The following is a 144,179-nucleotide window of genomic DNA, read 5'->3' on the forward strand; positions in this document are numbered from 1 at the left end:
AAGAAGATTACTCTTCATCACAAAGAATACTCGGGATATGCCGTCTGCGACAAACAGCTGACCGTGGGTCGATGTAATTAAAGGAGAAGAGTGATCACGCTTATCTGCTATAATCAAAGAAGTGAATGAAGGAGGATGAAGGCCACCACTATTGTGTTAATACAGAGGTGCTGCGGAAACTTGACATTTATTGTAGATTTTTTCCCCCTGATGTGAACATTTAAAAATATTGATCAGTGTTGTTTTTGGCAGCCTTTTTATTTTCGTCTTAGTCTTCGTCTTTTGGACGATAATACTTGATAGTAGGGTTGTTCCGATCATGTTTTTTTGCTCCCGATCTGATCTTGATCGTTTTAGTTTGAGTATCTGGCGATCCCGATATTTCCCGATCCGATTGCTTTTTTTTTGCTCCTGATTCAATTCCAATAATTCCCGATAATTTTTCCCGATTATATACATTTTGGCAATAATTTTTCCCGATCATATACATTTTGGCAATGCATTAAGAAAAAAATGAATAAAACTCGGACGAATATATACATTCAACATACAGTACGTAAGTACTGTATTTGTTTATTATGACAATAAATCGTCAAGATGGCATTTACATTATTAACATTCTTTCTGTGAGCGGGATCCACGGATAGAAAGACTTGTGACTTTGTAAATTGTGACTAAATATTGCCGTCTAGTGTATTTGTTGAGCTTTCAGTAAATGATACTGTAGATACTGCCCAAATGCATGAAGGGAAGTGGAACCATGACTGTGCGATGTGCTACCAATTGATATATCTTCTCTGCGTTGGGAAATAACTTAGAGTGTTAAGAAAAAGATCAATTACTACCTTGCTTCCCACAAAATTTCTAATCATAAGGAGAGGGATTGTAATGCTTGAGCCAATTAAAAAAAGGCTCCAAAGGCTTCCAAAATTCACTCAACTCATTTTACGCTACCTTTTAGCTCTCTATATAGGTAAAACGGCGCCATTACAGATTGAGCGCGACAATGCGTGAGTGGGTCGTGCAGCGCATGTATTAATTGCGTTAAATATTTTAAGATGATACTTTTTTTAAAAAAATTAATTACCGCCATTATCTGGATAAATTTGATAACCCTACCTTAAGCCAAAACTAAAAACTCTGGATGAGTGTAACACATTATGTCTGTAACGTTAAATACAATTAGAAAACGATTTAATTAAAAAAATATATATATTAGGGCTGTCAAACGATTAAAATTTTTAATCGAGTTAATTACAGCTTAAAAATTAATTAATCGTAATTAATCGCAATTAATCGCAATTCCAACCATCTATAAAATATGCCATATTTTTTATATATTCTGTAAAATAAATTGTTGGAATGGAAAGATAAGACACAAGATGGATATATACATTCAACATACGATACAAAAGGACTGTAGTGGGCATTTCACTCTTCTGTCATTTAAATCTGTCTATGCTGTCCTCACTCCGAAGCGTCTACTTTTTCCAAAGCTAGACAGCTAGTGAACGACGCCTTAATAATTAGACTTCTTCCTTTTTCATCTTATTTATTAATAAAATGGCCTCAAACCATTGTCCTCTTTAGACCGTCGTAAAACTACAAAAAAAAAGTACACAAGCATTGCATTAGCAACAATGTTAGCTTAGCACGCTATACAGGTTCACTAAACATAAACAAAAAGCGTCTCATACAAAAAATATAACATTTCGCTTACTAAGATAATATGTACATTCTTTACAACAACCATACTTATGGACAAATCTTGTCCAAGGATCATATAAGCACAACATTATCAGCCAGAGACGTCGTGCAGCCATAATGAACTGGAAAGAAAACAATAAACCATGTCGCAAAGCGACCACAAGAGTTCGCTGTTGGACAGCACAAAAAGTCTTGCTGTAAAACTTACCAAAGGCAGAATACTTTCTGAGCGGGACATGTGCGTTAATTGCGTAAAATATTTTAACGTGATTAATTTAAAAAATTAATTACCGCGCGTTAACGCGATAATTTTGACAGCCCTAATATATATATATATATATATTTTAAAAAGGCATGTCCGATATTTTTTTTGCCGATTCCGATACTTTGAAAATGACGTGATCGGACCCGATCGATCGGGACATCTCTACTTGTTAGTCTTCGTCAAATTTTAGTCATCTAGTCTTAAAACTCAAAGACTAAATTTGTGTAGTTTTGTCGACGTTTACTAAAAATGTTATCGTCTGTAAAAAAAAATAAAAATACTCCAAAAGTAAATGAATAAATAAATAAATAAATAAATAGAAGTTGCCAACGATTTTGAATGAACGTTGAGAGACGAGCACATATTGTAGCATCTCCAAGGACAACACCAACGCCACCTTGATGATTAAATACGCTCAGCAGGGAAACAGTATCATTTAATATTATTAACAGTTCATTATACCCCCCTAGATGCCACGAACTGTATGTAAAAAAAAAAAAAAAAAAATGGTCCAATAGTTTAAGAGGACGCTCATAGCTAACATCAGCCTAATGCTAACGCAAACGCGAATGCTATGCTAATGCTACGAGTTACATTTAGTGTAAGATGATCACTCAGCACCAAGAAAACAAATCTTATCGTGTTTGCAAGCCTGCATGGAGACTAGAGATGACACAATGGTGAGTCAGGAAGTGTGTGTGGGGGAGGGGGGAGCGCAAAATGTCATGAGTGACAAAAGAAGACACTGCTATGATGCAGGCTAACTACACATAAAAATGTCACACATTGTGAGCATGTGACGAAATCTATTGCGCAATTTTTGTCTCGTTCTCGTCTCGTCGGATGAAAACTTGCATTCGTTTCGTTATGTTTTTGTCTCCCAGAACACATTTTTAGTTCATTACAGTCTTGTCATAGTCATAAAAAAAGTATTCGTTGACTAAATTTTTTTGTTTTTGTCATCTTTGACGAAAACAACACTGATATTGATTAATATTTATTTGGATACTTATTTTAATTTTACTACTGTTTTGCTTAAAGGGAACCTCGGATTGAAAGACTCGTAGGCTCCAATAAGCCACAATTGTTCTCTTTTACCAAAATATATTATTAGAAACACATACAACGTATTGGCCCGAATATAAGACGGCCCTGATTATAAGACGACCCCCTCTTTTTTAAGACTCAAGTTTGAAAAAAGACTTTTTGAACACCAAATTATTTTTTATACAGATATAATTACAGTACATCTGAAACAAATGATTATAACAATATATTTGAGAGAAAAAGCATATTATTTTGCCTCATTCAAATCCTAATATCTGAACATTTAAATATGTAAACTAAAGTGCAATCACATTCGTAAATCAATGACTTCTGGTTTTTGAAATGTAAATAAACCAGTCTATTGTGATAAAACAACAAAATTCCACTAACTGCATTAACCATCAAAGTGAGGTCTAACTGTAACTGTAGTCTTGAAACAAATCTGAATAAGGAAAAAACTGCAATAAAATAATGCAAACTGGTTAAACTTAAGAGTAGCTGAGATCTGTCATGACAGAACATTACTCCTCAAGTTCAGCATTCGCTTCAATCATATTTGGCGCCATCTAGCGTCGTGAATGGGTATAATGTCTAGACTCCAAATATAAGATGACTCCCACTTTTTCAGTCTTATTTCAATGCAAAAAACACCGTCTTATATTCGGGCCAATACAGTATTATTGCCATTGATTTAAAAATCTAGAATATTTACTGTATGTTTTGACCTACGGAGGGCGCCATATTTTACGCGCACAATCCACGCTGGGGGTGATGACACAGTTGGCTTGGACTGGGAGAATAGCTGTGCTAGCTAGAGAGTCAAGCTATTATGACGACTGACATGATTTTGTCACATTCCGCTGCTGGACAGACCTGTGGGATGAGTTCCCAGCGTTGTACCTGCATCCACCTCCACCTCATCAGCAGTGTCTTTAAATCGATCCTAGGCGGCTTGCTGGGATATTAACTTGCTGCTATTTGACAGTTTGTGTATCCTTTCGTTGCTAGTTGCATCATCAGCTTTTTTTTTGTTTGTTTGTCACCTCTTTTTTATTGATCCCGACCTTCTGTCACAGACCCTTTTTGTGTCTCCTTTTTTCGCAATCGCGTGCTTTTTTGTGTGTTCAATAAACCCTTTTACACAATCCTTATGTTATTGTTGTCCGCTTGCTGTCTGAAGTGAGCCACGTTTTCTAATTCCGTGGTCAAGCCAGCAGCCCTTTCTTTTCAGTTGCATTTCAGGTTTTACCGCAAAGACAACGCATGTGGGTTGCGATTGCTTTAGTGCTGCAACGATTAAATGATTAACTCGAGTAACCCGATTAGAAAAAAAAGAGGATTCGTTTAAAGTGGCATTGTAATGGTTTGTTTTGAAAGTGTTTGTATTTAGTTTTATTGATTTGGGTGGCTACACTGCCCTCTAGTGGCAACAGTGAATATGACATAACCCATTTCACATGACTGAATCCAGCTGCTCCCTGTTAAGACAAACATAAGCTCAGTTTTTGTTTGAGCTAATGTTTTTTTTAAAGCATTTGTAATATTGTTTATTGGTATATTTAGCCGTCTTTTGTAACAATATGTGTTTGAACCATTTGTTCAGAGCATTGTGAAAAAAAAAAAAAAAAAACTGGCATTTTATAGCATTTAAGCTAGCGGACTTTTGATATGTTAGCTAGCCAATTGTTCTTTTGTCGTACATAGATCCTCATTTATTTATTTTTTTTATACCCTTTGAGGCTCAGCTCAGGTATTTAATTTTTTTTATGTTCCTTATCCGAATTCTCGATTATTTGAACTTACTGCTTCATCGATTAATCAACTACTAAAATAATCGATAGCTGCAGCCAAAGATTCCTTTATCAGGAAAATCATGACTCCAACGTCACGCGGAAGTATAGTTCTACTACCTGTGGTTTACGCGCTTGTCTGTTGCACAGGAAACGCGGGTTCGAAACCTGCTCTCGACCTACATATAATTGCTTTTGTTGCTCTTTCTGTGAAATATCTACAGTGCTGTTCTGCTCATTACTTTTCCGTTTGGGTTCAAATTGGAACGTCAGAATCGACGACATGTTTATGTAGCTAACGAGTGGCAATATGGAATTACAGCAGCGCTGCCCAGTGATGTCACCAACAAGAGTGTATTGCATCATCAACAACAATGGCGACCTACCAGTTGAAAACGAAAACATTAAGTGGGGTTTGAATATCAAATTATTATAACTCATACTCACATTTATCTTTTAAGAACTACAAGTCTTTCTGTCCTTGGTTCCCTTTAAAAGTATATGATTGCTAGGTAGTTGCTATGTTAACTGATCAACCGTAAACGTAGCTTTAATTAAAATAGGTCATTTTTTTCTCATATTAGCTAAGAACTACAAGTCTTTCTGTCCTTGGTTCCCTTTAAAAGTAAAGTGGGGCAAATAAATATTTAGTCAACCACTAATTGTGCAAGTTCTTCCACTTGAAAATATTAGAGAGGCCTGTAATTGTCAACTTGGGTAAACCTCAACCATGAGAGACAGAATGTGGGAAAAAAAAACAGAAAATCACATTGTTTGATTTTTAAAGAATTTATTTGCCAATAATGGTGGAAAATAAGTATTTGGTCAATACCAAAAGCTCATCTCAATACTTTGTTATGTACCTTTTGTTGGCAATAATGGACGCCAAACGTTTTCTGTAACTCTTCACAAGCTTTTCACACACTGCTGCTGGTATTTTGGCCTATTCCCCCATACAGATCTCCTCTAGAGCAGGGGTTTTCAACCCAGTCCTCAAGGCACACTGTGGGTCCTGGTTTTTGTTCCAGCCGATCCAGCAGAGACAGTTGAACCAATGAGGCTTCTGCTAAAACAAGCCACACCTGACTGCAATCAACTGATTGCACTTGTAAAACACCAGATTGGGGAAAAAGTGTTGTCATCTTGTTTGGTAAGAATGAAATCCTGCACCCACAGTGTGCCTTAGTGGAATAGGTTGGGAACCCCTGCTCTAGAGCAGTGATGTTTTGGGCTGTCGTTGGGCAATACGGTCTTTCAACTCCATCCACAGATTTTCTATGGGGTTGAGATCTGGAGACTGGCCAGGCCACTCCAGGACCTTGAAATGCTTCTTACGATGCCACTCCTTTGTTGCCCTGGCTGTGTGTTTGGGATCATTGTCATGCTGAAAGACCCAGCCATGTCTCATATTCAATGCCCTTGCTGATGGAAGGAGATTTTCACTCAAAATCTCTCGATACATGGCCCCATTCATTCTTTCCTTTACACAGATCAGTCGTCCTGGTCCCTTTGCAGAAAAACAGCCCCAAAGCATGATGTTTCCACCCCCATGCCTCACAGTGGGTATGGTGTTCTTCAGATGCAATTCAGTATTCTTTCTCCTCCAAACACGAGAACCTGTGTTTCTACCAAAAAGTTATATTTTGGTTTCATCTGACCATAGCACATTCTCCCAGTCCTCTTCTGGATCATTCAAACGCTCTGTAGCGAACCGCAGACGGGCCTGGACGTGTACTTTCTTCAGCAGGGTGACACGTGTGGCGGTGCAGGATTTGAGTCCCTGGCGGCGCATTGTGTTACTGATAGTAGCCTTTGCTACTGTGGTCCCAGCTCTCTGTAGGTCATTCACTTGGACCGCCGTGTGGTTCTGGGATTTTTGCTCACCGTTTTTGTTATCATTTTGACGCCACGGGGTGAGATCTTGCATGGTGCCTCAGATTGAGGGATATTATCAGTGGTCTTGTATGTCTTCCATTTTCTAATAATTGCTCCGACAGTTGATTTCTTTACACCAAGCATTTTACCTATTGTAGATTCAGTCTTCCCAGACTGCTGCAGGTCTACAATTTTGTCTCTGGTGTCCTTCAACAGCTCTTTGGTCTTGGCCACAGTGGAGTTTGGAGTGTGACTGACTGAGATTGTGGACAGGTGTCTTTTATACCGATAATGAGTTAAAACAGGTGCCATTAATACAGGTAACGATTGGAGCCTCGTTAGACCTCGTTAGAAGAAGTTAGACCTCTTTGACAGCCAGAAATCTTGCTTGTTTGTAGGTGACCAAATACTTATTTTCCTATCTAATTTGGAAATAAATTCTTAAAAAATCAAACAATGTGATTATCTGTTTTTTTCCCCACATTCTGTCTCTCATGGTTGAGGTTTACCCATGTTGACAATTACAGGCCTCTCTAATCTTTTCAAGTAGGAGAACTTGCACAATTGGTGTTTGAATAAATACTTATTTGCCCCACTGTATATGATTGCTAGCTAGTTGCTATGTTAACTGATCAACTGTAAACGTAGCTTTAATTAAAATACTTCATTTTTTTCTCATATTAGCTTTGTGTGAGTTTGAATGACTTATTTCATGCTCTCACTGGCTGCCGTAAATGGTTAAAAAATATAAAAAATTAGAAACGCGCTGGTGATGTTATTTCTGTTGAGTCATGAAGATAACTTTTCCTCCATTTGCGTTTTAGTAATAGATAGTGAAATATACAGTACGATAAATATACACTACCATGAATTGACTGCAATTAAAACAAGTTGTTTACAGTATGATACACAACATGGTGGATGTGCTGCAAATGATAGCTTTCATCAATGAGCAGCATTAGCGTTCATTGGAAACAAATAATAGGCCTGTTGCAGCGGAAGTTTTCCCTGCCAGACGTCCCAAGAGGCATCACTTACTGAGGAGTGTCTTTCACAATGTTGATGTATAAACACATTGAAGCTCACTTGCTGGCTAATAGTCTTTCTGAAATGTACTGTATGTTAGACGTCCCAAATGCCACCCCTCCCCCTTGAAATCTAAGAAAACCCATGATTTAGTAGCATATGGGCTCCATATGATGAGATGCCTTCAGTCCTTTCAATTGTAGGTTTATATATTTTTTTTAATCTTAAACAGTTGGAGTGTTTGCTCACTCACTTATTCACAAAGTGGTTACTCTCAAGCCATCATTGCTTGTAAACAACCTAACCTTTTGGGCATGCTACTTCCATATATTAATAAATCATATAAACTGTAATATTGTGTGTCATGAGAAGACACAGAATCAACTGTTTTCAATTCATGTTCCAAATGGTCAAATGGGTGTCTGTGTGTGGGGGTTTTGCAAAAAAAAAAAAAAAAGTCCTTAATCTGATTGAACCTTAAATAGCTTGTCTTTGTGATACATTATTGTATTCAGTTCTATTTACATTTTACTAGCAGTATGGTCTAGCGTTGCTTGGGTTTGTGTAAGGTGAACACAATACAACCAAATAGCAGATAAAACCTACTTTCCTTAGAGATGCAGCTGGTATGTAGTAATCGTAAAATGACACCATAAATGGGTTAATGCGTAATCACTTTTCCAACACGGTGTACAGTATTGTGGCGAGCAACATAGGGAAGAATGAGAGAGACAGTTTTCATGTTTCAAACCTGCCGTTCTTGACAGCGCCTTGATTGAACAGCAAACACCAGAACAAAACAACGGCAACCACAACTCTCAGTCATGGTTGCCCCACAACTACCCATGAACCACTGCGGGCGTAACATATAATAATAATAATAAGTAACAGTCGCTACAGTATGCATATCCGGCCAAAATGAATCCCTTAGTAATATTCTGGAAAATTGTACATTGTTTGTCAATCCAGCGTCTTGTTGTGCCACATCATCATAGCACTTTTAAATTTGTACATGAAACTGTAAAGTTTGAAAGCCAACTGGGACATTTCAATCGCAAGAGACGCGTCTTTTGCCCAAAATGTCCTTCACAATCAGGGATTTTCTGTGCTAATTTTTGGAATTTTGAATTGATTTTTCACATAGAATGGATGCCTACAGAAATCAATCTCATCCAAGAACACTCCCTGAAACAAAGTTCGGGTCGCGGGGGGCAGCAGCTTTAATTGGGAAGCCCAGACTTCCCTCTCCCGAGCCACTTCAACCACTTCCTCCGGCGGGATCCTAAGGCATTCCAAAGCCAGTCGAGAGAGAAAATTTCTCCAGTGGGTCCTGTGTCGTCCCGTCAGCGGGTTATGCCTGGAACACCTCTCCAAGGAGGTGTCCAGGAGGCATCCAAACCAGATGCCCGAGCCACCTCAGCTGGTTCCTCTCAATGCGGAGGAGTAACGACTCGACCCTGTGACCCGAATGACCGAGCTTCTCATCCTATCTCTAAGGGAGAGCCCGGACATCATGCGGAGGAACTAATTTTGGCCGCTCATAAAGTACAACTGTGTAAAATATGCAAATTCGTTTCGGAGTCCGTCGGGAAAAAACACCCACATATAGACAGAAGTTCAATTTATATATACAGTAAGTATAGATATAGCTGGATACCACTTCCATGCATTTTGGGAAATGGTGTTTGTAAAAGTACTCATTCAACTTCCAAAGTAATTGTTTGCGCGATGTCCGCCTGAGTCGTGCTATTTTCAGCTCGGGCCGGCCAGACGAGTGGTGGTCATGATTCTTGCTCCTTTAAGCTTTTCAGAAATTCGCTATTGGTGTAGCTACGTGTCACTCAAACATGTGAGACCAATAGCGAAGTGCAACATTTGTGTCAAAAGGATTCAATCAAAAAAAGAGAGTTCAAAACTTTTTTCACTTTAAAAAATTGAGTTCAAAACGTTTTTCTCTTCAATAGAAAATTAAAAAGTGAGTTCAAAATTTTTTTCACTTAAGAAAAAAGACTTCAAAATATTTTTCACTTCAATCAAAATAAAAAAAATGCCAAACTTTTTTCACTTCAATCAAAAAAATAATAATTTTAAATAAAATAATATTTTCAAAAAAGTAATAATGTTATTTTTAGAGGAGGGCAATTTTATTTTTGTATATGATTTTTTCTTTGATTTAATTTTTATTTTATTTTTTGGGGGATTGAATGATTTAGACACAAATGTCCAACCCATAACATGGCCCAAACACAAAAAAGGATTGCTTCACTCAAAGAAAACATTTTCAATGAAAAAGTAAGTGTTCAAATGAAAATTTTTTTGAGTCTCAAATATATTTTTGCATTCAAAAACTTTTTTCTCTATTATGGATTTTTTTTCCCTTTGAAAATATTTTGTTTTGGTTGAAACAACTTATTTTTGATTGAATTATAAAGACACATATGTTCTACCCAAAATGTGGCCCAAGCTAAAAAATACATTACTTCAATCAAAAAAGTTGTTTTAATTAAAAAAAAAAAAAAAAACTCCAATTAAAAAAAATGCAGGAAAATGTTTTCTCATGTTTTTTTTTTTATCCTCAAATGTGTTTTTCCATCCAAACACTTTTTTGATTGAAGCGACTTTTTTTCTGACTGAATAATAAAGACACAAATCTACCTCCAAAAAATACAGTACACAACATTTTTTTGAACACCATAAGCTGTTGGCTTTTAAGCTAACACTAGACCTTCATGAGTCCTTGCAGATGACATTTTTAACAAGCATCTCATAAATGAATGTAGAATATCTTGCTTTACATTTCTCGCATATTTAACATGAGTACTCTTCGTCTCATATTCCCCTATGTACAGTGCTGGCCAAAAGTACTGGCACCCCCGCAATCTGTCAGATAATGCTCAATTTCTCCCAGAAAATGCTTGCAATTACAAATACTTTGGTTGCAATATCTTCATTTATTTTGCTTGCAATGAAAAAAAACACAAAAGACAATGGGGAAAAAATCATTACCACTTAATCAGACCCAAATATGTCATTCACTCAATTAAGTATGGAGGTAGATTTGTGTCTGTATTATTCAATCAAAAAAAAAAAAGTTGCGTCAATCAAATAAAAATGTGCCTTCAAAAGTTTTTCCACTTAAAAAAAAAAGTGCATTCAAAACTTTTTTCACTTAAAAAAAAAAAGAAAACAGTTTATAACTTATTGCTTTTCAAAAAAAAGTGACACTTCAATAAAAAATATATGTATTTCAAATAAAAAATATATTTTCAAAAAAAATATTTTTGCAAATGATTTTTTTTCTTTGATTAAAAATATTTTTTTGATTAAGGCAACTTTTATTGCGATTGAATGATTTAGACACAAATGTCCTACCCCTAATATGGCTCAAACACAAAAAGGATTGCTTCAATCAAAGAAAACAGTTTGAATGAAAAATAAAGTGTTCAAATGCAAATTTCTGAGTCTCAAATATTTTTTCACATTCAAACCTTTTTTTTCTACGATTGATTTTTTTAAAAAATTTGATTGAAGTGATTTTTCTTTTGAAAATATATATATTTTTGTTTGAAGCAACTTATTTTTTGATTGAATAATAAAGACACAAATGTCCTGGCCAAAATGTGGTTCAAACGCAAAATTACATGACTTCAATCAAAAATGTTGTTTCAATCAAAAAATAAAAAAAGACTTAAAAAATAAATAAATAAATAAATCAAAGAAAAATAGTTTTCAAATATATATTTTTTGAGTTTCAAATTAATTTTTGCATTCAAACACATTTTTTTTTTTGATTGAAGTGACTTTTTCTTCGATTGAAAATATATATTTTGAATGAAGCAACTTTTTTTTGGATTGAATAATAGACACAAATCTACCGCCATAATTAAGTATCGCTATACATTTAAGCCAATTTTTTCTAAAACAATGAGAAGAAAGTAGTGTCTGCTTTTAAAATGAAAAATAAATAAATGAATATACGGTAAATTCCCACGACGTGTGCATGTGTAAAGATTAGAGGAAAGGGTGTCGTTCTTATATGACGTCACTAACCCCGCCCACTACCCTGAAATTTACATATTCTGTGGTTCCCGTCTGAGTGTGCATATGGAGCAGTTGAGCAGTTTCCAAAAGACGAAGGCACACCTCGAAGTCGAGCCGCGACCGTGAGATGCGCTCCTTTTGACCGTTTCTCCACTTGTTTCCACGCAACTCAAAGAAAAAGTGGTGTCGCCGGTTGACTTTGAGGTGAGTGTGCGTCTCTATTTACGAGCATGTGTCTGGGTCTCGTGCTGGGGTGCGTTCACAAGCGTCCTGTAACAAAAGCGTATAGGTTGTGATTGAGCTTCAATGGTGTGTTTTAAAGCCGCTTTTTTTGTATGGAGACGCGAAGGGTTTTTTAGCTTCACCTAAATACACAAGAGGAAAATAAGTAGCGAAAAATGACGGAGAATTTAAAAATACAAACTCTTTTGTTCTCCTTTTGTTGATCGTCAGCGAACGGGACGGGAGTAGAAACATGTTTAGTAGTTGAAACGGTGTGTTTTGCTAACAAAGCCAACTATTTAGCTCAATTAAATGTATAATTATTTAATATTTAGGTGGAAAACGTGAATAGAATACTCTTTAATGTTTGCGTGCGTTGTATTGTCACGTATATTAAAGAAAAGACATGCGCAGGAGATGTCTTGGTTCAAAGAGGTGACTTTAAAGATGAATGGGGGGGGAAAAATGTCTGGTATTGAATTGTCCATTCATCCATCCGTTTTTTGGACCCTCATCAGGGTCGCGGGGGTGCTGGAGCCTATCAGTGGGCATCGCACTGGGCAAGCAAGTACATGTACAAGTACACTGGGCGTGTGTGCTCTCATCATGGCCACCTTGTTGTGCAATTTGATGTAGCAACAGGTCTGTTAAAATGTACATGCATTCTTAGTTTTAAGTCAAACTTTAACCAAAATTACTTATACAAACTTTCAGGGTTACATTTGACTGTGTTCAAAAGATTACTGTTACAGGAGGTGGTGAAATGTGGAACTTTGACCCTTGAACTTTCTCTTGGAATCAGCTGTGACAGTTGCAAATGACAGCCGGTGGGGTTCCCGTCCCGTCGAGGATCTGTCCTGACGTGCTGCGAGTCGAAGGCGCTTTCGCATGTGTTAGTCATTTGCAGTGGCGTTTGCTAAAGGATTTACATCTGTTTTCTGATCTTTGAACCCCCTCCCCTCTCTTTTCTTTCCATCTCTTGTTTCCCGTAAGGGTGGGATGCTGTCACTGACTTTTTTGTTGTCGTTGCCAGCGTTAACAATTGTAATGCCTTTTTGGTGATTGCGCTCAAAGGAATTTCAACGTGAATGAAATACCCCGAGTTTCCATTCTGGAAGACGCTACATGTCCATTAGTGGTTCTGGGTCAACTCTCGGGACGTATCATTACCGAGTTGGCGGTGTGTGTTCTGACCTAGAAAAAGCACGGTATTTGGGTAAGGATCTGGGTGTGCGTCCACGAGGGGTGACCGCGCCAGTGTTGACGGTATAATCTGAAAACAGTCCGTCTGTGGGCGCAAAGTCAGCAGAATGCTGTGATCCCCAAGACTTTCGCTCCTTGAGACTGTTGAGTTTAGAGTTCAGGCTTTGTTGTTGGTGCAAATCAAAAAATGCCTTGAAGTGTTTGAGTTGCTTTCATAGCAAAAACTTGCTTTGAAGCATTGTGTGAAAAGCATGTGTGTGAGCAATATGTATGTCTGAGGCTGAAAATGTGTCTCGTGGTTCACGAGATGCAATCCCGATGAAATTGTAGACTTGTGATGTCCTCGGGAATGGCGAAAATATACACGTGAAATCAGATATTTTGATCAGTAGATAAGTAATAGATCTGCTCCCTCAATGCCAGTTGAACTCATTGAAACATCGATCGGTGTTTGCTCAAACAGGACAAACGCGGTGAAAAACACCCGCTGTAAAGCTAAAAGCTAAAGCCAATATTTCACTGGACTTTGACCCACTGAAGTCTTTTGAACCAGCATTGTTTTTTGGCAGCCCTTTTGTTTTTCGTCCTAATCTTTTAGACAAATATTTCATATTTTAGTCATTTCAAAATGTGCTGGTTTTCGTTGACGAAATCTCAGACAAATTTGGTCTAGTTTTAATCGACAATTCCACAAAATGTTTTTGTCTCAAAAATAAATGGATATTTTCAAGAATTTCAAATGAACATTGACACACGAGCACATATTGTAGTGTCTACAAGGACAATTCCATCTTCGTGATGATAATATGACGGTGGCCGTAAAGTGCCAAACACAAGGGCAAATTGGAGAAGAAAAAAAAAGAGGGACAAATCGAAAAACACAACGGCAAATCGAAAAAATCAAGGGCAAATCGAAAAACACAAGGGTAAATTACGTAACGAACAAACAAAACAACAACAAAAAAAACGGCAAAGAGCATGACCAAAAACAAACAACCCCAAACCAAATGGCAAATAAAACCCCCAACAAATTAAAAAACAGAATGCCAAATCAAATAACAAAAAAAAACCAACAAAACACAGCGCCAAGTAACATAAAAAACAAATAAAAAAACAAAACGGCAAATCACCTAACCAAAAAACAAAAACCACAGCGACAGATAACAAAATATGATTTTTAAAAAACATTTCAAACATTTTATTCGGGACATACATATGAAGTCATCTTGGACATGCTTCGTACGAACCACAACGTCCACGTTCGTGTCTTTGGTAATGCTTATTTTGAAATTCCACTCCAGAAGCGGAGTAACTTCCTAGTTCCTCAGTCCAATCAGTGGTGAGTTAACTTTTTTTCTTTTTTATAGTAGTACCTACGTCTTCCGCTTCCTTCATATAGTTTTATTTTTTGATTTGTCATTGTTTTTTAGTTGTCGTTTTTTTTTTTTTTATGTCATTCACCGTTTTGTTTTTTGTTATTTGCCGTTGTTTTTTTATCCGTAGTTGTTTTTTTTTTTCATTTGATTTGCCATTTTGTTTTTTAATGTTTTTTAAAAAAAATTTTATGTGATACGCCGTTATGTTTTTGAATTTGCCGTTATGTTTTTTGAATTGCGTTCGATTTGTGTTTGGCACTTAAAGACCATCATATAATACACACTTAGCAGGAAAACAGTACATTGTTTTCAATTAACTATACTCACCTGTATGCTATGAACTGTATGTAAAAAAAAATAAAAATAAAAACTTGTCAAAGAATTTAAGACAACACTTTGAATGCTAAAGTTGATGCTAAAGCTAACGCAAATGCTGTACTAACGCTAGAAGTTATATTTAGTTTGTGATGATCATGCAGCAAAGACCTTTCAAAGGCTAAAGCAATATTGCGTATTCTCTACTGGCAAGATAAGAAAACAAATCTTAGCATGTGTTTCAAAACAAGCAAGCCTGGAGAGGACACCAGTTGGTGGGGGCACAGCTTGTTACTTGAGTGACACAACCAAACACTGCTACGATGCAGGCTGACTAACTACATATACAATTACAAAATGACACACATTGTGAACATAAGACAGAAACTATGGCACATTTTTGTCTCTGGTATTCGTCTCGTTATATTTTAAGTCTCCCAAGACATGTTTTTAGCTCATTATTGTCTCATCATTGAAATGAAAAAATTGGTCGTCGACGAAATCATTTCCTTATAGTCATTGTTGACAAAAACAACAATGCTTTCAACAGAAAGTTTGATCCTTTATTTATTTATTTATTTATTTTAATTTTATTTTTTTTACAAAAATGTGGGATACCAAGACTAGAATTACAATGTTGAAAATACTGCAGCAACGTATCATGCAGATAATTTTCTTTACTTTTTTTTACTTTTTAATGACCGTGCCTTCCGGACTATAAGTCGCACCTGAGTATAAGTTGCACCAGTCAAAAAATGTGCAATTAAGAGGGGGAAAAAAACATAAGTCGCACCGGAGTATAAGTCGCATTTTGGGGGGAACTTTATTTGATCAAACCCAACACCAAGAACAGACATGTCATGTTGAAAGTCAATTTAAGATAAAAATACCATAGAGAACAACAGGCTGAAAAAGTATGCAAACATTACATGACGCATAAACAACGAACCAAGAATGTACGTATGTTAACGTAACATAGATATTAAGAGTTATTAATATAACTATAGCATTAATAACATGATTATTAAATTATGATATAATAATGTGTTATCAGTTTCACACATAAGTCGCTCCAGAGTACAGTTAGTCCCAAGGTTACGGACAAGTTCCGTCCTCTGCTGGCGACGTAACCCGAATTTCCGCGTATATTGGAATTAACCCTATAAGTACACCTAAATCTCAAAATAACTATCCAAAAGGATTGTATTTTTATTTAATGAAAGAGGATAGATTGCCCTCTTGTTGCAGCATTGTGTCTGGCTGGACTGTCGCCATGTATGACTGAGGAGCAGATTCAGATTTCTGACATTTTGGCTCACATAAGGCTGTAAGTTGTTTCAGCTAATATATGTTTCTGTATGCATTTGTAATTAAGTTTAGAGCTACAGTTTGTGCAGCTACGTGTGAGGGATTTGCTCTGAGAATTGTAAATACGTTAGCATTCACAGCATATAAGCTTTTGTTCGTCAAATTAGGCTAATTTAATCTACTTAATTTACATATTGAGCAGACTAGATGGACATTTGAATTGTTTTTTCTTAAGTGTTTTATTGTTAAAATGCGTGTCGTTTTGAACATAAATGTACATATGTGTGTTACAGCTTTACAAATTCTCAAAAGTGCAGGAAGTAAAAAGCTTGGAAAAGCACAATTGGCTTGTTTGCTGTCTGTAAAGCTGAACAACATCACATTTAGTGAGGACAGAACACGTCATATTATGAAAGTAAAGTTAAAAATTAAGATAGTGCGAGGTACAATTGTTAATGTGATAAAAAAAAAATGTCAGATGAGATTTTGGAGTCGTAAAGTCAAAATTGCGTATGTTGAGTAGTTCGTAACGTGGGCAATACCTGTATAAATTGCACCCCCGACCAAACTATGAAAACAAAAAAACTGTCTTATAATCCAAAAAATACTGTACATGTTGAAAAGCAAGGCTGTCGAGTTTTGACCTACAGTACACAATACTGGATTAGCATGCCTCTACAGCCGTTCTTTGAAATCTGTTGTTTTTATGTTTTGGCCTTCTGCTGTTTTTAATTTTTTTTTTACCCCGTATGAATGAACTATTATCACACTGAGTAAACAAGTATGATGCAATCATGCAACAGGACAAAAGCTCAGTTTACATATGCCCTGCGGCTCGAGATTATAAAGCCACAATTCAGGTATTGACTTTTCGCTGCGTGCGCGGCATGTAAAAGTCAGACACGCAGAGTCTTTTTGTTTGCTTGGCACTGTATGTTGATTCACTCATAAATGAGATAAGATAAGAATTGAATATCGAGACTAAAACACACCTATCGAGAAGCCGCGTTCACAAAGAACCCAATTGATTGGGCTCGGTGTTTGTCAGGCTTCACTCTCGATATGGATTCATTAGCGTGCGAGGCCACTTTGCAGCGATCCTGGAGAATGGATGACATCGTCCAAGCTCCTTTCAGTTCTGAGAGGTTGAAGTATAGAGCGATTGAGTGTCTAGGACTGGCGTGTCAAAGTCATTTTGGTTCCCTGGCCACATTTTCGGAGATTAGATCTCATGTTGGCAGGACAAGTTTATTTTTTGACTAAATAAGTTAACTGGCTAGCTGCCATTGACGGTGCTTGATGTCCAATATTCCGTCAATGACACTGGAAGATGAGCATTCACAGCCAGCCCTTCCAGTATACAGTGGGGCAAATAAGTATTTAGTCAACCACTAATTGTGCAAGTTCTCCCACTTGAAAATATTAGAGAGGCCTGTAATTGTCAACATGGATAAACCTCAACCATGAGAGACAGAATGTGGGGAAAAAAAACAGAAAATCACATTGTTTGATTTTTTTTTTTTTTTTAAGAATTTATTTGCAAATCATGGTGGAAAATAAGTATTTGGTCAGTACCAAAAGTTAATCTCAACTTTGTTATGTACCCTTTGTTGGCAATAACGGAGGCCAAATGTTTTCTGTAACTCTTCACAATCTTTTCACACACTGTTGCTGGTATTTTGGCCCATTCCTCCACGCAGATATCCTCAAGAGCAGTGATGTTTTGGGGCTGTCATTGGGCAACACAGACTTTCAACTCCCTCCACTGATTTTCTATGGAGTTGAGATCTGGAGACTGGCCAGGCCACTCCAGGACAGGGGTTGCGTTAACCGAATATTTTCCGTCGTTGACCGTTTTTTTAAAACGGTGACGGAAAAAACTGAAGTCTGTCCGTCATTTTGACAGGTTGCAATTCACACCCCAGACCACAGGGTGGCGAGTGAGCATATTAATTAGCTATTGTCTCTCTTGATGCATGAAGTCGTTGGCTATTCTGTCAGAATATTGTAGCATCACGGCGGCGGCACAGTGATTGACACATCAACGCGACGTTCTTATTGGTGCACCCGGTGTGCCAGCGCGTCATCCAATTGGTGGACTAGATTCACATGATCGATCACATGACGTCAAAACTCCGGCCCCCTGAATGGAGCCGCCATATTTTCCGTCTGCTCGTCGTGTTTACACATTACCGCTACGTACATGCCTCCTATTACGGCGTGTTTTTCTGCTCGTTAACATTAATAATCAAAATGGCGAAGAAGTGTGTGGCGGTTGGTTGCAGTAACAGAGAAGATAGACGGAGAGACTTGAAATTCTACCGTATTCTGAGAGACCCGAAGAGGAGAGCGAGATGGACTGCTGTAATTCGACAAGAAATCTGGGCACCAAACGATCCACAGACTATGTAGTAGTCATTTTATATCTGGTAAGATGCATTTAATATATATTTAGAAGATTTTGGGCTGACAACCACAATTAAGATCATTGTGTGACGTTGATGATTGGGGTCTATATAGTTGCCTCTTTTTCTTTGGGAGTGGAGTTGTTTTGTTGGTGTTGGCGGTAAGCAGAGTAAGAAAGGGGGAGAAAAATACAACTTCCGTGTCTAATTTTTCGCCGCCAAGCAAGCGTTACAATATTAATTAAAAATGAATGAAAACTAAATACTATTGAATATGTCATCATTATCATTTTAAAAATTTAAGTGACTGGTAAAAATAGATTATGACTGGATTTTTATGACCCTGTCAGTCAAAATGACAGACAACGAAAATGTCTAGCGCAACCTCTGCTCCAGTGTGTTTAGTGTGTCTAGCGGTGGTAAAGCATGTGGTGTTTTTTTCCTCTCTGGCAACTGTCTGTGTTGAGAAAGAGTGTGTGTGTATAATGTAAACATTATACGAGTCATACACACGTGCTTTTTATGGAAAATAATTTAGTTATTTACATTCTGATGGTTCTAATGTTGAGCTGTGGCTGTGAGCTATTTTCAAAAACTTGAAATTAAAATATTTTGAAAACCAAAGCTGCTACCGACCTAAAGCCAAAACGGGCACACCTACCTTAGCCATATATGAGTCTCCATGAGCAGCGGCATAAAAAATTTCAAGGTTGTTCCCTGATAAAATCCTGATTAATTATTTTTTATATCGGTATAACACAATTTAAAATGGCTATTGAAGTCTCAGATTTTACACTAGATGCACAAAGATCACCAAATGCAGAGATAATCACATATATTTTCAGGATCAATAGCAATATTTAACGTAGAAGTTTTTGACCAAAATAGCAACTTATTTTTTTAGTTTTTATTAGTTTTCAATAGCTGATAAATCACTCAATTTAACATCAGAAACTTAATACTTGAGGAAAACATGCAGAATCAATTATAAATAATATGTAAAGAGATTATTGATAACTTTATTATATTTATACACTATATAGTGTTAGCGAATGAGGCTAGCGGCCGTCTGGCATAGCAGGAGCTTTTCCGGCGAAAATTCTTGTGAATAAATGCTTAAATCCCTGAATTCTTTATAGATATGGATGTAAACCAGTCTCGATTCTTGCTTAAAAGCAAAAAAACCGTGCAGTTAGCGTTTATTTTACGTATATTGTCGAAGTACAATGCTACTCTGCTAGCGAATGAGGCTAGCGTCCGCCTGGCGTAAACAAGAGCTTTTCTGGTGAAAATTCTTGTGAATAAATGCTTAAATCCCTGAATTCTTCAAAGATATTGATGTAAAACAGTCTTGCCTCATGGTTAAAAGCAAAAATACGTGCAGGTAGCATTTATTTTGCGTAAATATTGCCAACTATGAGGCTAGTCCAGTACGAAAATTAGCCGCCTCCATGTGGAAACAAAGAAGAAAATTCCTGCGAATAAATGCTTCAATCAGGCGTGCATGGTACGAAAGATATAATATTTACCTTGAATCCTCGAACAAACGAACAAATCACTCCTGAGACAATCCTTCCTGCTTGTATGCGGTGCAGCTTTCGTAGTTCTTCAAAAATCCAAGCTTAAATCTGACATAAGCGTGTGCCGTCTTCGGCTATTATTAAATGAAGCTCGGCCCCCTCTGATAAGGCGTTACGCAAAGAATGACGAAGTGTCACGTCAATTGGTAATGAAGTTTATGGCTCAGCTATAGGACTGCATTTATTTTAAATTTATTTAGAATATTTCTGTTATTATTTTTTTAATACCAACTTTAACTTAACAATATACCTATGTTGAAATTTGCTAATATCATCTGAAAAATAAAAATCCTGTTCAATGCAAAAACAGTTTTTTAATTTTTTTTTTTTAAAATTAGATCTCTCAAAGTAACACATTTTAAAGCTATAATTGTGGTATCGTGATATTTTGGCTTAAGGTTATCATACCGTCAGAATCTCATACCGGCACATGCCTTTTTCCAGGTTACTTCCTGTTCATTTGGTGCCACCTCCTGTTGGTTTTGGGGGAATTTTGGGTCACGCTTTGTTAACTCATTGACATCATTGACGGCGCTAGACGTTCAATCTAGAGCTGCAGCTATCGAATATTTTAGTAATCGAGTAATCGACTGAAAACTCTATCGATTAATCGAGTAATCGGATAAAACATATTTTTAGTTGAACAGCAATTATAAAAATACATGAGAAAACAAGACATTTCATCTAATATTGAACCATTTTCAGTCAATCAATGTCTTTATTTTCGATGTACATTGTTGAAAACAGCCAACAATTGCATCTCAGATGTAACTAGAATAAAAAAAAAAATTCACTGCTTTCACTCAAAAAACTTAGATCTTATAAAAAAATATATATAAATTCATCTTACCAAAAAATGTCATTACGCTTGATAGCACACATCACTTAAAAGTTAGGTGTTTTTCCCACGTGTTTCAATTAAATTTCGATTTGTGTCAAGCTATTTTTAAGTCAAGTTTTTAGTTAGTCTAAACTGTACGTCCCGATAGGATTTTGAGTTTTTGCAGTGTTCAAAATAAATGTATGATACTGCTATATTGGAGCCAATTAGGGACCAGTGCTACTTGGTGTTTTATCCAGCAATGACTACTGAGCTAAAATTGATATTATTAATATTTTGATGTAATAATGTGTAATATTTTACACCCTCATCACTCTACAGTGCTGTTTTCACAGATTAAATAAAGCCTGTATGTACACGTTAGCCACGCATCGACAGTGGTCATAATTAATAGAAACCTAGCCCTTTGCAGGGCTAGCATTATGTGAGCGAGTGACAGTAACTTTAATCTTATTTATTAGCGCTTAGAAGTCTACTGCTTTAAGATGGCGGCTGTTTACTAACGCCGCTGATTCTGCCATTTCACATCTAGTTCAACATACATGTGATCTCTATGAGACGCATCGGACGCTACCTGCTACCACCGTAGCATCATGCGGGCTAGTTTTTAGCAACGTCGGCATCGTTTATAGCGGTTGTCGGCTGCAATAAGTTTTTTTTTTTTTTTTTTAATTGCTTCTTCCTCTACGTACGTGACATCAGCGCGTTGTCCCGCATTAAAAGTAGTCCGGGCAAAACGTGATGCTTAGAGCTGTCAAAATGAAACGATTACTCGAGGTGAATAAAATTACTCGGATCAGTTTTTAAACTCGAGTTGCTCAAGTATTCGTTTCAGCTCTAGTTCAATCCATTTTGACTGTAAGGGGGCAAATGAACGAACGTAACCGCGGACACGAAAGTGAGCCAAGTTCAGTAGTGCACGCACCTGATCACACAAATCACAAATCTTCAGTTTATAAAAAATACATTTCAAAATAAAGGCATTTTGAATGTACTGTAGGATTGAGCTACAACGTGGCTGTCTGGTAAAACAACACTGCGGATTGCACCCCGTGACGGGTTATTTCCGACCCGCGGGCCGTACCTTTAACATTTTAGGCTGTCGTGGACTGGATTAAGCTCCTTGTTAGCCAGAATAAATAAGATCTTTTCCTAAACACAACTTCAGTGTGTTGTTTCTGTGTTGCCTTTCGAATTAAATATATGCACAAGGCTCTAAGGAATCAGAAATTGTTGATCGACACATCACTTTTGTGTTGGAATGCGCGCGCTCGCTCTCGTCTGGATAACTGGGGATCGTCTGGTTGCCCAAGGTAACAGTTGTTATTGGGTTTTCCCAGCCAGCACGTAAACAAAGGAGAACCTCCCGTATCCTCCCCGGTGTGCACCGATGGAGCCAATGAGATAGGAGATCCCCGCAGGGCTCAGCCAGTGGAAGGCGAGGAGGGAGGCGTAACGCCCCCCTGCCATGAAGGGGGGAAACACTGTAGTAGCGCACAAAGCTTTGAATGTGGAAGTTGAAGAGGCGTAACAAAGACTGGATTTGGTTTTGGTATTCTGTCTTTGACAGCGAACTGCCGGATGCAGCTTGTTCATGATTTTGGGGTACAGTGGAACCCCCGATGTCCAACACAATCTGTTGAGATTTTTCCCGTGAAGAAGACATGGGAATTGAAATAATCCCTTTTGTAAAACGGTTACGGGCTGTACAGTAAGTGTTAAAAAAATCGGTTGTGCTAGTTATTACAAGATGAGTGGATATACAAATTAAAAAACCAACACAACTACAAAAATTGCAACACGTTGCATCAGTAATGGCAGCACATATCACTTTTTCACAGTAGTGTGATGTTTATTGAATGTGACAGTTTGGAGTAGTTATGGCTCTGGGAAAGAAACCGTTTTTGAGTCTGTTTGTGTCTGCCAGAGGGCAAAAGGTGAAACAAAGTGAAAACAGGATGAGAGCAGTTTTTGGTATTTGTCTACTGAACTTGTGGGGGGGTTAGACGTTCATCTAGCAGGTCAGAGGGCAACCCTGATGCTGTTTTCTGCTGTGAATTGAAATGAGTTAGTGAACGTCTAATCCATTTGAAATGGGAGGGTGGCAGCAAATGAACAGCGAATAAACAGATCTTCATTTGCTGCCATCCCTCCCACTTCAAACAGCCAATGAGGTAATTTTGGGGCATTTCAGGTCATTTCCTGTTTGTTTTTGATACTTTCTGTTGAATTTTAGGCATTTCTTGTTCACTTTAAGTTTATTTTGGTTGACTGAAGCGGAAGTGACGCAGGAATGTCCACAGATGATGGGAAGTGTCTCAAAATCAACAGTAACACCTTTTTAAAATGATATCAATTCTTGACAGGCTCATGTCGATAACCTTTTCAGGCAGGGGAGGAAGTCAGGGGGTTCGGCGGGTGCTACCGCCCGGTTTGCGGGCCTAAAGTGGGCATGGTTGGGTGAGGGAAGGCTCAAACAGAAAGGTAAGCTGATGCGTGTAGCTGTAATGTGGTGTTTGGGTCAGTGTTGTTTTTGGAAACCCTTTTAATTTTGGTCTTGGTCTTTTAGACGATAATACTTATTAATCTTAATCATTGCAAAATGTGTTCGTCTTCATCTAGTTTTTGTTGACGAAAACCTAAGACTAATTTCATCTAGTTTTAGTCGATTTTTACTTTAAATTTTAAAAAAAATTACTTCCAAAGATCAATTAGATAATAAGCACTGAGTCACTGTTAAAAGTGCACAACGACATTGCTCTTTCTGTGGACAATGGAAACTCAGCTATCCTTGTTTTATTAGACCTCACAGCAGCATTCGATACAGTCGACCATACAATCCTTGTATCTTGCTTAGAGCACTTCGTAAGTATCCGTGGTAACGCTCTACAATGGTTTAAATCGTACCTGGAATATAGGACCTTCTCGGTAATGATTGGGGAATTTTCCTCCTCACACACTTCTCTGTCTTGCGGGGTGCCACAAGGCTCTATTTTAGGACCTGTTCTATTTGCACTTTATCTCTTACCTTTAGGATCAATCATAAAAAAAAACATAATATCTCTTTTCATTTTTATGCTGACGACCTTCAGCTGTATCTGCCCCTGAGACCCAACGTACAACTCTCACTAAATTGACGGAGTGCATGTCCGATGTGAAGCAGTGGCTAGTAGAGGCGTGCAAAATTTCCGATTCTTAGATTATTCGCGATTCGGCCGTGAAAGATTCGAGAAAGATTCACAAACATCCAAATTCCAATTATTGAATTATACCAGGTAAAGCAGAACTAAAACACAGTCAGCGTGGTCTTCGGGACGCAATGAGGAACGGACCGGGAGTAAATATAATGTACAACTCATGCCGCTAGATAAAAAAACAATAATACCTGACTGCGGCCGACAGCTGCTTCAAACAACGCCCAGTTGCTACTTGCTAAAAACATACGGACACATACGGCTATAATAGATATCACATATATGTAGAACTAGATGCAAAATGACAGACGACGGCAGTGTTAAAACATATAAAGAGAACTAGATGCGAAATGACAGACTTGCCGTACAGTAGTTGCCGCGTCGTAAACAGCCGCCATCTTAACCCTTTAACACCTAAGCCTATTTTGGCCGAATTTGCATGCATTTGATGTTGCCTTTATATTTCAAAGAAAAAATTGTTCACAATGGCCAGGTTGGGCCCCTTTTGTAAGGACACCTTGAACTTCATGTCCAAACTGTTGTTTTCTTCACTGACCAATTACAATCCACATTTTGGACCCAAAAAGACAAAAAAATCCCAAAATAATTTTTCAAAATTTGTAATGTTGATGTCCCATTGACAACCAAACATGCTCGACCAAACGTTTTGAAGCTTGATAATATTTATTCTACTTGTTAGGACAAACATTCAATAGAAAAAAATAAGATTGAATAGTTTTAGTTTGACAATTCAACACAAACAGCAAGTATGGTCATAGGCGTTTTTGGCCTTTACACATACTATGGTCAAAACGGGTTATATACAGTGCAAAATAGTGAGGAAAAAAATATTTATATATCATCTAACACAAAAAGGGTTTGGAGGATATCTCTTTTGAAGTTAGGTATTATACCCACCACCTTATCTAAAGTATATAGTACATGCAACCAAGCTTCTCGAACACTCATCTTTATAATATTTGAAAAGATTATAGTGAAGAAAAAATATATGTAACATTGAAAAAAAGTTATTTCAAAAATATTGACAAGTAGTTGAGTTCAATTCAAAATTTTCTGGCATACGACCCAATAAAGTTTTTTTTTTTTTTTTTTGCGAACTCAATAAAGCTTATGTATGAACAGGACACGGAGCTGCGTCACACACAACGTCACACAGCCTACTCTTTTGCCGTTTGCGCGCTGCTGTCAGCCTGTCACTTCTACTTGCCGAGACGCCGACTCATCCCAGGAAAACAACGACAAATACGGCTCATCTTCTTCCTTGAGTTAATGAAATAATGCATTAGCTTACGCTAAATTTAGTTTTAGATTTATTCTGCACGTTTCAAAGTCGCTCGCTCAAACTGGTCGTTGCTTGCTTCAGCATGCCTCCTTTTCCTTAGTTGGCGCCTCGCTCGGAAATTTATTAAAAATGTCCACATTCGGTTCGCCCTTCCTGACATCACAACGGCTCTTGGGATATATGTATTCTTTTGTGCGGCTTTCGGTTTTGAAAAAGGACAAGAAATGATGGAAATATGGAGATAGATATATGGTCCATGCAGCGTTTTAATGCATATTTACGAGTGCAATAAAGCTATAAAACTCAAATGACATTATCTCCCGGTTTTCTGGGTCGATTGACTTCAAATAAAAATTGGTGTGGACATCAAATTCCGTACTTTCAAACGAGACCAACCAGCAGCACGTGGGTGACATAATTACAGCGTGACGAAGCTTCAAAGACGACATGCGTGAACGCGTCGCTGCCGACACGTTCGGTGTTAAAGGGTTAAAGCAGCAGACTTCTCTAGAAGGCTCTGTTGCAGCGAACATATATAACGTTTTATCTAAAATACTCCTAAATCGACAAAATCTTGACTTGAATCTGTCTTTAAATGAAGAAACAGTTTTAAACATTGACATGTCGAAAGTAGACAGAAGGGAAATTATGGAATAACGATAGCAATTTTAACAACTTTAACGGTTGATTCACATCATTAAATTAATTGAGCCTCTGAATCGTAATCGAATCGTTAGGTGCTCAAAGATTCCCACCTCTAGTGGCTAGCACAAAAGTTACATCTTAACGAGAGCAAAACTGAATATTATACTTTTGGCACACCTTCCATGATAAATGCCCTTGAGCCCAACACTGGCGCCCTGGCTCCCTTTTTTAAGACACGTTAAAAATCTCTGAGTGATATTTGAGAACTGGCTCAACTTTGAAAAACAGATTAGTTCTTGGCCAAAGTGAAGCCTTTTCATAGTCGCCACGACCTTGAAAAAGCAATTCACGCTTTTATAAGCCCAAGGCTGGACTACTGCAATGCACTGTATGGTGGTCTTCCCAACTCCTCGATTTCTGGTCTTCAACTTGTTCAAAATGCTGCTGCTCGGTTTTTTTAACAATTTTACGTTAATGTTAACAATATTACCCCCCGTGCTATCACCCCTCCACGGGCTTCCAGGCCATTTTAGAATTAATTTCAAACTTTTACTGTTTGTTTTTAATTCTATTAATGGCCAGGCTCCTCCCTATTTATCAGAAATGGTAACCCTCCGTAACTCTGGCAGGGCTCTTCGTTCTAACAGCCAGATTCTTTTGTAAATTCCGAGGTCAAGATTTAAACTGTAGGGGGACCGATCTTTTGCAGTTGCTGCCCCCAGTTTGTGGAATAGCCTACCCCCCGAAATCCGCACCATTACCAAGCTAGGCCTTTTTAAATCTCGGTTAAAGGCGGACTTTTTTAGACTCGCTTTTCCCCCTGACTAGGGTAGCCTGGTTTTATTTCTTTAGGGATTTAATGTTTTTGATTTTATCTGTTTTATTTTTTTTATTTGCTGTTTTGACTTTTATCGTGATGAATTGTTTTGTTTTTCTTAATGTCATAGTATAGTACCTTTCTTCCTTTTATCTTTTATGAACCATGTTTGTCTTTGTTGTAAAGCACTTTGAGGGCCTTTCAGGTTTTTGTAAAAGGCTATAGAAATACATTTGATTGATTGATTGAATTAATAAAGGTTTCCAACTACTGCATTTCGAATTTTCGAACATTGACAGACGAGCACATAATGTAGTGTCGATCTACAAGGACATCGCCAACTTGATTATACACACTCAGCTGTAGGGTTGGGCATTGAGCATCGATGGGATCCAGGACTCACACTCCGGTTCTCCCGGAACTGTTCAAATTTTTTTATTTCAATTCCAAGTTTCGATGCCCTGACCGCCGACCGGGAAAAATAGCTGCCGAACAATACAAAGAAGAAGCCACATGAAGACTAGCTCTGTTATGAGCGAATCAAATGAAGTGGCTAATTTAGCTTGGCACAAAAACTTGCTTCACATAAATGACAACAAAGTAACAGAATGAACACACCGAAATGATATCAGACCCTTTGTGAAAACGTGCAAACTTACAGATTTTGTTTTATCAAGGGTTCCCAACAATATGTAGTGCAGAGGAGGTGTGTAGCGCCTGTACACTTCAAGGATTCTTTTCCAGCGGAAGTAATATTCTTTTGCCTGCTGCTTTCCAGTAAGTCACCACTAGGGGAAGCCAAGCGCACATAGTAAAACCAAAGAAAAACTGTAGAGTCCGGAGTTACAATAGGGACATCTTGTGGACGGTTGAACAGTAAATCAGTTTAGTAAGAAATAAAACTTAAAAGTTTTCAATTTAAGATCAAGCTACAGAACACTCCCCGCTTCAGCCCTTAACTAACTTGTAGAAATACCACCTAAAACAAACGATACAATACAATAAATGCCTGCAGAATAAGACACTCTAAAACATAGGCAAAAGAATATGTGTAAATGTTTTCTCCGTGAGCTTTTGAAAAATAACATCTTTGTGAAAATGCACCCTTGTGGAAAGAAACGTCATCATATACAAGTTCAAAGACTGATATTTATATACAAGTTAAAAATAGCCCTGTGAGAAATTCATATCAAAGTTAATTGAAAATTCCTATAATTTAAAAAATAATCGAGAAGAAATTATGATAAACTATGCAATTTTTTTTACCCTGCCTATTAAAAGAATCGGAATCGAGAATCGTTTGGAACCGTAATCGAAACTTCTAATAGGAACCGGAACCGTTCAAATTCAAACAATGCCCAACCCTACTCAGCAGGAAAACAGTACATTGTTTTAGGGCTGCAGCTATGGAATATTTTAGTAATCGGGTAATCGACTGAAAATTCTATCGATTAATCGAGTAATCGGATAAAACATATTTTTTTTAGGTAAAGAGCAATTATAAATATAAATGAGAAAGCAAGGCATTTCATCTAATATTGAACCATTTTCAGTCAATCGATGTCTTTATCTTCGATGTACATTGTTGAAAACAGCCAATTGCATCTCGAATGTGACCAAAAAAATAAATAAAATAAACAATAATTCACTGCTTTCACTCAAAAACTTTTCGATCTTATAAAAAATTTCTTACCTAAAAAGGTCATTACGCTTGATAACACACATCACTTAAAAGTTAGGTGTTTTTCCCACGTGTTTCAATTGAATTTCCACTTGTGTCAAGCTATAAGTTCTAGTTAAGTTTTAAGATAGTCTAAACTGTAAGTCCTGATAGGATTTTGAGTTTTTGCAGCGTTCAAAATAAATGCTATGCTGTGCTGTATTGGAGCACATTAGGCACCCGTGCTACTTGGTGTTTTTTCCAGCAATGACTACTGAGCTAAAATTGACAGTTAGCATGATCAAGTTTTTATTTTACACCCTAATCACTCTACATCGTTGTTTTCACAGATTAAATAAAGCCTGTATGTAAGAGTTAGCCACGCATCGACAGTGGTCATAATGAATAGAAACCTAGCCCCCCGCAGGGTTAACGTTACGTGAGCAAATGACAGTAACGTTAATGTTATTTATGAGCGCTGAGAAGTGTACTGCTTTAAGATGGCGGCTGTTTTATTAATACCGCCGAGTTGGTCATTTCGCATCTAGTTCTACGTACATGTGATATCTATGACACGCATCAGAAGCTACATGCTACCATCGTAGCAACGTGTGGGCGTAGTTTTTAGCAACGTTGGTGCAGTTTGTAACTGCTGTCGGCTGCAGTAAGGTTTTTTTTTTTTTTTAATTGCTTCTTCCTCTACGCACGAGACGTCAGCGCGTTGTCCCGCATGAAAAGTAGTCCCGGCAAAACGTGATGCTTAGAGCTGGCAAAATTAAACGATTCTTCCGATTGTTTATTCATTATTTATCATATTAATGATACCCGAGAGTTTAAGAGGTTACTCGCCATTAGCATTAGCCTATTGTTAACATAAACATGAATGCTATGCTAATGCTACGAGTTACATTTATTGTGTGGTGATCACTCAACACAGACCTAAAGCAACATTGCATATTGTCTCTCGCTAAGAATACAAATCTTACCGTGTGTGCAAGCCTTCATGGAGACTGGAGACGACATACTGGTGAGTCGGGAAGGGGGCGGGTGTGCAACACATCACGAGTGCATTTTTGTCTCATTCTCGTCTCGTCAGATGAAAACTGGCATGCGTTACGTTATGTTGTCTCGAGGATCCCGCAAAAAAAATTCCACTTGCACCCCCCCCCACACTCCCATACTAGACTATCATCTTGAGCGTCCTACGAAACTTTGGTAGGGCCAGCGAAATAATTGTCACTTGCACCAAAAATTCCAAAACCCCATTTGGGAGGGGTCCCGTTTATGCTCAACACACCTGGGCCCTTATCACATTTGGTCCGCCACTGTCTTGAGATTCAAAGAATCGCGATATATCACTATTTCAATATATTGTCACACGCAGATTTTCATACCATACTGTGATACAGATAGACTCAGTGCACATGTGCAGACCACCTGTTTCTATCGGACCTTCCTATGTACATATAGGAACATGTGTCACACTCAGCTGTGAGGGGTGTAGTATAGAGCCATTTGTATCAACAGGTGTGACCCCCTCATTGTACTCAACATGCGCTTCCCATCAGAGCACTTGTTGAAAATTTGCTTTGAGTAAGCGTTTGGGTTTTAACCTTTTGAAAGAAAAGTGCCTGTCCCTTGCATACACGTGCTCCCGTCGCTCAAAGGCAGCTAAAGATGTGATTGGATATCCCGTTATATTTGGGTGACAATTACTTTGCAGGTTCATCACATTCCTCGAGCGTGACGCAACGTGGCGCCGCTGCCTTTTCAATTGCGTTCATTCATGCTGTAATCTGCCTCGAGCCCTTACAGTGCTGCACATGTGGCGATAGCAAACCACGATGTCGGAACAAATATGTTGGAGCTGAATTATGACTGATAGAGGTTGTTTGTTCATTTCAATTGGATATTACAAAGTTTATTGGTGATTCTTGCAGCTAAAAAAGGCCTGATTTTGGGGCAGCATTTTGTAGGGTTGTTCCGATCATGTTTTTTTGCTCCCGATCTGATCCCGATCGTTTTAGTTTGAGTATCTGCCGATCCCGATATTTCCTGATCCGATTGCTTTTTTTTTTTTTGCTCCCTATTCAATTCCAATCATTCCTGATAATTTTTCCCGATCATATTAGAGCTGAAACGAATACTCGAGCAACTCGAGTTTAAAAACTGATCCGAGTAATTTTATTCACCTCGAGTAATCGTTTATTTTGACAGGTCTAAGCATCACGTTTTGCTCGGACTACTTTTAATGCGGGACAACGCGCGGTCACGTGCGGAGAGGAAGAAGTAAAAAAAAAAAACTTACTGCAGCGGACAGCCGCCACAAACGACGCCGACGTTGCTACATACTAGCCCGCACGATGCTACGTTGGTAACAGATAGCGTCTGATGCGTCTCTTAGAGATCACATGTATGTTGAACTAGATGCGAAATGACAGACTCGGCCGCGTCAGGGCAGTGTTAGTAAACAGCCGCCATCTTAAAGCCGTAGCGCGCTAAGCGCTAATAAAGAGCGCTAAGCGCTAATAAAGAGCGCTAAGCGCTACTAAATAAGATTAACGTTACTGTCGCTACTAGCTCACGTAACGTTAGCCCTTTAACATAACATAGCATTGTGGAGTGATGAGGGTGTAAAATAAAAACTTAATCATGCTAACTATCAATTTTAGCTCAGTAGTCATTGCTGGATAAAACACCAAGTAGCACTGGTCCCTAATGTGCTCCAATACAGCTTGTATCATACATTTATTTTGAACACTGCAAAACCTCAAAATCCTATCAGGACTTACAGTTCAGACTAATTTAAAATTTAACTAGAACTTAAAAATGGCTTGACACAAAGAGAAATTCAATTGAAACACGTGGGAAAAAATCCTAACTTTTAAGTGATGTGTGTTATCAAGCGTAACGGCATTTTTAGGTAAGATCTATATATATATATATTTTTTTAATAAGATCTAAAAGTTTTTTGAGTGAAAGCAGTGAATTAGTCTTTTTTTTTTTTAATTCTAGTTACATCTGAGATGCAATTGTTGGCTGTTTTCAACAATATACATCGAAAATAAAGACATTGATTGACTGAAAATGGTTCAAGATTAGATGAAATGTCTTGTTTTCTCATGTATATTTATAATTGCTCTTCACCTAAAAATATATTTGTTTTATCCGATTACTCGATTAATCGATAGAATTTTCATTCGATTACTCGATTACTAAAATATTCGATAGCTGCAGCCCTAGATCATATACATTTTGGCAATGCATTAAGAAAAAAATGAATAAAACTCGGACGAATATATACATTCAACATACAGTAAATAAGTACTGTATTTGTTTATTATGACAATAAATCCTCAAGATGCCATTTACATTATTAACATTCTTTCTGTGAGAGGGATTTACGGATAGAAAGACTTGTAATTCTTAAAGGATAAAAGTGACTTTGTATATTGTGACTAAATATTGCCATCTAGTGCATTTGTTGAGCTTTCAGTAAATGATACTGTAGCCATTTAACTGTTCTGCCCAAATGCATGATGGGAAGTGCAACCATGACCATGCTTAGTGGCACCAATTGATATATCTTCTCTGCGTTGGGAAGTAACATAGGGTGTTAAGGAAAATATCAACCACTACCATTCTTCCCCACATTGCTTCCCACGGTATTTCTAATTGTTGAGAGAGGGATTTTAAGGTTTTAGCCAATCAAAAATGATGCTCCAAAGACTGCCAAAATTCTCTCTACTCATTTTACGCTGCCTGTTAGCTCTATATATAGGTAAAACGGCGCCATTATAGATTGAACGCGACAATGCATGAGTGGATCGTGCAGCGCATGCGCTAATTGCATTAAATATTTTAACGTGATTAATTTTTAAAAAATTAATTACCGCCGTTTACGCGCTAAATTTGATAGCCCTACTTTAAGCCAAAACGCAAGACTCTGGATGAATATAAGACATTTTGTCTGTAACGTTAAATACAATTAGAAAACGATTTAATTAAAAAATATATATACAGTGGTACCTCTACATACGATCGCTTCGACACACGAACTTTTCGACATTCGACGTAAAATTTGACTCGCCATTTGTTTCTACATCCGACGACATGCTCGAAATACGACGACAATGGCAGCACCGCAGACGAATGCACGGCGGATTTTCTTGTGTGACAAATCAACACTGGTTTCAGAAAAGGTTGGTACAGTTGGTAAAACAAGGAAAAAGTTGACGCTTACCTTCTAAATGAAGATGCAAATGACAGAAAAATATGAGCGTAGGGTGGGCATCCGTGAAATGGCTCAACAATACATCTCCACGGTCCTCCTCCGACCATCGTTCGCCAGTCTTTATAAGTTAAGTTGACAATTCTTACTGTGGTAACATCTCCAGAGAAATCGCTAACTTCGCCACATTTTTATCATTTATTTCACAACTTATTCAAAACAAAAACACCTTCTGTCTGCCGTAATTGACGGTGTTCTCAAGAAAACATTCAAAGTGAAAGTGAAACTCAAGCTCACCGGTCTGTCTCTGGCACGTCAGCCCCGCGGTGCGTTCAGGGTCAGCAAAAAACGTCCGCCACATTAGAACCCGATTTGTTACATTAATGCAGGAATTATTATTATTATTCCGATTTTGATTTATAATTTACTTGTTTTGCTATGTGTAATTGCCATTTGTAATAGTACCAGCAGTATTTTTTAAGGATTTAGTGAAGGTTTTTGGGCTGTGGAACGAATTAATGGAATTATAATGTATTCCTATGGGAAAATCCTGCTCGACAAACCATTTCGACTTACAAACAAGGTCCTGGAACGGATTAACTTCGTATGTAGAGGTACCACTGTATATATATTTAAAAAAGGCATGTCCGATATTTTTTTGCCGATTCCGATACTTTGAAAATGACGTGATCGGACCCGATCTTTAAAAAACAAACAAATAAATGCTTGTAAAAGGACATTCAACAACAGAATGTGTACCGTATTTTTCGGGCTATAAGTCTCACTGAAGTGTAGTCACGGTTTTGGGGCTCAATTTTTCAACTGATCAAAAACCAAGCACAAACATTCTGCTTTCAAGTAATAATAGTAGAATGGGTGGCACGGTGTCAGAGTGGTTAGCACGTCCGCCTCACAGTTCTATGCGCAAATGGTTGTCAGTCTCCTTGTGCCCTGCAATTGGCTGGCAACTGATTCAGGGTGTCCCCCGCCTACCTACTGCCCATAGTTAGCTGGGATTGGCTCTAGCACCCCTGTGACTCTCATGAGGATAAACGGCTTGGAAAGGGAATGAATGAATAATAGAATGGAGAACAACAGGTTAATAGGCCTCTGTTAGTGTTGTATAAAAAGTTTTTCGGATAATTATAATTTTCATCTTGTCGTCTTTTCAGACGAAAACTGGCTTTTCTATCGTTGTGTTCTAGTCTCCCAAGCCACGTTTTTAGCTCGTCAACGTGACTTCATCGTTAAAAGTTGTATGTCGACGAAATATTTTTCTTATCGTCATTGTTGAAGAAAACAACACTGATTCTGAGTTTTGGAAACAACAGAACTAACTCAAGATAAATTTTGTATTTTAATAGAGCGTAATATACTGTACTAGCAGCATGCTAAAAGACATTTGGCATAATGCTATATATACAATGGAAAACACCATTCATTATATTCTTATTATTATTTGTTTAAATATTTTACTTCATTTTTATTATTGACTTTTCATGTATTTTAAGTCTTCTGTTTTAAATGTTGGGTCTGAAAAGTGGGTGCAAGAGGCAGGGTCATTTAATCTTAATGTTTACTTAAAATGTGGTTTGTTTTCACTGCTATTTTTTTAAACTATCAAATTAAAAAAAGAGAAGGAGAAAGGGCTCTGCCAAACGACTAATTTTCTCCCGATTAGTCAGCCGACTATCTTTACAGTGAGTCGACTAATCAAATTTTTTTTTTTTTTTTTTTACTAATTTATCAATGAAATTTTTGTTGACACTTATCAATTCACAAATACATTTTCGAACGCTTAGATTCTTTATTAAAGTACAAATAAACACGTAAATAACCTTAATAAATCACAAACAATGAGGTCAAATGCTGATAGCATTAACTAGTGCAAAAGAATAGAATGTAAACAGATTCAGAACACTGACTTCGCCTTTCCAACATGATTCAAAACAATTCTTAAAAAAAATATCTAGCATTAATATTATAGTATACTACTTTATATAATAGTATAATAATTATTATGCATTGCCAATCAGATTTTTTAAAGGGTGTCATTTGAAAGTTTTAGAATCTGAATTCGTAAATATGTGGGATTAACTCCAGAAATCGTTATTTATATGACAAACATGGTGTGCTTTTATTTTGAAATGTTCACCGGAAGTACATTTTTTAAACCGTTAACCGTAAGCTTCACACTCCGCAAAAAAAGCACTTTTCATCATTGCATGTGGTGTCAATAATATTTTTTTTTATTTGCAAATGCTGTTAACCAGCGATTTTTCATATTTAAAGTGTCATGATTAAACAGCAAGTTTGCGTTTTGCAGAAGACTGCCAATGTTTTATAGCAGGCTAAAGTAAAAGTAGGTTCCCTTTTTTCCCCATTAGCCTCAATGTAGCAATGCTAACGTTTGAAGTGTTTAATATAGATGTGTTTCCTTATTTTGTATGTCTGAAATTTAATTCTACGGCATGTTGATGACCAGTAAACATCTGTGAAAGGAACTGGAGTCTCATATGCCATCAACACGCACACACGCAGCGATAAAACGCAGCCGTGAAAATTAACGCCCTCATTTTTATTTACTGTGCGATAAATGGACTCATTGCATATCACGACAGGCTTAGCAACTTTAATAAAACATGTCGTTAGTGAGTTAGGCGGACTTACGATCTGCCAGCTTGTCGTCTCCTGTCATCTTTCAAAATTACAACTGGGTGACGGCGCTTTAGGTGTTCATTCACAGCCCACGTGCAGCCTGGTATGCAAGCATGGCATTGAAGAGACAGGACACAACAGTGTACCTTCCTCTGTTTCGTTGAAATAAATCAATGTTTGGCCTTTTTTTGGCTTTGTGCCGCTTTCCCCACTTGCATACCGCGCGTCCGTCATTCTCAACTTCCCACGCGTATGTTTTTTCAACTCTTCACTAACCGTCGACGGGATGTTGTGCTCGTCGACGCATTTACATCATCGACGATGTCGACTAGTCGGGACAGCTCTATTAGCATCAAAAATCTTTTTTAATGCTCAGACGTTGAAAAGTAATTAGTGAGGCCATCACAACGACTTAAATACTAATAATTGGTTAAAATAAGAAAGTTAAAGCAAACTATCTCCCTCGAGTTTTCACAGAGGTCATTTTTTTCCCCCGCAGACTTATGTTACATCAGTCGCCACTGCGTGTAGAAATCAGATCCAGGAGGAACAAGTCTGTAAAAGACAAGCCTGCCCAAAGTTTGGGATCATTTCCCACCTAACCAGGAAGAAAAAGTGGAATGTGTTCCACAACAGCACCTCTACGATCACCATCACAAGGTAAAGTATTGATGTTAGCTAAATTGCTATAACCAATTTGAAGTTAGAGGGTTAGCGGCGAATATTTTAGCGCCACTGACGACGTTAGACGTCTAATCTATTTGAACTGAGAAGCTGTTAGCTGGATTGGACACCTATCGCTGTCAATGGCAGTCAAGTAAGCTAACAAATAATCAATTTGTGAATTTTGTGGTTCTTTGTACCGCTATGTGTCACAGCAAACTGGAGGGAAGTCCTATATTTACGCTGATATTGCTATTTTCCACATGCAACTCAGCAGACCACTGTGATGATTCATTCTCGTCATGGTGCCAACTCAAAATAAAATCAACTCCTAATGCCTTCTGGTTAGCAGATAAAAAGGCCAGTGGAGTGCCCGGTGTCGTGTGGCGGAAAATGGCTACGACGGCATTCAGAAAGCTAAAATACCTCGTGATCTACGCCTCTATCTTGGCCTTGTGTGCGCTTATGGCTGCACATCTTCTGTTTTATGACCCTAAAACCGTGCTTGTAAATTCCCATAACCCATCATCTCCCTGGTGACATCGCACAGTGTGGGAGAGTCGCGGGCCGTCCTGTTGAGGTCGCAGACACAGGAAATGCGTCAAAATAGAAACAAACGGCTCTATTGTCGCTTGTTATTCGTCACCCGCGCCATTCAGTGAACCAAGGGAGATACCACATACCAATTTTAAACATCTTTCAGACATTTGAAATGCATTTTTATGTTATGTGTAACCTCCACAGATGACGAAAACGCATAAAGATGAGACAGGATAAGGTCAATACAGGATCATGATTGAAGTCCTAGGGGCTTAAAAGGCATAGAAAATAAAGGACAGCAGAGACGTGATGGAATGTGAAACGGGGGAGAATTAACAACATTTGCAAATGATTTGGAAAAGCTGGAGCAGTGTTTTTCAACCTTTTTTGAGCCACGGCACACTTATCTCATTAAAAAAAATCCCAAAGCACACCACCAGCAAAATAATTTATGTAGACTGTATTAACATTACAAAGTCGTGTATTGAATTAGAATCAAACGAACACAAAGAAAAACATTTTATAGTTAGCTAGAGCAGGGCGGTAAACCGAAAATTTACCGTTACCGAAATTCTTCACGATGACCGACGTAATTTTGACCATGTCGGTAAATTCGGTAATTTAATAAAAGAAGAAAATATAGTCTTTTCATCCCGCTTTGACTGTGTTGTTCGGCTATGTTCATTTCCCTTTAAGAAAGCAGACAGTGTGCTTACGTTAGGAGTCACATGGTTTTCAGGAAGCCAATCAAACAGAAGCCCGGTAGGCTAACGCTAGCTGCTAACGCTAGCGGCTAACGCTACAAGTAAACGGGATGAAGTCGGGCTTAAGTTAGCTTCGCCAAACTTTCACCCGACATTAAGTAAACTCTTGACGGGTTCCAGATAGGGATGGAAAAACCGAGGCTTTCTGAAACAATGAACCACTTTTAAGACAATTGCCCTAAATTGAATCACTGTTTGACACACTGCAAGAGCCCCATCTACTGGATAAAAAGTGCACGTTTCTTTTTAAAAGTAAAGTGGACAAATTGCCTCAGCATTACATATCTTCAATAGAATTAAGTGGATGTCGTCTATTTCAACCAGGAGATCGTGTCGTCATTAAGTGTGATTTACACAATTAAAGTTGACCTCTTTAAGCCTGTGTCATTGCTTTTGTCTGTGAAGATATGTTCAAAGCAGTATTTGTAATACACGACAGTGCTAGTCTTGTAAGTGGCTCGTCCTAGATGGCAGGGAGTAACTATGTATTGTTTATTTTTTGTAAAAATTACAGTACAGTAAGCACAGTGTTTGGGAACAGGAATATTATTTATTGCATACTGTAAGGATTTCCAAAATCATAAGATGTAAATAATTGAGCCGAATAAAAGAAAGGAAAGGTTTGTGAAACATTTTATTTTTTAATTAAGTATAATTTCTGGGGGGCGGGTGGATGTGTCGTATTTGTATCTATTCTAAATATCTAAACGTATGCCACTATCTAGTGTATAATAATGCGGAATGAATTTAATGAAATTCAAGTGATGATATTTTTCAAGTCATACAAGCTGTTATAAATGTTCACACAAGAATTCTTATTGTTTACAAGATTTTTTTAATACTTAATGTTTAGACTGCATGTGCAATGGTTAAATTGAAAGCTGGTAAATAAATTTAACGAGAAACTGTTAATTTGTATTCCATGCATTGATTCAAATTTTCAAATTATATAACAGTTTGCTTGGGCGAATTTATCGTCATTTATCGTTATCGAGGTAAATCTGCTCAATTTATCGTGATACGTACTCAAGGCCATATCGCCCAGCCCTAATATCAGCTTAATTTTCGGACTATAAGGTGCACCTGACTATAAGCCGCCACCCACCAAATTTGACACGAAAACAACATTTGTTCATAGATAAGCTGCACCAGAGTAGCTGTCCTCATTGTATTATGGGATATTTACTAGGGTTGTTCCGATCGTTTTTTTCCCGATCGTTTTAGTTTGAGTATCTGCCGATCCCGATATTTCCCGATCCGATTGCTTTTTTTTTTTAGCTCTCGATTCGATTCCAATCATTCCTGATAATTTTTCCCGATCATATACATTTTGGCAATGCATTAAGAAAAAAATGAATAAACTCGGACGAATATATACATTCAACATACAGTTTATAAGTACTGTATTTGTTTACTATGACAACAAATCCTCAAGATGGCATTTACATTATTAACATTCTTTCTGTGAGAGGGATCCACGGATAGAAAGACTTGTAATTCTTAAAGGATAAATGTGACTTTGTATATTGTGACTAAATATTGCCATCTAGTGTATTTGTTGAGCTTTCAGTAAATGATACTGTAGCCATTTAACTGTTCTGCCCACTTGCATGATGGGAAGTGCAACCATGACTGTGCGTAGTGGCACCAATTGATATATCTTCTCTGCGTTGGGAAATAACACATGGTGGAAAATCAACCACTGCCTTTCTTCCCCAAATTGCTTCTCACGATATTTCTAAATGTTGAGAGAGGGATTTTAAGGCTTTAGCCAATTAGAAAAAGGCTCCATAGACTGCCAAAATTCACTCTACTCATTTTACGCTTGCTTTTACCTCTATATATAGATAAAACGGCACCATTATAGATTGAACGCGACAGGGCGTGAGTGGGTCGTGCAGCGCATACGGTAATTGCAGTTAAATATTTTAATGTGATTAATTTTAAAAAACATTAATTACCGCCGGTAATGCGATAAATTTGATAGCCCCATTTTAAGCCAAAACTAAAGACTCTGGATGAGTGTAAGACATTTTGTCTGTAACGTTGAATACAATTAGAAAACGATTCAATTAAAAAATATATATATATTAAAAAAAAAAGGCATGTCCGATATTTTTTTTGCAGATTCCGATACTTTGAAAATGAGGTGATCGGACGATCGATCGGGACATCTTTAATATTTACACCAAAAGATATTAACCACTTTATTTGACAGCGACATCCTAAAACTGTCATAAGATGAAATTAACCACAATGAAGCTTTGAACTAATTGGTTGCAAAGCTTCATTTCTCTGCTGCCACGTGCTGTCAACACTGTTGTCATCCAACATGCCTCCCAGCATGCATTGCAGTGCTACAGAGGTAAATAACAATCAAAATTCATGTTTTGTGCTAATTATTTCTATAGTTACAGTTCCAGTTGTTTCATTAATTGTTAGTTATGGTATTTGGTGACACTTTTTTTTGACAGTGGTGCCATAAGACTGCCATATGCATATCATACTTACAGTGGGGAGAACAAGTATTTGATACACTACCAATGGGTTTTCCCATTAGCAGTGTATAAAATACTTGTTCTCCCCACTGTATGACATGCCACTTTTTTTGACAGTGGTGCCATAAGACTGTCATAAGCCCATCATACTTATGACACGACACTGCAATTAGCATTAACGAATGCTTTTGACAGATCTCACTTTTGAATGGATGGAAAACATATGAGCTCGACATGAATGGAGTTAGGGACATAATTTACCGGATTACCCTTAATGACATCTGTCATAAGAATTCATTAATGCCCATGATAGTGTCATGTCATAATGGCGGTCTTATGGCAGTCTTATGACAAGCATTTTTGAACGGCAGTCCAGCCAGACCCAACGTTGTCACCTGAGGGCAGTGTGTCCTCCACCATTTAAACTTAAATTTAGACTTTTTGGATTGTTATTTTGAAATTTTAAAGGGTTAATTCCGACCTATGCAGAAATTCGGGTTACGTCACCAGCGTAGGAATAGAACTCGTTCGTAGGGTTAATAATATGATTAAAGTTATATGAATTTCTAATTAGAAAAGCCTCATTCAGTCATAATGCCTGCAATATGAAGCAATTGTCAGAGAATCACAAAATTTGAAAAATGAGGTCTTAATGAAATCTTTTTTTCAAATTTGTTAAAAAAAAAAAAAATGAATATGTGTAATCGGCACTCTAATATCTATAACCCTTGCTAAATCCTTTTTCTCATGGAAGCTGCAAAGGCATGAGTTGACTTTTTTTGAGGAAAGATATTTCAAAATTCTGAATTAGTCTCAATATCATGAAAGTCAAAGCGTATCAAATGTGATACATTTGGCAAGAAGGGGTTGAACCGAAATTTTTGTGATCCAAAATTGTAAAACCTAACCAGAAAACAACACTAAAATCAATACAAAAACTATTTTTTTAAAAGTATTTTTCACCCCAGATTTTTTTTTCCCAGCACTATTCAATAACTTAATGATTGCTGCCTTCCAGAGTTACTATTAACTCCTTGGCATGTCTTGGCCTACACCATATTAAATTGCATGCTTTAAGCACATTAGTTAACTCTGTTATAATGTCCACAACCCTTTCGCCATAAGTTTTTTTTCTTCCCTATCTAATTAACCCCTTTCTGTCTTTCCACACATTGGCACCACTTCACTTCCTGAGGGTGAGTGAAGCATTAGCACGTTTTCTGTACGTATGATGCCGGCCCATGAGTGCTCGGCTTACAAATGCGCTGTCAATGATTGTGTTTGAGATAGCTGAAAATATACGACACCATTGTTTTAAAGTTTGATTTAAGTCACCGCGTGGCTCTACTGTCACTTTTTTTGTCAGGCCTACGTACCCGTGGCGGGTACATTGCACATACAGGAAGTGAGCTCATTGTTACCGCAAGCTCCCACTCCCTCAAGCACTTCTTTCTGTCACACTTTCTCCTTCGCACGCACTCGAACCCCCCCACCCCCGACCTCCCGTACAGCTGTCAGTTAAAAGCCCGTCTTATCTATCTGTGTGCTTTAATTAAGGCCTCTCGTGTTTATGGCTGAATGGCCGCTTCATTAACAGACAAGCTGCTGGGCGAGTACCAGGATCCGTCCGGCATGTAACGCAAGGGTGTGTGTAAATGTTTGTGTGTGTGTGACAAGAGAGAGTTGCACAGAAAAGTGTGGGGGTTGCTTCAGGGGTATTGACGATGTTTTTTTTCCACGCGAGTCGGACCTTCCTTCTGTGAAACAATCTGAATTTTTATTGTTTTTAGAAATAGACCCTATAAAGTTGACTTACATGCAACACATACATTATGTACTAGATTTAGTACAAAATATTGTTTGATGTTGTATCGCGATACATAACATACGCATCTGGTTTAAAAAAATTGATCGGTGTCTATATAGACTAAGTACTAAATATTTTAGTGAAATTGCTTTGCTGCTCATCTTTACCATGAGGAGCCACTAGCCATTTTGAGGTGCTCATGAGGCAGGAAAGTCTCAATCCCGCTTATGATGAAGAAGCAGAAGAACACGCTACCACCAGCTTCACGAACAATAACAAGTACCGTAATTTCCCGAATAAAAGGCGCACCCGTGTATAATGCGCACCCCAAATTTACTTGTAAAATCTAGGGGAAATTATTGTACCCGTTTATAAATTTTAGCACCAATAAACAGAAGAATACAAGAAAACCGAGCTCGTGTACAGATACAGAAATGTCATTTTACTGAATGGTGAAACACATCACAAGCATAACATATTGGTAGTTCAAAACATTACCATAAACTGACAATATTTACGGTAATAATATGATTTGACAACTTCTCCAATTTACCAGAATCTAGGAGAAAACAAAACAAATGTGACTTTTCTTTTAAAGGCTGCTGTATAACATGCTCGTTTCATCATGATGAATAAATGTTTCTTCCATGGATTGATACGGTAAAATGAAAGTGAGAACGTAAGTCGGAAATCCGAGAGAGCTCATCGTTGTCGACACTGTGACATATCGTTGTTCTATGTTGTGGCACTGTTGGATCCATGCTGCTGTATTGTCATATCTATGTTGTGATTGTCTATGAGCCAGAGAGCCGCTGAGGCTAGACAAAAGAGTGCCGCATTATAGCCGGACTGTCGACATTTAAGTTCATTGAAAGCAAGAAATAAACCGTTGGACATGGCACTCGAAGTATTCTAGTTTTTTTTTTCAAGACAAGATAAAACAAACACGACAGTAACAATAGGAACTATTGTTATTTGGGTTTGAGTTTCCCGGGAGACATATATAGTTGACGGACACACACAGGAAGTCTGTGTTGTTACGTTTGTTATGGTCCGAGTTGCGGAGCTGCAATAAATGTTGACTCAAATGAGTTCAAGAAACTAAATTCTGTGCTTTATGAAGAGTGAAAAAAGCAGAATTTAACACAGACGAAATCATTCGGCCGATCAGAGTGAAGTATTACCGAAACAAAATGGTGACGTCACATACCGTAATGGTCGGCAACGGATCGCTGCATATGTTTCTTGAACACAACGTAGCCGTGTCAATTAAAAAATCGGTTTATATATGTATATATATTTCTGTCTCCATCCATGTACCCGTTTATAATGCGCACCATGATTTTACAAGTTGATTTTGGGGGGAAAAGTGCGTTATATTCGGGAAATTACGGTAATAGCAGGTAATTAAACCAAAGGACAATCAAACTGGCGGTTATAAAACAAAATTAAATTATTACATAAAAAAAAAAAAAAAAAACAATGTTAAGAACATAACTACCAATTAATGAAACAATTGGAACAGTAACTGAAGAACTAATTTGCGCGGAACATTGACTCAGTGTCGCATTGCATGCTGGGAGGCATGAGGCACAAGTTGCAATTTTTTGCGACGACAACCGTATTGACAGCAGGTGGCAGCAGAGGTTGTCTCTCTCTCAAGAAAACTGAGAGATTACATTGATCAGGGATGGCCAAATGAAACCTCTCGAAGCAATGAAGCCTTGCAACTAGGCATGTGCCGGTGTTCGGCCATTCCTTACTACGCGGCGAAACGTCCTAAACAATGCTCAGCGCGCTTGCGCAAGCATCCACATGCGTGCGCACATCGGTTAGAAGCGGCGAGTACCGTATTTTTCGGACTATAAGTCGCGGTTTTTTTTTCATATTTTGGCTGGGGGTGCGACTTATACTCAGGAGCGACTTATGTGTGGAATTATTAACACATTATGATATAATTTCACATGTTATTTTGGTGTTTTGCAGTGACACTGATGGTTTTGTAAAGTTGTTAGCATGTTCTTATGCTATAGTTATCTGAATAACTCTTTTTAGCTATGGCCACGTTCGCGTTCTGCCTTTGGCAGTGTATGTTCAATTGTATTATTGACTTTGTTTATCTTGAAATGGATGCATTTAGTTTGTGGCGCTTTCACGCCCACGTGAGGGCGCACTCGCACTTGTTTACGTGAAGAAGAGTGCTCACACGCCAGAAGAAGACGGACAGCTACGTTGCTCTGAGTGAGTGAGTGGGCGAGTTAGCGAGAGAGAATAGACGGCTGCGAACCTACTTTCATTGTTTATGCTTTTAAATCATCTCTACAGAGGCAACGCTTGCGTGTATCATCTTTTCTGTTGTTGTTGTGTGTTTTCCACCCGCGGTCGGACACTTAGAGCCAGTTGTGTGGTTGTTTGAACGATGTGCTAATGATAGCGAACGCATGCTAACCTGTTACTTATTACTAATAGTACCTAATTATCATTTATTTACGTTGATGCGAACCTGTTTTCTATCGAGGACCAAATTGATTCAGCAAATTATACGGACGTCCAGCATTGTCTTTTGGGAGTTCGCTGTATAGCCAGGACCGAGCCGTAGCGTAGGACAGTATATTCACATTTCGTTGTTCATGCACTGTACACTGTACATTTATTTAGCATGTTGTTCTCTATTGTATTTTTATATTAAATTGCCTTTCAAGATGACATGTCTGTTCTATGTGTTGGATTTTATCAAGTAAATTTCCCCCAAAAATTCGACTTATACTTCGGTGCGACTTGTATATGTTTTTTTTCTCTTCGTTGGGCATTTTATGGCTGGATCGACTTATACTCAGGAGCGACTTGTAGTCCGAAAAATACAGTACTCACTATTTTTGTTTTTATTTAGTTATTTAGAACGTTTTCACTGCCTGAAAGATACTTTTTGCATGTATTACCCTCTCCTACTTTTAACCATTGTTTTTTTTTGTGTTAGCTTTGAAGCATTTGACCACATTAGTCACGTAGCGTATTTAAACAGTCCTCATTTGATATAACTACATTTAAGTATTTTCTGCAGGCATTTTTTTAGTACGTTATTCCTGTATGCATCTAAACAAAACAAGTTTAGAGCGCACGGTAGTACTTTGGGTGTCACATTCGACTAATGTAGGATGTTTCGCCGATGTAGAAGATTTTGGTAGAACACCGGTATGATATTCTGACGGTATGAAAACCTTAAGCCAAAATGTCACGGTTTCATGGTATTGCAATTACAGCTCTAAAATATGTTACTTTGAGATGTCTGGGTTTAGAAAAAAAATCCATTGAACAGGATTTTTATTTTTTCAAAAATTAGCAAATTGGAACATATGTATAATGTTAAGTTAAAATAAAAATTCTAAATAAAATTTAGATAATGCAGTCCTTTAGGTGAGCCTAAACCCACTGCCAAGCTCCTCCCATGGCCATCTCAGGCCCCAGACCTTGTTTTGTTGGCAAAAGGGGGTTGTACAAAGTATTAGCACCAGGGGTGCTAATAATTGTGACACACATTATTTGATGTCAAATATTTTTTTCTTTATGTGGGATTTTTTCCCCACTGTAATAATAAATGCACTTGTATTGAAGGTTGGATTTTTCTCTTTTTTCCCCATTAAGGTCCCATATTATTTGAATTAAAAAAAAATATTAGAAGCTAAAAAACACATCTTTTTCAGGGGTTCCAATAATTATGGAGGGCACTGTATCATATTTAGCTGCAATTGAGGGCGAAAGACGACCAGTTCGTTATGTCTAGGAGAGGCTGCCAGCGAAATAGTTTAAATCCATTGTAAGGCCCCTTTTACGGCTCAATATTCAGCACAAACTGCTAGATGCCGACCGTTCTATTTTGCAAACATGATCCCTATATGTCTTCCTGTGGAAAACACATCCTAGTGTGCAGATGACAAAATGGGCGTGGTCAACACCATCCAGTCGAAAGGGATTACCCCCAGCCCGCAGCAAGCCTTGAAAAGCCCTTCCGGCATTCACATCCCTGTCCCGGACAGGAAAGAGCGGTCAGATTGTGAAGATGACCGCCAGCTGCTTGACCTTAGTGCCTTTTTATAGCCTGATCAGGGAAATCAAATGGGTGGCTATGAGGTGTATTTATATTCATGTAATCACTGCAATCTTTATAGTGGAATTCCTAAAACAGAACTATAATTGCTGCTTGGGAAATGAGGGGAAAAAAACAGTAATTATGATGATATTTGAGCCTGCCTGCTTGCACCGTGTGACAACTTTTTCTTACCGTGCTGGGCAAAGTATTTTTTGTGCCGTGAAGACTTGTAGTTCTTAAAAGATAAATGTATGAGTTGAAAATTTGAAAAATTTTAACTAGTAAGTCGCCATTGTAATTGACGACGCACTGCACTCTGGGACGTGATGTCACTGGGCAGCGCTTCCGTACTTCCACAGTGTCACTCGTTAGCTGTATAACCATGTCGTCAGTTCTGCCCTTCCAATTTGAACCCGAGCAGAAAATGAATGAGCAGGAAAACACTGCTCATATTTCACAAAACCAGTGGCAAAAGCAATTAAATGAAGGTCTCCAGCGGGATTCAAACCGCCGTTTCCCGTGTGACAGACGAACGCGTAGACCACAGGACTATACTTTCGCGTGACGTTGGAGTCATGATATTCCTTATAAAGCAATCTAGGGCTGCAGCTATCGATTATTTTAGTAGTCAATTAATCGATGAACTAGTTAGTATAAATAAATGGGGATCGAAGTACAACAAAAGAACAATTGGCTAACTTACATAGCAAAAGTCTGCTAGTTTAAATGCTCTAAAATGCTAACTTTTGTTTCATTCCTCTCAACAAGTGGTTCAAACACATATTTCTACAAAAAAGCTAAATATACGCATAAAATAAATTACGAATGCATTAAAAAAACATTAGCGCAAACAAAAACTTAGCTCTTGTTGGTCTTAACAGGGAACAGCTGGATTCAGCCTTGTGAAATGAGTTATGTCATATTCACTGTTGCCACTAGAGGGCAGTGTATCCACCCAAATTAATAAAACTAAATGCAAACGCTTTCAAAACAAACCATGACAATTCCATTTTAATTAAACGAATACTCGAAGCAGAGAAATTTAATTCGTTTTCGTCTTGTCGGACAAAAACTGGCATTTGCCTTGTTATGTTCTAGTCTCCCAAGCCACGTTTTAAGCAAGTCATTATGAAACACACAGTGTTTTCCATTGTACTGTATATATAGCATTGTGCCAAAATGATTTCAGCATGATGCTACTATAATATGTAGTATGGAAACCGGACACATACAGTCTAATAAAATGCAAAATTCAATTTGAGTTCTGTTGTTACCTAAACTCAGAACCAGTGTTGTTTCCATCAATAATGAAAATACAAAAATATTTCGTCGACGAACAATCTTTTTGTGACTATGACGTCACGATGACTTAATAATGACATGTTTTATGAGAACGCTCGCCATTGTGAAGCTAATGTTAACATAAATTCTAGCGCTAGGAGTTACATTTAGCGTCTGATGATCACTCAGCACGGACCTTTAAAAGCTAAACCAGCATTGCATATTCTCTTCCCAAGATAGGAAAACAAATCTTACCGTGTCTCCAAACAAGCAAGATGGAGCACAGCCTAGGTTTAGACACATCCTAAACTCCGTTGAGGAGAGTGAAGGAGAGGCGTAGCACATCTCACATGAGTGACACGACACAAACACTGCTACGATGCAAGCTGACGTACTCCACGTACAATATACAAATCTTACGCATTGTGAACATATGACAGAAACAATGTCACATTAGGCATAACATTTATTCGAATCTTTTTTTCCTCATCGAGTTACTCAAGTTAATCGATTAATCGTTGCAGCGCTAAAGCAAACTTAACCCACATGTGTTGTCTGTGCAGTGAAACCTGAAACGCAACTGAAAAAGTGCGGCTGGCTTGATGAGGGACTTAGAAAACGCAGCTCACTTCAGACAACAAGCAGGCAACAATAACATAGGAACTGTGTAAAAAGGTTCATTGAACACACAAAAAAAAGCGATCGCGAAAAGGAACACAAAAAAGGGTTCGTGAATGTAGGTCGGGATCAATAAAAATAAAAAATAAAAAAAAACAAGGGGAAACTGCGGTGAGAGGCAGACAAATGAAAAAAACAAGGGAATGATTCAACTAGCAACGAAGGGATATACAAACTGTCAAATAGCAAATCAATATCTCAGCAAGCCGCTTAGGATCGGTTTAAAGACACTGCTAATGAGCTTGAATTAGATTCAGGTACGACTTGGGAACTCATCCCACAGCTCTGTAACAAAACAATCTGACCAGCAGCAGAATGTGACAAAATCATTTCAGTCATCATACTAGCTTCGCTAGCTAGCTAGCACAGCTATTCTCCCAGTCCAGCCTAACTGCATCATCACTCCCAGCGTGCATTGCGCGTTTATAACATGGCGCCCACCGTTGGTCAAAACATGTACTAAATATTACAGATTTTTAGATCATTGGCAATAATATATGTTTCTAACAACATATTTTAGTAAAAGAGAACAATTGTGGCTTATTATAGCCTACAAGTCTTTAAATCCGAGGTTCATTTTAAATTTTGAATGTCTTCTGTGGGTCTGATTACAAGTGTGGTCTTTGTGAAAGTTGTTTTAAAATAATAGCCCCCAAAATTGCAAAACACAAACCAAAGAGAGGCCTGCTGCAGTACTGACACGCACAATATTGTGGTTGAATTCTTGATGTTTCCTTGGCGGAAGAGAAACGGGGAAGTTGGTAATCAGAGAAATGTTGACATAACACGATCTGTCATTTGTCAATTCACTTCCTCTTTTTACCCTCGAGCTGTCAATATTACGAAGTGAAATAAGGTGCTTTCTTTCTTGATTGATTATATTTTCTGTGCGGTGACAATAGTGATGATTCATTGCATGTGGGATTTGTCAGTGCAGGCCATGCGAATGGCAGAGAACAGTGAGGTAAACAGTGGAAATGTGTCTTGGGCCAACTCCCCTTTCCACTTCCCGGTGACTGACTGACCCAGTTTTACTCCTTTTTCTTCCAACTTCACTCTCATTTAATGCCTGAATGCATTTCATTGAGTATCCTTATAAATGCTTTATTTTTTTTCTAGACAGCTCACAGACTTCTTTTGGAAGGCTCATTGCATTTTCTGTCTTACTGTGAGTGTTGCCTGGGGATGGGAGGGTGTTTTGGTTCCCAAGAGCAATAAACAAAAGTCTTGTAATGGGATTCCCGGAACAGCGGTAAGTGTTGTGCTAAAGAGGCACATTGGGAGGAATACAAAGGAACATAGAGGTGTTGAAATTGAAAATACATAGTCTGGACACGATCGGTCCAGTGTAAAGCCCTTTCTCAGGCCACCTAGTAGGGCTTCCCTGTTGACCTTTTAGAGTATAAGCTGCGTAAGAAATTCTACAAAGTCTTAAAAGGGTAAGACCTGAGAAATGTACATATCTTTGGCTCTTGAGTTGAGGCAGAAAATTGAAAACTCTCCAAACTTTAGAGGGTTACAGATCAAGGTCAGGTCATATGAAAGCAAAATGTTCAAAATCTTGGAAAAGGAAGGCCTGATAAAGATGGGTTGAAGTCTAAGACCAAGGATCGTTCTAAGGCTACGTCTACACTATGACAGATAATTTTCTCTGGGGTATTTTGCCGACTATTTTTATACCTGTCCGCGCTATGTTTAAGGCCCCCTTTTTCTGCAAGGTATGCCTGCATTTGCACAAGAGCAGCCTCATGTTGTAAGTCATTGTCCGAGCGGTTTACTCTAAACTGGAAACTCGTTAATCGCCGGCGGGAAATTTCGAAATTACTCCTAGACCAGGGTATCGAACTCCGTTTTGCGAGAAGTTTTTTTCTTGAACGCATTTGAATGCATCACGTGGGAAATAGAGGGAACACTCAGCTTTTATTAGCTGTCGCCGTGTTGTGATTGAAATAAATCTTTTAGAAAACAACAACGAAAGCCTGACATCGTTACTTGGGGTTAGAGATGGGAATCTTTGGGCACCTAACGATTCGATTACGATTCAGAGGCTACGATTCGATTATAACACGATTATTGGTGTATCCCCCCCCCCCCACCCCCACTATTAATGTCTTGTATATTAGTTCCAAAATTGTTCAAAAATCCTCTCAGGCTAAACCAAACTACTATTTCGGTATCAAGTTAACAATTGAAAACAGTATATAAAATACTCAAGTCCCCATTCTGCATCAGCAGCTTTAAACTACATTCAAAAAATGTAATGTTGTGAATCAACCGTTAATAATAATAATAATAATAATTAATAATACAAGAACCAAACAAGACTATGGGCGACAGGGCCTTTGCAGCTGCTGCTCCCCGTCTGTTGAACGCCCTCCCAGACCACCTCAGAGCACCGCAGACGGTGGATGCATTTAGAAAAGGACTAAAAACTCACCTTTTTAAAAAAGCTTATTCTAGCTAGTTTTATTTGACTGTCTTATTCTTATCTGATTGGTATCTGATTTTATCTGTGGTTCTGTCTGTTTTTCTTTTACTCTTTTATTCTTAGTCCTGTAATTTTTTTTTTTTTTTTTTTTTTGGCAATGTGCACTTCGAGATTTGTTTTTCAAATGTAAAGTCCGTTATAAATCAAATGTATTATTATTGTTAGAGATGTGCCGATCGATCGGGTCCGATCACGTCATTTTCAAAGTATCGGAATAATATATCGGCCATGCCATTTTATATATATTTGAATTAAATCGTTTTCTAATTGTATTTAACGTTACAGACATAATATGTTACACTCATCCAGAGTCTTTATTTAGGCTTAAGGTAGGGTTATCAAATTTATCCCGATAACGGCGGTAATTAATTTTTTAAAAAATGTATCACGTTAAAATATTTTACGCAATCAATGCATGCGCTGCATGACCCACTCACGCATTGTCGCGCTCAATCTGTAATGGAGCCGTTTTACCTATATAGAGAGATGAAAGGCAGCGCAAAATGAATAGAGTGAATTTTGGCAGCCTTTGGAGCCTATTTTTAATTGGCTAAAGCCTTACAATCACTCTCCCTACGATTACAAATATCATGGGAAGCAATGTGGGGAAGCAAGGTAGCAATTGATCTTTTTCTTAACACCTTATGTTATTTCCCAACGCAGAGAAGATATATCAATTGGTAGCACTACGCACAGTCATGGTTCCACTTCCCATCATGCATTTGGGAAAGGCTACAGTATCATTTACTGAAAGCTCAACAAATACACTAGATGGCAATATTTTGTCACAATATACAAAGTCACAAGTCTTTCTGTCCGTGGATCCCTCTCACAGAAAGAATGTTAATAATGTAAATGCCATCTTGAGGGTTTATTGTCATAATAAACAAATACTGTACTTATGTACTGTATGTTGAACGTATATATTCGTCAGAGTTTTATTCATTTTTTCTTAATGCATTGCCAAAATGTATATGATCGGGAAAAATGATCGGGAATGATTGGAATTGAATCTGGAGCAAAAAAAAGCAATCGGATCGGGAAATATCGGGATCGGCAGATACTCAAACTAAAATGATCGGGATCGGATCGGGAGCAAAAAAACATGATCGGAACAACCCCAATGTATATTATAAGATCTAAAAGTTTTTGGAGTGAAAGCAGTGAATTGGTCTTTTTTTTTTTATTCTAGTCACATCTGAGAGGCAATTGTTGGCTGTTTTCAACAATGCACATCGAAAATAAAGACATTGGTTGACTGAAAATGGTTCAATATTAGATTAAATGTCTTGTTTCCTCATGTAGATTTATAATTGCTGTTCACCTAAAAAAATATGTTTTATCCGATTACTCGATTAATCGATAGGTTTTTTAGTCGATTACTTGATTACTAAAATATTCGATAGCTGCAGCCCTCAAAATAATCAAGGAAAATTAACTGCACAAAATGTACCTGGCTCAATGGAAATGAGCTAGTAAAAGCAGCCATACAAATCTTCCTGTTCATTCATGGCGGGCATTGTTTTGGAGAACCCCCAGTGTGGGGATGGAGACGCTTTGAGTTGAATCCTAAGGATGACCACTGAAGAAAACCCTTCTGTGGTTAAAAAAAACAAAACAAAACAGTGGAGGTTTTGCAAATGAAAGGGCTTCGCTCAACAGAATTGGCAGTCATCCCAGTGGTTTGAGGTGCCAAGCTTTTAGTGTCATAATTGAAGACTCCTGCTGCTTTAATGGCTAAAAAAGGTGACTCAACTAAGAGGGACATTAAAAGTGTGCATGCTCGATTGTGGGCATCAATTGGAGATTTTTTTTGCATTGTCATAGGAGTAGGCATGTTGTGTAGGAACATTAAAGAACAAGTCTTTGCGGCAACAGTATTTGGAAGATTAAATTGTCAAATCCCTCAACAAAGCCGTACATTGTTTGGCGTGGTGGTGGGTGAAAATGAAACTTTTCCCAAACTGTCGAGAGCATTCAAACAGCAACAATGTCTTATAGTAAGGGTGCTTTTGGCCTTGTTCAGGCTGGCAGCCGAAATTGATTTTTAGCCCATCCAGATTGAAACTAGAGGGTTATTTTGTAGTCTGAACAGTCACAAAGCAGAGACATCAGATTTTTATGAGACTGATTGAAACCACATACGGGAGGTGTTTTTGTATCGAATAGTCAAAATGTGTCGTAATCTGAACAGCTCAAATAAGATCCGACTGTCAGTGATGTCACATTGCTGGATGACGCCTTCGTTGCCAAAGCAACCTGTCAGGTGTGTCAATAGTGTGGTCCATTCTGAACAGGCCCTGATCGGATTTGGACACTTGCTTAAAATGGTGTGAACAGTCAGACCTAAAAATCAGATTTGAGGAGGATTCCCTTTGGAAACAGATATGCATGCAGCCTAAATGAATCATATTATATAGGAGTGTCCTGATCAGATATTTTTGCACCCGAGTCACTTGATTTTGAGTCACAATCCGATACCGAAGAAAAGACTTTTTTGAACTAAAGTTCCAAACATGTTACTGACCCACCGTGCCGCCTTCATCATGTGAATTATTTTTCAACAAGAATAACATAGAAAAATGCTTGTCTTGATTGAATGCTTCATTGAGTAAGTCCACTCAAACCCACTCAAGCTTTGACGCTCACACTGCTGAGAACAGCCTCTCAGTTGCACAATGAGTTGCCGCAGCACACTGCCGTTAGTGTGTAGCAAGCTAAACGATGATTGACGCTAGCAGGCATGTGCCGGTTTGAGATTTTGACGGTATGATAACCTTAAGCAAAAACACTGCGGTTTCACGCTATCACGGTATTGCAATTATAGCTCTAGAATGAGTTATTTTGAGATGTATTTTATTCCATTGCGCAGGATTTTTTTTTTCACAACGTATTCGGAAATTGGAACATCAACATCAATGTAATGTTAAATTAAATATATAAAATAACAAAAAAATTAATTAATGACAACTTTTCAATAGCATTTTAATGGAACTTATAGCCTAACCCACATCCACAGCTCAAGTTGCTCAACATAAGAACAAGAACCCTTAGAAATATATAAGTGGACTTACACATACAGTGGGGAGAACAAGTATTTGATACACTGCCGATTTTGCTGGTTTTCCCACTTGCAAGCCAGGTAGCCATGTCTGTAATTTGTATCATAAGTTCTCTTCAACTGTGAGGGACGGAATCTAATACAAAAATCCAGAAAATCACATTGTATAATTTTTAAATAATAAATTTGTATTTAACTGCATGAAATAAGTATTTGATACATTACCAACTAGTAAATATTTCGGCTCTTAGTTCTTTTTTAAGAACCCCTCCTGTTCTCCACTCATTACCGGAAGTAACTGCACCTGTTTGAACTTGTTACTTGTATAAAAATCACCTGTTCACATGCTCAAACAAACAAACTCCAACCACTCCACAATGGCCAAGACCAAAGAACTGTGTAAGGACATCAGGGATAAAATAATAGACCTGCACAAGGCTGGGATGGGCTACAGGAAAATAAGCAAGCAGCTTGGTGAGAAGGTTAACAACTGTTGGAGCGATTATTAGAAAATGGAAGAAGTTCAAATTGACGGTCAATCTGCCTCGTTCTGGGGCTCCATGCCCAAATGCATGATGGGAAGTGGAACCATGACTGTGCGTCGTGCTACCTATTGATATCTTTTCTGCAATGGGAAATAACATAAGGGGTTAAGATAAAGATCAACTGCTACCTTGCATCGCCACATTGCTTCCCACGATATTTCTAATCGTAGGGAGAGGGATTGTAAGGCTTTAGCCAATTAAAAAAAGGCTCCAAAGGCTGCCAAAATTCACTCTACTCATTTTACGTTGCCTTTTATCTCTCTATATAGGTAAAACGGCGCCATTACAGATTGAGTGCGACAAAAGTGAGTGGGTCGTGCGATGCATGCATTAATTGCGTTAAATATTTAAACGTGATACATTTTTTAAAAAATTAAAATTCAAAAAAAAATTTGTGGTGGGGGGATCGGGGAAAGCTCAGGTGTAGTTTCACCGAAAGACTGGAGAGGTAAGCACTGCTGCTCCAAGCCACAGATTACTTGCTGCATTTTTGGGACACAAAAAAAATAGCTAATACCGTACTACGGTATGATGGAAAATTTTAGTGGTTTTGAAACCATGACGTTTTCATACCACGGTAAACCTTGAAAACAGGAACTGGAACATGCCTAATTGACACATTCGTGCCTTTGACCGCAGAGCTGCCAAGCTTCTCTGGCACGATCAAAGCTACAAACCTGTCAATCATTGTTAACTTTCAGTACCAAACGCAAGCTGCGCTGCTTAGAAGGAGGAAGGGTGAGAGGCTGTGCGAGCACGAAGCAGAAAAACACATTTTTTCAATAAAAACCCGATCCTTTCAACCCGATTCCAATCCTCTGAAAAATGGCGCGATCGCCCCGATTTCTGATCACGTGATCGGATCAGGACATCCCTGGTATTCAGAATAGGCAGATTGCAATAGCTACAGTACCCAAGCTTTTTTCCAATCACAAAATTTGCAAGTTGGGTCCTGCAGAAAGTTTTAAGGGATTGTGTAGAACTCCTAATGTAACCAGAGGCGACAGTAAACCTAACATTTAAGAGAAGCAGCGGGAAGAGCAAAATGAAGCAGGGGCCCCAATTTGAGGTTGCAAGACCCCTTTGAACTCACTATGTCACTTCCCCTCAGCCTGGGGCCGCACAGGAAGTGGGAGCACATGTGTTAAGCTAACGGACACTTCGACAACACTGCCAGCCTTTGAGAGCCTCCGCCCCCTGCTAGTGGCACCAACAAAACCCACCTTTGATGTGCGCAGCATGCTCGGGCTCGCACGCAGACCTGACCCCCTTTACGGCCCATGGTTAATTTACGCAAATCCCGTCTTACTGACTGCAAGGCCATTCATCACACTTGACTTTCACTGTTAAAAAAATAATAATTTTGAGGAGTGAATGGAACTATTAACAGATAATATGGCGATGATGTTATTTAATTAACTCATTCTTTGCCATTGACAGTTGTAAATATGAAATCTTTATTTTAACTGAGATGGCAGACCTTGAATATTTCAGTGCCATTGACTGCGCTGTCAGCCTTCCCAGTTAAATTGAATTATCACCTCTTTGATATGGTCACACCCCTAGTATTATTATTTTTTCTTAATCTTTTTCTTGTATTGTGTTATTGTAATTTGGACATTGAGTCTGTTAATAAAATCTATTATCTATAGATCTATCTATATATCCATCTATACATATCTATCCATCAATACATCCATCTTTACATCTATTTTTCCACATCAACATCTATACATCATTCTATACATCTATGTCTATCTATACATCTAGCTAGCTATACATCTCATTTGTACATCTAGCTATTTATACATGTAGTCTGTACATCAATCTATACATCCATCTATACATCTATCTATCCACATAAACATCTATCTATACATCTATCCATCTATACGTCCATCTATATGTCTTATCTATCTATACATCTAGCTAGCTACACATCTAATTTGTACATCTTGCTATTTACACATGTAATCTGTACATCTATCTATACATCTACTAGTATATCCATCTATACATCCATCCATCTATTCATCTATCTATCTATCGATCTACACATACATCTATGTAGGGTTGCAGTTATCGAATATTTTAGTAGTCGATTAATCGATGGACTAGTTAGTTCGAATAATCGAGTAATCGGATAAGGAACATGAAAAATTAAAATACCTGAGCTGAACCTCAAACCGTATTTTTTTTTTTTTTTTTTTTTTTTAATGAGGATCTATGTTTAACAAAAGATCAATTGGCTAACTTACATAGAAAAAGTCTGCTAGCTTAAATGCTGTAAAATGCTAAAGTTTTTTCACAATGCTCTTAACAAATGTTTCAGACACATATTCCCACAAAAAACAGCTAAATATACCAATAAACAAAATTATGAATGCATTAAAAAACATTAGCTCAAACAAAAACTTAGCTTAGGTTGGTCTTAACATGGAGCAGTTAGATTCAGCCATGTGAAAAGAGGCAGACTAGAGGGCAGTGTATCCACCCCAATCAATTAAACTAAATGCAAACACTTTCAAAATAAACCATTACAACGCCACTTTAATTAAACGAATACTCGAAGCAACAAAATTTAATTTGAATATTTTTTGTCTAATCGAATACTCGAGTTAATCAATTAATCGTTGCACCACTACATCTATGCATCTACTGTATCTGTACATACATCTATCTTACCTATACATCTATACATTTATACATCTTTCTATACATCTATCCATCTATCTATACATCTTGCTATATATACATCTAATCCTATCTATCTATAGATCCATCTATCTATTTATACATCTATTTATCCACATATACATCCATCTATCCATCCATCTATACATCCAGGTATCTATACATATAATCCGTACATCTAGCTATCTATACATCCATCTTTCTATCTATCCATCTATACATCTATCAATCCACATATACATCAATCTATCCATCCATCCATCTATACATCCAGCTATCTATACATCTAGCTGTCTATACATCTATCCATGCATCTATACATCTATATCCATCTATCATCTATCTATCCATCTATACATCCAATCATCAAAACATCCATTTATACATCTATCGATCCAGCTACACTTACATCTATACATCTACTGTATCTGTACATACATCTATACATACACCTAATTTATACATCTATCTATACATCTATCATTTATACATTTATACATCTTTCTATATAATTATCTATACATCTAGCTGTCTATACATCTAATCTGTACATCTAGCTATCTATATATCCACCTACTGTATACATCTAGACATACATCTATACATCATCTATTTATATATATATTTATGCATCTAATGTACCTATACTTACATCTATACATACATCTAATGTATACATCTAGCTATCTATACATCTTATCTATACATCTAATCTATACATCTATCTATATTACGAAAAACAAGCATTCCAAAGTAACGAGCATTATCACTGTAAATCTTAATCAAGCAGCATCCCTTTGTGTGCATTGTTTCCCCTTGAAATCAACCAATTACAAGCCATCCTTATCTCGGGCTGCTTTGTTATGTAACAGTACACGGCAGCGTAAAGCCTATGTAAGAATGTCGACCTCTAGCGGCGCTTTGCATCAGTTACAGTGATGTTGTTGTTTTGATTTCGAGAAAACAAACCAACCCCCCTTGTATGACTGCACGCATGTACTGTCCTGTATGTTCGGTCGCCATACTTGCCTCATTTTGGATTAAATGTTAAAATGTATTCAAGGGATTAGCTGGAAAATATGTTAATATCCTCTAATATATGCAAAATATTATATCGTTTTGAAGTGATACGTATTGAACAAGGGTGGGAGGGAGAAGAAGCAAGGGTGGGGGGGACAGCGAGAGAGAGTGCGTGTGCGTAAGCGCAGCTATAAAACAGACAATCCCCGACTGCCTCTGCTTTGAAGCAGACAGCTGTGCATTCAGGACATAGCAGGCTTGACAATCAAACCCAAATAGATACCATGGCGACAATGTTCAGATACCCCGTCTTTCCGCATCTGCAGGGTGAGTTAAGTAAGTGCTGACTCCTTTAATGTACTCTTATGGGTCTGAACTGTTGTTTTACGTAAATTATTTCATCGCTTTATATCCAGTGGCATGGGGTTTTGTGTAATGTTGAGATCACAAGCTTTGTCAGGAAAAAGTTGACTAGGAATGTGTTTGTCATAAAAATGTATTGGACCACCATTCATTGTAAGGTTTCTGCTCAAGTTTTCCGAAACTAAGAGCAAATTAATGTTTCGTATGTTTCTGTAATGGTAAATTGAATATGAATAAAGAAGCTCTGCAACCATTATGCCGAGGCAATCGTGCCATTTTTCAGAGGATTGGATTTTTAATTAAAATATTGTTTGTGTTTTTTGTTTTTTGTTTTTTTTTTATATAAATATATATTAAGGGATAAAAAGTAATAAAAATAATCCAGAAGTACAATGGCATTGTCAAAAGAAAAATATACGTTTAGTACTGTAAACAGCACAGTACTGTAACATGTTTGGAACTTTTGTTCAAATAAAATAAGAAAAAAGCCATTTTTCCCCCCGTTTTTTCCTCCCCTCTGTAGTTGCAGATTTTCAAAATCAGGTGACTCGGACTCGTGTGCAAAAAACATGCGATCGGGACATCCTTAGTTTTTAGTGTTGTCCATGAATTTTAAGCTTTTTACTGATATATTATAACATCTAAATACTAGAGGTGCAACAATTAATCGATTAATCGACGACTAATCGATTAGAAAATTAATCGACGACTAGTTTGATAAGCTATTCATCATTTAGGACCTTCTTCACCTTAAAACTGCACGATAATTATCGGTCTGATTATAGGAATTATGACATCATCCCAACAAATCCGATAACATCCGATATTTTTGGCACTGTGTCGGTGGATTGGGATGTGTGCGTTTGTTTCCACTCCTGTTTTGCCAGTATGCAAAGTTTTGTTACTCTTCTAGAGACCGTATTTTTCCATCACCGAGTGATGATTATTATGGCAATTAGCAAATGTTTGCATTTTACAGTGTTATGTTTGCAAGTTATTGAGAGGCCTTTTGGTTATTGATGGGCTTTCTGTCCTATAATTGCCAGGTTAAGAAAGTTTCATGAACCAAGATCACAACAGTCTCCTCTCCTGTTGCAGTAAATGTTTAGTCAACCCAGGCCACATGGTTGCTAACCATCAGATGCTATTGTTTAGCCACAACTGGATTCATTACCTTATTACTATTCATCTGTCACACAGCCTCTGGAAACAGAAATATTGTTTAATCCGTCAACAGGCGACCGTGAGATAGATTTTTGATTGATTGATTATTTTACAACACTGTACGGGTGTGCGCTTGTCCTCATGAATAACGCAGTCTTTCTTAAGGCAAAACACTACCGCTTTTGTCCACCGGCGTCGCTAAAATTGACCAAAACTGAAAAGTTGCCAAGTGTCGCTTTCAGTCAAAGTCGGACATGAACAAAAATCTTTTACTTTGGAAAACAACAATTCACATTTTTGCCAATTTTTGGACATCTTACTGTCTAAACTAGCTTCTTAATAAAGGCTGCAACAACTCAATGAATTTGGTAATCGATACAGTTAAGGGAACTAGTCATCCATTTTGTCTTCATTGCTACTGACGACATGCCGAAAACAACTTCAAGGTAAATTGTGAAGGTAATTGAAAGAAAATATTTATACTAGGGATGCAGCTATCGATTATTTTTGTATTCGATTAATCGATGAACTAGTTAGTTCAAATAATCGAGTAATCGGATAAGGAACATGAAAAATTAAAATACCTGAGCTGACGCTCAAACGATATAAAAAAATAAAAACAAAAAAATGAGGATCTATGTACAACAAAAGAACAATTGTCTAACTTACATAAAAAAAGTCCGGTAGCTTAAATGCTATAAAATGCTTTTTTGCTTTACTTAAAATGTTTTTACAATACTCTTACCAAAAGGTTCAAACAAATATTCCCCCAAAAAACGGCTAAATATATCTATAAACTAAATTATGACTGCATGAAAAAACATTAGCTTAAACAAAAACTTAACCTATGTTGGTCTTAACAGGGAACAGTTGGATTTAGCCATGTGAAATGAGGCAGACCAGAGGGCAGTTATATCCACCCTAATCAATAAAACTAAATGCAAACACTTTTAAAATAAACCAATACAATGCCACTTTAATTAAATTGATCAATTTAATTAAACGAATACTCGAAGCAATAAAATTTAATTCGAATTAGTGCTGCAACAATGAATCGATTAACTCGGGTATTCGATTAGAAAAAAAATATTCGAATTAAATTTTGCTGCTTCGAGTATTCGTTTAATTAAAGTGGCATTGTAATGGTTTATTTTGAAAGTGTTTGCATTGAGTTTTATTGATTTGGGTGGATACACTGCCCTCTAGTCTGCCTCATTCCACATGGCTGAATCCCGCTGCTCCATGTTTAGACCAACATAAGACAAGTTTTTGTTTGTGCTAATGTTTTTTTTAATGCATTCGTAATTTAGTTATAGGTATATGTATATTTAGCCGTTTTTCGTGGGAATATGTGTCTGAACCATTTATTAAGAGCATTGTAAAAGAAAAAGGTTAGCATTTATAACATTTAAGCTAACAGGCCTTTGCTATGTAATTTAGCCGATTGTTCTTTTGTTGTAGATCCTTATTTGTTTATTTATTTATCATTATTATCGTTTGAGGCTCAGCTCAGGTATTTTAATTTTTCATGTTCCTCATCCGATTACTCGATTATTCGAACTAACTAGTTCACCGATTACTCGACTACTAAAATAATCGATAGCTGCAGCCCTAGAATATTTTTTTCTAATCGAATGCTCGAGTTAATCGATTATTCATTGCAGCACTAATTTATACCATTAATCAAGTACGAAAATAATCGGTAGTTGCAGCCATTCTAAATGGGAAAACTGGAAAATATGAAATGCAAGCTTTTATAGGATTATACTACAAATGGAGTTTCAATTGTTCGATGCTAGGTTTCATTAGTTTAACAACTATATAAAGCTGAATTTTGTTAATTTCTCATTCCAGTTCAAATAGTTAAATCATTTGAAATGGCGAAAAAAAGTGTATCAACCCGATTCAAAGGTTTTGAGACACTTCACCATTCAGTTGGATGAGAAAGCAACTCAAAACTTTTGATCACATGCGTAGAAGCACTTTGGTTCAGGTCTTGTTTTTGGTAAGCGAAACATTGTTTGTTTACTTTTGATGTACTTTGCTACTGGGAAGTATACTTTTGCAGACATTTACCCAAATGACTTTCAAATTGTGTGGCCAGAAATGCAAATGGGCATTATAAAAAAAAAATAATAATAAAAAACGCGAGTTTGTATGTGTCCATGTTATTTGTTGTTTTGCTTGTGGCTCCTTCTCCATTGATTATGTAACTCGTCCATCATAGTCATTGAATGTAATCCAGAGGATGACTTCATGAAAACAGCCCACGGAGTGAAATTCTCCGGACACAATATTATGTAAACCTAATTATAGTGTCATTAAAAACGGCTGCGGCGCACTAGATGAAATGTCCTTTTCCATTTTCCACCATGTTTGAATGTCCCACCTCATAATCGTGGTCTTATGTGTGGGTTCAGATTCGCGTGACCCTGGTCTGTCACTGTCACCAGGGAGGAGTGTCATGGCCGAGCCAGATTACATTGAGGGAGACTGCAATGAGCTCATCAAACCCAAGAAGTTGATCAACCCCGTGAAGAACTCTCGCAACCACCAGGACCTGCACCGGGAGCTGCTCATGAACCAAAAGAGGTCGGTACGAGCATCATGTTTGGAGCATTCCCAATGGTGACGTGACTTAATTTACTCGCATAGCAACATGTGGTTTGGGTGTGTAGCTTGTGTGATGGAGGGACTGTTTTTATGATTCATATTGGCAAAAGTGACTAAACATAACCATCTTGAAACATTTTGACATTTCCTTCCCTGATTAATGATATGATAAACTAAGTTTTACTTCTTAATTTTTTACTCCCAAAACTCTTCTGCTCAAATCCAAAGTGATGCTACACTGCCATCTAGTGGCACATGTTGGTCACTACGATGGTTTCCGAACCTAAATTTCACTGAAAAGCTAGGAAAGCCCTTCTCCACGCTTTTACTTAAAAACAAAAAAAAACTAGGGTCTGCTGGGGTCCACATTGTCGCGGACAACAAGGTGGCTGATGGCTAGAAATCTGAGCAGTTCTTGAACGTGACACGCACAATACCTTGCCCATCTGCACACAAACAAAACCTAACTACTCCTCCCTTCCTACTGCAACTTCGCCCGATGACGTAAAAAAAAAAAAAAAAAAAAAAAAAAGCGTTATTGGATAATTTCTCACGGCACACTAGTTAAAACAGTCGAATAGTCAATTAATCTACGAACTACGGTGGTACCTCAACGTACGATCTTTTCGACATCCGACGTAATATTTGACTTGCCATTTATTATCGGACGACATGCTCGAAATACGACGACATGACAGCGCCGCAGATGGGTGCACGTGAACCCGATTCGTCACAATATTACAAGAATTATTATTTTAATGTTTATTAATAATTTATGTGTTTTTCTATGTGTAATTGCCATTTGTAATAGTACCAGCAATATTTATTGAGGATTTAGTGTAGGTTTTCGGGCTGCGGAACAAATGAATGGAATTATAATGTATTCTTATGGGAAAATCCTGCTCGACATACGACCATTTTGACTTACAAACAAGGCCCTGGAAAGAATTAACTTCGTATATAGAGGTACCACTGTAACTACTTCAAATAATCAAGTCATCGGATGAGGAACATTTAATGTGTTGCAAAATAAATTCCAGGAAATGGAAAACAAAGGCTTGCTAAGATAGCACTTTCAAAAGAGCATTACATGCGATGACAAAATAAAATTCCAGAGTGTTTCTTCAAACAATGCAAAGTTGCACTTTTATTTAAAAAGAAATTAAAATACCTGAGCTCAGCCTCAAACGGAATTAACAAAATAAATAAATGAGGATCTAACTACAACAAAAGAACATTGGCCATCTTGGATAGCAAAAGTCCGCTAGCTTAAATGCTATAAAATGCGAATGTTTTTTTTTTTTTTTTCTTCAATGCTCTTAAGAAAACGTTCAAACGCATATTCGCACAAAAAACGGCTAAATATACCTATAAGCTAAATTACGAATGTATAAAAAAAAAAGCGCAAACAAAAACTTGCCTTATGTTGGCCTTAACAGGGAGCAGCTGATTTCTGCCATATTAAATGAGTTATGTCATATTCACTGTTGCCACTAGAGGGCATTGTATCCACCCAAATCAATAAAACTAAATGCAAACACTTTTTAAAACCATTACAACACTAATTAAATGAATACTCAAAGCAGCAAAATTTGATTCGAAACTTTTCTACTAATCGAATTACTCGAGTTCATTGATTAATCATTGCAGTACTACAATGGAATAGAGATGCATGCTGACATTAGAGGACGCATAAACAACGAATTGAGAACTTGCACTATATGTTAACGTAACATAGCTATCATTTTATTTGTTTTTATAAGTTACCGCCATTGTTGAAAACACAGGCCTTGAGCGCCCTCTTGCGGTTTAATGTGAAAATAACATGTGAAATGATATAATAATGTGTTAATAATTTCACACACGTCACACCCCGGCAAAACTACGACTAATAGTCTGAAAAAACTGTAAACCACTCGAATGAGTTAATAGAATGGAAATCCAACAAGAAATATCTACTTTCATATTATCTATGACAAAAAAATAATAGCTTGTTTTGCTTACAAAAATAGAAAAGGAACAATATATGAAAGTAAAGTATCACTTCTAAGAAAATCCCCTATTTTATTGGGAAGATGTTGCCTTTACGAATACTTTTATCAACGAATGATTGCTGTTCAAATGGATTGGACGTCTATCGCCGTCATACAGCAGCCAATGGGTTAAAAACATGACTTTTAGACTCATCATAAAAATTTCAGTGGATAGGAAAAGCTGTTGGACTTGGAATTTACCCCACCCCACTGCATTCCGATTGGGTGACTTGAAAGGTTTTTAAAAGCTTGTCACTCAGTCTCCACGTACACGTCACCTGAGTGTGACCTCCACTGATGGAGGCTGAAGTAATGTAATCATCTTGAGACGTCCTTGGTCTCACGGTCCTGATGAATGCTTGAATCGGGGGTGCGGTCGGGGTCCGTCCTCCTGTGAGGAGCGTGACATGCAACCTCCAGCAGTAGTGTTACATAAAGAGCAAGCCACAAAACCTTCATACATAGCAACTGTTACATAAAATCTCTGGATGAGTGCGTCACAGATGCGTTATGCAAAAAGTTTGCATGGATCAGCGGCACGGAGCCAAGCAGGTCGTGTGGTCAGCGTGGCGAGATGAGCCCGGCCGAATTGGCGCGTTTCCCTCATTGGATGCTGGCATCTTAGTGTCAGAGTTATTAATAGCGGCAGATGTTACATCACAGGAGCTGTGTTGAGAAGAAGTCAGTGAGCAACTTTGCAAAGATGGACTAAGTTAATGCGGGAAAAGCATTTCACGAATGAAAGTATTTAAAGGTGACTGTTGAATTCCATTTTGTGTGTCACATGTCTGTAAATAAGCAAATATGAAAATGGTGACGGTGTTATTTCACATTATACAAGTACCTGCCCACTTTGTGCTTCATAAACCCTCACTCGCCAATGGCCAATCAAATCTAGTCAGCCATACAGCGGTATGAAAAAGTTTCCGAAAGTTTTGGAATTTCTCACATTTCTGCATAAAATCTGATATTTGTCAAAATTACACAGATGAAAAAAGTGTCTGCTTTAACTAAAACCACCCAAACATTTAAAGGTTTTCATATTTTATATATAGGATAGTATGCAAACAATGACAGAAGGGGGAAAAATAAAGTAAGTGAACCATCACATTTAATATTTTGTGGCCCCTGTTGGCATCAATAACGTCAACCAGACGCTTCCTGTAGCTGCAGATCAGTCTGGCACATCGATCAGGACTAATCTTTGCCCATTCTTCTCTACAAGACTGCTGTAGTTCAGTCAGATTCCTGGGTTGTCTTGCATGAATCGCTTTCTTTAGGTGATTCCACACCATCTCAATTGGGTCCAGAATGTGTATTTTGTTCTTCTGAAACCATTCTGAAGTTGATTTACTTCTGTGTTTGGGATCATTGTCTTGTTGCAGCATCCATGTCTGACAGACGTCCTCAGGTTTTCTTGCAAACATCCTGATAAACTTTTGAATTCATTCTTCCATTAACAATTGCAAGTTGTCCAGGCTCTGAGGCAGAAAAACAGCCCCAAATCAAGATGCTCCCTCCACCATGTTTCACGGTGGGGATGAGGTGTTGATGTTGGTGAGCTGTTCCATTTTTCCTCCACACATGACGTTGTGTGTTACTCCCAAAAAATTCAACTTTGGTTTCATCAGTCCGCAAAATATTTTGCCAAAACTTCTGTGGAGTGTCCATGTGCCTTTTTGTGAACATTAAACGAGCAAAAATGTTGTTTTATTTTTTTTTTAAACAGCAGTAGCTTCCTCCGTCGAGTCCTCCCATGAACACCATTCTTGGCCATAGTTTGACATATAGTTGATGTGTGCACAGAGATATTGGAGTGTACCAGTGATTTCTGTAAGTCTTTAGCAGACACACTAGGGTTCTTTTTTACGTCTGAGTATTCAGTGCTAAACTCTCTCCATTTGTAGATAACTTCTCTGACTGTCCATTGATTAGAATCCAGAATTTAGAGATGGTTTTGTATCCTTTCCCAGCTTTATACAAATCAACAATCACAGACGATGCTTCTCATCATTTCTTACCAGGTGTGTGTTTTATAGCGGGCAGAGCAGCTTTAAACCACTCATCGGTGATTGGGCACACACCTGACTTCAAATGTTTGGTAAAAATTAGTTTCAATTGCTCTTTAAGTCTCCTTAGGCAGAAGGTTCACTTACTTATTTTTCCACCTTCTGTCATGGCTTGCATGCTATTCTCATTAAAATATGAAAACTTATAAATGTTTGGGTGGTTTTAGATAAGGCAGACACTATATTTTCATCTGTGTGATTTTGACAAAGACCAGATCACATTTGATGGTGATATTATATAGAAATGTGAGAAATTCCAAAAGGTTCAGATACTTTGTCATACCACTGAATAGTCATGAGAAACTTGGTTGAGGCAAGTAAAAAAAAAAAAAACAAAGAGCAAAAAAAAACAAATAAATAGCTTGTAAAAGGACATTCTTGAAATGTTCAACCTAAATTGTCTTGCAAAACCTGAAATCATGACACTAGCGGTTGTAATAAAATAAAAAATGGCAACAAAAGGGCACCTTTGATACACAGAGATTGCTAACTTTGGATTGGGATTGGGAACTGAAGGTTTTCAATGTTTTAAGAGAGTTAAAAAAGGTCGAATCAGCAAATGGTGAGTTAACATTTTCCTTGCACTCAACGTTTGTTTTTAGGCCTTTAGTCGTGTATTTTATATTTGCTGTATTTTTCTGCCACACATTGCCGGTCCGTGGGGAAAAAAAGCCCCGTGTCACACCGGTCCGTGATGCAAAAAAGGGGGGGAACACTGCATTAGATAGCATAGAGGGAATACTCTAGCACCCTTTTGTTTACAAACAAACGTAAGGAAAAGGCCTAAGCTATGGAATGATGGGAATGCGTGTCGGATTTAGCTTTTTTTTTCAATTTATAAATATATAAAGCGATGCAGATTAGTCACGAAAAGCGCTGGTTGGTTGGGCGGAGGTGCTGTGGATGCATGGATGGATGGATAGACGCGCGCACGAAAAGGCATGTTATGTAATCAAGATTACAAAACAGTCGCAGCTGAGGGCCTTTCTCCGCCTGCGCACACACAATTTTAAGAAAAGTCCTGTATGTTTTTGAACAAATGTTAAGAGGGATGTACACCAGGGGTGTAACAATCTATCAAAACGGTGATATATCGGGATACTTTTTATCCCAAAAGGTTGATATTCTCCCGCCAAGAATGGATATATTATTGTCATTGTTGAAAACAACAAAACAACTGGTTGCTACCTAAATATTCCACAAGAATAGTTTCTAAATTAGCTAATTGGCTGCCATTGACAGATCTAGACTTCCAGTTTATTATGATCAAAATGGATTGGCCGTCTTGTGCTGTCAATGGCACTCAAACATGACCACTTCCCGGTTTTGAAGGCATTGTCAGGTCAATTCCTGTTCATTTTAGGGCATTTACAGGTCACTTCTTATTCATTTGGGGACATTCCCAGGTCACTTCCTATTTAGTAACCCAAAATCAGCAGGAAGTGACTGTAAATTTCCCAAATTCAACAGGAAGTGACCAGTAAATGCACCAAAGTCAACTAGAAATGACCCGAGATGACCTTTTGTACTGTTTATTGTGCGTTTTCAATTGTGATCAAATACTTGGACGAGTTTATTTGATAGTTTTTGATGTGCGGACGCTAACTGATACATGCTAATTGTTTGTGTCAATAGTTATCTCTGTATCAGCAGCTAGTCATAAAGGCAATTTTGAATTGCTGTTATAGAAGATGGAAATTGATTTAATTTCATTTTTATTTTAGTTTCATTCTGCAAGTGTTGATGTCATGAGCAGCTAAATAAAGTCTGCAAACCACGCAGACATCTGAAATGGTCATTTCGGAGCTTGGCTGGTTGTCTAGCTAGGACTTAGCTCCAACGTCTTGGCGAGGACAGTACAATGACGTATGATACATGTTTTTGGTTAGTCATTTTGAGATTTGCGTGTTATTTAGGGGTAGTTAAAGGGTTAATCCAACTTACGCGGAAGTTCGGGTTACGTTGCCAGAGTAAGAACAGAACTCGTTCGTAACCGGGGGACTGGCTGTACCGATGTTTTGACACTAGAGCTGCCACAGTTTAGTTCACTTTATTAGCCTCATCGGGCGATTTGTTTCGCAGCAGGTCACAGACACACCACAGAACAGCATGTGCATACAAACAAAAACAACAACAGCAATAAAATGTATTGCAGTGCCCTGCCCAGCAAAAATACACAGAAACTGTAAAGTGCGTAGTAATTTGTAGCAGTATGGGATACTTCTAGGCAACATATGTAGAGACGCTGCAAATAAAATACAATTTAAGAGTAGACAATACAAACAATAACTTTGATAGTCGACTAATCACCAGTTATTCACCCTTTGGCTGCCATTGACAGAAACGTAACAAATATAACCCAAGTAAACATAAAATGCAGTTTTGAACTCCTTCCCTACCATTGACAGCGATAGATGCCCAATCAATTTGGAATATTAGTCCTTCCCAGTTCAAACGAATTGGACGTCTATCACCGTCACAATGGCAGCAACTGAGTTCAGTGACTAATAGGCAGATGTGAGTAGAGTAGCCAAAAGTTTTACTCTAGTGAGAGTACCGTCACTTCAAAAAAATATTACTCAAGTAGTCATCCAACAAATGTACTCAAGTACAAGTAAAATAGTATTTGGTGAATAGAATACTCAAGTATTGAGTAACATTGTGAGTAACTGCTTAAGATGTTTGATTTTTTTTTTATACATCAGCCAATAAAAAAATACATAAATGAATTAAAAAAACACTGAATTCCATCAGGAGGAAAAACAAAAACAAAAAAAAATTCTGCATTATTCATCCAAAGAGCATGAGTGCCCTCTAGTTGAAAAAACATATTTTCTCATGTGAAACTAAAAGGATTATATTGCCGGTGTTCCGTGTTCAATGGGTGCCAAATAAAAACTTGGAGAGATTAAAATTGGCGTTTTTGAGTTTGGCGCTATACATCAACTACTTAATTTTTTACGGTGCTTTAAAGACGCCATAAGATTGAACAGGCCGGCGTGATCATAGAACAGTAATTGAGTCTGATGGTATAATGAAGTCACGGGATTGTTGTTGTGACGTCTCATTGGCGAAACCGGTTGAGCCACTGTTGGCATCGCTGGCAAAAAAAGAAGTAAAATCTAATATGTATAATAAAGAGAAAAAATGTAGCAATTAGTGTAGCCCAAAACAGCGGAATAAGAGTAGCTTTTCTTTTTCACAGATCTACTCAATCAAAACTAAAAAGCATGGGTTATTAAAAGTACTCATAGAAGTACATTTGTCTCAAAAAGTTACTCAAGTAAATGTTACTGTACCGCGTTACTATCCACCACTGCTAATAGGTTCATATATTGATATTCTAGGATTAGCATTTTGGCTGTAAAAGCGCATTTAAACCAAAAAAAAAAAGCTTCTATCTATCCATCAACGGGACTGAAACATTTACAAATGAATTGTACGTCCCCCCTTCCCCTCACACTTTTCTTCTTCACTTAAGCAATCATGTCGGAGGACGAAAAAAAGAACTCCCACGGCTCCTTGGAACATTGTGAGCACAGTTATGTAATGAGCGAGACTCGCTGCTACATTTAATTAAATCGGCTAGACTGGCGGCGGCGGCCTGCTATTACATCAAAGTAGGAGGTGGCGGGGGGTGATTCGCTACACAAAGGTACAATGGCTTCACTCCCATTTTCTGCTATTAATCTTGTGTGGGGAGGAGAGTCTGAATCCATGTATCCTTCAATTTCAGCGTCTCGTCATTTTTTCTTAGCCCACAAACTTGTCTAAAATTTTCAAGGATGACTTCACTGCGAGACTCAAGTGTTTGACATTGGCAGTACACGCCTTGTGAGTTGTGTGATCCTCCCGGGATGCTTTGACCGCATGAGAAAAAGCCTGTTGATGATTTTAAACACATTTTAAGATGACTAAAATATGAGTAAGACAAATAATTATTATTGTCCAAAACACTAAGACTAAAATTGGAAGGGCTGCCAAAAACAACACTGGTGTACACTCACAAGGAGAACAGTACATAACCCTGTCAAAAACTATTTTTTTTCCCACTAAAAATTGTCATCACAAATTTTTGCCGACTTGTAGTTGTTAAAATGTGCCCTAAAATACCGCCTGTACAATTTCATGAGGTTTTACAATGACATATGAAACTGGAACAAATTCTTATATACAGTCATGTGAAAAAATTAGGACATCCCATGAAATATTCAGTTCTTTATTATGAAATCTTCACGAATCAATGTCTGATCTTGTTTTTCTTTGTGGGGAAGAAAATGGTTTAATTGCAAGTAAACAACAAAAATTAACATTGTTTTACTCATTAAACCAAATATGTCAACAAAAATGCATATTCTAACTGAGGAAAAAGTTGTGTCACCCTACCACCTAATTGCTAGTGTTACACCCTTTGACTGAAATAACTTTTATGTAGCCATCTACCAGTCTTTGACATCGGTTTGAAGAAAAGTTTGCCCCACTCCTCAACGCAGAATACTTTTAACAGTGACTGACTGTTGAAGTGATAGAAGACACCACAGTGAGATCAAATGAGCTGTCTGAGGCCTTCAGAAAGAAGATTGTAGACACTTAAGATCTCGAAAGAATATAAAATCAGCCATTCCAATTTCTGGAAAAAAGTCTACAAGTGGAGGACATTCAAAGCAACTGCCAACATGCCCAGGTCTGGCCGTCCAAACAAGTTCACCCCAAGAGCAGACCGCAAGATGCTAAAAGTAGTCTCCAAAAACCCTAAAATGTCATCCCGGGACCTACAGCACGCTTTTGCTACTGTTAATGTGGAAGTGCATGCCTCTAGAATCAGAAAGAGACTTTACAAGTTTAACCTTCATGGGAGGCGTGCAAGGAGGAAAACTCTCCAAGAAGAACATTAAGGCCAGACTGAAGTGTGCCGGAGTGAATTTAGACAAAGACCAGGACTTATGGAATAATGTGTTTTGAACAGATGAATCTAAAATTGAATTATTTGGACACCAGAACAGAGGACAAGTTTGGCGTAAACCCAGTAAACTTCCAGGAAAAGAACCTCATACCAAATGTGAAGCATGGAGGTGGAAGTGTCATGATTTGGGGATGCTTTGCTCCAGCAGGACCTGGCCAGCTCACCGTCATAGAATCCACCATGTGGTCAAGTTGTACGGTTTCAGCGTAATTTGTACAAGTGAGCAATGATTTTTTAAATGTGTACACCGTACGTTCAAAATCTGTACGTTTTTCGTGCATTACGTTTTTTTTTTCTCCGTTCGGATTTTGTCACCGTTTCGGCATCGAGACAATGTGGGTTACTATTAGAGATTCCGATCGATCGGGTCCGATCACGTCATTTTCAAAGTATCGGAATCGGCCAAAAAAATATGTTACACTCATCCAGAGTCTTCAGTTTAGACTTAAGGTAGGGTTATCAAATTTATCCCGTTAACGGCCGTAATAATTTTTAAAAAAAAATTATCACGTTAAAATATTTAACGCAATTAACGCATGTGCTGCACGACCCACTGACGCATTGTCGCGTTCAGTCTGTAATGGTGCCGTTTTACCTATATATAGAGCTAAAAGGCAGCGTAAAATGAGTAGAGTGGATTTTGGCAGGCTTTGGAGCCTTTTTTTAATTGGCTAAGGCCTTACAATCCCTCTCCCTACGATTAGGAATAACGTGGGAAGCAATGTGGGGAAGAAAGGTAGTAATTGATCTTTTTCTTAACACCCTATGTTATTTCCCAACGCGGAGAAGATATATCAGTTGGTACCACTATGCACAGTCATGGTTGCACTTCCCATCATGCATTTGGGCATAACAGTTAAATGGCTACAGTATCATTTACTGAAAGCTCAACAAATACACAAGATGGCAATATTTAGTCACAATATACAAAGTCACATTTATCCTTTTAAGAATTACAAGTCTTTCTATCCATGGATCCCTCTCACAGAAAGAATGTTAATAATGTAAAAGCCATCTTGAGGATTTATTGTCATAATAAACATACAGTACCTATGTACTGTATGTTGAATGTATATATTCGTCCGAGTTTTATTCATTTTTTTCTTAATGCATTGCCAAAATGTATATGATTGGGAAAAATTATCGGGAATGATTGGAATTGAATCGGGAGCAAAAGCAAAAAAAAAAAAGCAATCGGATCGGGAAATATCGGGATGGGCAGAAACTCTAAAAACGATCAGGATCGGATCGGGAGCAAAAAAACATGATCGGAACAACCCTAGTTACTATGCGTTGCCACGTTGGTTGAATGACACAAGAAAAGTCAGAGACACGGAGAAAGAAGAGCGGCAGTGGGAAGGAGGGAAGAGTGTTGTGACACTGTTGCAAACGCGATGCTAGCCTAGATGGCTCCAATATTTCCCGACTGTAGCCGACAGCCTACAATCTACGCCCACTTGATGCTACACTAGATATCATATGCATATAGAACTAGATGCGAAATGACAGACTCGGCGGTGTTAGTAAACAACCGCCATCTTAAAGCGGTAGACTTCTCAGAAAGGCTCTGTTGTAGTGAACCTACCTAGCAAACCTAAGTAACTTTTTATCTAAAATACTCCTAAATCTGCAATATTTTGACTTGAATCTATCTTTAAATGATGAAACACTTTTAAAAATTTCACATGTCAAAAGTAGACAGAAGGGAACTAATGCAAAAACGGGAGCAATTTGAACAATTTTAATGGTTGATTCACAACATTAAATGACTTCCAAACATAGCAAAGGTGACTATGTTTTTTTTTGTTTGTTTTTGTTTTTTTCTTTTTAAAAAATGAAGAAGAAAACATGAAAGGTAACACCAGTTACTTTGCCAAGTAACTAATTATGCTTACGTTCTTCAGGTAACTGAGTTACTAGCTCAATAACTTCCTGTGAGAAGTAATTTGGAACTGTAATTACCGTAATTTTCGGACTATAAGCCGCCACTTTTTTCCTTTATTTTGAATCCTGCGGCTTATACTCCAGTGCGGCTTATTTATTGATTTAATTGGGTTGAAATCAACAGGTAATACTTAATTTGACAGCGGCGTCATAAGATCGACATAATTACGACATGACACTATCATTGGTATTGCTGAATGCTTCTGAGAGATGTCATTAAGTGTCGTCCAGCAAATTATGTCACTAATTCCATTTATATCCAGCTCGGATCTTTTACATCCATTCAAAAATGAGATCATTTACCGGATGACACTAAATGAAATTAATGCTCATGACAGTGTCATGTCATAATTATAATTGTCTAATAACAGTCTTATTGCTCCACTGTCAAATAAAGTGTTACCAAATACCATAACTATCAATTAATGAAACAATTGGAAAGGTAAATGAAGAAATAATTACCGTAATTTTTGCACTACAAGCCGCTACTTTTTTTCCTCATTTTGAATCCTGTGGCTTACTGTCCCGTGCGGCTTTTTGTTGATTTATTTTGGTTAATAGGTAACGCTTCATTTCACAGTGGTGTCATACGACTGTCATAAAACCATCAAAATTATGACATGACGCTATCATGGACATTACTAAATGCTTATGACAATTGTCATTAAGTGTCATCCGGCAAATTATGTTACTAACTCCATTTATGTCCGGCTCGGATCTTTTATATCCTTCAAAAGTGAGATAATTTGCCGCATGACACTAAAAGACATCTGTTATAAACATTCATTGATGCTCATGACAGTGTCGTGTCAAAATTGTTATTGTCTAATAACAGTCTTATTGCGCCACTGTCAAATAAAGTGTTACCAAATACCATAACTAGCAATTAATGAACAACTGGAATAGTAACTGAAGAAATAGTTAGCACACAACATGAATACTGATTGTTATTTACATCTGTTGCGCTGCAATGCATGCTAGTAAGCATGTTGGACAACAGCAGTGTTGGCAGCAGAGGTTGACTGTCTCCCCAAAGGGAGCAGTGATGGCCAAATGAAGCTTCTTGAAAGAATGAAGCTTCTTAGCCAATTGGTTCAAAGCTTCATGGTGGTTCATTTGGTCTTATGACAGTCGTATGATGCCGCTGTCAAATAAAGTGTTACCGGTTAATATCTTTTGGTGTAAATATCCCATAATGCAGTGAGGATAGCCGCGGCTTATAGTGCAGTGCGACTCATCTATGAACAAATGTAGTTTTGGTGTCAAATTTGGTGAGTGGTGGCTTATAGTCAGGTGCCTCGTATAGTGTGAAAATTACGGTAATTACTTTTTTTAAAAGTAAGATTATCAACACTGGTCATAAAGATGCAGTCTGCAGAATGAAAAGTGACGAAAGCGGAGATTTTATTCTGCCAATATGTTGCCGAACACAATTTGCCCGCAACTATTGCTGATCACTTCTCAGAATTAGCCAAAGAAATGTTCCCTGACTCAGAGATTGCATCGGTAAATTCATTTTATCAATTGACCTTTTTAATTTATAATTGGACACACTAACGAACTACCTTCAAGTCAAACAGTCAGGCAGGCTGAAGTGCAGCCATCAAAAGACATGATAGAAATTGCCAAATGTGCAACAATTATAACAAAAATCCCTGTAAATTTTAGTAATCTTGATGCTGCTCAAGATATTGTTCTTTGATTGCACCAGGTTTTACGTGACAATATGACCAATAAATTCCTATTATTTTAAAAATTTTAGTTTTATTAAGTTTTATTAAGTTTTATTTTTGTTTCATATTGCACCATATATAAAACGTAGTAAGATTAGTCACCAATTTGTAAGGGCATACGTCACTATTTGTAAGATTGCCAACGGCCTCGGGTTGACAGGTATGGAGAAACATTCGAGATCATCTGTGAAAAAATTAAAGCTGAAGCGAAACTGGACCCTGCAACGTGACAATGTCCCAAAACATAACAGTAAACCCACCAAGGACTGGCTGAAACGGAAATAGAGTCCTGGAACAGCCCAAAAACTTAATCCCATTGAGATGCTGTGGGGTGACTTGAAACAAGCTGTACATGCAAGAAACCCCTCAAACATCTCACAGCTGAAAGTATTCTGCGTTGAGTGGGGCAAACTTTCTTCAGACCGATGTCAAAGACTGGTAGATGGCTACAAAAGCATCTCACTGTGGTAGGGTGGCTTTTTCCTCAGTTAAAATATGCTTATTTGTTGATATATTTGGTTTAATGAGTAAAACAATGTTAATTGTTGTTGTTTACCTGCAATCAAATCACTTTCTTTCCCACAGATAAAGAAAAACAAGATCAGACATTGATATGTGAACATTTCTTAATAAAGAACTGAATATTTAATGGGGTTTCCTAATTTTTTCACATGCCTTTATATATTTAATTCCAAAATTGAAGTGTTTCAGAATGCCATGTGCCCATAAAGCTTGAAATTTCATCTTGAACAAGCTTGAAAAGTGCTTAAATCTGACCCCTTTTTCACAGCATGCACATATGAAATGGCATTTCCGCGCAAAAAAGGCACAAAACTGCTTTCTTCTGACTCATTTTTAAAAGAAACGACCATCAGACTATGATTTCATCCGTTCCCCGAAGGTCTGCTCAGTTGGCCTCTAAATCAAAGCTGACAAGAAACCCATTGAGATGTTTTTTAAATCCGAAACAATGTGAAAGGGAATACATGCCACAAGGCGAAATGAGGTCATGTTCGTCTGCTGCAGTTCATGTGATTAATGCTTGTTACTTCACGTTGGTAACAGGATGTTTGTTTTTTGTTTTGTGTGTGCGCAGGGGCCTAGCTCCTCAGAACAAACCAGAACTCCAGAAGGTTCTGGAAAAGAGGAAGCGGGAGCAAGTCCTCAAAGCTCAGAAGGAGGAGCAGGAGGCGCATAAGAAAAGGAGTGACTTGGAAATCGAGCTCATGAAAAGACAACAGAAACTGGAGCAGGTAAGTGGACATATTTGCTCGCCTGTTAGCCTCAATAAGCTATTTAACTAAAGGTGGTGGTCACCAATTTCATGAAGATACAATATCTATCAGTTCTTTGAACTACAACTTACAGTGCCTTGCAAATGTATTGGGCCCCCTTGAACCTTGCAACCTTTCGACACATTTCAGGCTTCAAACATAAAGATATAAAATTTTAATTTTTTGTCAAGAATCAACAACAAGTGGGACACAATCGTGAAGTGGAACAAAATTTATTGGATAATTTAAACTTTTTTAACAAATAAAAAACTGAAAAGTGGGGCGTGCAATATTATTCGGCCCCCTTGCGTTAATACTTTGTAGCGCCACCTTTTGCTCCAATTACCGCTGCAAGTCGCTTGGGGTATGTTTCTATCAGGTTTGCACATCGAGAGACTGACATTCTTGCCCATTCTTCCTTGCAAAACAGCTCGAGCTCAGTGAGGTTGGATGGAGAGTGTTTGTGATCAGCAGTCTTCAGCTCTTTCCACAGATTCTCGACTGGATTCAGGTCTGGACTTTGACTTGGCCATTCTAACACCTGGATACGTTTATTTTTTAACCATTCCATTGTAGATTTGGCTTTATGTTGTGGATCATTGTCCTGTTGGAAGATAATTCTCCGTCCCAGGCTCAGGTCTTGTGCAGATACCAACAGGTTTTCTTCCAGAATGTTCCTGTATTTGGCTGCATCCATCTTCCCGTCAATTTTAACCATCTTCCCTGTCCCTGCTGAAGAAAAGCAGGCCCAAACCGTGATGCTGCCACCACCATGTTTGACAGTGGGGATGGTGTGTTCAGGGTGATGAGCTGTGTTGCTTTTACGCCAAACATATCGTTAGGCATTGTGGCCAAAAAGTTCAATTTTGGTTTCATCTGACCAGAGCACCTTCTTCCACATGTTTGGTGTGTCTCCCAGGTGGCTTGTGGCAAACCTTAAACGAGATTTTTTATGGATATCTTTGAGAAATGGCTTTCTTCTTGCCACTCTTCCATAAAGGCCAGATTTGTGCAGTGGACGACTGATTGTTGTCCTATGGACAGACTCTCCCACCTCAGCTGTAGATCTCTGCAGTTCATCCAGAGTGATCATGGGCCTCTTGGCTGCATCTCTGATCAGTTTTCTCCTTGTTTGAGAAGAAAGTTTGGAAGGACGGCCGGGTCTTGGTAGATTTGAAGTGGTCTGATGCTCCTTCCATTTCAATATGATGGCTTGCACAGTGCTTTAAACAGAACCCTGAGACTATCACAGAGCAGGTGCATTTATACGGAGACTTGATTACACACAGGTGGATTCTATTTATCATCATCGGTCATTTAGGACAACATTGGATCATTCAGAGATCCTCACTGAACTTCTAGAGTGAGTTTGCTGCACTGAAAGTAAAGGGGCCGAATAATATTGCACGCCCCACTTTTCAGTTTTTTATTTGTTAAAAAAGTTTAAATTATCCAATAAATATTGTTCCACTTCACGATTGTGTCCCACTTGTTGTTGATTCTTGACAAAAAAATTAAATTTCATATCTTTATGTTTGAAGCCTGAAATGTGGCGAAAGGTTGCAAGATTCAAGGGGGCCGAATACTTTTGAAAGGCACTGTATTTGCTGGTTCTAAAGTCTGCCAAGAATCGAATCAAATATTTGTGATCGATTTAGCACAATACAGGTAGTCCTCGGGTTACGACCAGTGTTGTTAATAACAGCGATTGAGTATAACGGCGTTACTAACGGCGTTATTTTTGTCAGTAGCCGTTACGGTTACAAGGGATGCGAAGGCTCGCGTTACTATAATTCGGGTGAATGACGCGGGACGCTTTAGCATTTAGTGTGGCAAGGGTCATGTTAAACTCTCGGACAACTTTTTTTTTTTTTTTTACGTACAGTTAGTGGCGTTGAGGTAGGTACAATTAATTGAAAATAATGGAATGTTTTCCTGTTGAGTATGCATTATCATCACTTAGTGGGCGTTATCCTTGTAGATGCTACAAATATAATAATATATTAGGGCTGTCAAACGATTAAAATTTTTAATCGAGTTAATTACAGCTTAAAAATTAATTAATCGTAATTAATCGCAATTCAAACCATCTGTAAAATATGCCATATTTTTCTGTAAATTATTGTTGGAATGGAAAGATAAGACACAAGATGGATATATACATTCAACATACGGTACATAGGACTGTATTTGTTTATTATAACAATAAATCAACAAGATGGCATTACCATTATTAACATTTTGTCAAAGCGATCCATGGATAGAAAGACTTGTAGTTCTTAAAAGATAAATGTTAGTACAAGTTATAGAAATTTTATATTAAAACCCCTCTTAGTGTTTTCGTTTTAATAAAATTTGTAAAAATTTCAATCAAAAAATAAACTAGTAGCCCGCCATTGTTGATGTCAATAACTACTTACACAATGCTCATGGGTGCTGAAGCTTATAAAATCAGTCGCACCCAAGCGCCAGAAGAGGGCGGCAAAACTCCATAAAACACAACAAGTGAGCGTTTCACTGTACTGTCATTTAAATGTGCGTTAATTGCGTCAAATATTTTAACGTGATGAATTTAAAAAATTAATTAATGCCCGTTAATGCGATAATTTTGACCGCAATAATTTTGACAGCCCTAATATATATATGTGTGTGTGTGTGTGTGTGTGTGTGTGTGTGTGTGTGTGTGTGTGTGTGTGTGTGTTTTTTTATAGTCACTTGCCCTAAACTTTTCTTGAATCACATATCCATAAACTTTATGGGATTTTTTTTTTTTTTATTGATAAAAATCAAACCAACTAGAGTAAAGATAGGAGAGGGAAGAGATTTAGGGCCTCACCTGCATATTGAAAAATATAGTGCCCTCCATAATTATTGGATTTATAATAATTATGTGTTTTTTAACTTCTAATATATTTTATTTCAAATAATATGGGACCTTAATGGAAAAAAAGCGAAAAATCCAACCTTCAATACAAGTGTGTTTATTCAGTGGGGGGAAAAAATCCCACATAAAGAACTAATTATTTGACATCAAATAATGTGTGTCACAATTATGAGCACCCCTGGTGTTAATACTTTGTACAACCCCCTTTTTTTAAATATAATTTTTTTTTAATTAAATCGTTTTCTAATTGTATTTAACGTTACAAACATAATATGTTACACTCATCCAGAGTCTTTAGTTTAGGCTTGAGGTAGGGTTATCAAATTAAAAGTGTATCACGTTGAAATATCTAACGCAATTAATGCATGCGCTGCACGACCCACCCACACATTGTCGCGCTCAATCTGTAATGGCGCCGCTTTACCTATATAGAGAGATAAAAGGCAGCGTTAAATGAGTAGAGTGAATTTTGGCAGGCTTTGGAGCCTTTTTTTAATTGGCTAAAGCTTTACAATCCCTCTCCCTACGATTAGAGATAACATGGGAAGCAATGTGGGGAAGGAAGGTAGCAGTTGATCTTTTACTTATTACCTTATGTTATTTCCCAACGCAGAGAAGATATATCAATTGGTAGCACTACGCACAGTCATGGTTCCACTTCCCATCATGCATTTGGGCATGGCTACAGTATCATTTACGGAAAGCTCAACAAATACACTAGATGGCAATATTTAGTCACAATATACAAAGTCACAAGTCTTTCTATCCGTGGATCTCACAGAAAGAATGTTAATAATGCAAATGCCATTTTGAGGATTTATTGTCATAATAAGCAAATACAGTACTTATGTACTGTGTGTTGAATGTATATATTCGTCCGAGTTTTATTCATTTTTTTCTTAATGCATTGCCAAAATGTATATGATCGGGAAAAATTATCGGGAATGATTGGAATTGAATCGGGAGCAAAAAAAAGCAATTGGATCGGGAAATATCGGGATCGGCATATACTCAAACTAAAAAGATCAGGATCGGATCGGGAGCAAAAAAAAACATCATCGGAACAACCCTAATTTTAACTGTCTTTCAATGCTCATGTTTCCGTGCCATTAGACGTCCAATTCATTTTGACTGAAAATGAATTGGATGTGTAGCACAGTCACGTTAGCCAATGGGTTAACACGCTCCGACACAGTGACAGAGATGCCCCGCTTTTAACATGTCCGTCCTCATCCTTGCAGCTGGAGTTGGAGCAACAGAAGAACGAGGAGGAGCAGGAGAACACTCCCGAATTTGTGAAAATGAAGAGCAACCTGCGCCGAACCAAGCAGGAGACGAACGACGAGGAGAGAACGACCTAGACGCCGTCGAGTTGCCGGCGTTCTTGAGCTCCCCCCTCGTCATTTGCAATTTGAGGAGAGACTTTTACAGACTAAAGACGCCCCTCGCCAAGGACCACCACTAGTTGAGCTAACCTAGCGACACGCGGGAGTTTTCTTCCCTTTTTCACTCTTCTCTTTCCTCACACCAAGCTGTCATTTCCCTTTTCTGTCACGGTGTACGTCTAGTTTTCGTATTTTTCAGGGGGGGTTGTGTTCTCACCTACGGAATCACAGGAAGGAAAAGTGGACACTGGATGGAATCTCAAGCTGTGTAATTGTGATAAAAAAGCCAAACAAAATGTGCTTTTCTTTATTTATGTTTGTAGCTTTTTAGCCCACTTCTAGAAAAAAGGCTGGGCAAGGAGTGGAGGTGTGCGTGTACACTTTTATTAGTCGTTTTGTGCATTTTTAGTTTGTTTTACAGCTAATTTAGTTTATGAAGCCAGAACAGGACAAAGGGAGTTGGTTTTATTTTGTTATTTCTAAAAATACTTTCTCAGCTAATGAAATTTGGAGCAATAGACCTCCCGTGGGCGTGAGTGATGTTTTCTCGATATATCGTTGTTTTGTATTAATAAAAGTGTTCAATACAGCTTTTGAGTTTTTTGTTATTTAGGGGAGGCTTTTGTGTTTCAATTTTGAGTCATGTTTCCTCTATCAAAAATGTACAGTATATGGCAATGGCTGGTCTTTCAAGGAGGGGAAGCTCAAAACATGTCAGCCTGCAAATGCTGTGTGATGGTGGAGGAGCTCAGCAGCACCTGCTGCTCGGAAGGGAAAGAAACTAGAGTGCCAGAAGTCAAGTCTCCAAACACAAGCAGCTACAATGGAAAAAAAACAAGAAATAGTAGCTCGATTTTTCTCTTGTCGTTTTTAACAAAGAAAGTGTTGCGAGGATTATTATGAAAGTCTCCAGTTCAACTCAGAACAGTGGAATAAAAATTGAAAAATTCCTCCCGCGGATGTTAATGGAACAAGATCACTGATTCGCTCATTTTGCTGTCATTCAAAAGGGATTCAGCCTCAGATCATGCAATCAACATGCAGAGAAGCAGCGCGTCCAGGCCAGTTCAGTCCAGCCCCGCCCCGCCCACTGCCCATAGACCTCAACAGACGCACAGTGTCCGATGGAAAAGGACGAACCCAGCCTCATCTCGTTCGCAGTAGCGCACTCTTAACTCTGGATAAGCGTAGCATCCACACTATTTAAAAGACTGTGAAGCCGCATCATCGCCAGTGATGAGCTGATTTTGAACAAAGGTTGAGGGCATTGCACTGCATATTTGGTCAATGACATTTACAACAGTTTACATTTGATCACTTATTTTTTGACATTTTAGGGGAATCTGAGCTTCCCTTGCAGAGCAATTGCCTATAGTAATGTATGATGGGATTTGTCTTGGTGTTTTCCTTTGTCACGTTGAAACGACCTTTTTTGTGGAGGTCTCAAGTAACAAAACAATCTTTTTTGTGGAGGTCTCAAGTAACAAAAGTTAGAATCAGACTTATGACTGACCATTTAAAATTTATATAAAAATGACTCCAAACGTAATTACTGTGAGATAAAGGGACTGTTTGCGCTCTATAAATTGGGTTAAAAAAAAACTCAAATTAACACCATTTTTCGCACTATAAGCCGCCACCAAAGTTGACACAAAAATGGCATTTGCTCATAGATAAGCCGCACTGGACTGTAAGCCGCAGCTGTCCTTCCTGGATAAGTGTCTGTCATGAGACCAAATGAACCACCATGAAGCTTTGAACCAACTGGCTGCAAAACGTCATTGCCTTAGTAAGCTTCATTTAGCCATAGCTGCTCCCTTTGGGGAGACAGTCAACCTCTGCTGCCACCTGCTGTCAACACTGTTGTTGTCCAACATGCCTCTTAGCATGCATTGCAGCGCTACAGATGTAAACACAGTTAATTCATGTTCTGTGCTAATTATTTCTTCATTTACTGTTCCAGTTGTTTCATTAAATGCTAGTTATGGTATTTGATAACACTTTATTTAACAGCAGCATCATAAGACTGTAATAATAATGACATGACACTATCATGCATTAAGTGTCATCTGGCAAATTATGTCACTAACTCCATTCATGTCCAGCTCAGATCTTTTACATCCATTCAAAAGTAAGATAATTTGCCCGATAACACTAAATGACATCTGTTATAAGCATTTATTAATGCTCATGACAGTGTCATGTCAAAATTATGATTGTCTAATGACAGTCTTATGGTGCCACTGTCAAATAAAATGTTACCAAATACCATAACTAGCAGTTGATGAAACAACTGGAACAGGAACTAAAGAAATAATTTGCACCGAACATGAATTTTGATTGTTATTTACATCTGTAGCGCTGCAATGCATGCTCGGAGGCATGTTGGTTTTGTGCTTAGTGTCATCTGGGAAATTATCTCACTTTTGAATGGATGTATAAGATCCAAGCTGGACATAAATGGGGTTAGTGACATAATTTGCCGGATAACACTTAATGACATCTGTCATATGCATCCAGTAATGTCCATGATAGTGTCATGTCCTAGTTATGACAGTCTTATGTGTTAACTATTAACCCAAATAAATCAACAAATAAGACACACTGGAATATAAGCCGCAGGATTCAAAATGAAGGGGAAAAGTAGCGGCTTATAATCCAAAAATTACGGTCATTTGAATAGACCTTTATGTTAGAGTTGTCAATGGTTTGGATACTTTAATTGAGAAGTGATACTGTTGGTTAAAGGAAGGATATATTTACTGTTTTTGCTTTGATAATGACCACAGAAATTTTTGTATACAGTATTATTGACTTTGTCTTTTCAAGAATTAACACATTGGCTGCTATTACAGGTATAAGTGGGTAGAGTAGCCAAAACGTTTACTCAAGTAAGAGTTACTTAAAAAATAATAATACTTGAGGAAAATTAGTCATGCCAAAAATGTATTCAGGTACAGTACAAGTAAAAAAGTATTCGGTGGAAAGATACCCAGGTAATGAAGTGACTGCTTACAATGATTTTTTTTAAATTAATTTATTTTATTTTTTTATCAACAAACGTCTATATTTTTTCCTCAACACAACGTCATCTGTAATATTAGAGTTGTCTGATAATATTATCGGCCGATAAAAGCATTTGGAATTTATATCGGATAATATCGACAACTGTTTTTCATTATCGGTTTTGGAGCAATATGCATGTTGTCTTCAATGTAAAAGTAGGAACCTTCTGCCTTTGTACAAGGGCTGGTCACAGCTTAGCTGAACAGTTATGCCTATAGACCATGAGATGTCTCTAAAAAAGTTTAGGATTTGTTGTGTGAGCAAACCATTTGCATTCATAGTTTAAAAATTAAATGAACAATAAATGTTTGAAAATTAACGAATGACAAAACTCATGAATTAACCATAATATGTTAAATACACGATCGCATATATCGGTTATTGGTAAGAAAGTCATTATTGGACAACTCTATTTCAAATCATTCCAGTGCATTTCAATAAATGAAAATATTAAAAACAATTAATTACTCAAGTTAATTTCACAACATTATATGTCAGTGTCATACAAAGCCAATAACAAAATGCATTCAGCTCGCCAAGAAATATTTGTTCATTCTTATCAAATCATTTTTTGTTATTGTTGTAACTCTAGTTGAAGGATTTGATGTCTTACCGCGATCAAAGATAAATTCATGGATCATTTAGTAATTAAATATTATATTCCCATATTCACATGGTGAAATACTTCTAGGTTATATTATAAAAATAACAATTCACTCCCCACACAAATTACAGTTAAAATTGGTCATGAATCTACAAATTGAGCTCCTGAAAGTATTTTTCTAGTCGTTTTAAATTCATAACATTTTTGTTATTGTTTCGAAGTGCTGAAATGAACGAATTCTCCCCCATAAGATTCCCCCCCCCCTCCTGCAATGTTTCTCCAGACCAGTAGGCGACAGCAATAAACACGTGAGTATCGAGGCCCCGACGCTCAGTATTAGGTCAGACGAAGAAGAAAGATGTCCTCTTGCACACTTCTCCGCCGCTGCGTTTCTTCCAACTTTTCCCCAGTTTTGCATTTACTAATACGCTCCCCACCGCATTTATCTCATCGCCTATGCCCCAAATCTTCCTTCCGAAGAAGCTTTTCCTCGTCGAGCCGGTTTTCAGCAGGTATTTCATTTCCTCTCCGAGCGGGGACATCATACATGTCGTTTGCATGTTAGCTAACATTGGTTAGCAGCCAGCTAAAGTAAAGGACGTGCGCGCTAACTCCTTTTACGCGCGTTGTTTGTATTTTTTAAAGAATATTTCTGTGTTTCTTTGTTTTCCAGCACTTAAATTCACAGACAAGCACGAATGGATTCGGGTAGAAGACGGTGGTATCGGAACTGTTGGTATCAGCAACTTTGCTCAGGTAAGTTCAAGTCCAAATAGAATAGAAAATCAATAATAGAAAGCCGTTATAATCAATGTACAGAGTACAATGAGATTTAAGGCTTCTCCAAAACGTGCACCACATATAATAAAAGGAAAAAGTACAATAAGGCAAATACAAAAACAGGTTACAGTGGACACATAGTCGGAATAAAGTAAATAAGTGACTAGCAGCACGAAGTTATGTAGTGGTAATATAACAACGCAGCAGTGCGTATACAGCAATTTACAGTGCTTGTACAAGGAGGCAGATGGCTGACCTGATATGATAGTGCAAAGGACAGTTTGTTCATAGATACAATGAAGAAAATATGTATTCAAACACCCTGTGATTTTTCAGGGTTCTCCCACTTAAGATATGGATGGGCGGGTTTGAAATTTTCGTCGTAAGTGCATTTGAACACCTGTCTATTAGCTAGAATTTTGAGCCTATAGACCCTACTCGCCAACGTCACAGAATGACGTGTCGCTGTATCCGGCCGCCATATTATCCGTCATTGTTTATCCGTATTCTCAATGGTTTCAATTTGTCGTGCAATTTATAGTGCAATTCATGGAAGCCCCGGTGCTTTCACACGCTGTAAACTCATTGGATGTGTTGCATAAAAGGCGTTATGTGAAAAAGCTTCAGTCTATCCATTCGCCAGATCCATATTTGATGCCTAAATCGATATTTTTCGACCCGCTGTCTTCGCCCTCTCTGCCTGACATCTGCTACCCTGATATCTACAACTATCTTGTCCACACAAAATCAGCCTATTCTCGCGAAAGTTTGAAAAACTTTAAGAGCAGCACTCTAAGCAACATTACCCCGTGTGACCCTTTACTTCCAATGTTCTAAAATGGCGACAATCAATAAAAAAAAAAGTTGACTGCAATGGCTGACACTTCAAGGATAGGTGGATATTGGACTATTTCTTCAATAAAACAGGCAACAACTGTGTCTGCCTCATTTGCAAAGAGACGGTCGCTGTTTTCAAAGAGTTCGATGTGACGCGATAATGATATTACTAAGCCTGTCGCAATATGCAATAATTCCATTTATCGCACGGTAAATAAAAATGAAGGCGATAATTTTTCCGCTGCGATTTATCGCCTCGCGTGCACCTGCGTGTGCTGCTGACGTGCTTTTAAAAGTTCGGCTTCCTTGTTACCAACTACGCAAAATGCATTTTAGTTCTGTTTTTAGTTTAGTGCAGTTTAAGTTTAGTGCAGGTGGAGGAAAAAAAAAGAAAAGGTGACGCTTACCATTGAAATGAAGACGTTAATGATAGCAAAATATAAGTGTGCATCCATGAACTGGGTCGTAGAATGCCGATATCGGCCGGCGGTCCCCCTCCGTTCGCCAGTCTTTATAAGTTAAGGTGACAGTTCTTATTGTGGTAACATCGCCTAAGAAATCGCCAGCTTCGTCAGGTTTCAAATCATTTATTCCATCAACTCGCCGAGTGTCCACTGCTGTTGACGCCAGGATCGAAACAGAAAGTAAAATAGCGCTCTCCTGCTCACCGTCAGCCCCGCGGTGCGTTCAGGTACACTAAAAAAAGTCTGCCACATTTCGCGGTGCGTTCAGGTACACAAAAAAAAAAGTCCGCCACATTAGAAGCCGATTCGTTACATAATTACTGGTACTGTACTGTATTATTGTTATTTTTGCTATTATTATATTATTGTTATTCTGATTTTTATTCATATTTTATTTGTTTTGCTCTTTGTAATTGCTATTTGCAATTGTAACAGCAGTATTTGTTTAGGATGTAGTGTGTGTTTTTGGGCTGTGGAACGAATTATTGGAATTATAATGTATTCTTATGGGAAAATCCTGCTTGACATACGACCATTTCTACTTACAAATAAGCTCCTGGAACAAATTAACTCCGTATGTAGAGGTACCACTGGATTACACATTAAACGCCATAGCAGAAGCTATGAGGGGAAACGTTTTCATTTGCCTGGATGCTTAAATTATTAAGTGGAATTTTATTTTTCTTAAAAAACACCTTTTATTTCTTCTGTGTTTCTGTGCAGTATTAATATTGTTGTCTTTTCCTGAAAAGTATTTTTGAATTTAAGAGTAAACATTTATTGCATTTAAATGGGTGTACATGATCTATTAATATATACTGTATTCTCAGTGTTATTGTAATTTTTTTTTTCTAATTGGGGGGGTGCAATAATATCGCATATCGCAATAATTTATGAAATAAATTATCGCACACTAAAATTTGTTATCGCGACAGGCCTAGATATTACCGAACAAGACACGCTGACATGTACGACAACATTAAAGGGAAGATAGGCAGCGAGAAATTATAGCAACTTGAAGCTAATTTAATTACACTGCAGCAGTATTTCAAAAGAGCCCGAATGTCGAAAGAGAACGCCACAAAGACGTGACTGTTGAAATTATGAATTAAAAAAATAATAAAGCAAATGTGACACACAGAAGGGCTTGCTAACATTTGTTTAAATATATTGTTCTATGTAAATCAGCCAAGGTAGCCCCCCACATTTTTACCACACCAAATCTGGCTCCCTTTGCAAAAGGTCTGGACACACCCGTTTAACTGATGATCCGTAGACGAGGCCAGCTTCTTTCACTTGGTACCAGCTAAATATTATTCAAAATGTAATGATGGTGGAAGAAATAAGCATCTTGAATTTGAAACGGTATGTTTTTGGCGATTAGCCTCGCAATGATCTTAATTGTGGTTGTCGGCCCAAAACCCTCTAAATATATATTAAATGCATCTTACCAGATATAAAATGACTACTACATAATCCGTGGTAATCGTTTGGAGCCCAGTTTTCTCGTCGAATTGCAGCAGTCCATCTCGCTCTCCTCTCCGGGTCTCTCGGAATACGGTAGAACTTCAAGTCTCTCAGTCTATCTTCTCTGTTATTGCAACCAACCGCCACACGCGCCTTCACCATTTTGATTATTAATGTTAACGAGCAGAAAAACACGCCATAATAGGAGGAATTTACGTCGCGGTAATGCGTCAACACGACGAGTTGACGGACAATATGGCGCAGAGGCGTGGTTGTGACGTCATGTGAGTAGGGTCTATAAAAAGTTCCACTCCACTTATTCTCCTAAATAACTGTTACTCCAGTTAAGCTGTCCCGACTAGTCGACGTTGTCGACGTCATCGATGACGTAAATGTGTCAACGGGCAAAACATACCGTCGACGGGTAATGACGGGTTAGAAAGAAAGTGGGCGACACTTTTTCTTTCCGTTCAATCTGACGATGCCGGTCACATTGATAAAAACAGCGGCCTCCTTGGGGGTGCCGGTATCAAACGCTTGCATCGCGAGCGCCTGCCATTCTAAACTTTATCTGCATGTAATTTTTTTTAACACATCATTACCTGTCGACGGTATGTTTTGCCCGTCGACCCAATTACGTCATAGATGACGTCGACTAGTCGGGACAGCTCTAATAATAAGTATTCATTGCCAATCAGATTTTTCATAAAAGGGTGTCATTTTAAAGCTATTGTCAGTGTAGAATCTGAATTCTGAAGTATGTGGGATTAACTCCAGAAATCGTTATTTATATGACGAGCTTTTATTTTAAAATGTTCACTGGAAGTACGTTCGCTAAACCGCTAACCGTAAGCTTTACACTCAGCAAAAAAAGCACTTTTTGTCATTGCATGTGGTGTCAGTAATAGATTGTTTTTATTTGCCGATGCTGTTAACCAGCGATTTGTTTATGTTTGAAGTGTCACCTTCCAATAAACATCGGTGAAAGGAACTGGAGTCTCATATGCCATCAACAAACACGCACGTACAAATATATGCACGTGCGACGATAAACGCAGCCATGAAAATTACCGCCTTCATTTTTATTTACAGCGTGACAAATGGACTCATTGCATATCGCAACAGGCTTAGCAACTTCAATAAAACATGTCGTTAGTTAGTTAGATGTACTTACGATCTGCCAGCTTGTTGTCTCCTGTCGTCTTCCAAAATTACAACTGGGTGACGGCGCTTTTGGTCTTCTTTCACGGCCGACGTGCAACCAATCTTAGCATTGAAGAGACAGGACACAACAGTGTACCCTCAATGGTCAATGTTTTGGCCACTCTGGTGCGCTTTTTTGGCTTTGTGCCGCTTTCCCCGCGAGCATAGCGAGTGTCTAACATTATCAACTTTCCACGCATATATTTTTTAACCCTTCATTAACCGGCGACGGGAGGTTATGCTCATCGACGCATTCACGTAATCGATGATGTCGACTAGTCAGGACAGCTCTATTGCACATACAGTACCTAGATTATCCAGTAACAAGATTGACAGATGTCTGAGAACATATTAGTGAGATGCATGTGACAATGTTGTGGCATTAGCAGTGCAATGACGGAATTTCAGTGCAAACGAGTATGGTGTCAGTTCTTGAAACTGTCTCTTAAATCTGTTTTGAATATCGACTTGCATGACGCATAAAATTCACTCAACATGTAAAATATTGCCTTGTAGGAGGCTTTGGGGGATGTGGTTTACTGTGGACTTCCAGAGGTGGGAACGCAACTGGCCCAACAAGGTAAAATCTCGATATAAAGGATATATTGTACATTTGTTCAAATAAAATAATGGTCTCTAAACTTTTCAGGCGCACACAATGCACTGTACTCACGAACTCATTTTGGAGGAACATTTGAAAAATGGCCATGTTTCACATTGCAACTTGTACAACTTAATTGAAAAGTGTCTACTGTTGTCTTCCCAGATGAGTTTGGAGCTCTGGAGAGCGTCAAAGCGGCCAGTGAGCTTTTCTCCCCATTGACTGGGGAAGTGGTAGAGGTTAACGCGCTGCTGGCGGACAAACCAGGCCTGGTCAATAAATCCTGCTATAAAGATGGTGAGCAAAAGAGGAATTGGACTTGAAATTATTCTTTTAAAAGTGCTTATGAGGTTACATGTGAAGTAACTCGTTGGCTGCCATTAACAACGGTGGACTTCTACCGTAATTTTTGCACTATAAGGCACACCTGACTATAAGCCGCCACCCAACAAATTTGACACAAAAACGGCATTTGTTCATGGATAAGCCGCACTGGACAACAAGCCGCAGCTGTCCTCGCTGTAATATGGGATATTTACACCAAAAGATATTAACCGGGAAAACTTTATTTGACAGCGGCATCGTACGACTGTCGTGAGACCAAATGAACCACCATGAAGCTTTGAACCAATTGGCACAAAGCTTCATTGCCACAAGAAGGGGGAGACAGTCTGCCATCTGCTGTCAACATTTTCGTTGTCCAACATGCATCCTAGCATGCATTTCAACGCTACAGATATAAATAACAGTAAAATTCAAGTTCTGTCCTAATTATTTCTTCAGTTACTGTTCGTTGTTTCATTATTTGCTAGTTATGGTATTTGGTTAACACTTTATTTGAGAGTGGCGCCATTAGACTATCAGTAGTCAATCATAATTATGATATGAGACTATACATGGGCGATATGACGATATAAAACCGTCTCACGATCTTAAGTGCTGAAGGTACGTATTTTTTAGGACATCGTTATATCGCGGTTTATTAACTTTTATTTCAAACCCACTCACATCACTAGTCTCCCTTTCTCCCTTTTTACACTTCCTCGTCAGGCTCTCTAGTCTAGGCCAATCAATAGACTGGAAAGTGAGTGACGCCGCCCGGTAGCACACGCCCACTGTTACCACTTTCACAAAGGAGGTGTGCGTCATGGCGGAGGCAGCAGAGAGCGAGCTTAGCGAGGCAGAAGAGTTTACCACTAAGAAAAACTCCACATCGATTGTTTGGAACTGGTTTGGCGTCAAAGTGGACGATATAGATCAAAAAAACATAATTTGCAAGATTTGCAAGGAACACGTAACGGCAAGTGACGGCAACACATCAAACTTATTCCACCATTTGAAACGAAAACATCCAAAGCAATGTACTGAAAGCCAAACTGCCAAAGCTAAAAGCCAACCCCCGCTACAGGTTAAAAGCAACAAAAACTTTCGGATGCTTTCCTAAAATGCACTACGAGAAAAGTGATAAACGATGGAATGACATTACTGACGCAATACCCTTTTTATCTGGCAAAAGATATGTGTCCTATTCAAACAGTTGATGGAGTCGGTTTTGCGAAAATGATTAAAGTTTTAGATCCTCGCTACCAGCTGCCTAGTCGAAAATAGTAAGTGATAATATCGAAACCGTGATATTGTCTTGGGAATACCGTGATATATATTTTTTCCCATATCGCCCAACCCTATATGAGGCTGTCATGAGCATTAGTGAATGTTTATAACAGATGTCATTAAGTGTTATCTGGCAAATTATCTCACTTTTGAATGGATGTAAACAATCCGAGCTGGACAAAAATTGAGTTGGTAACATAATTTGCCGGATGACACTTAATGACATCTGTCATAAGTAGAGATGTGATTGGGTCCGATCACGTCATTTTCAAAGTATCGGAATCGGCAAAAAAATATCGGCCGTGCCTTATATATATTTTTTTTAATTAAATCATTTTCTAGTTGTATTTAACGTTACAGACATAATATGTTACACTCATCCAGAGTCTTTAGTTTAGGCTTAAGGTAGGGTTATCAAATTTATCCCAATAATGGCGGTAATTTTTTTTTTTTTTTTAAATGTATCACGTTAAAATACTTAACGCAATTAATGCACGCGCTGCAGGACCCACTCACGCATTGTCGCGCTCAATCTGTAATGGCGACGTTTTACCTATACATAGAGGTAAAAGGCAGCGTAAAATGAGTAGAGTAAATTTTGGCAGCCTTTGGAGACTTTTTTTAATTGGCTATAGCCTTACAATCCCTCTCCCTATGATTAGAAATGTCATGGGAAGCATGAAGCATGTTTTCTTAACACCTTGTTATTTCCCACCGCAGAGAAGATATATCAATTGGTAGCACTACGCACAGTCATGGTTCCACTTCCCATTATGCATTTGGACATGCCTACAGTATCATTTACTGAAAGCTCAACAAATACACTAAATGGCAATATTTAGTCACAATATACAAAGTCACAAGTCTTTTTATCCATGGATCCCTCTCACAGAAAGAATGTTAATAATGTAAATGCCATCTTGAGGATTTAGTGTCATAATAAACAAATACAGTACTTATGTACTGTGTGTTGAATGTATATATTAGTCCTAGTTTTATTCATTTTTTTTCTTAATGCATTGCCAAAATGATCGGGATCGGCAGATACTCAAACTAAAACGATCTGGATTGGATCGGGAGCAAAAAAACATGATCGGAACAACCCTAGTCATAAGTATTCAGTAATGCCCACGATAGTGTCATGTCATAATTATGACGGTCTTATGACGGCACTGTCAAATAAAGTGTTAAGTATTAACCCAAATAAATCAACAAATAAGCCGCACTGGACTATTAGCCACAGGTTTCAAAATTAGCGGCTTATAGTCCAAAAATTACAGTAATTGATTTAAACTGGGAGAACTTGCAATGAATGCTCTTGTTTCAGCCTACTACTGTAGTCAAAATGGGTTGGATGTAGCGCAGTCAACAGAAGCCAATGAATTAAAGATTAAAGTAAAAGACTAGAAGTTCGTTTGCCAGAAGAGTTTTCCACGTGCAATCTAACGCACTTGATTACTGGTGTTCACCACAGGTTGGTTAATGAAGATGACCATCGCCAAGCCTACTGAGCTGGATTCTCTAATGGACGAGGCAGCGTACGAGCGGTACATCCGCTCCATAGAGGACTGAAACCTGGTCAGCGTTCCTCCTTGCGTAAACGTGGGCAGAGTCGCTCTAAAAGTTAAGAATAATTGCTGCTAATGGCTCACTTACATTATGGGACCAGCCAGTGTTGAGTCTTGCAGTTTCAAAAAGCCCAGAAATGAAGAAGACTGACACTCAAGTCAGTGAGGTTTTTTCTTTATTGTTCAGTCAAGCAGACACAGGCGTCCTGGGCAAATAAATAAATGAAAGCGCACTTTGAATTTGTATGTACACTGTGGACATCAATAAACCTCATGATTGACATTTTTTCTGACATTTTTTGATGTGGTTGTTTCCCAGATTTTTGCATTTCTGGACCTTTGCTGAAGAGGCCACTAGATGGCAGCGGTGACCTATTATTAAAAGTACTCCCTGCGTTCCGTGACATGAAACTGCAAAGAGTTTCAAAATTAAGAGTCTGAGTACTACTCTAAATTGGCTAACTTTGTGCTATATGCCTTGGAGCATATTAAACAGAGATTTTATAATCCTGAAAAACATGATTTTATTTTTTGTGAGCACTTGCACTTAAGGCAGGGGTCTGTAACCTGCAGCTCCAGAGCTTCATGTGGCTCTCTTATTCTTTTGCTGTGACTATGGCAGTGAACTTTTTCAGTGCCACACGGTTGCTAACAGTCATATGCTATGGTTTAGCCACAACTGTATTCATTACCTTATTACTATTCATCCTTCACACAGCCGCTGGAAACGTGTCATTTAATCCATCTGCAGGCGACTGGGAGATCATGATTTTACAACCCTGTGCGGGTGTGCGCTGGTCCTGATGGGAAACGCAGTCTTCCTTGAGGCAAAACTCTACCACTTGTACGCCAGCATCGCTAAAATTGAACAAAACTGAAAAGTTACCTTGCGTTACTTTAATTTTTAATGTCAATGTATTGACTTTAACGGGAATGTCGCCCCTGACAACATGGCCGCTGAGGCCATGTTGGTAGGAGCGATGAAAGGTCTTTTCATGCTTCTGCCATGAATTCAAATGATTTTATCACTCGTAAATGTCAATTCATTCATTCATTTCAAGTTGACATCTATTACTGTCAATGGCAACCAATTAGTTAACAAGCATTTGATTTTGATTTAAATTGGATGGTACAGTTTTCAAACTTAACTCTAAATTTGAAGTTGCTGGTGCAGACTAGAATAAAACAACAAACTAAAATTGTTGCAGTTTTTTTTTTTTTTTTTTTTTTTCTGTTGCAGTTAATTTGGGCAACACTAGGTAACTTTTCAGTTTTGGTCGATTTTAGCAACACTGGTGGACAAGCTGTAGTGTTTTGCCTTTAGGAAGACTGCGATTCCTGTTAGGACCAGCGCATACCCGCACAGTGTCGTAAAATAATGATCTCCCGGCCGCCTGCAGATGGATTAGACGACATTTGTGTCTCCAGCGGCTGTGTGAAGGACGAACAGTAATAAGGTATTGAATCCAGTTATGGCTAAACAATATCACATGACGGTTAGCAACATTTAGGCTAATCACCCTACGCCACCCGAACTCGTCAGTGCGGACTGGGGTCACGCCAGCGAGTGAAAGCCGGGTCAATGTTTCTTCTCGACTATCCTTTTATCCTGGTAGCCTCTTTTTTTCCCCTACATGTACAATTTTTTTTTTGTTTTTTTTTTGTTGCTCTGCCATCTTTGCAGAATTCGCGTGAAAGCGTTCGCTTTGACTTCCGTCTTCATAATGAATTGGGAAAGTGGCGTATGCTGTAAAGCAGTCAGCACATTTGTACTTTTTTTTTTTTTTTTTGTGTGTGTGGCATGGTTCTTGCCACCTTTTTTAAAGTTAATTAGCGCGGGTGAAAATGATAGAGACCCCCTCAAGATACAGTGGGGTGAACAAGTATTTGATACACTGTCAATGGGAAATTGACAGTGTATCAAATACTTATTCTCCCCACTGTATAAACGACAACTAGTTGTCAGTTGACGAATCATCACAAATGGTATGAAAATTAGGGCTGTCAAAATGATCGCGTTAACGGGCGGTAATTATTTTTTTAAATTACGTTAAAATATTTGTCGCAATTAATGCACATGCCCCGCTCAAACAGATTAAAATGACAGCACAGTGCAATGCCAACTTGTTACTTGTGTTTGTTGAAGTTTTGTCGCCCTCTCCTGGCGCTTGGGTGCTGCTGATTTTATGGGCTTAAGCACCCATGAGCACTGTGTAATTATTGACATCAACAATGGCGGGCTACTAGTTTATTTTTTGATTGAAAGTTTTACATATTTTATTAAAACGAAAACATTAAGAGGGGTTTCGATATAAAATATAACTTGTACTAACATTTATCTTTTAAGAACTACAAGTCTTTCTGTCCATGGATCGCTTTAACAGAATGTTAATAATGTTAATGCCATTTGTTGATTTATTGTTATAATAAACAAATACAGTATTTATGTACCGTATGTTGAATGTATATATCCATCTTGTGTCTTAGCTTTCCATTCCAACAATAATTTACAGAAAAATATGGCATATTTTATAGATGGTTTGAATTGCGATTAATTATAATTAATTTTTGAGCTGTAATTAACGCAATTAAAAATTTTAATCGTTTGACCGCCCTAAAGAAAATATTTTATAACGCTTGAAAAGTTACCTAGTGTTGCTTTAAATGTTAGCTGTCAAAGCGCTTTTGTGGCATGGTCTGATATTTTTGGGGGGGAAGAGGGGCGGTCAAAATGGCTATTTGAGTGTCTTAGGTGGGTTGCTGACCCCTGTCTTAAGGAAACGCAACCGGATATACGTGCAGAGCTTCCTGTTGGTGATTTCATTTTTCATTATAAACGTTAAACTCAAGTCATTTCAGTGATTTCATTTCACTCGTAAAGTACGAACAGCTCGTGTTTCTGCCTAATTTTGTCTTAACATAAAAAAATATTCAAGAAATTATACCCAGATTTATTATTGTGCGTTTTCCCCACATATTTTTTCCTCAAGTTTCAGCGAGATACTTGTGCGTGTTTTCACTCCGCTCCTATTTTATTTTGAAAGGCAGCACGAATAAAACCGGATGTTTTGGTACTCATTCAGTGTAGTTCCGTTTGTGGCGCAGACACCGAGGAGGATATCTTTTCCCTGGGACATCTTCAAACATTTTCATTTTTGTGAGGGAATGATGCAGGGATCCTGAAATGCGAGTGTGAGATGTTATTGCTTCCGAAAGTGTGGATAATTACCGCTGCCACGTTGATGACTTCAACTAAAGTGGGTCCTAGGAGAAGCTCCTGCTGCATTCATAAACACTTCTTTAGGACTCACAACAACCCCTGAGCTTTGTTTGTAGCTCAACAAAAGTACCCTCTAAATTTTGCTGTGTCGTTTGGATGATAAAGACCGAGCCGACTCCGATCAATATGGAGGATCCAGGTGGAGTTTTCAGGCTCCGAGAGGAGCATGAAAAGGTAACAAAACAAAATACGAACGCTAGCCAAGGGGCGTCGAGTCAAGCACCAGCTGCTGGCCACGCGGTTGACCAGAGAGATGTTTTGGACCACCAATTGGTTAGCTTTAGTGGGATTGTGCAATGATAGAACGCCTTGGTAATAAACCAGTGTCACCAGTGTTGCACGTCAAACTTGTACACAACATATGACGTTTCATTTTCCAGAAGGTTCCTACTTTTGAAACCACTTGAACTATTAAGTCCCGTTTTGCTCAAAATGAAACACAAACATTTGAAGTGTGGTTTCAGTGAAGTAAAAAACCAGTAGAGACGAAGCAGCCAGTTTCACCTTGGAGTGTTTATCGTGGCTAAACGAAGGTGAACGAGCTGGCTAATAACGCCAGCTAACGTTAGCATGTAACTCGTGCACGCGACCCACTTCAGAAGTCGCGAAATCACCCGTTTCAGAGGAAAATAGGCTGCAAAATAAGAGCATTGCATGATATAAATTTTAACTTTAAGCTTAGGTACTATTATTGACATGGCAGCTGACATGTTTGTCTTCGCACTTCCTTATTCCGTGTATGGCGAAATATGTAGTTCATTTGTTTTTCTTTTGACGATGTTGTAAAAGCTTCATTCATAACCAAGTGTGATTACAACCTAGCAAAGTAAGTGCATTCTAATGCATAGTCAAACGACGTTTATTTGCTGGCAACCAACTCCCAACTCTTCCTGTGCCATTGACGGACATAGACGTCCAAATATTATCAACTGGCACTGAGTTCTAACGCAAACGCTCTTCAATGTAAAATTTGTTTTATAATAATTTCCCAGTGTATACATTGCTTGTTGTTCCACATTTTCAATAAGAATGATCATATGGTATGTAGAGATGCGACAACTAATCGATTAGCCAATTCATCGACAACTATATTTTGATCGCCAAATCAATCGCTTAGGGCCTTCTTCACCTTAAAGTGCCTGTAACAGCATAAAAAAAATCTTGACTAGCAATATTATGTAAATTAGAATCACATTTTGAGACAATTCGACTATATACAACAATTTGGCAAAGCGCAGATGATGAGAAATGAGTCTGTTAATCTGCCGTTTAGCCCCACCTGTAATTGTAGCACTCTAGCGTCCCCAGCTGAAGGATGACGTCGGCAGGGTCACGATTTCAGCTGATTTAGAATTCAGCCCTGTTAGGTCTAAACCTACTTGTATCTAGCAAAATAACAAAGACCTAGAGGAGGACGAAGGCAAGGATCAGACAGGAAACGGAATCTTGAGTTTCACCGGCGGCCACCAGGGAGAGGGCTGACAGTGCAGTACGCTTGCTCCCAGTGACCCTCTCTCAGCCCCCTCCCTGGGGTTGCGTCTTTTATTGACAAGTGGGAGAGCATTCATTGCACATGCGTAAGTTTCGTTTACCGAGAAATAGCTGTTATTGTATCGTTTACTGAGAACAGAAATCTTACTCTTTTCATTGTATAAGCACTAAAGCACAAGCGAATAGACTGTTACATGAGAAAACATAATCATAACACCTAGTTTTAAACACACATAATTGGTTTAATTATTGTAAATACTGTTAGTGTGCAAAAGCATTAAAGCACATTTTACAAGCCCATTGAGGGGGCCGATTCAGAACGAGGATAATTGTGACAGAGAGCAGCAAAATATCATTGTTTCAATCTCTCCAATATTTTTACAGGATATTCTTTGTATCTTAGTATTTTCCCCATTTGCTAAATAAATGGTATGGTCATGACAAATAAGACTTGCGCTCAATGGAATGTGAAAAATTAAAAATACATTTATTCGGTACAACAGGACCAAATTACTGCATTATTGTCAAAACTGTCGACTTCTTGCACCTCCCGAACGGCATTTTATGCCACCGGCGTTAGTTCGGCTTTTGTCATTTCCCTGCCCCGGCTTCGGAGACTGAGGAAAGAGCGTAAACAAAGCAGGAGGTGTGACAGCTATCTGACATGTTAACCTGAACCGAGCGACGTTTCCAAGTTTTTTCTGCAGCAGGCAGGCAGTGCTCGTCTCCGGGGAGAGACGGGGAAACACCGAAAATGACGAATCACACAAAGTACCCAAACTCATGTCACACACTGCGTCAGGGTTAATTTGGCTCCACCGATCTGTTAGCCCTCGGCGGCGGGAAGACAGTGCTTTTTGCCGGGGAGAGAAGGGGTAATGCCGAAAATATAAACAAAACAGGAGTAGTATTATCACCCACAAAATGCAAGCCACCTCCTTATTAAAGACCAGATGTGAAGTAAGGTTGGCCAACCATGTTTTTGAATAATATCAATGGCTAAACAATTATAAGCATATTTTCGTTATTTTTTTTAACGCAACCCTTCCAGATTTTTTGTTTAACCCATAGCAATGCCCTTGACAACGAAAATGTTTTTCTTCGACAATCTTCGGAAATCTTTGGAAATTATGTCACACAGAGAACTGCGAGGGAAGTCTGCCATAGAACAGTATTGTTGCATTGCTTCTCTGTAAGATGCCATGGCAGTGTGTGGCAATGTATTGTTCTCAATCTAAAGAAAAGTATGAGTGGCCAAAGGATAGCAGGGCACGTAAATGGACATCTTTTGTTCGCACGAAGGGAATGAATTTCACGCCATCATCGAGTCGTGTTCTCTGCTACAAACACTTCGAAGATGCCTGCTTCCTCAACCGGTCTGCTTATGATCAAGGATTTGCCAAAAAGTAAGTGTGATTTTTGGATAGATGATTGATGACTTTGCCAAAGCAGAGCTGCCAACTGTTGTTGAATGAACAGTAGAAACTAGCGACGTTAGCCAAAAGCTAACTCGTGGCAATCCCAGATCATAGTTGTATTGAGTTCATTTTGCCTACACAGAGTTCGGCGAAACATGTCAGGTAAATAAAAGCTAACGTCACTAGCTTCTACTGTTCATTCCACAACATAATTAGGGATTCATCAAAACTTTTCTTTTATCCCAGGCAATGGTAGGTGGTTTATTTACCTGACATGTTTCAGGGAACAGTTCCGCCTTCGTCAGAGGGTTCAAAGGCGGAGGTGTTCGCCGAAACATGTCAGGTAAATAAAAGCTAACGTCGCTAGCTTCTAGAGCTGGGAATCTTTGGGCACCTAACGATTCGATTACGATTACGATTCAGAGGCTCCGATTCGATTATAAAACGATTATTGATGCACCCCACTCCTTTTTTTTTGTACATTAGTTCCAAAATTGTTCAAAAATCCTCTCAGGCTAAACCAAACTACTATTTCAGTATCAAGTTAACATATAGCAGTAAACAAATATACAAAAATAACAGTAAATAAAAAAACTCCAGTCCCCATTCTATATCAGCAGCTTTAAACTACTTTCAATTAATTTAATGTTGTGAATCAACCGTTAAAGTTGTTAAAATTGCTCCTGTTATTCCATAATTTCTCTTTTGTCTACTTTCAACATGTAAAAGTTTTAAAACTATTTTAAAGATAGATTCAAGTCAATATTTTACCGATTTAGGAGTATTTTAGATAAAAAGTTAATTAGGTTCGCTTGGACGGTTCGCAACAACAGCCTTGCAGGGAAGTGTACTGCTTTAAGATGGCGGCCGTTACTAACGCCCGCATCTAGTTTTTTTGCAGATGTGCTGGTAACGATACCGAAGCTATAATGCATCTAGTCCTATATAAATGATATCTACCGTAACATAATGTGGCTTGTAGCAGCTTTTCGGCAGCAGTCAGGTATGTTGTTGTTGTTTTTTTTTATCTTGTGGCATGAGTTGAGCTAGAGCCGTGAGTTGAGCATTGGCGTTACCCGAGAGGCCGGGTAATGAGAAGCATGATGTTTAGCTACTCTCGCTCCGTCCCTAATTGCGTACCGAAGACCATGCGGCGCGCTGAGTATGTCGCACTTCTGCTTTACTTGGCATATTTCAATAATCGGAATTTGGATGTTTGTGAATCATTCTCGAATCTTCCACGGCCGAATCGCGAATAATCTAAGAATCGGAAATTTTGCACACCTCTACTAGCTTCTACTGTTCATTCCACAACATGATCGGGGATTTGTCAAAACTTTTCTTTCCCGGGCAATAGTAGGTGTTTTATTTACCTGACATGCTTAAAATCATAAAAACAATAACAGCCTATAGCTTACCAATCTTGTAATCTCGATGGGTCTTGTCTCCATTCCATGTCAGGTAGTCTGGGCACATTGTTTGCATCCTGATTAGCGTCTGGCTAATACATGTACGGTCCAGCATAAAATTCCAATCTCCTCCTCTTCCTCCAACTCTTCAAAAAAATTGGATCTCCTCACTTGCGCTCAATCTATCGCTTATATCGCTGTTTGAATTACTGTTTGAAGGGCTTTGTATGGCGGCCGTATGGAGCACTGCCATCGCTGTTCTCGGTGTGACGTATCACTTCCGGTTTCATCCCCTTTCAGGCTCGAACTTCGGAAACGTGATTATTTTGTCAAATATACAACATATAAATCATTTTTTCATGCTTTATTTGTTGGACAATGTTTAATTACATTATTTGTGACCCTAGTTGGCATTTTATCAAATTACTTCATATTTGGTGTTTATTAAAACATTTGCCATGATCCCGGTATTTGGCATAATATAAAACACGAAGCTTACTCACATAGTCATCCATCCAATGGTTTCTTAAATGTTGGAGTTGTTTTGGCCATCGCGTTGAATAAGAATCTTTTGAAAATCCAAAAAGCCTCACACCACTCTCCCCGGTGCAGCAACAAAAGCCTGCAGCACATTGGGCTGGCGTGATGCAAAAACGTAAACAAATTAATCTGCAAAATCAGCTGAATTTGCATTCCATCTGAATCCTATAAAGCAATGACTGTGTTGTGGATGCTGACCCGGGTGACGTCACATTTGCATTCTTCCTCAACCCGAGACTGGAGTCGGAAGTCACTCATAGTCATGTTGCGGGATTAAAAAAACTAAATATATACCGTATATCGATTGTTTCCACACACATCCAAGCGGTCCATTTCATTTAGGAGCATAAGATACTGCGTGAAATATGAAATAAACATGCTTTTTGCTGTCATAGGCACTTTATAAACTTGTCTAAATTATTGAAATTATAACATCTCCGTTGTAAATATTATCAGATTTCTTGTTTATATTTTTGTTCAAGTCAAAGTAGGACATGAACAAAAACCTTTTACTTTGGAAAACAACAATTCACATTTTTGCCAATTTTCGGACATTCGTCTAAGCTAGCTTCTTAAAAAGGCTGCAACAAATTATTGATTAAAATCAATTCATAAATTGTTTGCCAACTAATTTGATAATCGATACAGTTGTAGACTACAGTTTAGTCAGGAAGTCGTAATAAAATATTTTTTTTGATGGAAAGTCGTCTGTTTTGTCTTCATTGTTACTTACAACATGCCTAAAATAACTTCAAGGTAAATCATGAAGGTAAATGAAAACGGGGACTTTTTCCAATTAATCGATTATGAAAATATTTGTTAGTTACAGCCGTAATGATATGGCAATGTTACCGAAATACATTGCAAATGCAGAATTATGATTTCCTTATCATATGCTGTTTTTTTTTTTTTTTTTTGTCCCAATAATAATAGGTGGTGAAGGACTGCAAACGTCGGATTCAGCATTGGTAAGCATCACTTATATAAGGGAAGTTTTTAGGGGCATTAAAAATGATTGAAATTGTAATGTATTGTGATACTTTGCATCCCAAAAGGTTATCGATATGCTCCTGCCAAGAATTGATACAGTGCCCTCCGTAATTATTGACACCCCTGGTTAAGATGTGTTTTTTAGCTTCTAATAATTTTTTATATTCAAATAATATGGGACCTTAATGGAAAAAAGAAAAATCCTACCTTCAATACAAGTGCATTTATTCAGTGGGGGAAAATCCCACATAAAGAAACAATTATTTGACATCAAATCATGTGTGTCACAATTATTAGCACCCCTGGTGTTAATACTTTTTACAACCCCCTTTTGCCAACAAAACAAGGTCTGGGGACTGAGATGGCCATTGGAGGAGCTTGATTTTGTGTCTGGTGAACCATTTCTGTGTAGATTTGCCCATATGTTTAGGGTCATTGTCATGCTGAAACACCCAGTGACGACCCATCTTCAGCTTTCGGGCAGAGGGCAACAGATTTTGATTTAAAATGTCCTTGTATTTCAAAGCATTTAACAAGGTTCCCAGGGCCTTTGGAAGCGAAACAGCCCCACAGCATCACTGACCCACCCCCATGCTTCCCAGTGGGTATGAGGTGCTTTTCAGCATGTGCATCTTTCGTGGCACGCCAGACCCACTTAGAGTGTGTTTGCCAAAAAGCTCAATATTGGTCTCATCTGACCAACACACACGGTCCCAGGCTTCAACTGGGGTACCTAAAAAACGCAGTCGTGAAAATTACCTGAAATGCTGAAATGGTTGCTATTGACCGTCATAAACGTCAAATCCATTTGAAATGGGAGGGATGGCAGTGAATGAAAGAATGTCGATTATCTGCCACCCTCCCTGTTCAAATGAATAGGACGTCCACTAGTGATAAACACTAGGGGTGCAACGGTTCAGTTAGCCCACGGTTCGTTTTGGGATCACGGTTTCGGTTCGGTTTGCGTTTTGCTTTAAAAAAAATTTTTTTTTTTAACTGCCTTTTATTTTGCTTTTTAAAAAATGAAATAAACACTTAAAATGTAAACATTTTCGACTGTTAAAATGCCTCTTAGCTCTTTGGCAAGTGTAGTGACTGACTACTGAAATACACACACAGTAGTAAAAAAGTTACTTGGCAAAGTAACTGGTGATACCTTTCATGTTTTTTTTTTCATTAAAAAAAAACAAACAAACCCAAAAACATAGTTACCTTTGCTATGTTTGGAGGTCATTTAATGTTGTGAATCAACCGTTAAAGTTGATAAAATTGCTCCCGTTTTTGCCTTAGTTCCCTTCTGTCTACTTTCGACATGTGAAAATTTCAAAACTGTTTCATCCTTTAAAGATAGACTCAAGTCAAGATTTTGCCGATTTAGGAGTATTTTGGATAAAAAGTTGCTTAGGTTCGCTCGGAAGGTTTACTACAACAGAGCCTTTCTGAGAAGTTTACTGCTCTAAAATGGCGGCTGTTTACTAACGCTACCGTGTGTCATTTCGCATGTAGTTCTATATGCATGAGGTATCTAGGCGTAGATTGTATGATGTCGGCCACTGTCAGGAAATATTGGAGCCGCCTAGCATCGCGTTTGCTACTAACCAAACGCGTGACCAAATCCAAACGGATAAAAAAAAACGCAATGCACGAAAAACGTGCAGATTTTTAACGTAACGTACGGCGTACACATTTAAAAATCAGTGCTCACTTGTACAAATAACGCTGAGACCGTACAACTTGACAGGTATGAATTATAGTGGACCGTCACAGTTAGGTAGTAGCACTCTGTAGCACGGGACGTCCAACTATCAGCGGTCAGGGCGAAACTATGTGCTTTCGCGAAATCATCTTCGATGGCTTTGCGTGCCATTTCATAAATGTCGGGAATTATGTTGTTCGCGAAATATGTCCGCGAGGGAACAATATAACGCGGGTCAAGCGTTGCAATTAAATTAACTAAGCCCGCATCTTCAACCACGGAATATGGTTGCATGTCTTTTGCAATGCACATCCCCACTGCGTGGGTTATTTTCTTGTTTTTCTGACCTGATATTGTAAGGCTTTTGGAACGCCTCTTCTATGGACCCGTGTGTTTTCACTGGTGTCATCTTCGGGGTTGTCCTGCTCTGAGGAAAGCGATGTCTGTGGGTTATGCTGGCTGAGGTGCCCAAGTCATGTTAGAAGTGTTGCCGTTGGCATAGGGAACAAGAGCTAAGCAATGCTTGCAAATTGTTTAATTTTTTTTCAATATTTTCTCTCCGTCTGCATTGTAGTCCACGGGGAAACTGAAATGTTGCCACACCGCAGATTTGAAAGAAGCCGGGTTCTCCTCAAAAATCGGTCTGTCGACTCCTCTGCTCGCCATAACTTTTTTTGTTTTCTTTCTTGTTTCACTTTCACCTCGCTCGTAAGCGAGAGAGGGCGTTACTCGGCTCCTATTACACAGGTGCTTGACAGCGATTGGACATTTACTCGCGGGGCGGGAATTTCTCATCAGCTACGCTTCACGTCACACACAGGCACACAGAGTTTGACCAATTCATTCCACAAGCGTTCGGAATAAATTACTGTAATTGCAAAACCAAAAAGGCGCGGTTCATAAAGGCGTATTGAACCGTACAGGGCGAACTGTACGGTTCGGTTTTGAACCGCAAACCGTTGCACTGCTAATAAACACAATCCAATTCGCAGCAGAATTATTTCCTAACCCATGTATCGATAATTGTTATATGGCCATATTGTGAGATAATCAATATCGTGAGCCTTGTATCATATTGTGAGCTACTCAGAAGTTCCCACCTCTAGAAGTAATACTACCTGTACTAGCAAGGCTCTAAAACTAGAGAACATGTTCGCCCACATTACTACATGTATAAAATAATTTTACCGACAGCGTTGTCATGCAAGATGGTTCAACAATAGTTACCAGTCATGGAATCCACACGTCATTAGTAATTCTCCTGTGCTATTATAAGATTTTCTTTGATGAGAACAAAAGACAGGATGTGGATGTTAGTCAAACAGGTTGATGAGGTGGAAATACATTAGTGAGTTATCACGTATTGGGGTTTTTATTCAGGAAGGACATATTGGTGGCTATGACAGAGGATTAGGGCCAAAGAAAGGAGTAGAAAAAAAGGACTACGAGAAAAAGTCGATTTATTACATTGGGCCTGTTTATATTACAAGAAAAAGGCAAACTTTTACTACAAAAAAAAGTCGTAAATTACTACGAGAATAAGAGAAGCTGGGATGTAGAGGGGTTCCGCCTCCTCATTGCTGATTGTTGATACAGTGCCTTGCAAAAGTATACGGCCCCCTTGAATCTTGCAACCTTTCGCCACATTTCAGGCTTCAAACATAAAGATATGAAATTGAATTTTTTTGTCAAGAATCAACAACAAGTGGGACACAATCGTGAAGTGGAACAACATTTATTGGATAATTTAAACTTTTTTAACAAATAAAAAAACTGAAAAGTGGGGCGTGCAATATTATTCGGACCCTTTACTTTCAGTGCAGCAAACTCACTCCAGAAGTTCAATGAGGATCTCTGAATGATCCAATGTTGTCCTAAATGACCGATGATGATAAATAGAATCCACCTGTGTGTAATCAAGTCTCCGTATAAATGCACCTGCTCTGTGATAGTCTCAGGGTTCTGTTTAAAGTGCAGAGAGCATTATGAAAACCAAGGAACACACCAGGCAGGTCCGAAATACTGTTGTGGAGAAGTTTAAAGCCGGATTTGGATACAAAAAGTTTTCCCAAGCTTTAAACATCTCAAGGAGCACTGTGCAAGCCATCATATTGAAATGGAAAGAGCATCAGACCACTGCAAATCTACCAAGACCCGGCCGTCCTTCCAAACTTTCTTCTCAAACAAGAAGAAAACTGATCAGAGATGCAGCCAAGAGGCCCATGATCACTCTGGATGAACTGCAGAGATCTACAGCTGTCCATAGGATAACAATCAGTCGTACACTGCACAAATCTGGCCTTTAGGGAAGAGTGGCAAGAAGAAAGCCATTTCTCAAAGATATCCATAAAAAGTCTCGTTTAAAGTTTGCCACAAGCCACCTGGGAGACACACCAAACATGTGGAAGAAGGTGCTCTGGTCAGATGAAACCAAAATTGAACTTTTTGGTCACAATGCAAAACGATATGTTTGGCGTAAAAGCAACACAGCTCATCACCCTGAACACACCATCCCCACTGTCAAACATGGTGGTGGCAGCATCATGGTTTGGGCCTGCTTTTCTTCAGCAGGGACAGGGAAGATGGTTAAAATTGACGGGAAGATGGCTGCAGCCAAATACAGGAACATTCTGGAAGAAAACCTGTTGGTATCTGCACAAGACCTGAGACTGGGACGGAGATTTATCTTCCAACAGGACAATGATCCAAAACATAAAGCCAAATCTACAATGGAATGGTTCAAAAATAAATGTATCCAGGTGTTAGAATGGCCAAGTCAAAGTCCAGACCTGAATCCAATCGAGAATCTGTGGAAAGAGCTGAAGACTGCTGTTCACAAACACTCTCCATCCAACCTCACTGAGCTCGAGCTGTTTTGCAAGGAAGAATGGGCAAGAATGTCAGTCTCTCGATGTGCAAAACTGATAGAAACATACCCCAAGCGACTTGCAGCTGTAATTGGAGCAAAAGGTGGCGCTACAAAGTATTAACGCAAGGGGGCCGAATAATATTGCACGCCCCACTTTTCAGTTTTTTATTTGTTAAAAAAGTTTAAATTATCCAATAAATTTTGTTCCACTTCACGATTGTGTCCCACTTGTTGTTGATTCTTGACAATAAATTGAAATTTTATATCTTTATGTTTGAAGCCTGAAATGTGGTGAAAGGTTGCAAGGTTCAAGGGGGCCGAATACTTTTGCAGGGCACTGTAACTGTGCTCCCGTCTCTCACTATTGTCAGTCATTTGTTGTCACAAGAAGAGAGTGGCGGTGATAGGTTTAGGTCAGACAAGTCCAAAGTCCGGCCCGGGGGCCAAATGCGGCCCGTGGTCAAATTTTATCCGGCCCCCAGCCTCTGTCATTAAATCAATAATGTCTGGCCCACACACAGACTTAATAAATTGGTCAGAAGTACTGCCACTAGCATATGATGTAGCTTACACACTAAATGCTGCTCCTCATTTACCCACTAAAAACCATCAGAACTCTTAAACAACATTACCCCGTGTGACCCTTCCAATTTTCTAAAATGGCGACAATCAACAAAAAAAGGAAAGTTGACTGCGATGGCCGACGATTCAAGGATAGGTGGAAATTGGACTATTTCTTCACTAAAATACGCAACAACTGTGTCTGCCTCATTTGCAGAGACAGTCGCTGTTTTAAAAGAGTTCAATGTGAGGCGATATTACCAAACAACACACGCTGACATGTACTACAAGATTACAGGGTAGATACGCGCGAGAAATTGAAGCAAATGGAAGCTAGTTTAATTTCACTGTAGCAGTATTTCACAAGAGCCGAGAGTCGAAAGAGAACGCCACAAAGGCTAGTTGCGAGATTGTTGAAATTATTAATAAAAAAAAAAATGACACACGATTGTTGAAATTATTAATAAAAAAAAAAATGACACACAGAATGGCTTGTTAAAATTTGCTTAAATATATTCTTCTACGTAAAGGACGTCGGCCCCCACATTTTTATCACACCAAATCTGGCCCCCTTGGCAAAAAGTTTGGTCACCCCTGGTCTAGGTCATCGGACTAGAGTGTAGTTTTGAGCATGGACTACGGTTTTGAAGTTAACGGTTTCACTCGCTCGTTGACAGCCCACCCCCCTCCCCCATTTTTTTTCTCCTCGGATCTACGAGATTCAGAAGAATGACCCATTTTGATTTCAAAACGGCGAAATTTCGCCGAAAGGTGGCAAGTTTGCCTGCCTGATTTTGAGTTATTTTGAGGGGGGGGGGGAATAAATGAACTCTATTATATAAGATGCACACAGACTACTTTTCATTGTGTCAAAGTGTCATTTTGTCAGTGTTGTCCCATGAAAAAATATTCTTAATTATCTGCAGAAATGCGAGGGGTGTACTCACTTTTGTGATACACTGTAATAATACTGTTTTTTTTTTCTTGTAGTACCAGTACAACTTTAATCTCGTTGTCCTTTTTTTTTTTTTCTCCTTTAGTTGGCCCTAATCCTCCGTCGTAGGTGACATTGGCTGGCCAAATACTGCAACATTTTCCAGTTGAGCTTGACAAACATTGGTGCTCAAGGGCCACATTATATTTTTTCTTTTCAAATGGGCCAGGTTATTTTTAGAGCTAATTTGAAAAGAAGTAAAAATGTTTATAATGATTGATTTAAAAGGAAATATTTCATAATTATTCACTAAATTTAACTATTTTATCATGTTTGGTAAATAAACATATTAAAAATGTATTTTATTTACTATTATCTAAATACTTTAATATGACAAACAAACATTTTAATTGACATTTTCATTCAACTTCCGTGCCGTTCATCCTCACAAGGCTCTCGGGGGTGCTGGAGCCTATCACACCTAATTATGGGCAGTTCGCAGGTTACACTCTAAATTGCTTGCCAGCCTATTGCAGTGTACTTAATTGACATATTTTACATGGATTTAAGAAACCTAACGTCTCCTCTAAAAATGGAAATGTGAGCACCATAAATTCAGTTGTGCCCAGGTTTTTGTTTTTTGTTTTTTCTCCCCCCATGGTTTCTATAATGATAGTAGAATTTGAGAAATATTGTTACTCATTTGCCAATCAAATGAGTAACGGTGACCTCGTGTGGGCAAATCAGTGTACTGTACTGTTTTTTTTTTTTTTTAAATCTGCATTTATTTAAACTAACTCCACTTGACAGATTTTTAACTGTTAATCATTGTTCTTTGTGGTAAAATTGACCTTTTTTGCGCAAGTTATGAATTTCTGTGTCCATGAATGTTTAGGGAAAAGGTCTCCGGTGATTACGAAGCCCTGAAAGAACGCCTCGAAACGCTGCCGGATAGGCTGTCTTATGACATCATGGTAAGATTTGTAACTTTACGTTCATATATGTTTTTTCTCAGCACCTAATAATGGTAAATTGAGAAGATTTAGTTGTTAAAATTCATTTAATTTGTTGCCTCCCCATCAGACACAAATTTATGTAAAAAATGATGTCAATCGATTGTGCTGTACAAAGTTTTGTTTGTGCCGCTGAGATATTTGCAATTCTTTTATAGTTCAATCTAAGGTCAACCAGCCCCCCTATTTTGATTAAAAATGCTGTCAATAGTTGTCAATGCAATGTAAATTCTTTGAGTGTCCAAAAAAGCGCTATATAAATCCAAGGCATCATTATTATTCTTAAAAATGGTGTTCATTTGTTTGTGCTTTGTTTGTGTTTGTGCTGAAAGTTCTGTAGACACTCTGCTTTTAATTTGTAGTGATGCGGTCACGCAGCCCCTCCCCCATTTGCTGCTATTGTTTTATAGATATTAATATTTCAGTTGATGATGTCACTCATGGCTATTTATTTACTGCAGAATGGACCTGAAGTGGTGCCATTCATTTGTCATGTTATATGCTGTAAAAGGTTTTTGTTTATGCTGCTAGTTTTGCAGTTATTACAAATGATTTTTTTATTACACAAGTGTTTGTGTCGGTGACGTTATCACTAAAACATGAAGAAAAAGGGTAAAATGATAAAACGGTGTTAGTTTGTGATGGTGACGCTATCAATAAAACAGAAAATGTGTAATATCTATGAAACCGTCACTAAGCAAACCAAAAGTTAAAAAGTTTTTAACCAGACAAATAAAAGGTAACGTGCGATGTGGTGAAGAATGACAGGAGACGATCTTTTTCTTAACACGCTTCATTGAACGCAACGTAGAACATTTGCAGCCACCACTGAGAGTAATGGTTGCCCAACTTCCCATCATGCATTTGGGCGGAACATTTAAGTCGCTACAGTATCATTTAGTGAAAGCACAACAAAAATAATATTCCTCTCTCTCAAAAAAATAATGTTCACAAAAACAAATTTGCACAATGCAAAGAAAACTGGCATTCCTAATCAAAATAGCTATGCAAAATACACGTAAAACTTACTCAGACTTTGCCTTGGCTAGATCGCTAATTCATTTAAAACTCGCCATTGACACCTTGTGGTGTATTTCAGTCACTACCTTACGTAGACACTACGGAAGAACGGCAGGGAGCCCATGTGACGTCCCGCTCGGTGACGTCAACAATGGCGGGCTATTAGTTTATTTTTTGATTGAAAATTTTACAAATTTCATTAAAACGAAAACATTAAGAGGGGTTTTAAATTATATAAAATTCTTTTAAGAACTACACGTCTTTCTATCCATGGATCCCTTTAACAGAAAGAATGTTAATAATGTTAATGCCATCTTGTGGATTTATTGTTAGGGGTGCATGATATCCATTATTTGAAACCGATATCAATAACTTCCTGCTCCTCAAAGCCGATATCGATAACCGATAATAAATATATAATTTTCTGAATGTATATTCACCCAAGTTTTTGAACACCAGGAGGTTTAATTAAAAAAAAAAATAGTGGTGGATTCAACATAGATTTTTGCCTTTGACCTAACCAGATTTTTCATGACATGAGCATTATTATGAACAAAACAAAGACAAGAATAGTCTTGACTTCAATTTAAGTGCCAATATTCATTTTTTCAAATAAATATAATTTGAGTCAGTCACAATCAATTAGTCAATATAATTGAAGATTTGTTTCCTGAATAATGAGCACTGAACTAAAACATAAACCCAACAGGTATTGTGCTTTGCCATCAAAAATATTTGGTGCTACAGGAGAGGAGACTGTTGTGGTCTTGGTCCATGGAACAACTTTCTTAACCCGGTAGACAGGTTAGGACAGCAAGCCTGGCCCCAATGTGGCCCCTTTTGCAAAAAGTTTGGACACCCCTGGTCTAAACTAGGCTTGTTCCGATCATGTTTTTTTGCTCCCGATCGTTTTAGTTTGAGTATCTGCCGATCCCGAAATTTCTCGATCCAATTGCTTTTTTTTTTTTTTTTTGCTCCTGATTCAATTCCAATCATTCCTGATAATTTTTCCCGATCATATATATTTTAGCAATGCATTAAGAAAAAAATGAATAAAATTCGGACGAATATATACATTCAAAATACAGTACATAAGTACTGTATTTGTTTATTATGACAATAAATCCTCAAGATGGCATTTACATTATTAACATTCTTTCTGTGAGAGGGATCCACGGATAGAAAGACTTGTAATTCTTAAAAGGACAAATGTGACTTTGTATATTGTGACAAAATATTGCTATCTAGTGGACTTTTATGAGCTTTCAGTAAATGATAATTCAGCCATTTAACTTCTGCCCAAATGCATGATGGGAAGTGCAACCATGACTGTGCGTAATGGTACCCATTGATATATCTTCTCAGCGTTGGGAAATAAAATAGGGTGTTAAGAAAACGATGAACTACTACCTTTCTTCCCCACGTTGCTTCCCACGATATTTCTGATCATTGAGAGGGGGATTGTAAGGCTTTAGCCAATTAAAAAACAGGCTTCAAAGGCTGCCAAAATTTCCTCTACTCATTTTACGTTGTCTTTTAGTTCTATGTATACATAATACGGTGCCATTATAGATTGAACGCGACAATGCGTGAGTGGGTAGTGCAGCGCATGCGTTAATTGCGTTAAATATTTTAATGTTATTACCACCGTTGACGCGATACATTTGACAGCCCCACTTTAAGCCAAAACCAAAGACTCTGGATGAGTGTAAGACATTTTGTCTGTAACGTTAAATACAATTAAAAAACTGTTTAATAAAAAAATATATATATATATTAAAAAAGGCATGTCCGATATTTTTTTGCCAATTCCGATACTTTGAAAATGACGTGATCGGACATCTTTAGTCTAAACTATCCACTTCTTGCACCTCCCGAACTATATTTTATGCCACCGGCTTTTGTCATTTCCCCGCCCGCCCGGATTCCGAGACTGAGGAAAGAGCGTAAACAACTGCGGGCTGGCAGTCGAAGTAGTAAATCTGACCCTTCCGACCACTCATTCTCACACTCCTTTGACACAGGCAAGTAGGATTGAAGTATCATGCTCAAGGATACAATGACAATGGGCCCAAGTGGGGGCTGGAATCGAACCACATACCCTTCAATCGACCTGCTGAACCACCTGCGCCACCGTCGCTCTATTTCAATGAAAATGGGGGGCCAGTTGACCTCAGATTGACCTATGAAAGATTTGTAAATATCTCAAAAATGATAGCAGACAGCCACACAAACTATCGACATTATTTTTATTTTCGTGTCGGATGGGGGAGGGGCAACCTTAAAAAATTGGAAAACGCAAAATCCCTGCTTCACCTGAAAGTGGAATACGCTACTATTGTGTTCATGCAATTCTGGCACTGCTTGGTGTCTTATCATTTTGCCTTTTACACATATTTCATCCCGTTTCTGTGCACAGGTGCCGTTCGGCCCGATGGCCTTCATGCCTGGGAAGCTGGTACATTGTAACGAGGTCACCGTGCTGCTTGGCGACAACTGGTTTGCTAAGTGCTCCACCAAGCAGGCTGAAAAAATCGTCGACCACAGGCTGAAGTGTGAGTCTCTTTGAAAAAGGATGGTGAAATACTGGCACATGTTCAGCTTGGCTTTATAACCAGCAGAGGGCGTTGTTACATCAGTCATGGTGAAACTACAACCTCATTAATGAGGTATTGTTTGTGGCAGTGTTTGCTACTAACAAACCAAAATGTAACGAATGGATGTTAGCTTCATTATTTGCGGCAGATAATATCCTTATTTATTTTTTATCTTTTTCCATTGTTGCTCAGGATGATCTCCTGGCTGGCACAGTAGTAATTTGATATTAAGCTAATCCACAGTATTATATACCAAATACAGTATTTTCTGTCATTGTTTTTGCAGGAAGCGAAATATTTTTAATGTCATTTCTGAAATTGAGTGACATTCGCGTCCAAGTGACAGTGTTAGATGAGACTATTAGAAGATTGCGTGTTTAGTGAAAGAGAAATGTCCTGCCACGGCCCATCCGTGCCCTGCGTTTACCCCCAAATGCCGTGGTGCTGCCCTCCCTGCTATTACAGTGTTAAGTGCTGTAATGCAAACGCGGCGAGTTGAAATGTGTCAGACATGTCAGGCCTTCTCTGTTTGACCTTTTCTCACTTCCACTTGATGCACACACTGAAGGGGCTCCCCATCGCCATGGAAACAAGGGCTCTCTGCTTGCATTTTGTAAAAGGGCTTAATTGTTGTGAAGATTTAATGATCCGGAGTGCTATTGGGGCCAGAGGATATTTTGTGCTGTTTAGTGTCATCATTTCGCCCCTCTGCTTAACGGAGGATTTGCAGCGTTTCAATCATTCGGTTCAAACGTGGAGTTGAATTTTCGAAACTCTCAGCGAGGGTTGTCACGATTTACTCATTGACTGCCATTGACGCCGCTAGACGTCAATCCGTTTGAAGTGGGAGGAATCAGATTGGCTGCGAATGAACATTCCCAGTTCAAATGGATTGGACGTGTACTGGTGAAAAGCAGGGGCGGCTCTAGAAATATATTGAAGGGGTGGCAAGAGAGGGGCAGGAACTTTTTGAGGGTGGCAAATACTTAATGATATTTCATCATCAGTTCTTTAGACAGTGATACAATATTCTGCGACGATTCGATTCAAGGGCCTACGAACGATTTAATGCAAACTAATGAAGACATTTAACAGTTCCAATTTACCTTAAAGTGATCCACTAACTTAAATACATGTAGGCTCTAATAAACCACAATTTTTCTCTTTTACTAAAATATGTTGTTGTTTAACGCATAAAATGTTAAATCAATGGCGGTATTTTATAATATTTAGTTCATATTTTGACCGTTAGTTGGCGCCATGGTTTGCGGGCTCGCAGTGATGACGTCATTGGTATCTTTTGTGTTCAACAATTGCTTATTGCTGCCTAAACTCGCCAAGTAAAATGCCACGATGTGCTGCTTTTGGATGCAATTTCCAGTCAAATGGAAACAAGGGGAGTGAAGTGAGTGGTCAAGGTGGAATTATTATTTTGAGTGAATAAATGTGCGTAAGTGGAAGCTTCTCCCCCTTTTTGGTCCCTACCCACCACGCGTTACAGCTGGCGCCCGAACATTTTTCCTGGATCCTCAGTCAAGTAAGGGATACGTCTATTTTCTGGATCTGACGGTCCCACCACGTCTGCAATATTGGTTTCGGATCTGTCCATTTTTTTTTGATTTGTCGGTCCCATAGCGGCTATTCGGATCAGTCAATTTTGTGGAATCGAGGGCTGCGACATTGTCATGGGATCGGTCTAATTCCTGGATCTTCGAGTGAGTGAAAAAGACGCGTATTTGGATTACTATTGCTATCTTTTTTGTTGACTATTCTTCGTGGAAGATTTCCCCAAATCATACTAAATAATTAAAGCACTATGGCACGCTACAGTGACGACAGTGACTCTGACGTGGACCTCACAACAATGTTGGGAGTTCGTCAGGGAACGCGTGTTTGCGTACTGCTGAGCTCCCGAGTGCAGAGTGGTCAAGGTGGAAATATTATTTTTTGTGAATAAATGTGCATAGTGGAAGCTTCTCCGTTTTGTTGGTACTTTTATACACATATCCTAGCTACCACGCGTTACAATGTACAAGACATGGATTACACAAGGTGTGCACTTTGGCCTGTACTGTATGTAAAGCACACGACAGCTCTGGGTGCTAACAATCTACATAATTATTTTGGGATAAGTTTGAAAACGTAATATGCTTACCTTGAATATCTGCTAATAAAACCGGACAGCATACACTCTCGCTCCCAACCGGAGTTCCCAACAGGACTCTCTCGCATCACCAGTTTTGCCCAGCTTTTGTCGTATCAGGTATTTGCTGCACGCATTTTTCCCTGAAGCTTGTCTTGTGAACGACCGACAGTGCTGTCCTGCTCTTCACTTTTCAGATGTGGTTCAAATAGGAAGGGTAGAACTGACGATATGTTGGGAAAGCTAACAAGTGACACACTGGAATTTCGGCAATGGGACCAGTGACATCACGCACTGCGACGTAACAAGAATGGCGACCTATCACTTAAAATAATTTTACAAACTTTATTAAAACAAAAACATTAAGAGGGGTTTTAATATCACATTATTATAACTCATACGAACATGTATCTTTTAAGAGTTACTTGTCTTAAAAATAGAGGATCCCTTTAATAAGAAGTAGGGCTGTCAAACGAGTAAAATTTTTAATACAGTTAATCACAGCTTAAAAATTCATTAATCGCAATTAAAACCTATCTATAAAATATGCCATATTTTTCTGTAAATTATTGTTGGAATGGAAAGATAAGACACAAGAAGGATATATACATTCAACATACAGTACATAAGTACTGTATTTGTTCATTATAACAATAAATCAACAAGATGGCATTAACATTATTAACATTCTGTTAAAGCGTTCCATGGATAGAAAGACTTGTAGTTCTTAAAAGATAAATATTAGTACAAGTTATAGAAATTTTATATTACAACCCCTCGTTTTATTAAAATTTGTAAAATTTTCAATCAAAAAACAAACTAGTAGCTCGCCATTGTTGATGTCAATAATTACACCATGCTCACGCATTGTGCTTAAACCTATAAAATAATTTGGACCTAAGCACCAGCAAAACACCAAAAAAACAAGTAACAAGTGGACATTACACTGCTGTCATTTTAATCTGTTTGAGCGGGCCATGTGCGTTAATTGCGTCAAATATTTTAACGTGCTCAATTAGAAAAATTAATTCACGCCCGTCAACGCGATAATTTTGACAGCCCTACTAAAATACAAATTAGTTTTATTGTGTGTAACAATTTTGTTGGTGAAACATCAGTTTTTAAAAAAACATTTAAACAAAATAACATCGAAATTATATCTAGCCTGATCTGCTCAGGCTTAATTGATAAATACACGTGTGTGTATTCAGCAAAAAATTAAAGTTAATGCTATGTTTTCTGATGATATTGTCTAAAGGCAGCATTTACAGCATAAACAAGATGGGCCCGAGGACCGACCCTTGCGGAACACCATAACTGACTCTGAAATACAGGGATGATTGCTGGTTTACATTGACAAACTGGTGCCAATTAGATAAATAGGATTTAAACCAGCAAAGGGCTGCTCCTCTAATGCCTATGTCCCATTCTAGTCACTGCAATAAGATATTTAAAAATAAAAAACAATTAAAAATAATAAGTGATTAATTGACTATCAAAATAATCTTATGTGGTAACCATGTTTCCAGAACACTCATTTTAATGTCCCGAACCTTTTTTTTTTTTCTTCCCTAGATGTGAAGAATGAACTGTGTGGTCTGTCCAAGACGATGACGAACTTTGAATCGAGAGTAAAAATGGTGAAAGACTTGGAAAATATCGTAAATGTGCGTTGAAGCGTTGCTTTCTATTCAAGTAGATACAAAATGTCGGTAGAAGTATTTACACACTGTGCTTGGGTTTTAGGAAAAAGGGGACTATGTCGACATCAGAGAGGTGATTGGAAACAATGATGACACCCTCACAAAAGGTATATTTTTTTAACCCTTTATATACAAACTGACTTTAAACTCACTGGCTGACATTGTCGGCGCCAGACATCCAATTCAGTTTGATGGGTCTCAAAATGTAATGCATGTCTAGCGCTGTCAATGGTACTGAAAGATGAGAGTTTACATCCAGTCTTCCTAGTTTAAATTAATTGGACATTTATTTAATGTCAACAGCATGCATTTAGTAAAGTACTACTCAGAAAAAAAACATTTTCCAGAGTTAACCAGATTGTATGTCTTTTTATTCATTTTCATTTCATTAACTTAGCTTTAACATTGTTTTATTCATAGTCTGAAAAATATGGGATATGAAGTAATTTTTTTTTTTTTTTAAATACAGGAATAATTAATAATTCCAACAATAATATTTGATAATAGCTGATGTTTAAATGATCAAGAATGTCTTTCTGGTATGACTTATGCTCAGTTGCGACTTATAGACCAAAAAATATGGAATCTGAACTAATATAAAAAATAGTCATAACTTTAACAGTAATATTATTAATAATTGCTAATATTTAAATGACCAAAAAAAGTCTCTCTGGTGCAACTTGTACTCAGGTGCAACTTGTTGTACCAAAAATACAGTGTATGAAATACAGTGAGCAAAAAAGTATTTGAACACCCTGCGATTTTGCAAGTTCTCCCACTTAGAAATGATGGGCGGGTTCGAAATTTTCATGGTGGGTGCTTGTCCACTGTAAGAGACAATCTAACAAAAATCCAGAAATCTCAGTGTAAGATTTTCAACAATTTATTTGTATGATACTGCTGCAAATAAGCATTTGAACACCTGTCTATTAGCTAGAATCTTAACCCTTAAAGACCTGTCAGTCGCCTTCAAAAAATCCAATGAATAGGTGCAGTAAAGCTAGACTTTTTGCGTTTTTTTTTTTTTTTTTTTTTTACCTGTTTTAGGCGGTTAGCTGCATATAAACACCTGTCCACCCCATACAATCAGGAAGACATGGTCACGACCACTGTCCAAAGACACCAGAGACAGAATTGTAGACCTTTACAAGGTTGGACAGGGTTACGGGGCAATTGCCAGGGACACTTGGTGATATGATATCCACCGTTGCAGCAATTAGTAGAAAATGGAAGAAGCCAAACATGATTGTCAATCTCCCTCAGACTGGGGCTCCATGCAAGATCTACCTCGTAGGGTCTCAATGATCCTAAGAATGGTGAGGAATCATCAGCCATGAACTACAAAGGAGGAGCTGGTCAATGACCTGAAAGGAGCTGGGACCATTATTTCCAAGGTTACAGTTGGTAATACACTAAGACGTCGTAGTTTGAAATCATGCATGGAACGGAAGGTTCCCCTGCTTAAACCAGCACATGTCCTGCACCGTTTTAAGTTGCCAATGACCATTTGGATGATCCATTCGAGTCATGTGGTCAAATGAGATTAAAATGGAACTTTCTGGTCTTAATTCCACTCATTGTGCTTGGAAAAAGAAGAATGATGAGTGCCATCTCAAGAACACCATCCCTACTTTGAAGCATGGGCGTGGTGTCATCATACATTGGGGGTGTTTGTCCTGCACATGTGACTGGACAACTGCACTGTATTAAGGATGACAAGGGCTATGTATTGTGAGATTTTTGGGAATAACCTCCTTCCCTCAGTTAGAGCATTAAAAACGGGTCGTGACTGGGTCTTCCAACATGACAATGGCCTGAAGCAGACAGCCACAATTACCAAGGTGTGGCTTCGTAAAAAGCATATCAAGGTTCTGGAGGGGCCTAGCCAAACATTTGACCTCTGTAATTGTAAGGCTGCTGTACCAATTATAAACATAGATTTTCTCAGGTGTTTAAATAGCTATTTGCAGCAGTATAATACAAATAAATTGTTAAAAAAATCATACACTGTGATTTCTGGAGTTTGTTTTTTTCTTAGATTGTGTCTCACAGCGGACAAGGACCTACAGAGAAAATTTCAAACCTTGCAAAATCGCAGGGTGTTCAAATACTTATTTTCCTCACTGTAATACAAAAACTACAGTAATGATTATTCATTTTAACAGCAACAATTATAATCACAATGGCTAATATTTAAATGACCATAATCCCACTTGGCTTATAAAATGTTAAAGGCTTTAAATGCCAACTGACTACAACTCCTAGCAAAAAGTATGGAATCACCATGTCACCTTGTCAAGAGTCAAGAATCTGCATTGGACAAGGTGATGATGCTGGAACTTTTGTTTGGGGCTGTTCCAGTGAGATTTACAAAGATGACTGCCTGAAGAAAACATCAAAATTCCCTCGGTCCTCGATGATATGTGGTTAAATCTTCAATAAAAGCACAAGTTTACATTGAAATTTTAGACAGCTTTCTTATCCCTTCAATTGAAAATATGTTTGTCATTTTCCAAGATGACATTGCATCATGCCACAGAGCTAAAACTGTTAAAGCATTCCTTGGAGAAAGACTCATCCAGTCAATGTCATGGCCTACAAATAGCCCAGATCTCAACCCAATTGAAACCCTGCAGTGGAAATTGAAAAATATGGTCCACAGCAAGGGTCTGACCTGCAAGGATGATCTGGCAACTGCAATCAAAGAGATTTGGCACCAAATTGATGAAGAATACTCATCAAGTCGATACCTGGGATTGCAAGATGTCATAAAAGCCAGAGGTGGTGCTAGTAAATACTAGAGATGTATTTTGATTAGTGCTGCAACGATTAATCGATTAACTCGAGTATGCGATTAGAAAAAAATATTCGAATTAAGCTTTGCTGCTTCGAGTATTTGTTTAGTTAAAGTGACGTTGTAATGGTTTGTTTTGAAAGTGTTTGAATTTAGTTTTATTGATTTGGGTGGATACAGTGCCCTCTAGTCTGCCTCATTTCACGCTACTGAACCCAGCTGCTCCTTGTTAAGACCAACCGAAGTTTTTGTTTGAGCTAATGTTTTTTTTAATGCATTTGTAAAGTAGTTTATAGGTATATTTAGCCGTTTTTAATCTGAATATGTGTCGAACCATTTAAGAGCACTGAAAAAAAAAAAAGTTTAGCTTTTTATAGCATTTAAGCTAGCGGCCGTTTGCTATGTAAGTTAGCCAAATGTTCTTTTGTTGTACATAGGTCCTCAGTTTTTTGTTGTTTTTATACCGTTTGAGGTTCAGCTCAGGTATTTTATTTTTTCATGTTCCTTATCCGATTACTCGAACTAAATAGTTAATTGATTAATCGACTACTATAATAATCGATAGCTGCAGCCCTAGTTTTGATTATTTCTTTGTTTGTTTCTCATGATTCCATATTATTTATGATTCGATATATATTTTCCTGCACTCGCTCTATAAAAGTAACATTTACTGACCACCAAAATGTTTTTTCTTATAGTGTTTCCGAATCCTAAAGAGTTGCACTTATGAACTAATTCATTATTTTTTTCAAGCTTTCTATCTGAGTTTGTTCTACATGATAAAATGTCTGAGTGAGTGCTCGTCCGAGACTGGTGATTCCATACTTTTTGCTAGGGGTTGTACTATCCTTGAGTGCGTTAACATGATAATTCACTGTCAGCTGTCACAGTTTTAACATCAAATTCAACCTATTTTCAGGAAAGCGTCGAATGGCTCACAGGCCAAATTCTAAACCCAAATTGGAAACGGTGTTGGATTTGGAAGAAGAATCCGAAGGCAGTGGCAGCGCCCAACAAAACGGAAGCACTCGGAGTGTCATGACCCAGGAGGAGTTATGGGCTCGACTGGATGAATTGGAGAAAATCGAGGAACTCCAAAATGAGCGGGACAGGTGCGTTATAAAGCTTATGTTATCCTGAAAAAACGAACCCAAACAGGCCATTGTGATCATTTTTTCTTTGCAATATAAAGGCAACATTCAAAATCGGACAAAAGGGGGACCTTAAGGTGCGTACGACACGAGAAAAAAAGTCTTAAATAGGATTATTATGTGAATTAGAATCATATTTTGAGACGATTCGACTATATACAACAATTTAGCAACGCGCAGATGACGAGAAATTGGTCTTTGAATCTGCCGGTAAGCCACGCCTACCATTATCGGGCTCTAGCGTCCCCAACAGATGGATGACGTCGGCGGAGTCACGATTTCATCTGATTTAGTATGCAGCCCACCGAGGGAATTACAACGAGCGAAACACGACGAAGAGAGCCGCAAAATGTCATTGTTCCAGTCTCTCTACTCCAATATTTTTACAGGATATTCTTTTTATCCAAATATTTTCCCCAATAGCAAAATAAATGGCTTGAGAAGGACCAGTCAGCCCGTTGAGGGGGAATTATTCAGAACGAGGAAAACGTGATGAAGAGAGCCGCAAAATGTAATTGTTTCAGTCTCTCTACTCCGATATTTTTACAGGATATTATTTTTATCCAAGTACTTTTCCCCAATAGCTAAAAAAATGGCATGGTCATGACAAATAAGTCTTGTGCTAAATGGAAAATGAAATAATAAAAATGTATTTATTCAAGACGACATGGCAAAATTACTCCATAATGGTCAAAACCAGAGGTTGTGCTAGACTTTTTCGTTGTCTGTCATTTTGACTGACAGGGTCATAAAAATCCGGTCATAATCTATTTTTACCTGTCACTTAAATTTTTAAAATGACTATATCTTGATGCAGTCACTATATGTATATACACAATAATACACTAATACTTTATAATATAAAGTAACTAACATTAGTGCAGTCATGCCCCCCCCCCCCCAAAGTGGGACCTTCCATGATCCTAATACATTTAATAATAATAAAATATTATATAATTCCATTATATATATATTTTTTTTAAATTTATTTATTTATTATTATTATTTAAAAAAATGCACGTTGATACGACGCACATAAAGGAAACTTTAATTTTTTTAAAATATCGTTAGAAAGTTCTATGGACTTACAATCCGCTAGCTTGTTGTTTCCTGTTGTCTTCCGAAATACACCTGGGTGACGGCGCGTCAAATGTTCGTTCATTGCCGACGTGCTACCGTGGTATGCGAGCTCAGCTTAGCAAAAAGAGCACACACAGTGGTGGCACCCTCCATATTTTCCTTGAAATAATTTCAGGCTCTGGCTAGTCTGGTCCGCTTTTTTGGCTTTATGCCGCTTTCACCATGTTACCAATTCTGCCCTTCTTGGTAATTGTGGCGGCGTTTTCAACTGCTCGCAGCAGTGAGGAGTGAACCGGCGATTCACTTGATTCGTTGTCATCCTTCATCCTCCACTGCATCAGTCCCGCTTTTTTCACCTATTTCATAAACACCATCGTCGTTTTGGGGCTTTTTGAAGAAACTTTGGACACTCAGTTGCCTTGACATTTTTCCGAGTAAGGCCAACGACGTCATGCATCAAGAGAGACAATAGCTAATTAATATAATCACTCGCCACCCTGTGGTCTGGGGTGTGAATTGCAACCTATCAAAATGACGGATGGACTTCAGTTTTTTCCGTCACCGTTTTAAAAAACCGGTCAACGACGGAAAATATTCAGTTAACGCGACCCCTGGTCAAAACTGTCGACTTAACCTTTACTGTCGCAGCTCCCAAACGATATTTTATGCCACCTAAATCGGGCTTATGTCATTTCCCTTCCCCGGCTTCGGAGAATGTAAATAAACCAAGAGGCGTGACAGCTAGTCGACATGCTAACCCTAACCGAGTGATCTTTCAAAGTCTTCAGGCGTGACAGCTAGCCGACATGCTAACCCTAACCGAATGATGTTTCAAAGTCTTCGAAGCGGAAAATCACACATAACTAGCCCGGATAATTTCAAATGACGACTGGTTTGTCGATTGTCTTCGCGGATCGGCAAACTGCCTGGCAGAGAGCAATGTACAGTTCGTTCCCCGGAGGAGGGTGGCTGCAGTTGTTGTGCAGCTAACGTGCTGCTAATGTGCGTGAGTAGAGCTTTTTACATGCCTATCAATGATCAAACGTAAGTAGTCCTTTATTTAAAGAAAGTTTGTAGTGTTTACTTTGTAGTCGCTGTATTCGTATTTGACATAATACAAAACAAGATGTTTACTCACTTCATCGTAAGTCCAATGGTCCCACAGTAAATATCCACGGTGAATGGAAACCTTTTGAAACTCCAAAAAGGCGCATACGCCTCTCCCTCATACAGAATGATTTTTCTGCAGCCGTTTGGCTAGCATGATGCGAAAAATAAACGTATTAATCCGCAAAATCCGCTGAATCCTTCGTCCTCATACACAACAGTACGCTTTATAGTGAAGAGGACGTCTTCTACCGTACACGTCACAGCGCCCTCCTCCTCAATGCAAGACCGAAGCCGGAAGTCACTCATTTTCCTGGCGCGGGATTCAAAAAACTAAATAAATATAGCGATCGCTTCCACACACATCCAAGCGGTCCATATCATTCAGGAGTAGAGCTGAAACGAGTACTCGAGTAACTCGAGTTTAAAAACTGATCCGAGTAATTTTATTCACCTCGAGTAATCATTTATTTTGACAGCTCTAAGCATCACGCTTTGCTCGGACTACTTTTAATGCGGGACAACGCGCTGTCACGTGCGGAGAGGAAGAAGTAAAAAAAAAAAAAAAACTTACTGCAGCCGACAGCCGCCACAAACGACGCCAACGTTGCTAAATACTAGCCCGCACGATGCTACGTTGGTAACAGATAGTGTCTGATGCGTCTCATAGAGATCAGATGTATGTTGAACTAGATGCGAAATGACAGACTCGGCCGCGTCTGGGCAGCGTTAGTAAACAGCCGCCATCTTAAAGCAGTAGAGCGCTAAGCGTTAATAAATAAGATTAACGTTACTGTCGCTACTAGCTCACGTAACGTTAGCCCTGCGGAGGGCTAGGTTTCAATTAATTATGACCACTGTCGATGCGTGGCTAACGTATCTTACATACAGGCTTTAACATAACATAGCATTGTGGAGTGATGAGGGTGTAAAATAAAAACTTAATCATGCTAACTATCAATTTTAGCTCAGTAGTCATTGCTGGATAAAACAACAAGTAGCACTGGTCCCTAATGTGCTCCAATACAGCTTGTATCATACATTTATTTTGAACACTGCAAAAACTCAAAATCCTATCAGGACTTAGGTTTTAAGTTAGTCTAAACTAACTAGAACTTAAAAATGGCTTGACACAAAGAGAAATTCAATTGAAACACGTGGGAAAAAATCCTAACTTTTAAGTGATGTGTGTTATCAAGCGTAACGGCATTTTTAGGTAAGATATAAATTTTTTTTTTTTTTTGAATAAGATCTAAAAGTTTTTTGAGTGAAAGCAGTGAATTAGTCTTTTTTTTTTTTAATTATAGTTACATCTGAGATGCAATTGTTGGCTGTTTTCAACAATATACATCGAAAATAAAGACATTGATTGACTGAAAATGGTTCAAGATTAGATGAAATGTCTTGTTTTCTCATTTATATTTATAATTGCTCTTCACCTAAAAATATATTTGTTTTATCCGATTACTCGATTAATCGATAGAATTTTCAGTCGATTACTCGATTACTAAAATATTCGATAGCTGCAGCCCTATTCAGGAGCATAAAATACTGCGTGTATTATGAAATAAACATGCTTTTTCGTGTCACAGGCACTTTAAGGGCTCAGCAACATTACCCCGTGTGACCCATTCCATTTTCTAAAATGGCGACAATCAACAAAAAAAAGTTGACTGTGACGGCCGACGCTTCAAGCATAGGTGGAAATTGGACTTTTCACTAAAATACGCAACAACTGTGTCTGCTTCATTTGCAAAGAGACAGTCGCTGTTTTTAAAGATTTCAATGTAAGGCGATATTACCAAACAAGACACGCTGACATGTACGACAAGATTAGAGGGAAGATACGCAGCAAGAAATTGAAGCAACTTGAAGCTAGTTTAATTTCACAGCAGAAGTATTTCGCAAGAGCCCGAGAGTCGAAAGAGAACGCCACAAAGGCTAGTTGCGAGATTGTTCAAATTATTCATAAAAAAAAAAAAAATAATAAAGCAAATGTGACACAGTGAATGGCTTGCTAAAATTTGCTTAAATATATTGTTTTTAAATGTAGTGTAAAGGACGTCAGCCAAGGTCGGCTCCCCACATTTTTACCACACCAAATCTGGCCCCCTTTGCAAAAAGTTTGGACACCCCTGCGCTTAGTCCTTCTCATACAACAGTACGGCTGTATAGTGAAGAGGACTCCTTCCTCCATACACGTCACAGCGCCCTCTTTCTCAACTCGAGACTTACCGGAAGTCACTCATTTTCATGGCGCGGGATTTAAAAAACTAAATAAATATAGCGATCGCTTCCACACACATCCAAGCGGTCCATTTCATTCAGGAACATAAAATGTATTATGAAATAAACATGCTTTTTCGTGTCACAGGCACTTTAAGGGGTGAATGGTTCATTCAGTCTCATTGTTTATTCCTTCAGCTTGTCTGATAACGTCGCCAGCGAAGACACATCCTCCTCTTCCTCGGAGGAGCAGAACGAAAGCGACTCCCCTCCTCCGGAGAACGGACATGCCGTGAAACCCCAAGATATCACGCCCCCCAGTGGAGAAGCCAAAGAAGAATACGACGATGAGCACTACAATCTGCCGACCATTTATTTTTCCCACACGGTCGAACCCAAGAAGGTCAGTGAGATAACTGAGCTGTTGTTTTGGAAATGTGTTCCCAGGCTAAATTGGAATCCGCTTTTTTTGTTGTTGCTTTAGGTCAGAATCAACACCAGTAAAAACACCACTTTAAAGTTCAGCGAACGGAAAGAACAGAAGGACCACTCAAAAAAGAAAAAGAGAAACGGTCATCATAACGGACACGCTCATCACGAAGTTCATAAAATCCAAACGCCTGTTGACATCTACAGGTAGAACTGATCAAATGTATTAGTTTGGACACATGTCAATAGCGTTCTTCACTTTCAGGTTGTTTGTGGACGTTAAGGACGGAGAACCCGTCCCCAAAAAGTCCATCTTGAAGTCGCGCAGCCGCGAGAATAGCGTGTGCAGCGACACGAGCGAGAGCAGCGCCGCCGACCTAGACGAGCGGCGGCTGACCGCGCGCAGTTTTAGCCACGACGAGAGCGCGCCGAGCGACAACAGCGACAGCCTGACGGAGGAGGACGGCGCCAAGGGAATGCCGTCGCATCCCGGCAGACAGTTTGAGGTAATCATTATTGGTTGAAATAATAAATGCAAATTTAAAAAAAAAAAAGGAATGAAAGAGAATATTTCCGGTTTTAAAGTAATATTATTTAATATTTTGTTTGATCATTTTTATATAATAATAATAATAATAAATTTTAAATACATTTTTTTTGCTGTTTAACTTTTTCAAACACATAAAATTATCAATTTCAAAATTATAAATAATAATAAAAAATCTGAACATTTTCACTGTGAAGCTCAAAATTTTAGTGTTAATAAAAAAAAAGTGACGTTTACTTTGCGATTTAAAAAAATATAGAAAAATTTTGAAATTAATAAAAAACTATGAAGACACAACCTTTGTTTAGTATTAAATTATCTATTAAATTATCTAAAATAGAAAGTAAAACGAAACTTTACTATTGGTTTTATGTAACAATATACAAATGTTTTTTAAATGAATCAAAAAATGTATATCAAAAGTATAAAATTTTTAATAATAAAAAATTAGAACATTTTGACTTTTTTTGCTGTGCAGGGAATAAGGTTTCACTGCCATTGACAGCGATAGATGTCCGTTCTAATTATTAATAAAATATTTAATGTTTTGTAACTTTTTTCAAATAAAAATATGTAAAAATTTTTTACTTCTATTTAGTTTTAATTTGCTCTTTAATAAATAAAAATAGGTAAATAACATTATTTCTTTAAAGAATTTAAATAGTTTTTAAATAAATGTCTGTATATATGCAGGTAGTCCTCGGGTTACGAACGAGGTCCGTTCCTAGGCGACGTAACCCAAATGAACGCGGAGGTCGGAATTAACCCTTGAAATACCCCCATATAACGATCCAAAAAGTCCAAAAGTATTGTATTTTGTTTGATGGAGGAAACACTGCCCTCTGGTGGCAGCGTTGGTTCTGGCTGAACTGCCGCTTTTTATGACTAAGAAGCAGACTCGCATGTCTCGCAGGGATAATGGATAGCTGCGCTCTGCTTTGGCCCACAGAAGTCTGTAAGTTGTTTCTGCTTACCATATTTTTCGGACTATTAAGTCGCACCTGAGTATAAGTCACATTTTTGGGGGATATTTACTAAAACATATGTCATCTTCAAAGGCAATTTAACCTAAAAATATAATAGAGAACAACATGCTGAATAAGCGTACAACAGTACGATAATGTTACATGATGCATGAACAATGAAATGCGAACGTGGCCGGTATGTTAACGTGACATAGCTATAATTAGGAGTTATTCAGATAACTATAGCATAAAGAACATGCTAACAAGTTTACCAAACCATCAGTGTCACTCCAAAACACCAAAATAGCATGTGAAATTATATTATAATGTGTTAATAATTTCACACATTAGTCGCTGCAGAGTATAAGTCGCCTAACCCCCAGCCAAACTATGAAAAAAAGCGACTGATAGTCTGAAAAATATGGTATATACGAGTCCTTCTAAAAAAATTAGTATATTGTGATAATGTTCATTATTTTCTGTAATGTAGTGATAAACATTAGACTTTCATATATTTTAGATTCATTACACACAACTGAAGTAGTTAAAGCCTTTTATTGATTTAATATTGATGATTTTGGCAAAAAAGTCAAGAAAACCCAAAAATCCCGATCTCAAAAAATGTGCATATTTCATCCGACCAATACAAAAAAAGTCAACCTTCAATTAATTATATCAACTATGCACTCAATACTTGGTCAGGAATCCTTTTGCAGAAATGACTGCTTCAATGCGGCGTGGCATGGAGGCAATCAGCCTGTGACTCTGCTGAGGTGTTAATGGAGGCCCAGGATGCTTCGATAGCGGCCTTAAGCTCATCCACAGTGTTGGGTCTGGTGTCTCTCAACTTCCTCTTCACAACATCCCATAGATTCTCTTTGGGGTTCAGGTCAGGAGAGTTGGCAGGCCATTGAGTCATGCCATGCTCAGTAAACCATTTACCAGTGGTTTTGGCACTGTGAGCAGGTGCCAGGTCGTGTTGAAAAATGAAATCTTCATGTCCATAAAGCTTTTCAGCAGATGGAAGCATGAAGTGCTCCAAAATGTCCTGATAGCTAGCTGCATTGACCCTGCCCTTGATAAAACACAGTAGACCAACACTAGCAGCTGACATGGCACCCTAGACCATCACTGACTGTGGGTACTTGACAATGGACTTCAGGCATTTTGGCATTTCCTTCTCCCCAGTCTTCTCCAAACTCTGGCACCTTGATTTCCGAATGACATGCAAAATTTGCTTTCATCTGAAAAAAAGTACTTTGGACCACTGAGCAACAGTCCAGTTCTGCTTCTCTGTAGCCCAGGTCAGGCGCTTCTGCCGCTGTTTCAGGTTCAAAAGTGGCTTGACCTGGGGAATGCGGCACCTGTAGCCCATTTCCAGCACACGCCTGTGCACAGTGGCTCTGGATGTTTCTACTCCAGACTCAGTCCACTGTTTCTGCAGGTCCCCCAAGGTCTGGAATCGGCCCTTCTCCACAATCTTTCTCAGGGTGCGGTCACCTCTTCTGGTTGTGCAGCGTTTCCTGCCACACTTTTTCCTTCAAACAGACTTCCTACTGAGGTGCCTTGATACAGCATTCTGGGAACAGCTCAGAAATTTCTTTCTGTGTCTTAGCCTCTTGCTTGAGGGTGTCAATGATGGCCTTCTGGACAGCAGTCAGGTGAGCAGTCTTGCCCATGATTGTGGTTTGAGTCATGAACCAGGCTGGGAGTTTTTTTAAAGCCTCAGGAAACTTTTGCAGGGGTTTTGAGTTAATTCGTTGATTCATATGATTAGGTTAGTAGCTTCTTTAGAGTACCTTTTCATGATATGCTAATTTTTGAGATAGGGATTTTTGGTTTTTCTTGACTTTTTTGCCAAAATTATCAATATTAAAACAATAAAAAGCTTGAACTACTTCAGTTGTGTGTGATGAATCTAAAATATATGAAAGTCTAATGTTTATCAGTACATTACAGAAATAATGAACTTTATCACAATATGCTAATTTTTTCAGAAGGACTATTATGTTTGTGAATGCATTTGTAATTAAGTGTACAGCTACTTTGTGGAGTCATGTGTTAGCGATTTGCTATAAGAATTGTAAATTTAAGCCAGGGGTGCTCAAAGTTTTTTGCTCCAAGATCTACTTTTAAATGACACAACCTCCCGCGATCTACCTTAAGAGAGGAAGGTGAACTAAAAAAAAGAAAAAAATTTAAATGTACAGTTACAGTAATTATGCTTTGTGAGCAACATATGAGGTTGTTGCTCACAAAACACAAATAACTGTGTACATTTAAAAAAATATAAATAAAAAATGGACGGTAAATTATGTTTGCTTACATAACATAATTAACTATGTACATTAAAAAAAAAATTATATATTTTTTTTTAATTTTTTTTTTTTTCTTTTTTTTTTTATGCTGCGAGCTAACCACACTAGCGTTGCGATCGACTGGTCGATCGCGATCGACGTAATGCCCACCCCTGATTTAAGCTAACTGACTTTTGTTAGTCAAATTAGGCTGATTTAATCTACTACATTTAGATATTGATCAGACTAGATGGACGTTTGAACAGCAACCGTTTTGCGTCGTGTCTTATTGTTTAAAAGTGTGTCGTTTTGAATATAAGTGTACAATTCAATTTTATTTGTATAGCCCTAATTGCCCACAAAAAAATGTCAATCAGCAGCATTTTTTTTTCTTTGAATGAACAGGACATTTGTCTGAGTTGTGCACTGAGTTTTTTTGTTTTGTTTTATATACAGAACCTTTATTCAAATCTTGAACAAGTTTTATTGACTTAAAACAGTACAGTTGTAGACAACTGATAAGTCAGGAAAAAATATTTATGAAGGTAATAATTATCCATTTTGTCTTCATTGTTACTTGCAACATGCCTAAAACAACTTCAAATTGTGAAGGTAATTGAAAAAGCGACATTTATGCAATTAATTATTAAAAATAAGCTTTAGTTTCAGCCCTAATTGATGACAAAGGTAATCAATGAGTTCAATCTCACTGTTCTTTTTTCTTCAGGCCTTCTCGGGTACAGTGGTAGAAAAAGACCCAATGCCCTCTTCGGTTCCGTTACTTACCATCGGTCCTCCGGCGCTGCCGACCATCATTGAGTGGAAGCAGGAGGACATAGCACCCGACGCGGATGTTCCTCAGGCCCCTGTAAAACGGGTTTCCAAGTTCAAAGCTGCCAGGATGCAGCACAAATAACACGGTGGGATTTTTTTTTTTCTGTGCAGAACGCAAATGATCTCGACTAAAACAACAACCCGGTGTCTGTCGGTATAAAGGTTAGCCAACTTCTAAAATGTGGGTTCTCTCTTTATCTCTTGCTATTTGGTTCGCTTCATGCTCTTAATTGTTTTGTAGTACTGTAAGCTTTGCCTCTTAGCCTGATTTTTATAAATCACGTGCCCTTGAGATTACCTTTTTCCTAATTCAAAATTTTGTGTATGTTTACCTTTGGTTGTACCGCCCTTTAAGTTGAAACAAAAATGAAAAGAACAATAAATGATTTTGCTTACAAGTCAAACAATTATGTTCGACCATGTTTCAGTGACATTGACAGCAATAGACGTCCAATGGAATGATTATGGTCTTTAACGGGATAATAGCGTACCGCACGAATGCTATTTTTAGACCGCAAGGCTGCATGACGTCACTATCGTAAACCGGAAGGGGGTCAACATGTAAGCGCGCTCGCATACAACCAATGCTGCTTGCCGGTAAACTTTCAAAAAAGAACATGCCGATTAAACACTGCTGCCATAGAACATGTAGAAACGGCTCTAGACATTACGACCGTCCACATACTGTATGAAGGATGTTTTCTTCATACGTTTCCCGAAGCCAAAAACTCTGAGGGAAAAAATGTGAACAATGGATCAAGTTGTGCGGACGTCCAAAAGACGAATTTAACGCCAGCAAGGTGAAGCCACATTTTGTCGGGGGCCATAGTCCTACAGAGGACGAAGAGGTAAGCCATTTTTACTTCTTTTTAGCGTGGCGTTTTGCTGTGCTAATTCTGTCTGACAATGAATGACCTGAAAAAAAATTAAATATTATATATATATATATATATATATATATATACATATATATATATCACAACAGTCATGTAGGCCTATTTTTCTAAAATACGGATGTTTAAATAAATTGACATGTTTGGCCTTGGTCTTTTTGTATAGTAAGCCTGTTCCTGCCTACAGGTAGGCTCTAGATTTAACAGCTTTACATTTTCTGTTGTAAAGAAACAACCTTAGTAAGGGGGAAGTATAAATAAATTAATTGAATTAGGATTTGTTATTAATGAAAACATTAAGTGTTCTTTGGCTGGAACTGAGTAGCATTTGCGATCGCTACACAAAAATAGCAATATAAATTAACCCCAAGAACAGTCAGAGACATAAGACAAACAGGATATAATATATAAGAAAGACGTGGCATATGGTGGTAAAGAATAGCTTGTTGAAACAGTAGAGTGTCATTGTCAGTGGCGTAAGGCAATGCACACAAGAAAAAGGTGTCGATTAAAAAGCTACCGCTGAATCAGGTCAGGCTCTTTTTCCCGTCTTTTTCAGCCCTCAACACTCAAGTCATCTCTTTAACCGATCATTTTTATGTTCTTCCACATCTTTACCTATGAATTTGGCACCAGGGACATCATTTTCTGACAGAATTGGTAGGTTTAGCTCAGTAAACATCCCGTTCGTACACTATTTACATGCATCATAGCATAGCGAGCTTGACCCCCCTAGCAACAGTTGATAACGTCATAAATATTAATGAGCAAAAGTGATGTGTTGCATGTGTAAAGCATTTGCCACACATTTGTGAATTGGTCAAGCCATTATTTTCTTTTTTGAATTTGAGGCAGAATTTTACCTGTACAGTTTTCAATCAATTGAAATATAATGGTCTACAAAGATCCACCAAAGTCTAAGAGTAGAAGAAAATATAATGAATAATAAAAAATATATAGTTGATGACATAAATGCAAAGAAAAAAAAAAATCTAGTAAACAAACAAACACGCTTTGAAATACAGGTAGTCCCTGGGTTTCGAACGAAACTCGTTCCTACGCTGGTAACGTAACCCCAATTTCCGCGTAAGTTGGAATTTATGCTTTAAGTACCCCATTATCTCAAAATAACTATCCAAAAAGTTCAAAGTATTGCATTTTGTTTGCCCTTTCGTTTGGTCCACATCAGGCTGACAGTTGTTTCAACTAATACAGTGCCCTCCATAATTATTGGCACCCCTGGTTAAGATGTGTTTTTTAGCTTCTAATATATATATTTTTTATTCAAATAATATGGGACCTTAATGGAAAAAAAGAGAAAAATCCAGCCTTCAATACAAGTGCATTCATTCAGTGGGGGAAAAAAATCCCACATAAAGAAAAAATTATTTGCGCTTTGAGGGCCTTGAAAGGTGAAAAGGCGCTATACAAGTATGACACCATTTACCATTTAAAAGTAAAAGTCATCAAAATATTTTACACGAGTACAAGTCAAAAGGCAGGGATTCCCCTACATTCAACAGATTGTGGCGCACCGCCACACCAAAATAAAAGCCGCCACGCCTTGCAAATGAGATGTATTTTATTTACAGTGCCCTCCATAATTATTGGCACCCCTGGTTGAGATGTGTTTTTTAGCTTCTAATTTTTTTTTTTTAATCCAAATAATATGGGACCATAATGGAAAAAAAGAGAAAAATCCAACCTTCAATACAAGTGCATTTATTCAGTGTGGGGAAAAAATCCCACATAAAGAAATAATTATTTGACATCAAATAATGTGTGTCATAATTATTAGCACCCTTGGTGTTAATAACAAGGCCTGGGGGACTGAGATGGCCATGGGAGGAGCTTGATTTTGTGTCTGGTGATCCATTTCTGTGTAGATTTGGCCATATGTTTTGGGTCATTGTCTTGCTGAAAGACCCAGTGACCACCCATCTTTAGCTTTCGGGCAGAAGCCAACAGATTGTGATTTAAAATGTCCTGGTATTTCAAAGCATTCATGATGCCATGCACCCTGACAAGGTCCCCAGGGCCTTTGGAAGCGAAACAGCCCCACAGCATCACTGACCCACCCCCATACTTCACAGTGGGTATGAGGTGCTTTTCAGCATGCGCATCTTTCGTGGCACGCCAAACCCACTTAGAGTGTTTGGTTCCAAAAAGCTCAATCTTGGTCTCATCTGACCAAAGCACACGGTCCTAGTTGAAGCCTGGGACCGTGCTTCAACGGTAATACTTCAACGGTAGTGCTTCAACAAGCTAATTTAATCTACCAAATTTACATGTTGATCAGACTAGATGGATGTTTGAACACTTGTTTTGTGTCAAGTGTTTTATTGTTAAAATGTGTGTCATTTTGAACACAAATGTACATACAGTGGGGAGAACAAGTATTTGATCCACTGTCAATGGGAAAACCCATTGGCAGTGTATCAAATACTTGTTCTCCCCACTGTATGTGTTTTTGCGTGTAGCAAAATAATGTTTGACAACGGCGGCGGTTTCACGCTGAACAGGAAACAATAGTCTGAGCAGACCAGTCACAGTCCATTTCCACCATGTCATGCGCTGACGTAGAGCAGGGCGGTAAACCGAAAATATACTGTTACCGAAATTCTTCAAGATGACCGACTTAATTTTGACCATGTCGGTAAATTCGGTAATTTAATAAAACAAGAGAAATATAGTCTTTTCATCCCGCTTTGACTCTGTGTTGTTCGGCTATGTTCATTCCTCTTTAAGAAAGCAGACAGTGTGCTTACGTATGGAGTCACGTGGTTTTCAGGAAGCCAAACAAACAGAAGCCCGGTAGGCTAACGCTAGCGGCTAACGCTACAAGTAAACTGGATGGAGTCGGGCTTAAGTTAGCTTCGCCAAATGTTCACCCGACATCAAGTAAACTCTTGGCGGGTTCCAGACGGGCTTTCACCCGCTGTCCTCCCTGGTTCTCACGATATCAGGAGAGGATGCTTTCAGTGCTTTCTTCTGGTATCCAAGCCACAGGCTAATGCTAGCGGCTAACAGCGGCTACAAATGACCGTGATGGAGTCGGATAGCGGCTCTAACCTTTTCGAAACGGCTGAAATTAATGAGTGGACTGGACACGGACTTCATGTAGCAATCATTATGTCGCGTTATTTGGCATCTCTGTGTGATTTCTCTGAAAGCTTTCATGATGGTAAAACACTCAGCATAAAGTATAATCCAACAGTGAAGCCTTTATATAATATGACAGTTTAATAGCCACAGCTATTTTTCCTGTATGTGTTTGCTTTATTCTGCCATCATAAAACCTTAAATGTTTCATTGGCATCAGAGCAATACAGCTTTAATCTGGTTGTGTGTGTGGGGGGGTACATGTATTAAAAAATGTTTCGGGAATAATTATGTCACAGCAGCCATTACCAATAAGTTGTCTGAAGTGTACTGTTAAAGCTGCAAGTCATTTGTGTTAGAATGACATGTTTGCACGGTCGTCATATTGATTTTTATAATGTACATTTTTCAAGTCATACAAGCTGTCATAAATGTTCACACTAGAATTCTTATTGTTTACAAGATTTTTTTTTAATACTTAATGTTTAGACTGCATGTGCAATTGTTAAATTGAAAGCTGGTAAGTAAATTTAACGAGAAACGGTTAATTTGTATTCCATGCATTGATTCAAATTATATAAACGTCCGCTTGGGCGAATTTATCGTCATTTATTAGTATCGAGGTAAATCTGCTCAATTTATCGTGATACGTACTTAAGGCCATATCGCCCAGTCTTACGCTGATGCGAATTCAGAAAATCGTGAAGGAACACGAAAGGCTACAGCACAGGGTCATAAATCGGGTCTGCCTTGACGGCGCAGGTCTGACGCAGTAGCATAACTCGGCCTTTACAGACAATATCCACATTTGTGAAAATCTCCCGTAAAAAGGACTGTTCCCATTTTTAATAAGACGTCTCGGGTAAGCAGAAGTCCGAAAATCACCCTAAATTTGAGGCTCATATGACTTGAAAAGTCAAGACTCATGAGCCCTTGTTATTGTCGTCATTTCTGAGATTGTTTCACAAGTCCAAATGGATGTAATCCATCCACATTGTTGTTTAATCCTCGAAGGTTCAACCTTGCGTAACGCGTTGCTCTGCCTATTTGCTTCTGTGTTACTTCTTCAAGCATCTTTTGATGGTTTTCAGGTGGATAATTCCTCCCAACTTGACCTGTGAACTACATCTGTATTGTTTCCGGACATCCATTTGAAATTTTTTTTCTCACGCCCGAGGCGAGCAAACTTAATTTTGGCCCAAGCTGCTTTGATTAAATCCGTAGCTTGTGAGCTTGAAAGGCTATATCATTGGCCTTTTTAGTAGAACGGTGGGAGTGCAGGTCTCTGATAAGAAGCTTTTAAAGCGATCCTGAGGTGACTCGGCCCTTATTTTTCCTTCGTCTGGATTATTTCACCAATATGAAAATCCAGGTAGCATGAGACAGATTAGGCAACGCTTAACATGTTAACGTTGTGCTTGTGAGACACAGATCAATGGTCTTAATGTAGGTTAATCTTCCGAGGTGTATGCTGGAACAGAGCGGAACTACTTTTCAAAGAAAATGAGCACATAAACTGGGATGAAACGCACAAAATCTACATCGCGGGGATTAGGAGGGGATTTGAAATGTTGTGTGATTATGGATTCCAACAAGTATTGTTATCCAGACAGGTGCGGAAGGAGAGGTGGGGGGAAAACCTGAAAATGTCAAGGACATCCAAGAGCAGTCGAGTAGATCGGTTCACTTGCGATCCCAAATGTTGAACTGCAAAGTTTTGGTTGTCGCACAGATGTGCGTAGTAATGCATTACATTTAATTTGTTGCATTTATTTGAGTATCTTTCAGAGAAATATGTACTTCTAAGAGTAGTTTTACCACACCATACTTTTTACTTTTAGATTTCTGAAGAAGAAACACTGCTCTTACACCGCTATTTAGCTACACTAGAGTCGTTACATTTTTTCACTTTATTCTACAAGCAAGCAGATGTAAAAATGCAGTCACATGATCAAGCTACCAGTGGGAAGTCCTATGATCACGCCGGCATGTTCATTCACGTGGCGTCTTTAAAATGCTATTAAAAAAATTAGGGCTGTCAAAATGATCGCGTTAACGGGCGGTAGTTAATTTTTTAAATTAATCACGTTAAAATATTTGCCGCAATTAACGCACGTGCCCCACTCAAACATTAAAATGACAGCACAGTGAAATGTGTACTTATTGAGTTTTTCGGAGTTTTGTCGCCCTCTGCTTGCGCTTGGGTGTGACTGATATTATAGGCTTCAGCACCCATGAGCATTGTGTAAGTAATTATTGGCATCAACAATGGCGAGCTACTAGTTTATTTTTTGATTGAAAATTTTACAAATTTTATTAAAACGAAAACATTAAGAGGGGTTTTAATATAAAATTTCTATAACTTGTACTAACATTTATCTTTTAAGAACTACAAGTCTTTCTATCCATGGGTCGCTTTAACAGAATGTTAATAATGGTAATGCCAGCTTGTTGATTTGTTATAATAAGCAAATACAGTACTTATGTACAGTATGTTGAACGTTTGTCAGTCTTGTCTTATCTTTCCATTCCAACAATAATTTACAGAAAAATATGGCATATTTTATACATGGTTTGAATTGCGATTCCTTGCGATTAATTACGATTCATTAATTTTTAAGCTGTAATTAACTCGATTAAAATTTTTAATCGTCTGACACCCCTAAATATATATATATATATATATATATATATATATATATATATATATATATATATATATATATATATATATATATATTTAGAGGAAAACAGACAAGACTGAAAAAGCAGTTTCTGCTCTTGCACTCCTCTTTAAAAAAAACTGCATTTTAAGCCAAAACAACTGTTGTGTTTGATAGAACAATATGTCTATATGCTGCCATAGCAGATTCATGGCGCTTTAAGCCCCCGAACTATTTTTAATTTGTCCGTTTTACCCTAGAAACCGCCGTTTACAGACATCGCGCAACCGCTTTTGTTTCAACCTAGCCATAAAATGAAGGTAATTCATTATATTTATTATTTAAAATGGCATTTTTATCTTAGAATCATTCTTTGATGTCTAATATTTCGTTTAAAAAAACGACTAAAAAAATTATCACTCGCATATTTTAAACTTTTAAACAAATTACGTCACAATGAAAAAAATGGGGTCTGTAAAAAAGTCACGGATATCTACATTACCTCATAACTATCGCTTAATTGTATTTTTTTTTCTCGTTACTGTCGCATTTTCGATCCAGACAAAAAAAAATTGACAAAAAAAACTTTTAAAAGGGTAACTATATGAAAAAGAAAATCTTGACCACTCCTTGATGTCTGCAATTTCTGCATCACGACCCTTGTTATATTACCATGTTTCACCCATAAAATCCCCCAAAAATCCAGCTGTGGCCATTCACAGCTGTGTCTTGACACTCGGTGATACATGCTAAATGGAGTTTTTGGATCGAAACAAGGTAAGTACACGATAATATCTAGTTGAAGTCATGGTGTCTGTGATTCTGCTCTTGCGTGCTCTCACCTCCAGATAGGGTTTTGCTGTTTAAAAAACATTGTTTTTTAAAAAATGCCTTCCTGTTCAAAATTTTCTTCCCTCAGAAAATTGAGATTTTAAGCTTTCCAATGATGTATAACATGTGCATATCGGACAATTTTGAAATTTGGCCAAATTGGGGATCTAAGAGCGGAACTTCAAGACACCTGAGTGTTTTCCGCCATATATATTTCACTTAGAGCGCTGCTGTCAACATTGCTCGAAAGCGCAAATTTCAAACTCCCAGTTTTTATTTGGCACCGATCGACCACGAGAAACCGGAGATATGATCATTTTAATTTCATGGTAGAAAATGTTTTCTTCACTCGAGGACACTAATGCTCATGTTTCATTTCTGCAGATTTTTCGAATCAGAATTTGATTTTTGGCCTAATATGGTCATGTAATAGGTTATTGTAGAGTATAATAATAAAAATTGATATAGAGGGAGGGTTTGTTCTTTTGCTGCCACCCTTCCACTTCAAATGGAATGGACATCTACTAGTGATAAACTCATTGAAATTCACAGCAGAAGGATGATTGGATGTTTATCATTAGCTTGGAAAAGGCGGCCATCTTGGCTAGGGCGACCAGGGTTGGAAACTCGAAAAGTACATATTGCACAGCACCTTACGCGGAGATTAAGGGGGGGCTGGGAGTCATAGCTCCCCCCGGTGTCTGAAAATATCATCGCATGTAATTGAGTTTCCTATATGAATTTATAATTTATTTGCTCCCAAAAACGTATAAATACTTTCTATTTTTAATTGTTTCAGTGTCCCAAAGACATATTTATGTCTTTTGCGTTTTTTTTTTTTCATAAGAGACATCTCTGGGTTTTGATTCAACTGAGCTCCAAAGCACAAAGCTGAAAATCCATTTTAAAGCAATAAAACTGGCCACTGGAGGGCAGTAGCGCATTTAGTAAGACCCGCAACCCAATTCAACTGCAACGAAAGGCCGGCGGGCAGCACGGCCGGGGCGCCGGCGGAAGGATGCAAGGCGGTGAACAACCGAGAGGACGCTCGGGATGCCAGGCGCTGGACGACCGAGTAGAACGACCGAGACCACCAGCGCAGCGGACGATGTCGTTGAGTCCGTGCTGCTTGCCGAGCAGACCCCGCAGAGACTCAAAAAATCCATCTTTATGAGACAGGCGGCGATGAGGGAAAAGTTTACATGGCTGATCATGTGACTAACACCTTAGAGACGGTCATTTGCTTTGCTTAGCCAAAACCACCTGGACAGAAGAGACAAGATGGATACACGTAATTTTTTTCATACCTGAGCTTTCAAAGCGACACCAACTACTGAGCGAGAATCAATGATTGAAAATGTGGACCATGAAATGCCGGAGAGCACCGACAAAATGGTGAGTGTCAGTTTGCCCCACTAAAGATGCGAATTGTACATCAGAGCCCTCACCGCGCGTTCCATATTCAATAGCCGATGATCTTGGCCAAAAGCATAGCTCTCCTAAGCAGCCTGATTTTCAGTTACCCTGAAAAATGATAAGGTACGAAAAATGCACACTGTCAACGTATTATTATAATATACACTCACCAGCCACTTTATTGGGTACACCATGCTAGTAACGGGTTGGACCCCCTTTTGTCTTCAGAACTGCCTCAATTCTTCGTGGCATAGATTCAACAAGGTGCTGAAAGCATTCCTCCGAGAGTTTGGTCCATATTGACATGATGGCATCACACAGTTGGTGCAGATTTGTCGGCTGCACATCCATGATGCGAATCTCCCGTTGCACCACATCCCAAAGATGCTCTATTGGATTGAGATCTAGTGACTGTGGAGGCCATTTGAGTACAGTGAACATTGTCATGTTCAAGAAACCAGTTTGAGATGATTCCAGCTTTATGACCTGGTGCATTATCCTGCTGAAACTAGCCATCAGAAGTTGGGTACATTGTGGTCATAAAGGGATGGACATGGTCAGCAACAATACTCAGGTAGGCTGTGGCGTTCCAACGATGCTCAATTGGTACCAAGGGGCCCAAAGAGTGCCAAGAAAATATTCCCCACACCATGACACCTCCACCACCAGCCTGAACCGTTGATACAAGGCAGGATGGATCCATGGTTTCATGTTGTTGACGCCAAATTCTGACCCTACCATCTGAAGGTCGGAGCAGAAATCGAGACTCATCAGACCAGGTAACGTTTTTCCAATCTTCTATTGTCCAATTTCGATGAGCTTGTGCAAATTGTAGCCTCAGTTTCCTGTTCTTAGCTGAAAGGAGTGGCACCCGGCGTGGTCTTCTGCTGCTGTAGTCCATCTGCCTCAAAGTTCAGAGATGCTCTTCTGCCTACCTTGGTTGTAACGGGTGGTTATTTGAGTCACTGTTGCCTTTCTATCAGCTCAAACCAGTCTGGCCATTCTCCTCTGACCTCTGGCATCAACAAGGAATTTCCGCCCACAGAACTGCCGCACACAGGATATTTTTTCTTTTTCGAACCTTTCTCTGGAAACCCTAGAGATGGTTGTGCGTGAGAATCCCTGTAGATCAGCAGTTTCTGAAATACTCAGACCAGCCCTTCTGGCACCAACAACCATGCCACGTTCAAAGTCACTCAAATCACCTTTCTTCCCCATACTGATGCTCGGTTTGAACTGCAGGAGATTGTCTTAAACCATGTCTACATGCCTAAATGCACTGAGTTGCCGCCATGTGATTGGCTGATTAGAAATTAAGTGTTAACGAGCAGTTGGACAGGTGTACCTAATGAAGGGGCCGGTGAGTGTATATTCCTGGCTGGAATATTCAGTCAAAAAGGACGCAGTCTCCTGTTTAGCTTGCCGCCATTTTCAAACTGACCACGGTGAGGATTTGTTTCGCAAGGGTGTCAGTGACTGAAAAAAAAATGGCAGTGGGTCTGAGTGAACTATGTTAAATCTAAGCAGAGGAAAAGCAACAAGTCCGGTGTTCGCTATACTTTTATTGTTAGAAAAGTTTTTTGTGTTTTTTTCCCCATGTAATGAACTTAAGCACTTTTGTAAATGCTCATTTTTCAATGCCATTGAGTCAATACTTCCGTGACTGATAAGTGCGTATGACAGGATAAAAAAAAGTCTTAAATAGCATTATTATGTGAATTAGAATCATATTTTGAGACTATTTGACTATATACAACAATTTGGCAAAGCGCAGATGACGAGAAATTAGTCTTTTAATCTGCCTTTTAGCCTTGTCTACCATTATAGGACTCTAGCGTCCCCAACAGGAGGATGACGTCGGCAGGGTCATGGTTTCATCTTTTAGAATTCAGCCCATTCACAGGGAATTATTCAGAACGAGGAAAATGTGACGAAGAGAGCGGAAAATTTTCATTGTTTAAATCTGGACTCCATTATTTTTGCAAGATATTATTTTTATCCAAGTATTTTTCCCCAATTGCTAAATAAATGGTATGGTATGACAAATAACAGCCTTGTGCTTAATGGACTATGAAATATTAAAAATGCATTTATTCAGTACAACATGGCAAAATGACTCCATAATGGTCAAAACTGTCAACTTTACTGTCGCACCTCCCGAACGATATTTTATGCCACCGTAGTTAGTCCGGCTTTTGTCATTTCCCTGCTCCAGAGAATGTAAACAAACCAAGAGGCGTGATAGCTAGCCGACATGCTAACCCGAACTGAGTGACGTCTCAAAGTCTTAATTTCACTTTTCGAAGCAAAAAATCACACAAAACTAGCCCGGCCCATGTCACACGGTGGCGGGGTTGTCGATTGTTTTCATCCGATCGGCAACTCGCTTGGCGGCAAGCAAGAGATAGTTTGCGGGGAAGCAGCTGGACAACGACCGCCGGACAAACCAGCCTACGTCGGAGGAGCGCGTAGCTGCCACATGGTCTACATGAATATGGCGTAAATTAATGCTTAACTACATGGTGAAGACATAAACAGTGAGAGAACTGCGTGCAGTTACGGTGTGCAGCTAACAAGGCAGGATGTGTCTGAGGAGAACTTTTCTACCATGATCAATGCATGATCCATGATCAAACGTGAGTAAATATTGCTCTGACGAAAATTTGGGGTGTTTAATTTGTAATCACTATATTTGCTGCCATTTTAACACAAAGTTGCACTGTCTGATGGGGTGGAAAATTTGACAGAACACCGGGCACACAAAGAGGGCAATAAGCCGAGTATAACGCTCTCCCGGCGAGGGGGGTTGACAAGCCGCCGGTCGTTGGCCGAGTGGCATTCTCGGTGAACAAGGAGCATTTAAACGTGTACCAAGATCCCAGTATTTGACATAATACAAAACACAATGTTTACTCACTTCCTCGTAAGTCCAATGGTCCCACAGTTATCGCACACTTGTCTTGGCTGATCTCGAGGTGAATGAGAACTTTCTGAAACCCAAAAAGACTCACACGCCTCTCCCTGGTGCAGCTACAAAAGCCTGCAGCCTAAACCCGAGACAGGAGCTGGAAGTTACTCATTTACATGGCGCGGGATTCAAAAATTGAATATGTAAGACGATTGCCTCCACACACATCCAAGCGGTCCATTTCATTCAGGAGCATGAAATATGAAATAAACATGCTATTAAGTGTCATACGCACTTTAAATGGAAAAACTTAAGTTGTGGACTTTTCTCAGCAAAGTTTTAGCTGAGATTTGTGTGTTTTAATTAGATTGCATATAAACGCCTGCATTCACAGTTTCGTTCCGTAAATAAAGTGTTACATCTTCCACCACTAATGAGTTTGAAGAGCAAGAACATGTTGATGTGATACATTGATACATTGTCCCTTGATAAAAGATATCGCAGGTTTGCTTAATTCCACACAAAAAGTTAACACATCGGCTGCCTTAGAGTGTAGGTTCGCATAGGCACGGTAGGGACATAACACTAGCAACTTTTCAAGATGCTCGGATTGTCCCCACCAACTTTTAAGCAACCTTATTTACAGTGCCCTCCATAATTATTGCCCCCCCCCCCCGAAAAACGTGTTTTTTAGCTTCTAATATATATTTTTTTATTCAAATAATATGGGACCTTGATGGAAAAAAAAGAGAAAAATCCAACCTTCATTACAAGTGCATTAATTCAGTGGGGGGAAAAAATCCCACATAAAGAAAAAATTATTTGACATCAAATAATGTGTGTCACAATTATTAGCACCCCTGGTGTTAATACTTTGTACAACCCCCTTTTGCCAACAAAACAAGGTCTGGGGACTGAGATGGCCATGGGAGGAGCTTAATTTTGTGTCTGGTGACCCATTTTTGTGTAGATTTGGCCATATGTTTAAGGTCATTGTCCTGCTGAAAGACCCAGTGACGACCCATCTTCAGCTTTCGGGCAACAGATTTTGATTTAAAATGTCCTGGTATTTCAAAGCATTCATGATGCCATGCACCCTAACAAGGTTCCCAGGGCCTTTGGAAGCCAAACAGCCCCACAGCATCACTGACCCACCCCACACTTCACAGTGGGTATGAGGTGCTTTTCAGCATGCGCATCTTTCGTGGCACGCCAGACCCACTTAAGAGTGTTTGTTGCCAAAAAGCTAAATCTTGTTCCCACACAAAAATACACACGGTCCCAGGCTTCAACTGGGACCGTGTGCTTTGGTCAGATGAGAATAAGTGGAGTGGGGCAAAGAAGTATTTAGTCAACCACCAATTGTGCAAGTTCTCCTACTTGAAAAGATTAGAGAGGCCTGTTATTGTCAACATGGGTAAACCTCAACCATAAGAGACAGAATGCGGAGAAAACAAAAACAGAAAATCACATTGTTTGATTTTTAAAGAATTTATTTCCAAAATAGAGTGGAAAATAAGTATTTGGTCACCTACAAACAAGCAAGATTTCTGACTGTCAAAGAGGGCTAACTTCTTCTAACGAGGTCTAACGAGGTCTAACGAGGCTCCACTCGTTACCTGTATTAATGGCACCTGTTATAATTCGTTATCGGTATAAAAGACACCTGTCCACCTCAGTCAGTCACACTCCAAACTCCACTATGGCCAAGACCAAAGAGCTGTCGAAGGACACCAGAGACAGACTTGTAGACCTGCACCAGGCTGGGAAGACTGAATCTGCAATAGGTAAAACGCTTGGTGTAAAGAAATCAACTGTGGGAGCAATTATTTGAAAATCGAAGACATACAAGACCACTGATAATCTCCCTCGATCTGGGGCTCCATGCAAGATCTCACCCCGTGGCGTCAAAATGATAACAAGAACGGTGAGCAAAAGCCCAGAACCACACGGGGGGACCGAGGGAATGACCTACAGAGAGCTGGGACCACAGTAACAAAGGCTACTATCAGTCACACAATGCGCCGCCAGGGACACAAATCCTGCACTGCCAGACGTGTCCCCCCTGCTGAAGCCAGTACACTTCCAGGCCCGTCTGCGGCTCGCGAGAGAGCATTTGGATGATCCAGAAGAGGACTGGGAGAATGTGTTATGGTCAGATGAAACCAAAATAGAACTTTTTGGTAGAAACACAGTTTCTCGTGTTTGGAGGAGAAAGAATACTGAATTTCGTCCGAAGAACACCATACCCACTGTGAAGCATGGGGGTGGAAACGTCATGTTTTGGGGCTGTTTTTCTGCAAAGGGACCAGGACGACTGATCTGTGTAAAGGAAAGAATGAATGGGGCCATGTATCGAGAGATTTGAGTGAAAATCTTCCCTCAGCAAGGGCATTGAAGATGAGACGTGGCTGGGTCTTTCAGCATGACAATGATCCCAAACACACAGCCAGGGCAACAAAGGAGTGACTTTGTAAGAAGCATTTCAAGGTCCTGGAGTGGGCCTATCCACTCTCCAGATCTCAACCCCATAGAAAATCTGGGGAGGGAGTTGAAAGTCCGTGTTGCCTAACGACAGCCCCAAAACATCACTGCTCTAGAGGGGATCTGCATGGAGGAATGGGCCAAAAATACCAGCAACAGTGTGTGAAAAGCTTGTGAAGAGTTACAGAAAACGTTTGGCCTATGTTATTGCCAACAAAGGGTAACAAAGTATTGAGATGAACTTTTGGTATTGACCAAATACTTATTTTCCACCATGATTTGCAAATAAATTCTTTAAAAATCAAACAATGTGATTTTCTTTTTTGTTGTTTTTTTTTCCCACGTTCCGTTTATCAGGGTTGAGGTTTACCCATGTTGACAATTACAGGCCTCTCTAATATTTTCAAGTGGGAGAACTTGCACAATTACTGGTTGACTAAATACTTATTTGCCCCACTGTAGTCGAATCGTCTCAAAATATGGTTGTAATTCACATAATAATGCTATTTAAGACTTTTTTTTTTTTT

The 144,179-nt window shown here is 38.4% G+C and overlaps 3 protein-coding genes across 10 annotated transcripts; all 3 read left to right on the forward strand.

The window, feature by feature from the left end:
* The first annotated feature begins 11,778 nt into the window (after positions 1-11,778).
* LOC130915915 (protein FAM107B-like) lies at positions 11,779-80,652 on the forward strand. 8 transcript variants are annotated; one of them, XM_057836142.1, is made up of 5 exons: positions 11,779-11,955; positions 36,009-36,169; positions 61,583-61,754; positions 75,614-75,770; positions 79,917-80,652. In XM_057836142.1, the coding sequence occupies exons 2-5, from the start codon at positions 36,130-36,132 to the stop codon at positions 80,034-80,036; spliced, it is 489 nt and encodes a 162-aa protein (XP_057692125.1). In that variant the 5' UTR covers positions 11,779-11,955; positions 36,009-36,129; the 3' UTR covers positions 80,037-80,652. The 8 variants fall into 8 exon arrangements, with proteins under 8 accessions (XP_057692125.1, XP_057692130.1, XP_057692131.1 ...); XM_057836145.1 differs by having other exon boundaries at positions 11,780-11,955; positions 61,616-61,754; XM_057836147.1 differs by lacking the exon at positions 36,009-36,169.
* Positions 80,653-84,051: 3,399 nt separating this feature from the next.
* LOC130915713 (glycine cleavage system H protein, mitochondrial) lies at positions 84,052-92,556 on the forward strand. The gene is made up of 5 exons (XM_057835717.1): positions 84,052-84,242; positions 84,404-84,486; positions 88,998-89,061; positions 89,248-89,379; positions 92,168-92,556. Exons 1-5 carry the CDS (start codon positions 84,089-84,091, stop codon positions 92,263-92,265), a joined length of 531 nt encoding a protein of 176 aa, XP_057691700.1. The 5' UTR covers positions 84,052-84,088; the 3' UTR covers positions 92,266-92,556.
* Positions 92,557-95,338: 2,782 nt separating this feature from the next.
* uri1 (URI1 prefoldin like chaperone) lies at positions 95,339-129,762 on the forward strand. Its single transcript, XM_057837905.1, has 11 exons — positions 95,339-95,715; positions 101,333-101,367; positions 108,345-108,423; positions 111,902-112,037; positions 115,798-115,889; positions 115,969-116,032; positions 119,639-119,831; positions 124,482-124,686; positions 124,768-124,919; positions 124,978-125,218; positions 129,249-129,762. The coding sequence occupies exons 1-11, from the start codon at positions 95,638-95,640 to the stop codon at positions 129,435-129,437; spliced, it is 1,464 nt and encodes a 487-aa protein (XP_057693888.1). The 5' UTR covers positions 95,339-95,637; the 3' UTR covers positions 129,438-129,762.
* The last annotated feature ends 14,417 nt before the right edge of the window (positions 129,763-144,179 follow it).

Source organism: Corythoichthys intestinalis, chromosome 5 (genome assembly GCF_030265065.1).
Source record: "Corythoichthys intestinalis isolate RoL2023-P3 chromosome 5, ASM3026506v1, whole genome shotgun sequence".
NCBI classification, from domain to species: Eukaryota; Metazoa; Chordata; class Actinopteri; order Syngnathiformes; family Syngnathidae; genus Corythoichthys; species Corythoichthys intestinalis.

What these genes read in the sequence shown, in the direction of transcription:
- LOC130915915 (XM_057836140.1), top strand. Translation starts at nt 57,920, where the DNA reads ATGGCGACAATGTTCAGATACCCCGTCTTTCCGCATCTGCAGGGTGAG. An exon ending in CTGCTCATGAACCAAAAGAG is followed by an intron (nt 61,755 to 75,613) that starts GTCGGTACGAGC and finishes GTGTGTGCGCAG; the next exon opens with GGGCCTAGCTCCTCAGAACA. An exon ending in GACAACAGAAACTGGAGCAG is followed by an intron (nt 75,771 to 79,916) that starts GTAAGTGGACAT and finishes TCATCCTTGCAG; the next exon opens with CTGGAGTTGGAGCAACAGAA.
- LOC130915713 (XM_057835717.1), top strand. Translation starts at nt 84,089, where the DNA reads ATGTCCTCTTGCACACTTCTCCGCCGCTGCGTTTCTTCCAACTTTTCC. An exon ending in GTATCAGCAACTTTGCTCAG is followed by an intron (nt 84,487 to 88,997) that starts GTAAGTTCAAGT and finishes ATTGCCTTGTAG; the next exon opens with GAGGCTTTGGGGGATGTGGT. An exon ending in AACGCAACTGGCCCAACAAG is followed by an intron (nt 89,062 to 89,247) that starts GTAAAATCTCGA and finishes TTGTCTTCCCAG; the next exon opens with ATGAGTTTGGAGCTCTGGAG.
- uri1 (XM_057837905.1), top strand. Translation starts at nt 95,638, where the DNA reads ATGATAAAGACCGAGCCGACTCCGATCAATATGGAGGATCCAGGTGGA. An exon ending in GGCTGTCTTATGACATCATG is followed by an intron (nt 108,424 to 111,901) that starts GTAAGATTTGTA and finishes TTCTGTGCACAG; the next exon opens with GTGCCGTTCGGCCCGATGGC. An exon ending in ACTTGGAAAATATCGTAAAT is followed by an intron (nt 115,890 to 115,968) that starts GTGCGTTGAAGC and finishes CTTGGGTTTTAG; the next exon opens with GAAAAAGGGGACTATGTCGA.